This window comes from Lynx canadensis, chromosome D1, assembly GCF_007474595.2.
Source record: "Lynx canadensis isolate LIC74 chromosome D1, mLynCan4.pri.v2, whole genome shotgun sequence".
NCBI lineage: Eukaryota > Metazoa > Chordata > Mammalia > Carnivora > Felidae > Lynx > Lynx canadensis.
In genome coordinates, this window is record NC_044312.2 from 21,933,025 (window position 1) to 22,041,220 (window position 108,196).

At 39.0% G+C, this 108,196-nt stretch overlaps 1 protein-coding gene, 1 long non-coding RNA gene and 1 other non-coding gene across 3 annotated transcripts; 1 reads left to right on the forward strand and 2 right to left on the reverse strand.

Moving 5' to 3' along the window:
* Positions 1-5,033: 5,033 nt before the first annotated feature.
* On the forward strand, positions 5,034-91,177 carry CCDC15 (coiled-coil domain containing 15). Its single transcript, XM_030332767.1, has 16 exons — positions 5,034-5,266; positions 5,607-5,793; positions 10,896-11,045; positions 11,460-11,651; positions 18,318-18,431; positions 23,099-23,221; positions 23,480-24,133; positions 24,717-24,839; positions 25,084-25,206; positions 26,997-27,071; positions 27,999-28,121; positions 33,947-34,039; positions 35,459-35,562; positions 87,513-87,689; positions 87,894-88,042; positions 89,279-91,177. Exons 2-16 carry the CDS (start codon positions 5,614-5,616, stop codon positions 89,398-89,400), a joined length of 2,502 nt encoding a protein of 833 aa, XP_030188627.1. The 5' UTR covers positions 5,034-5,266; positions 5,607-5,613; the 3' UTR covers positions 89,401-91,177.
* Positions 16,850-34,027, reverse strand: LOC115525531. The gene is made up of 4 exons (XR_003972387.1): positions 33,945-34,027; positions 32,873-32,877; positions 23,201-23,204; positions 16,850-16,865 (listed from the first exon to the last, which is right to left on the reverse strand). It is a non-coding gene; the product is annotated as an uncharacterized LOC115525531 (long non-coding RNA).
* On the reverse strand, positions 76,812-76,896 carry TRNAQ-UUG. The gene has a single exon. It is a non-coding gene; the product is annotated as a tRNA-Gln (tRNA).
* Positions 91,178-108,196: the final 17,019 nt, after the last annotated feature.

Consider the following 108,196-nt stretch of genomic DNA (forward strand, 5'->3'; position numbering starts at 1 on the left):
TATTGAGACAACTGAGTGATCTGCTACCGGTGCCATTTACAATGAATTGTTGCTACAAAAACCTGGTCTGTGTAGGCAAGCAGAAGGACCCTCACAGATTATATACCAGTTAGGAAGGTTATTTGGAGAGGTGGCTAAGGAGGAGGAAGATCGAAGAAGGACAGTCCTATGGTCTACTTTCAGGAAATAGCCCGAACATTGGTTAGTCCTGGGGAAATCCAACTCAAGTTTGGGCAAGAGAGTGAAAGTGGGCATGATTCAGCTGCCTGGGGTTGAGTTCCCAACATCTAGATCCCATCCAGATCCCATCCAGACCCCATGAGAGTGGAATAGGCAGGTTTCCCATCTCTTTGAGGTAGGCTCTTTGGACTAACTGGTGATCAAGTTTTCTGATTTGTTACCGGTGTGGGTCAGTCAGGCACAAATAGCACAGTGGCAAACAAACAACAAATTGCCTCTTACTGCTCATCAAACAATTGGTTCTGTGTGGAGTGGACTGTTGCCAAGGACCCAGTGACTCAGGGCTTTGTGCAGAGATGGCTAGGGATCCCCCAGCCATATACATCAGAGATAATTCAGCTCTGGTGAGTTCTGGGATATAGGACCTCAAGACTCTGGTGCCAGAAACACTCATTCTTTTAAGTTTCTGAAGAAAACAGATGTTCTTGAGCAAACAGATCCCTTTGCTGAGAAATGAAACTCCAGCCATTGAGAAGATAAACCATGTGAAAAGGTCAGAAAATGGGAGCAGAGCCCAAGATGTGAGCTCCGTGGACATCACAAGAGTACAGATTCATATGAAACCACTGGCACAACTGCTGGCGGGATGCATAGACCTTGAGGTAGAGAGAGAGTTAGAGAGAGCAAGGAGCTACCTAATCACACTCTCCCCAGTGTTGAAGGCTCTGTGTGTGTGTGTGTGTGTGTGTGTGTGTGTGTGTGTGTAGGAATACACATCAATCTCGCTCTGGCCCTCTCAGGGAAATGGCTGTTTTCTTTAAAAAAATTTTTTTTTAAGTTTATTTGTTTATTTTGGGAGAGACAGCACAAGTGTGGGAAGGGCAGAGAGGGAGAGAGAATCCCAAGTATGGCCAAATACATGAAACCGTGAAATCGTGACCTGAGCTGAAACCAAGAGTCAGATGCTTAACTGACAGAGCCACCCAGGCGCCCCTAAGATTTTATTTTTAAGTGATCTCTACACCCAACGTGAGACTTGAACCTACAACCCCAAGATCAAGAGTTGCATGCCCTATTGACTGAGCCACCCAGGTGCCCCAAGGGGTGGCTTTTTTCTGTTCCTTGCCCATCTGGGTGGAGGTGGAACAGGTTACCTTCTTGCTACTTGGTTATTTATAAACCATTCTCCCTCCTTTTCCTTAGCTTCGCCCCTCACTTTGAATCTAATGCTGTTAGGCCATACCACTCACTGCTTTCCAAGTTATTCTTGTCTACTAACCTCCGGGTCTTTCCTCAAAATTCCCTGAAGACTGTTGTTCCTGTTTCTCACCAACACTATTCTTGTCATATATTTTGGTGATTTTGATAACCTTGGGGACATTTCAACCAGTGCTTGACTAGAAGCAACTAGAAGTTCTATGATCTTGTTTTTTAATCTTCCTCTTGGTTCCACCATAGACTTTGACAGGACCAATCTGCAGTGTCTCCATACTCTCAGTTTCAAGCATCCCCCCTCTTATCTTTTCGGTGCATTCTTTCCAGCATCCTGCTTTAACAAACCTTAGATCTCCACTGGAGCCTTTAATCTCTTGATCCTACTAACTTTACAGTGCCCCTTACATCCCAATTGTCCTCCTGTTCCACATTACCCATTTTAAGTTCCATGGTCAGTCATTTAATTACTTCCTTGCACTAATCTTCAACTCTCTTCAACTCCCTAATCTTCATTTCTTGCCTGATAGTAATACTTTGGTAAAACCTCAACCCTGGTTAAAATTAATTTTTCTACTACTGTTGCCTGTAACCATTCAATTGAAGAAAAACAATCAACAATGCTGACTGGTCTCACTTTAAATTCATAATCATGAATCTCATATGGGTCCTCACAGCCATCTAGCAATTGTAGAGGTCTCTGATTTTACTTTTCTGGACAATTATTTTGTACTTTATTTTCCTTCTTCAGACCTCCAACATTTCTTCCTCTATACTTTTAATTGATGAACTTGCTTCCTATCTGTGTTAGTTATCACTTTCTAATCCAAATTTAGCATATTAAAACAACAAACATTATCTCACAAAGTTTCTGGGTGCATAGTCTGGCTCGGGCTCTTTTATGAGATTGCTGTCAAGTTGTTGGCCAAGACAATAGTCTCTGAATATTTGATTGGGGCTGAAGGATCCACTTTCACGATCATTCACAGGGCTGTTGGCAGAAGTACTTTGCCATGTGGGCCTTTTTATAGAGCTGCTTGTGACATAAATGGCCTCAGAGCAAGTGATCTGAGAGAGAGTGGGAACAAGTGAGAGAAAGAGAGAGACATAATACAGCATCTTTACAACCTAATCTCTGATGTGATATATCATTACTTCTGCCATATTCCATTGGTCACCAGACCAACCCTGGTACAGTGTAAAAGTGGACTACAGAGGGTGTGAACACCAGGAGGTGGAGAACATCAGAGGCTATCTTGTAGGCTGACTACAATACTATTTTACAGAGAAAATGGAACAGTTAGAAGAGAACTTCCCCAACTCCCACCACTATCTTACCCAATTACCAGTATATAGTCTGCTTTCCCTGCTATTGTTATAATGAACTTTTCCTCCTGCTATCTAAGGCCATTCCCTCTTGCCCACTTAAGGACTCAAATGCAAACATTTTCCCATCTCTCTCCTGCATTGTCAGCTTTCTCCTATCTACTGGATAATTCCCAACAACAAAAAAATGTGTGCTGTGATTTTAAAGAATCATCTTGCGATTCTATCTTTCCTTTCAGCTACCCATTTTTCTATGTCCCTTTACAACAAAACCCATTGAAAAGGTTGTCTAAAATTGCTGTCTCCAATTCCTCCTTCCCTTCTCTTTTAAGTCTACTCCATCAGGCTTATACTCTCCAACTACTCCAAAAACACTGCTCTTTTAAAAGTCATCAATGACCACATTGTTAAACCCAATAGTCAATTCTTAGTTATCCAATTTGAGCTATCAGCAGGATTTAACACGATGGTCTGTTCTCTTCAATGAAACATTTCCTCCACTTGGATTTCAACTATCACACATTCTTGGTTTTCTTCCTTAGCTTACTAGCTGATCCTTCCCTCTTTCTGCATTCCTCTCCCCTTCTTAGCCTCTTTATTGTTAGGATACTCCACGGCTCAGTCCTTAGATCTCTTATCTGTCTATAATTCACTCCCTTGATGATTTCATTTCATCTCCTGGCTTTAAATTTATAAGATAACAACTCCCAAGTTTATATTTCTAGTCCAGAACTCTCCTATGAACTGCAGATACTTCTATCATACTTCTATCATATCTTAGATGTCAATTAAACACAACTTAAACTGAACTCCTGATCTTTCTCCCAAACCTACTCCTTCCACCATTTTCCCCAGCTGAGTAAAATGGCAACTCCATCCTGTCAATTGCTCAGGATGAAATCACTAGAATTTTTCTTGACTCTTCTCTCTCTCTCTCACACACACACACACACACACACACACACATACTCCATATCCCAACTTTCAACAGGTCCTGAAAGTTCTGCCTCCCAAGTATATTCAGAATCCAACTACTTCTCACCATCTTTACCACTACTTCCCTGATCCAAGACATCATAATCTCCTATTGGGATTACTGGAATAGCCTCTTAATTGGCCTACTGCTTATACTTCTGCCACACTCAGTCTATTCTCAATATGGTATCCACAGTGATTTAAAGAAAAAACAATTGAGTCACATTATGGCATTCCTTTGCTCAAACCCTCCAGTGGTTCCCCATCTCAATGCCTTTCCGTGGCTTACAATGCTTTATATAACTGCCCACCCCCTAACTTTTGACTTCCTATATCAACACTCTCCCCATCTCACTCTGTACCAGTCACGCTAGCCTCCTTGCTGTTTCACAGCCAGACAGATACCCACTTTGGAGTGATTGTACTTGCTGTTCCCTCTACCTGGAACACTTAACTCTCCTTTGAAGATCACAGTAGCTTGTTCCATTATCTCATGGAGGTTTGCATTGGAGCCTTTTCTCAAAAGCACCTCAGTGAAATCTTCTTAGGCATACTATCTAAAATTTCACTTCCCCTCCAGTACACTGTTTATCTTCTTTCTCTGCTCTTACTCTCCAGTATTCATCAGCCTCAGGCACATTTACTTACTCATGTGTTTATTCGGTTACTTCTCATCATATTACAAATTCCATGAACAAGTGATATTTGTTTTCTTCACTGCTATATATTTCCAGTGCCCAGAACAATACTGATATATAAAAAGCTTTCAATATGTTAAATGAACGAATGAATAGGTACTTCACGTAATGAAGTGCCCCAGAATTATAGTAGAGCTTGGAGCAGAGAGGGTGACCACTCACGAGGCTGCGCTGTTCAAAGATAAGAATATGTATTAAATAGCCTTATAAACGTAATGATGTGTACACAGGATGGGTATGATTTACTGTTAGTTTAGGTTGTTCCTTGAGGAAAGCTCTGTCAGACCCAGTTTTTTCCATTTTTTTCCCCTGCTTCCCTCTATTGGGACCCCTGGCCCTCTGAGTCAGCGCTCTTCAGTTCAACGTAACCTTTTCCCGCAGGTTTTGTGCTGGTCTCCATCTCTGCACCAGGGGCCTTACACACCTTAGCTCTCGCATCACTCAGCAGCTCCGCGAAACCACTCGTCCCCGCCCCGCTCCTCGCGCCTTCACAAACTCCGCCCCCTGAGTGAGACACGGAGCGGAAGTGACGTTACCGCGGGGCTCTAAGTCCCGCCCCTTACGCTTTCCCATCCCCGGGGAGGGAACGCAAGACCGGAAGGGGCCGATACATGGCCACCGAAGGGCGGGGCCGGACTGGGCGGGGCCCGGCGGCCCTCCCGAAAGTGGCGGTTTGCTGGAGGCGGTTACCTAGGAATCCCGAGTAGTTTGAATGTGTGGCGACCTGTGCACCGGTGCTTGGTCGGTGCTATCTCAGCAGGAGTGGGACCCCCGAGGCCTAAGAAACAGGCTTTTATCTGGCTCGGGACTCCCCGGCATTCATCGCTTCCCTCCATAACCGGATAGCAGTTATTTGGACTCAGCCTCAGACCCAGGTTCCCACCCCGACCCTACCAGCCCCCTTCCTCTCTGGCTGCTACAGTCGTTCCTCCCTTTCCTCGCGGTGCCGCCAGTGGGCACAGTCTTCGTTCCCTCAGTAGATCCCTTTTCTCTCCCCTCTCATCCCCATTCTTTGCACAAGGCAGTCTTTAAAACTTAACGCTTTTCATTTCTTCCCATTTCCTTCTCCAGAATTCTTGTTCTTCGACTGTCAGGCTACTTACTGCCTCCTCCCAGGTTTCTCTCCTTTCCAGGAGCCTGTGGCTGATGGATTAGGAGATTGAGCTTTTAACGCAGTCGCTTGAAGATTTTAAGCTTCTCCTTTCTCCTATCCAGGGGTCACATGCCAGGAAGGATGGCCCCCCTCAAGAAGCCTCGAAATGCCGCAAGGTTGCCCCTGGCTTTAAACCCCCTGAAGAGCAAGGACGTGTTGGCAGTGCTGGCCGAAAGGAACCAGGCTATAGTGCCAGTTGGGGCCTGGGTGGAACCTGCCTTGCCAGATAGTTCGGAAGTCCCAGCATATGTGAGTGTCAGTTTGATGCAGATGTGGTGGGGTTCCTCCCCTGTTTTTGTTCGTTTGTTTGTTTCTTTCTGTTTGTTTTTTTGTTTTTGTTTTTTTCTTCTTCTTCATATTAGCCTTCTCTAATCCCTGGTGCTTAGATAAAGATGAACTGTCTGGGGGATGTCCTTTTATAAATAGTTATGTTCTTGCCTTAGGATTGTAGAACAAACATGTATTTGCCAAAACTGTATTTCACAAACTCTTGATTGCTTGCTGTGCACAAGACATAGGCACTGTCTGTATCTTCTGGACACCCTGCAGCTAGTAGGGATGACAGTTGCCACACTTAATTTAACATGAATTGATTGTTTAGAGTTATGGTAAGTGTGTGATAGAGATTCTGTAATATTCAGATACAGTAAGAGAATAAGGAAAGAAGAGATTAACTCTGACTGAGATCCTGAGGAAGTTTTAACTATAAACTCCAGGAAGACGCGGAGCTTTATATTTTGTTCATTCCTGTCCTGTCATATAGTAAGTCTTAAGGACATATTTGTGGAATGAATGAGTGTGGAAAGATAGCCTGTGTTAGTCCTTAAGAAATGAAAATGCTGTAAGTATAGATCGTAGGGAAGCGCATTTCAGGTGAAGGGAAACTTCTGCAAAGTTTACATGTGCGCCTATTTCCATAATAACTCTCATATGTACTAATTAGCGCAGGAGGACAATTTTGTAAGAAGGTTTTTGATAGTCTTTCACCAAACTGTGCCCCTTAGCTATTTGTTGGAATTTTATTGTGGCACTTACCACATTATATTTATAGTAAGTTGCATGCATGTCTACTTTTCCTGATGGAGTGTGAGCTTCCAGAGCACAAGGGAAAAAAAAATCTCATTTTTTACCATCCCCAACTTTGTCTTAGTGCCTGATAAATATAGGCACTTGGTAAGTATTTATGGAATGCACAAATTGTGTGAGGGTATTCTGCACATGTAGACAAAATGCTGAACATGAGATGAAAAATATGAGTGGTCCTTGATCTCAGAGAAGAAATGAGACATGTTTAAAGTAAATCTTAAATAACAAAGCAATTTCATATATTCATTTTATTTTTTTATATGTATGTTCATATGTATTCATTTATTCCTCTTCTGCCTATTTCCAGAAAGGATTTGAAGTGTCTAAGTAGTATATGATTAAGTGCTATGATACTTAAGGAAGAAAGGTAGGACTTTGGGTTGATGTGATACAGGCAAGTTTAATAAAGAAATTAGGTAATCAAAGAAGCAAGAAGATTCTCCAATTAAGGAGAATGGGGAGAGTAGGAAGTGAGGGAGGTATATTCAGGATTTAAGGGTAGATTAGATTGATTGGAGAGGATGTGTAGTGGGATTGTGGGAAATAGGAGCTGTTGGGAACCACAGCTGTAGGGAAATCTTGGATAAGGGATTGACTTCATTTATTGTGTAATATTTACAGACAAATATGGTAAAACAATGTTTTGACTAGGTTAATTGCTTCAAAAATTTTTTGAGGTGAGATATAGATTGGCTTCTGGGGGACGAATTAGGATATAATTGTAACAATTTAGCCATGAAGTATGGCATCAGGACTTGTTTCATGATAAGGAATAGAAAGGGAAAGCTTTAAAAAATAGGGTGGTTGAAGTAGGAATGAAAAGGGATAAGTGTAAGAAACACCCCAGAAGAGTTAATAAGGTTTGGTACAAAGGTATTCTGGTATTTAAGTTATTGACACCTCGTTTTCATTGCTCAAATTATGGCATCTTTGTTTCTTTTTAATCTTTATTTATTTTTGAGAGAGTGAGAGAGACAGAGTGAGAGCAGGGGAGGAACAGAGAGAGAGGGAGACACAGAATCCGAGGCAGGCTCCAGGCTCTGACCTGTCAGCACAGAGCCTGACGCGGGGCTGGAACCCACGAACCGTGAGATCATAACCTGAGCTGAAGTCGGACACTTGACCGCCTGAGCCACCCAGGCGCCCCTGGCATCTTTGTAATGTAGCATCAAAATGCCTAAAAACCACCAGAATTTTCTTTTTCTGTGTTAAAAAGAATTTAGTCTCATGTTCCCAAACTTTAACTCAAAATATTAGTCTTGGAAAATATATGTCTCCTTTCCCTCACTTAAAAAATATTGATCAGTACCAGTCAATGGCAATTTGATCAAGCATTTCCTAGAACTCTTTACCAATTTAGTATATATAGTCTGGGGAATCCACCCTTATTGACAGATGCAGCTTCTGTCAGCTCAGAATAAATGCTGAATAGTTACTTTTAAAGTGTGGTAGACCTAATACATGCTTATTTTAAAGGGAAACTCTTAATCATTTTTGTTCTCAAAGTTTCAAGGAGCCATTGAGATTCCTAAGAATACCATAGCTTCAGACCTCCCCTTCCACTAATTAAATTAGCATCAAAGGACACTGCTATTCTATCAGCATATATGGCTGTCACATTATTTTATAATTTATCTGATTATCTGTTGTTGTATAACAAACTGCCCTAGATGTTAGTGGCATAAAGCAAATTATACTGTGTGTCAGGATTTAGAACAGGGCACAGTGAGGATGGCTCGTCTACAACACAATGTCTGAAGCCTCTCGGTTGAGACAGCTGAAATAGCTGGAGATGTCTGGGACAACTCTACTGGATTCTGGCTATTGGTTGGATTTCTTGTTTCCTCTTCATCTGGCCATCTACTGGGCTGTGATGTCCAAGATGGCTTTCTCACTCACATGTCTGGCACTTGGGCTAGGATGACTAGAATGGCTGCGGGCTTGCTTGGATGCTTTCTCTTTCCACATGGTTTCTCTACCTGGCTAGTTTGGGCTTCCTTTCAGCATGGTGGTCTCAGGGTAGAACTCTTATATGGTGGCTCATTTCCCCTAGGGTGAGCACTCCAAGAGCTGTAGGTGGAAGTTGCTTTAAGACCTTGCTTGAGAAGTCATGGAGCCAATGCTTCTGCCTCATTCTGTTGGATATATACAGAGCCAGACTATAATCAGTATGGGAGATTATTACACAAGAGCATTGATACTGGGAGGCTTGATTCACTGTGGGGAGAAGGGGAGATCATCTTTGGAGACTACTGTGCATACTAAACATAAATTTCCTCATACGTGAATTATACAAAAATGTTTTTTGTTTGTTGTGAGAAACACTTCTTTCTATATTGTCCCCTTGGATAGTCCTTAGGGTACAAAAAGTCTATGTCTATGAGAAATTAGTTGTACAATTGAAACAATATTTATTTTTGCTTTAGCCAGTATTTCTCAAATTTATTTGACTCTGGGAATCTCTTAATGTCCCAGAATCTGAGACAATGTTCTTGGGTTCTGATTGCCTTATAAAATGGTGTTTGCTGAGCAAAATATGTTTCTAAAATATGGTATACTCTTACCTTTGGTTTACAGTTGAGATTCACAATTTGAAATCAGTCATACACTAATAAGATGTTCAATAATCTCAGCATGGGGGTAAAAGAGGGGGCAGACAGACAATGGACGTAAAAGAGGCAGGATGGCTTTAATTTTCTGGAGCCTGAGTTAATTTTGGTCAGTTGTTCAGTCTTTACTACATATATCTCTCCTTTGGAATTATTTTACCCAATTGTTCTTTGATATTTGTTTTGTACACTCTATTCCTATGGTATATACTTGTGTAGAATATGGGATAGACTTCTTGGAAAATGTAATTTTTATTGGAATTTAAATTCTTTTCATTTTGAGAGTTAATGACTGCCTTATGAAATATTTGAGGCACTTTTCTGAATTAGAATTTGGAATCACTGTGTTAGAAGAAGGGCTGGATAGGAGTATGATTTTATTTATTTGAAGATCCCTTATGAAAGAGAGACATAGTCAAGAGACAAGCAGTAACAGTATAGGGCATAAGTATTGGAGTCAGAGAGACTTATAGCTCTGCTGCTTGCCAGCTGTAGGATTTTGGGCTAAAGATGAATCTTTCTGAGCCCCAATTTCCTCATCTTTAATATAAAGAATAAGAATACCTTCTATTGGAGGTAGTTTTAGGGATTTAGTGATATAATGTGGTTAAAGTGCTTGTCTTGTAATAGATCTTTAATAACAATAACTGCTTGGGGCACCTGGGTGGCTGATTGGTTGAGCGTTTGGCTCTTGGTTTCAGTTCAAGTCATGATCCCAGGGTTGTGGGTTCAAGCCCCGAGTTGGGTTCTGTGCTGAGCATTGAGCCTGCTTAAGATTCTCTCTCTCCCTCTGCTCCTTTTTCCTGCTTGTGCTCTCTCTCTCTCTAAAAAAAAAGTAACTGCTTTTAATTATGCCTGTGGTTGTTATTCAAAGCATTCAGAGGAAGTGAATACTGATTAGGGACTCAAATGGGATAAAATGTTCTAGATTGTTTAGAATGTGTTTTAGAATTGAGCATTACACAAATATTGAGTGCCTTTATATTCAAGGCTCTGTGTCATATACTGTAGGAGAAACAAAAGAGGATAAATACATTTCCTGCCCTCACAGTGTACCTAATCTAATGGGGGAGTTGAGAAGTATTACACTCAAAGTTAATAAGAATGAGAGGTACTATAGCATAGGAAGCTCAGAGGAAGAACCAATTATGGAAGGTGGTTGGTTATTAGATGGTCTTAAAGAATGAGTACCACCTTTACTTTACTAGATGGAGATGACAGGAAGGTTAAAAATGGAGCGTAAATCTGAGTGTGAAGGCATTTTATAATAGGACATATTTGGTGAGCGGTGAGCAATTTGGTGTATCTGGACTGTTTTATTCATTTTAAAAAATGTGTAACATAAGATAGGTTTGAATTGGTTCATTAAGAATTAATGAAGGCAACTTTAGTTGTCAATTCAATGAAAAATTAAGATTTGATTTGAGTACAAAAATTCCAATTTTTAGTTTTTGATTTGGTTTGAGTTCTTGGTACTCAGTAGCTATGTCTAGATTATCAGCTTCTGAACTCCTGTGATTTCCTTACTGTACTGGGAATTTTTGATTATAGAACTGAATTATTTTCTTGGGATTGTACCTTGACAGCTTTGTGCTTAAAACAGTCCTAACAGGCAAAACTGCTGACATTTAAGTTTATTTTCTTTCATCTTTCAAGACTTCAGCATATATGATTGAAGAAGAACTAAAGGAACAACTAAGAAAAAAACAAGAAGCTCTGAAGCATTTTCAGAGACAAGTCAAACGCCGAGTAAATCAACAAATCAGGTTGCGAAAAAAGCATCAGCTTCAGAGATCTTATGAAGCAGTAAGTTCAAAAGAGAAATCATATTTTATTCTTACGTTGTTCTGACTCATTTTTTTGTTTTCACCAAATAATCAAAAACAATGTCAGAATTTTGGATTTGGGTTTGAATTTTGGCTTTGCTGCTTGCTAGCTGTGTCACCTTGGGCCTATTACTTCTCTGGACTGTAGTTTCTTTATCTATAAAATGAGGCTATGATATCTTTCTCACAGTGTTGTTAGGAGAATTTGATAGGTAAATTATTAGCACATTAGGGATGCCTGGTAAATATTAGTTTCATTGCTTGCTAAAGCTTTCCTCTTTCTATCCTTGACCCTGATTTAAAGTCTTTTGGGCCACTTGTAGGCATTATTTGATTGTACTGGCCCGGAGTAGAATCTCACTAGAAGAATCTCACTCTTTCTTCCTTTGTGTAGGCAGAAAAAGAAGGCTCTATAGCCATGCAGTCCTCAGATCCAGCACATTTAACTCCTAAAAGAACCAGTGTTTTTCCAAAGAACTTGAATGCTGCAATTGGAAGTGCTAGGTTACCTCCTTCCCAGGTGCTGGGGGATGGACTAGAAGATAGAGAGAATCAGAATGAATTACTCCAACAACAAGCCCAGGCTGTAAGTACATACTCATTTTATGCCTATGATTTTCTTTAGATACATGCCATATCTAGAATATGAAGTAGAGATTAGGAGGTATCCTACTCAACTTCACTTTTAATTACCTTCTTTTTTTTTTACTTTTGTAAAGTGGGGAATAGTGGAATGATGTTTATTTTTTATACATATTCTAAATTTATTTATTTTTGGTAAGACAATTTAGAATCATCTAAAGGAAGCTGCCGAACTCTTAGAGTTAAAAACTTATGAGAAAGAGCTTTAAGTTAAAGAACATAGATTTTTTCCCAATTGTACTGGAATTGTGTTATGGGTAAGTTATTGTTTATGGTATATGGACAGAACTGATTCCTAACGTCTGTTGCAAAAAAGTACAGTACATATATGGGGCACTTCATTCATTATTTTTGTCTCTTTTTCCTCATTTCTGTCCTTTAGTCTGATAATCACAATAAATAGATCTATAGGTCAAGTAATAACATAGTAAACTCTTGACATAGAATTAAAAAAAAAGTAACATATCCTAAGTAATTGATTTTACGTATCTGTTATTTAAAAATTAATCACCATGAGTAGGTTCATCCGCTGAAATCACTTGAGACCGTGCACTCAACTCTCCTTAGTGTACCTGAGCTTTTTGTCCACTCGATACCATATTCTTCAACTCTGCTATAGGAATTATACTTCATCTTATTTAAAATGTATTTCTAGGGATAGTGAGAGGAGAGCAAAAGTGTAGAAAATGATGATTATGCAAAAATAAAAGTTTCATAGCTGCTGACGTGCTTGGTCATAAGTATGAAGGGATTGTATAGTTGTTAGTATAATTAGGGAAAGCTTTATAAGCATATATTATGTTGAAATACTTAAAAAATTTTTTTTCTTTGCCCAACCTATGACTTTTTCTTGCCATTGCTTGGTTTGTAGTAATCATTTTAAAAATCATTTTTGTTTCCTTTTTTAAGGTTATGAACGATCTGTTGAGCAAATATTTATTGAATCAGGCACTTCATAAAGTATAAGGGATAGAACATTGATGAAAACAGACAAGGTTGTTGCCTTCGTGGTGCTTGTGGCTATAATCCCACCGTAGTGAGGATTTTACTTCATCTGTATAGTATATAAGTAGAACACATCAGTTCACAGATATTTGAATATACTGTGTTTCTTAAACATTGAACGAATGAAATGTGAAATGGGACCCCTTATGGGGGTTTACATTTCCAAGTCGAGATGTAAAGCTGGTACACTCCAATCTATTAGATAATAATATAGAGATATTTGCTATATTTGGTGATAAAGTTGCACTATGGAATTTCAAAAATTTTTCAATTCCAAGGAAATATTTCCTGGAAGAGGTGGAATTGAGTTGTATATTTTGAATTGGTAAGGTGAATTGAATTGGTGAATTGAAGAGAATTTTGAGATAGGAGGAACAGTTAAGAGTGTAGAATGTATAATGAGCTTGGTATATTTAGGAATAAGTGATGGAACCTTTCTGATTGATAGTTTATAGAGGAGGATGACAGAAAATTGAGGTTACATAGGACGAAATCAGGTTATGAAAAGCCTGAAATGTTACAAAACTAAAAAAAAATTTATACCGTTTTTTTCTTAAAAGATGAACTACTAAAGAATGTTCAGTGACCTAAACTACTTTAAGCCTATAAACTTTTGCCCAAACAGCATCTTGACATTAGATGCTTTTTAATCTTACTGTTTCTGTTGCAGGTTTTTTTTTTTAATTTTTCAAAAGTTATTTTTGAGAGAGTGAGAGAGAGAGAGAATGAGAATGTGCAAATGCATGGGAGAGGCAGAGAGAAAGAGAGAATTCCAAGCAGGCTCAGCAGAGAGCCCAACGCAGAGCTTGAACTCAAGACACGAGGTCATGATCTGAGAGGAACCAAGAATTTGACACTGAGCCACCCAGTCGCTCCTCTGTTGCAGTTTTTATCCACTAGATGTCACTAAGAACTAGACAGTGAGGCATTGTTCAAGCACTAACTCCCTTGATTTATCTAGAAGTGGTTGAGTAAATGGTGAATATAATTCACTTTCTGAATATTGGTGGACTTTTCAGTTTTCGTGTGCCACGGAGTGATAGAACCATAGAATCCTGGAGCTGGAGGGTTTTAAAAGTTCATCTGACATATTGAAATACTTAAGGATGAAATGATTTGATATCTGGGGTATACTTCAAAGTAATATAAGGGTGAAGTGAAGTAAGGCATTATAGATAAAATAAGATGGGCCAGGAATTGATAATGTTAAAACTGTTTGGGTGTGTATGTGGGATTCATTATAGCTTCTGTCTACTATATGTTTGACATTTCCAATATGTTTGAATTTATTTACATTTTTTTAAATCTTTTTTAAAAAGTTTATCTTTTTTGTTGTTGTTGTTGAGAGAGAGGCAGAGAGAGAAAGAGGGATACAGAGAATACCAAGCAGGCTCTGTGCTATCAGCACATAGTTTGTGGGGCTCAAACTCATGAACTGTGAGATCATGACCTGAGCTGAAATCAAGGGTTGGATGCTCAACCAACTGAGCCACCCAAGCGCCCCTGAATTTATTTACATTTTTAATTATATGTTAGAAAAGAAAAGACATTATCTAGTCTAACCTTTCTTTCTCTAAAGAATTCTTTTTATATTGTCTCTAGTTTCTGCTAGAACACTGCCACTGTTGAGCAACTGACCACTTTTTAGGCTATTCATTTTTAGAAGTCTTGAAATTATTAGAAGTATTTTATCAATATACTAAGTCAAAATGTTCCTATAATTTTTACCCATTGGGCCTAGTTTTGCACTCTCAAGTAATAGAAAATAAAATACCATGGTCATCTCTAAGACACTTTAGGTATTTGATTATATTTGATTATAGCTATCATTTCTGTCTCTTTTTTTCTTTTTTGGGGGGGAGAGAGAGAGCGCGCGCGCACATGTGTGTGCACATGGGGGAAGGGCAGAAGGAGAGGGAAGAGAGAATCTTAAGCAGGCTCAATGACCAGCGTGGAGCCCAACACAGGGCTTGATCTCATGACTGTGAGATTGTGACCTGAGCCAAAATCAAGAGTCAGATGCTTAACCAACTGAGCCTCCCAGGCGCCCCCCATTTTTCTCTTTTGATTCTTACATTCCTAATGCTTTCAGTCATTATAATCTTGGTTGATTTCTTCTGAATGCTATTTAGTTTTTCAAATATGCTCTTTTCAAATATGGCCTTCAAAACTGGATGTGGCCCTGTACCCCAACATGTGATTTTGCTAGGACCTCTCTTATTCTGTACCCCCACCCCAGCCTTCACTTATAATACTTGGTATTACCTACTTGTTCTGAAATAGATAAGATTGGGTACCTAAAGTTAGCCACTATAATCATAAAACTGGAAGAAATTTCAAGTGTTCCCATAAAATAGAACTAGCCTAGCCCCCTGCTTTTGTTCAGACTGATATTTATCTCTAGGGATTGAGTTTCTATTGTGTCCCTTGATAACTTCATTTTGGTTGGGAATCAATGAACAGCTGATCATTGTTTCATTCTCACCATGTAATAATTTTTTTTAAATACACTATTAAGTTTACCACTATTTTCTAGCATGGGATATCTCAGCTTTTTATTTCTCACTGAATCTTTTATTATCTTGTTTTTTATTTTCATTCTCTCTTTGTAATGCAGGCTTTCCAGCTTTTTCAACCCTGGAAATACCAATTAATTTTGGTAATTAAGAAAGATTTAAGCAATGTGAAATAACCTGATAAGTTTTCTTAATCTATCATTGGAAAACTATTGTTTGAGTTAGGCTCTTTGGCTGCAAGACTTCATTTTATTTCAAGAACATGCATGGGATGATAATGGCAGAATCAGAAACTCCCTTAAGGAGTCAGAGGAGTTTTTCTGGCTCTGAGGTAGCTCCATTGATCACAACAGCATAGGTTCTTTGATCTTCACAACTAGTATTTAATCAATAACTTGATTGATTCAGTTGTTCTCATAGGGTGACCCACCTTCCTTATTGTCTGAGGACATGAGACCTTCAGTGCTAAACCTGGACAGTTCCAGGCAAAGTGGGAGTGTTCCCTGTCTCTACACATATGCTTCTCTCTTATTTGCTTAATTTTTCTACTAACTGGTATTCTCATCATCACAGCTCTGAAACTTAGGCATACTTATGGCTCCTTTAGCCTCTTTTCTCCAGCTTCGGACCTTTTAGGTTCAGTTCCTGTGTCTGATTTCTCAAACTTCCTAGTTCATCGTGTAAGATAAGGAATCTTCATTATCCCAGCCTGCCTTTTTACGCAAGATCTAGGTTATTGGTGAGCCTATAGCTTGGGAGGCCCACTTAATAATTTGATTTGTAAAATTCCCCTATTTTCTATATTTTTGTTTAATGCTTATGAACATTGACTTTGGTCCTTGTATTCGTTTCTTTTGTCTGCTGTTAACAAATTACCTCAAACTTAGCGACTTGAAATGACAAATTAATTCTCTTGAAGTTCTCGAGGCCAGAAGTCCAAAATCAGTTTCAGTGAGCCAAAATGAAGGTATCAGCAGGGTCTCTTCCACAGATTCTAGGAGAAAATTTGTTCCTCGACTCTTCTAGTTTTTGGTGTCTGCTGGCTTTCCTTTCCTTGTGGTTACATCGTACCAATCACTGCTTCTGTCTTTACATCACCTTCTTCTTTTCTGTATGCCACATCTTCCTCTGCCATCTCTCTCATAAGGACAGTTGGGATGGCATTTAGGGCCCATATGGATAGTCCAGGATTATCTCCTCATCTTAAGATCCTTAATTTAATAATATCTGCAAAGCCCCTTTTTTCTTATAAAGTAACGTTTATAGGTTTCAGGGATCAGGACCTGGTGTCTTTGAGTGTCCATTAGTCAGCCTATTACAGTCCTCAGAGCTGGTCCTTGAAAGGGCTTTCGGGTTGAGGTTTGATGAAGGGTTATGGTAATGACAGAGAAATGGAAAGACTATAACATATATTCCAACTGCTGGACCCGTTGAAATATCCTGCTTAAGGGACTAAAATCAATCTGTGACTCTGATAGAGGTTTGGACTTGTTGGGAGATGTAGATTATGTATCCTTATTTTAAATCTGTTACAACAGCTATTTTGAATCCTTGGTCACATTGTGTAGGGCAATAACATCTACTATACTTGGCAATGAGTAAAAGCAGGCACATTTGTGGCTCTGTATTTTCTATAACTTTAACTGTACATATATCTCTTTTTATAGAATGATTACCTCTATCTTGATCCCTTTAGCCATTCTGCTAACCAAATTTAGAAGTCCTCCTGTTAGGGGTGCCTGGGTGGCTCAGCCGGTTAAGCAACTGACTTAGGCTCAGGTCACGATCTCACGGTTCGTGAGTTTGAGCCCCACATCGGGCTCTGTGCTGACGGCTCAGAGCTTGGAGCCTGCTTCTGATTCTGTGTTTCCCTCTCTCTCTGCCCCTCCCTGCCTTGCTCTCTGTCTCTCTCTCTCTCTCTCTCAAAAATAAACATTAAAAAATTTTTTCTTAAAAAAATAAGTCCCCTCTTAGTAAAATAAAGAGTAATGTTTCAACCTGATTTCTCTGGTGAGAAGTGTAGACCTTTAGAAGCAAGGACAAAACAGGTGATATGCTGTAGGGAAACTGCACCGGTAGTGAGAGTGTTTTTATCCCTAGCTCACCATTAGTAAAAACCAAAGTGTTTGTTATTTATATCTGTAAATCATAGTCATGATTTACTTTCCAGGGAGAATTGATATCATTAACTTTTACTGGATTGGTTGGAACTGGTCCTGACTTTGCCTTAATTTTACTTTGTAGTATAGGGGTATGCTTTTCTTCTACATGATGTAGTGCTTAGCCTAAAACATGGTACTTTGTTCATTTCTGTATTTTCTTTAAGGGAACATTCTGTGCAGATTTGTGAAAAATAAAATAGGCTATGCTCTTCTGAAAAAGAGATCAAAACAGGTGCTTACTGAAATGACCTGGTAGATGTAAGGAATGAACACAAAGTCAATGTGTTTAATATTAATACTCATTATCAGCTGTTACTTAGAGTACTTGAAACAAATGGGTTCTGTTGAGATGTTGGAGTTTGTGTTCTGAGTTAACTTAGAAAGGCTTCCTGGGAGAAGGGGGGTTTGAGAAAAGACTTTGAATAGCTATAGGTTTCAAATGTTAGGGGTGAAGAAGGGATTCTTGTAAACAGGAAAAAAGATTTTAGAGGGACTAGGAATGGAGTCCTCTAGCAAGGAGTGATAAAAGTGGTTAGGCATGCAAAGACTAGTCGAAGAAATAACTCCTTATTGAGAAGATGGATAGGAGGTAAAGAATATATTTGCTCATAATTTCTAAAATTATTAATTAAAACTTTTAGGTTCTGATATTTTGTGTACATTCTTAATACAAAGCATATATTGTTGAAAAATGATTTGAATAACAGCCCTTAAATCAAGTTATGAAATAACAGTATTTTAGAATAATGAAAGTCATGTTGTAAAAGTACTGTCAGCAAACCACAGTCTCCTTTGCAGGTAATCCTCTTGTCTTAGGTCTGGCATTTTTTAATAATAGGGGCCTGTTTTCCTGTTGGAACACTTAGTGAATTTGGTATTAAAACTTTAGCCTGTTTTTGTTTGCTCTTTTTTCCCTTTCCCTGGCAGCTTAGTCAAACCATGAAACAGGCTCGTCACCGACTGGCATCATTTAAGACTGTGAACAAAAAAAATGTTTCAGTGTTTCCAGATGGTAGAAGAAAAACCTTTCCCCACCAAGAGGTAAATTAATTTCTAATAAATTGTTGTAAAAAGTACACATAAATATTTATTTACATCTCAACATTATTTAGAACTGTAAAAATAATTGGAAATAACCTGAAATATCCAATGGTAGGGAATGGTTAAAAAATTATGGTGTATCCATATATAGCTATTGTAAAAAAAATATGCTTTCAAAGAATATCTAAAGACAGAAGTGTCTGTGATACAAAATTAAGTGAAAAAAGTAGGATACAAAATTATATACAATATATTCTGAATTAAAAAAAAATTATGCAGCCAATGTTTATAGAATGTCTGTCATTACCAAGGATTGTTCTAGAAGCAGGAAAAAAAAGATAGACAAAGATCCCTCCAGGAGCATCTGTGCTAGCAGGGAAGCAAATAATAAGCAAATAAATGTAGAATATTTTTCAAACAATAAAAAAATAAAGATAAAGCGATGGGAAGAGAATACTATGTGCGGAGACAAAAGCCTGGAAAGAAATGGACCAAGAGGTTAATACTGATTATTTATGGTTAGTGTTAGTACAGGTGATTTTTATTTTCTTCTCTTGGTTTCCCTATTTAAAAAATTTTCCATAAAGTATATATTTTACTTTCTCGTTAGGAAAAAATCAGTACTGTTATTATTTAAAAAAATTTTTTTAATGTTTATTCTTGAGAGAGAGGGAGAGACAGACAGAGCATGAGCAGGGGAGGGGCAGAGCAAGAGAGGGACACAGAATCCAAAGCAGGCTCCAGGCTCTGAGCTGTCGGCACAGAGCCTGATGTGGGGCTTGAACTCATGAACTGTGGGATCATGACCTGAGCTGAAGTCAGACGCTTAACCGACTGAGCCACCCAGGAGCCCCAATACTGTTATTATTTAAAAAGAAATTCTTTTGATTCAAAATACAAGGTTAGAGTGAATAATTGGAACATAGATGCAGAGCTAGACTTAAAAGGATATTTAAGGCTATACTTGTAAAATGATATTGTTCTGTGGCTGTTTATTTCAGTGTTCACAGATTTGGATCCTAAAAATAAACTCATGTATTTTCCTGTGTGTACTTAATTTTGGCATGAATATCAAGTTTTGATAGAAAGCATCTAGTAAAATGGACCATCTCATCTTTTTTACTCTATTTTTTTTGTGGCCCTCATCACCTCTGTCTCTTAGTTCTTTCTTAGTTTTGCTTCCTAGATTATGTATATACATGTGTGTGTGTGTGTGTGTGTATGTTTTTGGAAAGAAATGGATATATATATATATATATATATATATAAATATATATAAAAATGTTTTTGTATTTTTTGTTAAGTATCTCAACACAACCATCAAAAACATTTGTCTTTTATGTATTTGTAATTTGTAGAATACTAATCTATGTTTCCCTCTTCAGTGATAGTAAGATATTTATAGTTAAATATATAAATATATGGTGTGTATCACAAAAGACATTCCATCCCAGGTACGTTTAGTATGGTTACCCTTTTGTAGCATTGCCTTGTTAGGACTCTCAAGATAGAATTTCTTTTGTACCAAACTTCTCAGTGGCTTGGTTTTTGGACAGTTTTCATACTATGGATTTGGCGACTGTAGTTTGTGCCAGTACTGACTTCAGAGTAGTATTAGAATGAAGTGATTGGACACGTTCTAGCAAACCAGAAAAAAAGGGTTATCAGATCCTAGAGACTGATATTTTATGTTGTGTGGAATATGTTCAAGCCTTTCAATTGATGCTTTTCCAGAAAAAGTACTGAAATAAATACTTATCCAGTAGAGGGAGAAGGATTAAGTCTGAGGTAACATCCTTCTATAAACCAGTTTTATATGTCAAAGATGCCATTTAAATGTAATTCGTGATGATGATGATGATGATGATGATGTATTCAGACTTCCTGCTTATTGCTTCCAAAGAATACATGTGTATTTTTCAGCTAGAACATTGGAAACATATCTCCATAGAAATGAGAATGATCTAAGAAATTCGTGAAAATTTTCACATTTCTTATATCATGTATGTGGTTGTTCCCTCAATTCTGAATAGTTTTCTACCCCCTCAGTTTTGTGAGGTGGAAATCTGCCAGTCAGAAAGGACACAATCTGTAACCTGGTTGAACTCTTGTTTCATTTCCTTGTTAGACTTATTTTTACTGACCTTAGAATCTGTCTGGTTGTTTTTGTTATTCCAGATTTGGAGGTACAGTTAGAAGATATACTTGCTTGCCCACTGTTGGGTCACTAAGACAAAATCATAAGCGTCCTAAAATTGTTACTGGCTGGTATAGGAACAAGTGGTCATTTATAAAGTTAATATATTCTCCTACCAGCATATTTCCTTCCATATGTTTGATGTGTGAGTGATTTATTTGTAAATCTGAAGTAGAACTAACTACTTGTTTTTCTTTATTCTATGTTAAACCACCATAATCTGTTAAAATTACTCCAGATCTTTCACGAAAACTCAACCCAGTATCATAAGCATATTACTTTCTCTAGACCATTTATTGCTGTATCATTTTTTTTCTTTCTTTCTTTCTTTCTTTCTTTCTTTCTTTCTTTCTTTCTTTCTTTCTTTCTTTCTTGTTTTTTTAAGAAAGCATTTTGTAGGGAACCGTCATCCCTCAAGATAAATATAGGAACAAAAGAACAATTGCTCTTTAAGTTCCATCAAGGTCTTTGGACTTTTAACTACTTTGCATTACCAGAAATTTATAGAAAATCAGGGAGGGAAATGTAGAGTAGAGGGGGGAAAAATGGCTTGTTAGAGCCATCCACAGCTAATTAAGGTTGGGTTTAAGGGATAAAATTCTAATGTCCAGTAGTGTCTTTTTTCTAACAGTTTTATTGAGATATAATTTATATACTATACTATTTACCAGTAGTGTTTTTTCCTAACAGTTGTATTGAGATATAATTTATATACTATACTATTTACCCACTTAAAGTATACATTTCAGTTATTTTTAGTGTATTCACAGGTTTGTGCAAATGTCAACATAATCTAATCTTTATAACACTTCCTTAACCCCTAAAAGAAACCCTATTCTCATTAGCCATCACTTTCTGTTCCCTCCCTTTCCCTACCCCCAGTCCTAAGCAACTAATCTACTTTCTGTCTGTATAGATTTGCTTATTCTAGACATTTCATATAAGTGGAATCATATAATATATATAATATATGGTCTTTTGTGACCTGGCTTCTTTTGCTTTGCCTAATGTTTTCAAAGTTTATTGTAGAATGTGTCAGTACTTCATCCCTTTTTTATTGCTGAATAATATTCCTTTTATGGCTATATCACATTTGGTATATCCATTCATCAGTTGATGGACCTCTTGGCTTTTATGAATAACTGTGCTACAGACACTTGTGTACATGTCTTTGTGTGGGCATTCTTTTTTTTAGTAGTGGAATTTGGAGGTTATAGGGTCACTCTATGTTTAACCTTTTGAGAAACTGCCAAGCTGTTTTTCATCAGCAATATATGTGGGTTCCAATTTCTCCACATCCTCTCCAATATTTACTATTGTCCATCTTTTTGATTATTGCCATCTTAGTGGTATGAAGTGATATCTCACTGTACTTTTGATTTGTGTTTTCCTGATGACTTATGATCTTGAGTATCTTTTCATGTGCTTATTGCCCCATTTATATGTCTTGTGGAGAAAGTGTCTGTTCTAATGTGGTGGTGTCCATTTTTTGATTGAGTTATTTGTTTTTTCATTATTGAGTTATAAGAGTTCTTTATATATTCTGAATACATGTCCCTTACGAGATACATGATTTACAAATATTTTCTCCCATTCTATAGATTGTCATTTCACTTTCTTAATGCTATCATTTGTACAAAATTTTTTCTTTTGGTGTAGTTCAATTTATCTATTTTTTCTTTTGTTGCATGCTTTTGATTTAATACCTAATAAACCATTGCTTAATCTTTTTTTTTTTTTAAGTTTGTCTATTTATTTATTTTGAGACACACACACACACACACATACACATAGAGTGCATGAGCATGGGAGGGGCAGAGAGAGGGGGAGAGAGAAAATCCCAAGAAGGCTCCCCACTACAGGACTCGAACCCACAAACTGTGAGATCATGACCTGAGCTGAAGTCAAGAGCCAGACACTTAACTGGCTGAGCCACCCAGGCACCCCAACCATTGCTTAATTTCAAGTCATCAATATTTTCTACCATGTGCTCTCCTAAGAATTTTATAATTTTAGTTCTTACATGATCTATTTTGAGTGAATTTTTATATGTGGTGTGAGGAAGTGTTTTAAGTTAATTCTTTTTGCATATGAATAACCACTTGTCCCAGTACCATTTGTTGAAAAACTATCCTTTCTCCATTGAATTTTCTTGGCACTCTTGTTCAAAATCAGTTGACTGTAAATGTGAGGGTTTATTGATGTCTTAATATTGTCTTCAGAGATCCATGAACATGGGATGTTTTTCCACTTATTTAGATATTTTTAAATTCTGTTCAACAGTGTTTTATAGTTCTCAGTATATAGTTTATACTTCTTTTGTAATATCTTGTTTTTATAATATTTGATTATATTGACCTACTTCCTAAATTATATTAAAAGTGTGCTGAAGCCTAGGATTTTATTGTAATTACACTGTTTCTACCTGTAATAGATATTTCTTTTTTCATTTTGATTGTGTGTTTTGTAGGAACCTGACTCTGAGGAATCTTCGTCTATTTTGATAGATAAAAAAGGGAGAGAAAATTTGTTTTGGGGAGACCAACAGGATCTCCTTTCTGAAGACAGGGACAAACCTTTCAGCAGAGTTCAGGTAAAGCTGAGTAAAAGGAGATAGTATGATAGAAATTAAACTAATTGTGATTTGGATTAGGGATGCCAGTATTGTTGTACTGGTTTGGGATTATAGATTTTGGTTTTGTTAAGTTGAGCAAAGATCCTGATTTCCATTTTATTATAGTAATTTGTTTGACCACTATATCTTTTTGAGATTATTTTAGGAGTCTTATGGAAAACCTAGAGTGTTGCTACTACCTGGCATTCTATATTTGATGTTTATGTTCACTTTTAGAAAGCACAATTCAAAAATCCATTATTTGCTGTGATGAAAGAGGAAGAGCAAAAGCAGTTAGATCTTCAAGGCCTTCAGGATATTCTGCCAGAAGCCCAGGATTATCTTCCAGAAGCCCAAGGTGATCTGCTGAAAATCCAGGGTGATTTGACAGGAGTCCAGAGTGTTGAGCTAGAAGCTAAGAGTATTGAGCCAAGGCTCAGCACCCAGGTTGTTGAGGTGGAAGGCCAAGCCACTGAGCCTGAAGCCCAGGCTGTTGAGCCTGAAGCCCAGGCCACTGAGCCTGATGCCCAGGCTGTTAAGACAGAAACTCAGGATATTATGCCAGAAGCCCAGAGTATTGAACTAGAAGATGGGAGTATTGTGTCTGAAGTCCAAGATTTGCTACCCAAAGAACAGTGTGTTCTTCCCACAGACCAGAATGTTCTACTCAGATGTCAGGACCAGGACTTTCTACCTAAAAACCAGGTTTTTCTACCCAAAGACCAGAATATTCTACCCAAATGTCAGGACCAGCATGTTCTCTCCGAAGACCAGAATATTCAGTCCAAATTTCAGGACCAGGATTTTCTACTCAGAGACCAACACCAGCATTTTCTATTCAGAGACCTGTGTGTTCTCCCCAGAGTACAGGATTTTCCACCCAGAGATCAGGTAAAATAGAGTGGAAAGGAGATATAACAAGAAAAAATAGCCAGTTAAATTTTGGAGTGGGATTTGGAAGGACTCAATTGCAGCTGATTTGGAGAGTCATAGTTGGAAAAAGTAGTCTTCTCATTAATTTCTCAAAAGTCTAGGGTTCTCATTAAGTGTTAAAGTATTATCAGCAACATATTACTCCTGTCTGGACAATTTACTTTTTTTTTTTTTTTTAAATCTTCATATTAGGGAAAATCTGGCAGCCATTATCTGCTTTGACACCTGAAAGATGGAAAAAGGCATGGCCCACAAGTGTGCCAACAGTATCTTTTACTATTTAGGTTCCAGCGCCGGCCCTCTACCAGAGATCAGTTAGACCGAAAATAAGAAGAAAGGGATCAACAGGAAGTAAATTATATAGGGTCATAACTGGATGTGTATGGAATAGAGTATATAATGTTTTCTTTTATTCCATACCATGTTAAGCTATATTCTGACCTCAGTTCATTCCAGAATTCTCACCACAGCCTAAAGTATGATTGGTTAACTTGTCTTTCTTAAGTGAACAATTGATATTTTGTGTTTGTTCTTTTTTTAGAAGGCAAATTTGAAGCAGCCAGCATCAATTTTGACAGACAGGAGAGGGAGAGAGGTGTTTCCTCTGGATGCCCGTCAGGATCTTCTACACAGCACTCAAGATCAGACCTCCATCAGGGACAAGGTAGAATAGAAAAAGGAGAGAGACCAGCAGGAACTGAATCGTTCTGGGTTTAGTTTGGAACTTGCAATGGTTGTTTTCAGCTAGACTTCAAAAATGACAAAAATCATGGCTTTCTGTTTTATTCCATATTTCACATTATCTTGAGTTTAAAAAATTACTGTAAGGCTTTCAATAAAGTCTGTAGTATTGCTAGCATATTACTTCCACTGGGCAATTTATAATTAATGTTTTTGTTTTCTTTTAGAAAGTACGCTTCAAGGAGTCATATTCTGATATGTCAAGTGAGAAAGGGAGAGAAGGCTTTTCCCTGGCAAGTTATCAGTACCTGCCTCCTAAACTCCAGGACTATGCCTTCATCAGAGATCAGGTAGAACAGAATAAAAAGGAAATAAACAGGAGATAAAGTAACTGGGTTTTATACATTCTCAGTAATTGGTAATGTGAAGTATAGAATCAGGTGCAAAAGACCCTGGTCTAGTGAATGTATCCAATCAAATCAGTTCTGTCATTTGGAAGGTTGATAAATCACATTCATATTCTTAGTGTAGAATCAGACCATTTCAGTTTACTAAGATGATGCTACAACTTCTGCTGAAGCCCACAGTATTACCATAAACATACTGTCCCTACATGGATAGTGCAGGAAAAAGTGGCAGATCCTAAATTACTAAACATGAGGGGTTTGTCAGACTCTTCTGTTCATGGTTTAGGATTACAAATTCAGGTCTACAGCGTTGAGCTAAACGTGTTACATCCTTATTCAAGTCCAAATGTATCAGAATATCCTCACCTGGTACCATTTCCCTGGAGTTCTCACCAAAGCCTACAATATTAGATTAGCACATTGCCCTGGTCAGATGATTTGTTTTCTGTTTTTATTCCTTTAGAACATGTTTCTCAAGGAACTGCCATCTTTTATGAGAGCAGAGAGAGTGAGTGATGAATTGCCTCTGGAGTACTATCAGTATGTTAAACCTAAAGCCAGGACAGCCTTTCCTAGAGAACATGTAGAGCAAAAACAGTGGGAGGACTATCTCCTTCCTGAAATAGTAACAGAGACAAAATTACTTAATATTGGGGTTGGAGCTTATCAAGCTAGTTCGCACGTAGGCTACATAGAAATAAAACTGCTGGGGGCGCCTGGGTGGCTCAGTCGGTTAAGCGGCCGACTTCGGCTCAGGTCACGATCTCGCGGTCCGTGAGTTCGAGCCCCGCGTCGGGCTCTGTGCTGACAGCTCAGAGCCTGGAGCCTGTTTCAGATTCTGTGTCTCCCTCTCTCTGACCCTCCCCTGTTCATGCTCTGTCTCTCCCTGTCTCAAAAAATAAATAAAAAAAAAAAAAAAAAAAAAGAAATAAAACTGCTGGAGGGAAGATAAGAGCATAACATCTTCAGTTATTTTGAAATGTGCCAGACCTAAAGTCTGTCCAGGTGAGAAAGCATACCTCTGTCATTGGGGTTAACCAAGAGACAGGGTTTATGTAATATTGATTGGTTAACAGTAAATTGTTCTTTGTAAACTCATATCCTGGAGGCTTATTTGGCTTTCTGCATTTAGTCTCGTAAATACTGAAGGGCTTCTACTCTTGACCAACTGAGGCAGTACACCAAAACCAGGCATCCAGTTTGCAAACCAGTTATGATGAAGGACAAAACGAGCTGTTTGCCACCTCAGAACTTCCTGAACCTCTAGTGTTTGTGCATGCAGTTACTGGGGACATTGAGTAGGAGTACTTGTGGAAATGACACAAGCTTGTGTTCTGGCTGTACCTTGGGAAAATGTAAGCAACATTATAAAAATACTGCTTTGTTGCCTTATCTGCTTCCATTTGTTGAATAAGGGGATACCCCGTGCAAAAAAAAAAGGTACCAGAATAATCTGGGATTTGCTTTCAAATAGTCCAGGAAAAAAGTGGCAAAAGAGATAGATGGAAAAAAAACGTTACTAATTATTGAAGTTGGGGGATGGGTATCTTGGGATGCATTATACTATTTTCTTTCCTACTTTGATTTATGTTTGGGAATTTTGTACTAATAGATGGAAGCACACGTACACACCAATTCTGTTATATTATCCTCCGCTAGTATTATTTTGGATTTGTCAGTGATGTCTAAAATCATTTCTGCTTACACAGTTTTATATTTTGTTTTTCCTTTAGAACAAGTGTCTCAAGCAACCTGCATCTTTTGAGAAACGGGAGATTGAAAGAAGAATTGTTTCTGGAGTGCCATCGGTATGTTTCACCCAGTGTTTAAGACCTAGCCTCTCTCAGGGAATAAGCAGAGCAGAGTAGAGTGAGGAATAAGTAGCAGAGAATAAATTGCTTAGGTTTTGGCTCAAATTTAATAGGGCAATATAGTAACTGTTTAGGGATTCAGTGTTAAGGTCAGTATTAACGGGCAAAGCTGTGATGTCCTCTTGTTCTGTGATGTATCACACCATTCTGACCTGTTGAAACTACTTCAGGCCTCTTCACTGAAGCTTTTACTATTGCCCCGTCATGATGCTCCTGCTTAGGCAATTGATATTCAGTGTTTACGTTGTCTTTTAGCACAGGAGCTATGGGCAGGCCTTACATAATTTGACAGATGAGAGATGGAGAAAGGAGTTGTTTCCAGAGTGCTGTGAATATGTTTTACATGATATCCGGGATCCAAGTTCTGCCAGAGAACAGGTAGAGGAGAGTATAATAAAAAGTAAACAGCAGAAAGTAAATTAGAGTTTGATCTGGGCTTGCCAGAGCTTTGCTTCTAACAGCAGTGCTGCAGCTGCTGCTGGTGGTATTCTCTCTTACTCATACTGTCAATAATATTGTCAATAATATTATGAAAAGCAGCTTATGTTCATTAAGCACTTTCCATAATTAAAATAGTTCTAGAACTTTGTGTCCATTGTCTCATTTCTCATTTTGACAATAACCTGGGGAGATAGATACTATTATCCTTGTTTTATGGATGAAGAAGCTTATGGATGATTGCTTCGTGAATATAGTTAAGATCCATAATAGTGGCAGGAAGTGTAATGCATACTCATATGCATAATGTATCAGATTATTCTGACCTGCATGGAGTATGTCAGGGCTATCACTGCAGCCTACAGTACTTTTACTAGCATTATTTCACTGCTCGCATGCTTTGGTGAGTGCTTTTGTATGTTTTAGACCTTATGCTTCAGGCAGCAGCCGTCTGTTGGGACAGCAGAAAGATGGCAAGAGGATTTGTTTCTGGATGGCCATCAGCAACTTCCACCCAAGCACCAGAGAGAGGCTTCCAGCAGAAGACAGGTGGAGTATGAGTAATGGAATTTAGATAGGATTGGGCTGCAAGTGCTCAGGGTGAGCAAAAAGCAGATTCTTGTTTTATTTCATAGTGTGTAGAACCTATCCTGACATAAGATTACTGCTCTCACTGAAACCTTGGGTATTGTCAGGGGCACTTGTTGCCTATTGGAAAAGCTATATTTTATATATACATTCTTTTAGAAGAGGTGTTGTTTCTGGTGTGAGAGGGGAAGAAATGAGTGGTTTCTGAGGGAGAAGGGGCAGGAGAATCTTCTACCCATTGATCAGGCCTAGATCTCTGTCAGTAAGTTGGGAGAGCATAAGATGGGATCACCAAGAAATAAACTGTTCAGAGTTCAGGCTAGAGCTTGTTAGGGTTTATATATATAAGCGAAGCTTTGATGTACTGAGTTAAGATCTATAGTTTTTCAAGAAAATGTTAACAATATTCTGGCCTACTAAGATTTTTCCATGGTTTAGTGAAGTCTAGTTTATTCCCACTAGAATTTACCACTGTCTGGATAATTTCTATCTTGTGGTTGTATGTTATTTTAACAACAGAGCCTTCAGGCACCTAGTGTTGTTAGGATATATAAAACAGATAAAAAGACATTTCCTTTTGGCCTTTTTAAGAGAACAAGAAGAAAAGGAGCAGAAAGGCAGAAAGTAGGATTTGGGCTGAGGTTTTCAGGACTAAACTTTTAGCAGCTCTTTTGTAATTTTTAGTTTGGATCCATGAAGTTGGCCTAGAGGGATGCTGTCATGTTTATTCTACATTGTCATGTATTCTGAAGTATGCCAGGTTCTTTCCTACCTCAGGTCTGTTGCATATGTTTCTTTCCTTTATCTGGATAGCCATCTCTTTTTTTCTTCACAAAGCTGGTCCCTTCTCTTCCTTGAGGCTTCAGCTTAAAAGTTATCTCCTTAGAGGGGCGCCTGGGTGGCTCAGTCAATTAAGCGTCCAACTTCGGCTCAGGTCATGATCTCACGGTTTGTGGGTTCGAGCCCCATTTTGGGCTGTGTGCTGACGGCTCAGAGCCTGGAGCCTGCTTTGGATTCTGTGTCTCCCTCTCTCTCTTCCCCTCCCCTGCTCATACTTTGTCTCTCTCTATCTCTCAAAAATAAATGAAAATGTTAAAAAAAATAAAAGCTCCTTAAAAAAAACTAACCCAACCACCTTGTCAAAAATAAGTCTCCCTTCTGTTTTTTCTATCCTTGCATTCTCTTTCCTTCTCAGTACACAAAACAATTTGTAATTATTTATTCATTTAACATGTTTTTCACTGGTGTGTAAGCTTTATGAGGAGAGGTACCACACCTGTTTTTTTTTTTTACCAATACATGGACAGCCTTTAGAATATGGTGCCTGGTACCTGATGATCTCTTGCTAAATATGTTTTGAATGAATTAGTTAATCAAACATTTATTTATCACTTTGTTAGGTGTTAGCCATTGGTTAAGCACTAAATATCAAAGACACAATTGTGAATCAGAACTCAAATTTCAGACAGTCTAAAGAAGAGAGACTGACACCTAAGCAGATGATTACGAAGTAACATGACTGAAGGTAGAAGGTGCAGAGGGCATTAACTGAACACAAAAGAGGGGTACCTAACCCTGATCATTTGATCGAGGGTGCTGCCAAGTGGTCAGAACCTCTTCTTCATGTCCTTCTGCCATACAAGCCCTGAAAATCCTCACCCCTGGATCCGTCCTTTACCTTTTTAGGCTCCCAAAATAATCCTGCCTTATTGGAAAAAAACATTTCAATAGTGTAGATTTAGATCACATTCATACTTAGGGCTTAGAGTCACAGCTGGGTCCCTTGTGCCGCTTAGCATTTTGTCAGCTGCCTCTTCCTATGGGCCACACTTACAACTGTAAACCTTAAATACTTCTTAAGTTCTTACTGCGTCCCCATACTCTCAGACTTGTCATGAAGAAAATAGAAGCCATCACGCAATTACTCCCTCAGTCATTTGCTTTCTTGCCATTCTTACCTATTCCTGCTATCTCAGAAGAAGAGTTAACTGTCTTTGGACCATATTCTGGATTCTTCTGCCATCTTTTCTTCTGGATCCAATTTTGAATATTATACTGTGAGACTCTGGCTACTGTTGAAATCCTCTGAAGAATGTTATTTGTTTCTTTGTTCTAGTAGGCAATCAACCTGGTTAAATTTATACTATAAGTTCTTTCTCACTTCCTGTGAATAGGGTCTTGAATGTTTGATTCTCAGAGCCTTCATTATACTCCTTTAGGTCCATCCCATGCATGCCCAGTTTAGGGGTGATTTGGGGGTATATGCCAATTCATACACAGATTTAAGGAATCCACTTTTCTAGCTCATTCTTTTTCAGGATAAGAGGAAGAGTGAGCCCCCTATACTCTCCCCCGATACCATGGGCCACATTTCCTGGAATTTTTAATGAGAAACAGAGACAAAATTAGAGAGACAGAGAGACAGGTCCATAGTGAGCTTACTCTTTGCCCAGTGCTGGAAGTCCAGTTTTTCTTACTGTTTTGAAAGCAGAAAATGTTTCCATTTTTATTGTAGCAAAAGTAAACACAAATAAACAAAAAGAAAAAATAACCAAGAATTCCAGAGATGACTACCATCAGCCATTGTTGTGTATAATTTTCAGATTTTATCTATAACAAATAGATAAATAGCTTTAAACATAAGAGCTTGAATGAAATAATATAATCGATTCTTGTTATTCATGATAGTTATATAAAGTTGCCACACACACTGAATTGGTGAATGCTGAACCAATGTTGCTAGGGAAGATAACAGAGTTAGGTTTTTGTGAGCTTCTGATCATAACATTTTGGTCACTGATCAATACCTAACTTTATTTTATGTGAATTTCTGTTCAAAGATACCTTATTTAATATATGGTGTTGACTCATTAACATTGGACTCAGGGCCAATAACACTATAGCCCATTCCTGAATGACGCTTATCTAATACATGTATTTTCTCCATAAGGCACATCACAGCCTTCTTATGCTCAGGAATACTGGATAGTACTTTAGCATTGTGCTTGGGAACCATTTTAAACAGCAAAATCACCAACAAAATGCACAAAAATGCAAAAACCTGGGCACTAAATAGACCTTGAAAAGAATACTTGTTTACAGTATGAAGGCTGAAACAAAAAGAACAAAAAGCATCACCTTGTTTGACCTTAGCTGGCAACATGCACACCTGGTGACTCAAATTTTTCACAGCTCTGTACATGTCTGCAGATGACCATAAAAGCATTGCAAGTGTTAATTTTGGGATTACAAACAAATTTTAGTGAATAGGCAAATTCACAGATAAGGTGTGTGGGATTTTGAGAAATGACTGTAATTCACATACCATGTAATTAATCTAAACTATACAATTCAGTGTTTTTAGTATATTCAAAGGGTTGTGCAAACTTTGCCACAATGAATTTTAGAACATTTTCATCATACCCAAAAAGTCCTTACCCATTAGCGGCCAGTTCCTTTTTCCTCTCACTCTCACCCCCAGCCCTAGGCAACCAGTAACCCCTTTCTCTGTCTAGAGATTGCCTGTTCTGGACATTTCATATAAATGGGATCATGGAATCCATGATCACCCGTGGTCTTTGGTGACTGGCTTTTTTCACTTAAGTGTAACATTTGCAGAGTTCACTGACTTGTAGCATGTAGTAGTACTGTATTCCTATTCATTGGGTAATATTACATTTTATGCATAGAGCACATTTTATTTATCCGCTCATCAGCTGATGAATATTTGAATTGTCTCTGCTTCTTAGCTGTTATGATTAATGTTGCTGTGAACATTTGCATACAAGTTTTTTTGTGGATGTGTTTTCATTTCTCTTGAGTATACCTGTAAGTGGAATTGCTGGGACTCTATGCTTAACCTTTTGAAGAACCACCAAACTCTTTTCCAAAGTGGCTGCACTATTTTTCATTCCCTCCAACAGTGCATGAGGGGTCCAATTTCTTCACATTCTCACTAATACTTATTATCTGTCTTTTTAATTATAGCTCTCTTAATGGGTGTGAAGTGGTATCTCATTGTCGTTTTGATTTACATTTTTCTGATGGTTAATGGTGAGCATCTTTTCACATGTGTATTCACTATTTGGATATTTTTTTTTTTTACAGAACTCCTTATTAGATTATCTGTCCAATTTGTAATTGAGTTACTTATCTTTTTATCATTGAGTTTTGTGAGTTCTTAATGTATCCTACATATAAGCCCCTTATTATATGATTTACAAATGTTTTCTCCCATTTTGTAGGCTTTTTGTTTTCTTGATGGTTTCCTTTGTAGCACAAAAGTTTTAAGTTTTGAAGAAGTTTAAGTTAGTTGTTGTTTTTTTTTCTTTGTGGCTTGTGCTTTTAATGTCATATCTAAGAAACCATAACCTAATCCAGGATCATGAAGATTTATTCCAATGTGTTCCTCTAAGAATTTTATATCTCTTACATTTAGGTCTGTGATCTGCTCTGAGTTAATTTTCACATGTGGTATAAGGTATTCTTTTGCATGTGGATATCCAGTTCTCCCAACATCATTTGTCGAAATGACTCTTCTTACCCATTGATTTCTCTTTGTGATCTTGATAAAAAATCTGTTGTTTGTAAACATAATGGTTTCTTTCTGAACTGTCAGCTCTGTTCCATTCATCTATAAGTCTGTTCTTTTCTTTTTTTTTTTTTTTTCCCATAAATCTGTTCTTATGGCAGTACCACACTATCTTGATTACCGTAGCTTTGTGTTAAGTTTTGAAATTGGGAAGAGTAATTGCTCCAACTTTGTTCTTCTGTTTCAAAGCCATCTTAGCAACCTGGGTCCCTTGCATTTTCATATGAATTTTAGGATCATCCTGCCAACATCTGCAAAGAAGTCATCTGAAATTTTGATGGAGATTGCGTTAAATCTGTTGATTAATTTGGAGAGTACTGCCATCTTAACAATATTAAGTCTTCCAATCCATGAGCAGGAGATGTCTTTCCATTCATTTAGATCTTTTTAAATTTCTTCCAACAATGTTTTTAGGTTTCAGAGTATAAAACTTACAGTTCCTCTGTTAAATTTATTTTAAGTAAGTTTTTGATGGTATTTTAAGTGGATTTTTCCATTAATTTCATTTTCAGATTGTTCATTGCAAGTACATAGAAATACAATACTGATCTTATATCCTGAAACTTTGCTAAAAGATAAATAACTTCTAAGCTAAGAAAAAGTAATATTAAAATGACTTTAATTTCTGAAAGTTAGAGATCATAATTTGACTCATACAGTGTCAAAGCAGGTATACCAGGTTATATCATAAGGCTTTTATAGTAATATGGGGGAACTTTAGCTTCAGTTTCGTCCCTTCCATGTCAATTGATGTTATAACATTTTCAGGCCCTTCTTCTCTGGGCTTACACCCACCAAAGAGTTGTATAAATAGAAATTGATTACAGATTTAAGATAATAAGGGATCTGGCTTTATATCCTGGATTCAATCCCAAGCACATGCATAATACAGTGATTTCGAGCGATCACGTTAGAAGAACTTCCATTCTGAACATTTTGATTTGTTACTAATTCGTCCATGTTTTTGACCTGAATCATTTTCTTTGGTTTATTGTTTTTTTGTTTGGTTTATTTCCTTCTGACTCTGCTTCTTTCATTCTTTTTTTATTTATTTTATTTTATTGAGTTTTTGTTTGTTTTTATCCAATTGAGCTCAGGGTTACAGGAGAAAAGAATCAATAGATGAAAATAGCAAAAGCACATGCAGGGCTAGCTTTGGGCAGTTTTTTCACTTGTGTGACTGGACTTCTAACAGGTGTATGGTGAATGTCAGTCAAGATTGAACACCGAATTCCAAATTCCACTGGCACTTCAGTCTGGAGTAGATCAAGAAGAAGACAAGAAAGAGGTATGTAATGATAATTGCTTTTGGACACCAGCTTTTCTACTATAGTAGTGTGAAATTGGGAACAATTTATTGTGTACTTACACATTTAGAGCTAATACTACAAGTTCCATGGATAAAGGCAAAGAAGTTACTTGACTCTTTATAATGTGTTGAACTTTTCTTCTAAGCCCCTAGGATTTAAGATAACCTTGATGTAAAATCAGAGATCTGATCCTAGTGAATTTTTCCCATTAGTATATATTTGTTACAATGACCTAAAGGAAGAGTTTTAACTTATGACTTCCTTTTTTCCCTTCTCAGTCTAATGTTAGTTTAAACCAGCAGTTTTTAACACTGTCCATGTGCTAGAATCAGATGTGGAGCTTTTTTTAAAATACAAATGCCTGGACCCAAACCAGATACACTGATCAGTATCTGAAAAGGTAGGTTTGGGGCATCTGTGTTTTCAAAGAACACCACTGATAATTGTGATGTATCCTCAATATTAAGAACTGGCTATTAGACTTTCATAATTTTTACCGAAAGGACATCAGCTGCTCAAAGGGCAAAACCACGTCTGTGTGTGCACTAGTGCCCTTTGAGTAGCTTCTGTCCTTAAAAGAGAATGTATAAACCCAGAAGTATGAACAGGTCACACACAGGGCAGTAGCACTGCTTTTATTTTACTTGTTCCCTTTAAAAGTATGATGCTCAGATATTCCCAGTCCTTCTTCCCTCTTTCCACTGTATTAGGCTTGGTTTAGAGTATACTTTTGTGATGTGGTTTTAATTTTGAAAAGTTAAAGTGACTATTTTTCTTTCATAAAATACCTCTCATATTCTTTCTTTGGCCTTCTATGGTACTTATAACTTGGGAACACAGAGTAAATATAGTACTATATCTTATCATGTCCTATACAATCATTTCCTCAAGTGCTGTTGACAAAGGACTATACTAAGGACAAAAATCAATACTTCTTTCTCTGATTTGTCTGTAATATCTAATAGCCATGTGCTTGAGAATATAAAGCTGTTGCTGTATGTGATATTATCCTAGGTCACCATAAATAGAAATTAAGGACTGGGCGCATGCGTGGCTGATCGGTTAAGTGTCTGACTCTTGATATTGGCTCAGGTCATGATCTTGTGGTTGTGGGATCGAGATCTGTGTTGGGCTCTGTGCTGAGCACAGCCTGCTTGGCATTCTCTCTCTCCCTGTCTCTCCACCCCTCCTTCATGCATGTGCACATGTACATGTGCTCTCCCTCTCTCCTTCTCAAAATAAACAAATAAACTTAAAAAAAAAAAAGAAATTAAAGACTTAATTCCATGTGACTTTTGTAATATGTAGTTTTCTTGTCTATGGCACAAGGATATTTTCCTTCCTTGGGAAGTCCTCTGAGAGCAGAATCTTAAGAAATTTTAACTTCTTTCCTTTAGCGTCAAAAGCAATACCTGCGATACAGACGACTTTTCATGGATATTGAAAGAGAACAAGTAAAAGAACAACAAAGGCAAAAAGAACATCAAAAGAAAGCTGAAAAGTAAGTTCTTTGATCCTTATTATGAGCCTTCAATTGCCAGTTAAGATGATTTTGAAAACTAGGTTTTAGAAATCATTAGGCATAGTAGAAACAAGTGTTTTTGATCTGGAAAGAAGTATGAAAAGTTGGTTAAGAGCTATGTTTTGTTTTTTTTTTTTTGGTGGAAATTTTTTTTTTTTTTTGGAACAATCTTAAGTTTACAGCAAAATTAAGCAGAAAGTACAGAGAGTTTTATTTACCTCCTTTGCCTGTACATGTGGACTGCCTTCTCCACTCTCAACATCCTATAGCATGGTAGTACAGTTGTTACAACTGATAAACTTCCACTGACACATCATAATCCATATTTTACATTAGGATGCACTCTTAGTGTTGTATACATTCTTGTATATTTTGACGAATGTGTAATGATTTGTATCCAAATAATATAATATCATACAGAATAGTCTTACTGCCCTAAAATGCTTTTGCTCCACCTTTTCATCTTTCTCTTCCCCAGCCCATGGTAACCAATGATATTTTTATACTGTCTCCATTGTTTTGCCCAGAATGTTATATAGTTGGGATACAATATGTAGCCTTCTCAAATTAGCTACCTTTCACTTAGTAACATGCATTTAAGCTTCCTCTAATACCTTTCATAGCTTGACAGCTCATTTCTTTGTAGCACTGAGTAATATTCTATTGTCTGGATGTACCAGAGTTTATCCATTCAGCTTCTGAAGGATTTCTTGGTTTCTTCAAAGATACGGCAGTTATAAATAAAGCTGCTCTACATGTTCATGTGCAGGATTCATTTAGGTGTAAGTTTTCACCTCCTTTGGGTAAATACCAAGAAGTATCCTTGCTGGATCATATGGTAAGAGTATGTTTAGTTTTGAAAGAAACTGCCAAACTTTATTCCAAAGTGGCTGTACCATTTTGCATTTCTGTCAACAATGAATGAAAGTTTCTGTTGTTCCACATCCTCTCCAGCATTTGGTTTGTTAGTGTTTTGGTTGTCAGCCATTCTAATAGTTGTGTAGCAGTACCTTGTTGTTTTAATGTGCAGTTTGCTGATGACATATGATGTGGAGCACCTTTTCATATGCTTATTAGCCATCTGTACATTTTCTTTGGTGAGGTATCTGTTTAGGTTTTTGGCTCACTTTGTAATTGGACTATTTGTTTTCTTATTCTGGAGTTTTAAGGGTTCTTTGTTTTGGATAATAATCCTTTATCAAATGTGTCTTTTACAAATATTTTCTCCTCATCTGTGGCTTTAAGTCTCATTCTTTTGATACTGTCTTTTGGAGAGCAGAAGATTTTAATTTTAATGAAGTCCAGCTTATAATTGTTTTTTTTAATCTATCATGCCTTAGGTATTGTATCTAAAAAATTGAGGTACCTGGGTGGCTCAGTCGGATAAGCATTTGACTCTTGATTTCAGCTCAGGTCATGATCTCATGGTTCATCAGATAGAGCCCTGTGTTGGGCTATGTACTGACAGTGCTCTCTCGTGTGCACTTTCTCTCTCTCTCTCTCTCAGAAAACAAAAAAACATATATATATATATATAAAATTATTTGCCATACTCAAAGTCACCTAGATTTTTCTTTTGTGTTATCTCCTAAGAATTTTGTCATTTTGTGTTTTACATTTAGCTTGATAATCCATTTTGAGTTAATTTTTATAAGGGATGTAAGATCTGTGTCTGGATTCATTTTTCTGCACATGGACATTCAGTTGTTCCTATACCATTTGTTGAAAAGACTATCTCTGCTTCCCTGTATTGCTTTTGCTCCTTTGTCAGAGATCAGTTAACTTTATACCGGTCTATTTCTGGGCTCTCTTTTCTGTTCCACTGACCTATTTGTCAATTCTTTTGCCAATACCACACTGTCTTAAAAGAGAAATGATGCCTATGAGAGACTCACTTTAGCTTTAAGGACACATATAGGCTGAAAGTGAAGGGATGGAAAAAGATATTCCATGCAGTCAGTGGTCACCAAAATAGAGTGGGGGTGTCTATCCTTATAGAAGACAAAATAGATTTTAAGCTGAAAGGGGTCACAATAGACAAAGAAGGTTCTTATATAAATTTATCAATATGGTATAACAATTAAAAATATTTATGCACCCAACATCAGAGTACCTAAACAGAAAGCAAATAATAACAGAATTGAAAGGAGAAATAAACACCAATACAATAATAGTGGGAGACTTTAGTACCCTCCTTTAAACAATGGATAGATCATTCAGGCAAAAAATTAATAAGGAAACTGGTTTTTTTTTTTTTTTTTTTTTTTTAAATTTTTTTTTTCAACGTTTATTTATTTTTGGGACAGAGAGAGAGACAGAGCATGAACGGGGGAGGGCCAGAGAGAGAGGGAGACACAGAATGGGAAACAGGCTCCAGGCTCTGAGCCATCAGCCCAGAGCCTGACGCGGGGCTCGAACTCACGGACCGCGAGATCGTGACCTGGCTGAAGTCGGACGCTTAACCGACTGCGCCACCCAGGCGCCCCAGGAAACTGGTTTTGAACAACACTATAGTCCAAATGGACTTAACAGACATATGCAGAACATTCTATCTAACAGCAACAGAATATACATTCTTCTCAAGAACACACAGGCCATTCTTCAGGATAGATCATATGCCACATAGGCCATAACACAAGTCTTAACAAATTCAAGAAGATTGAAATTATATCAGGTATCTTTTCCAAACACATTGGTATGAAGGTAGAAATCAGTAATGAGGAAACTTGGAAGATTCACAAATATATGAAAATTAACACAATCCTGAATAACCGATGGATCAAAGAAGAAATCAAAAGGGAAATAAAATGTTTAGACAAACAAAAATGGAAATACAACATACTAAATCTTACGGTATGCAGCAAAAGCAATTCTAAAAGGAAAGTTTATAGCTAAAAATGCCTTCAAAGAGAAATGATCTCAAAACAACAACCTAATCTTACACCTCAAGAAACTAGATAAAGATGAGCAAAGTAAGCCCAAAGATAGTAGAAGGAAGGAAATAATAAAGATTAGAGCAGAATAGGAAAAAAATACAAAAGATCAATGTTACTAAGAGTTGGTTTTTTGAAAAGACAAACAAAATTGAAAATACTTAGTTAGAGGCACCTGGGTGGCTCAGTCAGTTTTGTGTCTGACTTCAGCTCAGGTCATGATCTCACAGTTCGTGAGTTCAAGTCCTGCATCAGACTCTGTGCTGATATCTCAGAGCCTGGAGCCTGTTTCAGATTCTGTCTCTCTCTGTCTCTGTTTCTGTCTCTCTCTGCCCTTCCCCCGCTCACACTCTGTCTCTCTCTCTCTCTCTCCCTCCCTTTCTCTCTCAAAAATGAATAAACATTAAAAAAAAAAAGAAAGAAAATGCTTAGCTAGATTAACCAAGAAAAAAATGAGGACTCAAATCAATAAAATTACAAACAAAAGAGGAGACGTTACAGCTGATACCACAAAAACACAAAGGATCATAAGAGACTACTGTGAACACTTATACGCCAACAAATTGGACAATGTAGAAAAAAATGGATAAATTTCTAGAAACATGCAACCTATCAAGGCTGAAACATAAATAAATAGAAAATCTGAACAGACCAACTGCAAATAAGAAGATTGAATCAGCAATCAAGAACTTCCCCAAAACAAAATTTCGGGACCAGATGGCTTCATTGGTGAATCCTACTAAACATTTAAGGAAGAATTAATGCTAGGTCTTCTTAAAACTCTTCCAAAAAAACTGAAGAGAAGGGAACACATTTTGACTCATCATGAGGCCAGCATTACCCTGAGAGCAAAACCAGACAAGGTTGCTACACGAAAAGAAAAGTACAGGTCATCCTGATGAATATTAATGTGAAAAGTTTCAACAAAATATTAACAAACTGAATTCAACAGTACATTAAAAGGGTCATATACCAGGAACAAGTGGGATCTACTCCAACGATGTAAGAATGGTTCAGAAACCACAGATCAATCAATATGATACACTGCATTAACAGAATGAAAGATAAAAATCATGTGATCATCTCAATAGATGCAAGAAAAGCATTTGACAAAATTCAACATCTATTCATGATAAAAGAAACTCTCAATAAATTGGTATAGAGGGAATGTACCCTATATGATAAGCCTACAGCTAAACGTCATACTCAATAAAAAAGCTGAAATCCTTTCCTTTAAGATCAGGAACAAGACAGGGATGCCCACTCTCCCCACTTATATTCAATTTAGTACCAGAAGTCCTAGCCAGAGCAGTTAGATAAGAAAAAGAAATAAAAGTCATACAAATTGGAAAGGAATAAACCCTATTTGCAGATGACATATTATGTATGGAAAACCCTAAAGACAACACCCAAAACTTGTTAGAACTAATAAATGAACTCAGTAATACCGTATTTTGCAAGATACAAAATCAGTTTACAAAAATCAGTTGAGTTTCTATATATTAACAATGAACTATCAGAGAAATTAAGAAAAAAGTCCTATTTGCAAAAACATCAAAAAGAATAAAATACTTGGGAAAAAATCTAAGGAAGTGAAAGATCTATACACGAAAACTAAAACATTGATGAAAGAAATTGAAGAAGATGCAAATAAATGGAAAGATATTCCAAGCTCCTAATTTAGAAGAATTAATATTGTTTAAAATGTTCATACTATCTAAAGCAGTATACAAAGTTAAAGCAGTTCTTATCAAAGTTCTAAAGACAGAAATGGGAAAGACAGTCCTAAATTCTAAACTCTGTATGGAACCACGAAAGACCCTGAATAGTGAAAGAAATCTTGAGAAAGGAAAACAAAGCTGGAGGCATTACACTTCCTGATCTCAAGCTATATTACAAAACTATAGTAAGCAAAACAGATGGTAGTGACATAAAACAAATACAGAGATACAGGGACAGAATAAAGAGCCCAGAAATAATTTACAGCAGAGCAGTCAAGAATATACAATGGGGAATGGGTAGTCTTTTCAGTTAATGGTGTTGGGAAAACTGGATATCCACATGCAAAAGAATGAAAAGTGGCTCCAGTTTTCACCTTCACAAATCAACTTACACCTTCACAAATTAACTCAAAATGGATTAAAGGCTTGAACATAAAACCTGAAACTATAAAACTCATAGAAGTAGGGGTAGGCGCTCTGACATTGGTCTTGGCAATGATTTCTTTTTAAAAATACTTATTTTATTTTTGGGAGAGTGCAAGCAGGGGAGGGGAAGAGAGAGGGTGACAGAGGATCCGAAGCAGGCTGTGCACTGACAGGCTGACAGCAGCAACCCAGTGTGGGACTTGAACTCAACAAACCATGAGATCTTGACCTGAGCTGAAGTTGGACACTCAACTGACTGAGCCACTCAGTTGCCCCTTGGCAATGATTTTTTAATATGACGTTGTAAGTATAAGCAACAAAGCAAAAAGAATCAAGTTGGACTGTATCAAACTAAACGACTTCAGCACAGCAAAGGAGACAATCAACAAAATGAAAAGGCAACCTGTGGAATAGGAGAAAATATTTGAAAAGTATATATCTGGTCAGATGTACATATCTAAAATATATAGGGAAGTTCTACAGTTAAATAGGAAAAAACTCAAACAACCCAATTAAAAAATGGTCAAAGGACCTGAATAGACATTTTTTCCAAGAAGACATACAAATGACCAATAAATATATGAAAAGGTGCTCAACATACTAATCATCAGGGAAATGCAAATCAAAACCATAATGAGATATCACCTCATACCTGTTTGAATGGCTATTATATCAAAAACACAAGAGATAAGTGCTGGCGAGGATGTGGGGAAAAGGGAACCCTTGTACACTGTTGGTGGGAATGTAAATTGGGGCAGTCACAATGGAAAACAAAATGGAAGTTCCTCAAAATATTAAAAAATAGAACTACCATATAGTCTGGCAATCCCACTTCTGGGTCTATATCTGAAGGAAGAGGTGTCTGTACCCCCATATCCATTTCAGCATTATTCGCAATAGCTAGAACATGGAAGCAACCTAAGTGTCTGTCAGCAGATGAATGAATAAAGAAAATGGCACATGTATAATGGAATATTATTCAGCAATGAAAAGGGAAATACTGCCATTTGTGACAACATAAATGAACCTTGAAGGCATCATGCTAAATGAAATAAATCAGAGAAAGAAATACTTTATGATATCACTTATATGTGAAATCTAAAACAATGAACTCATAGAAACAGAGATAGATAGGTGTTTGCCAGGACCTGGGGGATGGGGGAAATGGGATGTTGGTGAAAGGCTGTAAACTTTCAGTTATAGGATAAAGGAGTTCCGATGACCTAATAATGTACAGTGTGGTGACTATCATTACAGCACTGTACTGCATACTGGAAATTTGCTAAGAGAGTAGATATTAAATTTTTTCATCATGCTCACACAAACACACAGTAACTGTGAAGTGATGAAAGTGTTAACTAATATTGTGGTAATCAGTTCACACTATATATTTATATGAAATCATTAATACATATTGTACACCTTAAATTTACACAATGTTTTGTCAATTATCTCTCAATAAAGCTGAGGGGGAAAATGTGATTTCCAAAGCAGGGACTTCACTTCTTATCCAGCTGGTCTGAGAGTGATTCTGCATTTATTCAGCAAACATTAATCTGGCACTTTCATATCATGGGACTGTCCTAGGCATAGGCAATACAAAGATAAATAAAAAGTGGTTCCTTTGCTTGAGAAATTCATAATCTAAGGTGAATGGGGGAATAATTGTATACAAATAAGTAGTATAATTATTACAATAAAAGGAGTAGGCACAGAGTCCCTGAGAACACAGAAGAGGGATTACTGATTCCATCTGGAAAGTTAGTGAAATTATTACATTTCACTTGGGCCTAGGTGGATAAATGTGTGTTTATTGGGGAAGCAGATAAGGATGGTAAAGTAGAAAAATCAACATAAACTGAGAGTGGAAGCAAATAATAGTATTCATACAGAGCTTTATAATTTAGAAGGGCTTTCATATGTAATTTTTTTGGAATTTTTCAACAAACAAACATTTATTGAGAGTCTGGCACATGCCAGGTACTGACTATATGCCAAGAATATTAAATGTGTATGTGGCAGGGTAGTGGTTCATAGCACAGGTTTTGAATCAAATAGTCTTAGGTTTGAATATGCAACTTATTAGTTGTGTAACCTTCAGCATATTTCTTAACCTCCAAGACTCAGTGTTTTTAATTATAAAATGAGGATTATAATACCTGTCTCCTAGGTTGTTGATAGACTTAAATGGAGAAATATATGTAAAATACTTAACATTGTATTTGGCATTTAATAAAATCATAGTAAATAGTATATATTACTATTATGGTGGTGGTAGTGATGATGATGATGATGATGATGATGATGATGATGATGATGAAGAAGGTAAATAGGATGAACACCAAGTAAAGCCAGACAAATAAAGAAAAGGAGATGAAAATAATAATTATAATGCTACATGAGAAGGCAGGGACAGGCTAGGGAGGTTTGTATAGATGAGTTAATACCCAAGCTGGGTCTTGAATCATGAATTGGAATTTGATAGATCATCATGAAACTTCATGTAAAAGTATAAGGGATGTGTGGGAGACAGTGTGGAAACTTGGGGTGGCTAAATTGGTGGCAGTGAAGTGGCAGAGGGGCTTTCAGAAGGCTGCTCAAAAATTTTAAGGCATAAGTCTTAGGGTCAGATTTGTAATTTTAGGATTACTCTGGCAGCAGAATACAGAATGGTCTGGAGAAGACAGAAAACTAAGGCAAAGAGTCTAGTTAATAAGGTATTTTAGTAGTTCAGGTAGGAGATGATGGGGACATTGGGAACAGGGAGTCATATTTAATAAAATTTAAGAAATAGAATCCATATGACTTGATGACTAATTGAGTTTGGTGTTGAGAGGAATCAAGGGTAGTTTCTAACTTTATTCTTGGATAACTGAATGGAAGGGTAGTACCATTAACATAGGTAGGGAATTCCCAAAGAAGAACTAGATTTGAAAAAAAAAGCTAGCAAGTTCAATTTGGGACATTGAGAAGCCTCTGGACTATTAAGGAAGGCTGACCTATACACATTTGGGGAAAAAAAGGAACTAGAGTTCTGGCAGCAATGAGAAGATTTCTTTAGGAATTTTTAGTATGTGTTTTAACATGAATTGAGACCAAAAACAGAGTTATTTCTGGGAGACAGAGATTCAAGGGGAATTTTTGTTGGTTTTCAGGTGCTGAACTAACAAAATTGCAGACTTTGAGGAGTCTTCAAACACTCTATCAGTTTTCTCCTTAAGACAATGTCTAAATTTGTGCAATAAAGAAGGCTGAAGGTCTAAGTTGAAAACTTCTGGAAAACAAATTTTCTATAATCTCACAGATTATAGACCCACCAGCACGAGGTAGGGGAGTTAGGACCCAGTGAATATACCAGACTTTCAGTCAAAAAGAGACTGAAGACTTCTACAGAAATATGGAGAGTTATACACTAACAAGATGGTCTAACCAACTGTAGGATAAACCTTAATTAAACTGTAAATCTGCCTTGATTCTGCAGAGTGCCTGATTGGATTAAGGTGTTGTACCCTGCCTTCTTTGCCTAGCAAAGAGTGAACTTTTTTTTGATCATAGATAATATCATTTGGTGTTTCTAAATTTGTTTAAAATTTGCTTTTAATGTCTATTTATTTTTGACACACACACACACACACACACAAATTGTGAGATGAAGTCAGACGCTTAACCTAAGACTGAACCACCCAGGCGTCCTTCTAAATTTGTTTCAAAACAACATTCAGCGTTCAATCAGAAATTTTTAGGCATATCAAGAGATAGGACCAGATGACCAAAAGCCAAGAGGAAAAAGAGACAACAGAAGCAGACTCACAGATGAAATAGATATTGGTGTTAGCAGACAAGGACTTTAAAACAGTTGATTACTATACTCAAGTAAATAAAGGAAAAGATGAAAAAAATAGATGAAGATATGGAGAATTTCACCAGAGATTGGAATCTATAAAATAGAATAAAATAGAAAGTCTGTAATTGACAAATAGAATCTTAAAATGGTAACTCAGTAGATGCACAATGAGATACCACTTCATACTTACTGGAATAGCTTGAAGAAGAAGGAGGGGGAAGGGGATATCAGATATTGGTAAGGATGTAGACAATATTTTTCTTAAGTTTAAACCAAGAAATGTATTTATTAATAGTTGCTAATACATATAAAATCCAATTATTTTTTCTGGTTGTATTTTTTAAATTAATTAATTAATTAATTAATTTTTAAATTTATATCCAAGGTAGTTAGCATATAGTGCAACAATGATTTCAGGAGTAGATTCCTTAATGCCCCTTACCCATTTAGCCCATCCCCCCTCCCACAACTCCTCCAGCAAGCTTCTATTCTCTATATTTAAGAGTCTCTTGTGTTTTGTCCCCCTCCCTGTTTTTATATTATTTTTGCTTCCCTTCCCTTATGTTCATCTGTTTTGTATCTTAAATTTCTCATATGAGTGAATTCGTATATTTGTCTTTCTCTGACTAATTTTGCTTATCATAATACCCTCTAGTTCCATCCACGTAGTTGCAAATGGCAAGATCTCATTCTTTTTGATTGCCAAGTAATACTCCATTGTATATATATACCACATCTTCTTTATCCATTCATCTGTCAATAGACATTTGGGCTCTTTCCATACTTTGGCTTTTGTCGATAGTGCTGCTGTAAACATTGGGGTGCATGTGCCCCTTCAAAGGAGCACACATGTACCCCTTGGATAAATAACCTAGTAGTGCAATTGCTGGGTTGTAGGGTAGTTCTATTTTTAATTTTTTGAGGAACCTCCATACTGTTTTCCAGAGTGTCTGCACCAGTTTGCATTCCCACCAGCAGAGAAAGAGATCCTACCAGAGAAAGAGATCCTCTTTCTCCACATCCTTGCCAACATATGTTGCCTGAGTTGTTAATGTTAGCCATTCTGACAGGTGTGAGGTGGTATCTCATTGTGGTTTTGATTTGTATTAACCCGATGATGAATGATGTTGAGCATTTTTTCATGTGTCTGTTATCCATCTGGATGTCTTCTTTGGAGAAGTGTCTGTTCATGTCTTTTGCCCATTTCTTCTCTGGAATGTTTTTTTGGGTGTTGAGTTTCATAAATTCTTTATAGATTTTGAATACTAACCCTTTATCTAATATGTCATTTGCAAATGTCTTCTCCCATTCTGTCGGTTGCCTTTTAGTTTTGCTGATTGTTTCCTTTGCTGTGCAAAAGCTTTTTATCTTGATGAAGTCCTGGTAGTTCAGGACTTTTTTTTTTTGTTTTTGCTTTTGTTTATTTTTTTTCGTTTCCCCTGCCTCTGGAGACATGTTAAATAAGAAGTTGCTGAGCCCAAGGTCAAAGAGGTTTTTGCCTGCTTTCTCCTGTAAGATTTTGATGGCTTCCTGTCTTACGTTTAGGTCCTTCATCCATTTTGAGTTTATTTTTGTGTATGGTGTAAGAAAATGGTCCAGGTTCATTTTTCTGCATGTTGGTGTTCAGTTTTCTCAGTACCATTTGCTGAACAGACTGTCTTTATTTCATTGGATATTCTTTCCTGCTTTGTCAAAGATTAGTTGGCAATATGTTTGTGGGTCCATTCCTGGGTTCTCTATTCTGTTCCATTGATCTGAGTGTCTGTTTTTGTGCCAGTACCATACTGTCTTAATGATTACAGCTTGGTAATACATCTTGAAGTCTGGGATTGTGATGCCTCCAGCTTCGGTTTTCTTTTTCAAGATTGCTTTGGGTATTCAGGGTCTTTTCTGGTTCCATACAAGTTTTAGGATTGTTTGTTCTAGTTCTGTGAAGAATGCTGGTGTTATTTTGATAGGGATTGCATTGAATATGTAGATTGCTTTGGGTAGTAGTGGCATTTTAACAATGTTCTTCTTTTTTTTTTTTTTTTTATAATTTTTTTTTTTCAACGTTTATTTATTTTTGGGACAGAGAGAGACAGAGCATGAAATGGCGAGGGGCAGAGAGAGAGGGAGACACAGAATCGGAAACAGGCTCCAGGTTCTGAGCCATCAGCACAGAGCCCGACGCGGGGCTCGAACTCACGGACCGCGAGATCGTGACCTGGCTGAAGTCGGACGCTTAACCGACTGCGCCACCCAGGCGCCCCTTAACAATGTTCTTCTAATCCAGGAATGTGGAATATTTTTCCTTTTTTGTTGTGTGTCTTCAATTTCTTTCATAAGCTTTCTATAGTTTTCAATGTATAATTTTATTCCTTTGTGTTGTCTGGTTGCTGAGGCTAAAACTTACAATACTGTGTTGAATAACAGTGGCAAGAGTGGATATCCCTGTTGTGATACTGACTTTAGGGGGAAAGCTCTCAGTTTTTCCCCACTGAGAATGATAGTAGTGGTGGGTCTTTCATATATGGCTTTTATGATTTTGAGGTTTGATCCTTCTATCCCTACTTTCTTGAGGGTTTTTATCAAGAAAGGATGTTATATTTTGTCAAATGCTTTCTCTGCATCTATTGAGAGGATCATGTGGTTCTTGTCCTTTCTTTGATTGATGTGATATATCACATTGATTGTTTTGTGGATATTGAGCCAGCTCTGCATACCAGCTGTAATTCCATTTGGTCGTGGTGAGTAATTCTTTTAATGTATTGTGGAATCCAGTTGGCTAGTATCTTGTTGAGGATTTTTGCATCCATGTTCATCAGGGAAATTGGTCTGTAGTTCTCCTTTTTAATGGAGTCTTTGCTTTTGGAATCAAGGTAATGCTGGCTTTAAAGAATAAGGTTTGAAGTTTTCCTTCCATTTCTATTTTTTGGGACAGCTTCGAAAGAATTGATGTTAACTCTTCTTTAAATGTTTGGTAGAATTCCACTGGAAAGCCATCCGGCCTTGGACTCTTGTTTTTTGGGAGATTTTTGATTAGTAATTCAATATGTTTGCTGGTTATGGGTCTGTTCAAATTTTCTATTTCTTCCTGTTTCAGTTTTGGTAGTTTATATGTTTCTAGGAATTTGTCCATTTCTTCCAGATTGCCCATTTTATTGGTGTACAATTGCTCATAATATTCTCTTATTATTGTCTGTATTTCTTCAGTGTTGGTTGTGATCTCTCCTTTATCATTCGTGATTTTATTTATTTGGGTCCTTTTTCTTTTTGATCAAACTGGCTAGTAGTTTGTCAATTTTGTTAATTCTTTCAAAGAACCAGCTTCTGGTTTCATTAATCTGTTCTGTTTTTTTGGTTTTGATAGCATAGATTTCTGCTCTAATTATTATTTCCTGTCTTATGCTTGTTTGGGGTTTTATTTGCTGTTCTTTTTCCAGCTCTTTAAGGTATAAGGGTAGGTTGTGTATCTGAGACCTTTCTTCCTTCTTTAGGAAGGCCTGGATTGCTGGATGCTTCCTTCTTATGACTGCCTTTGCTGCATCCCAGAGGTTTTGGGCTGTGGTGTTATCATTTTCATTGGCTTCCATGTACTTTTTAATTTCCTCTTTAACTTCTTGGTTTGCCCATTTATTCTTTAGTAGGATGTTCTTTAGTCTCCAAGTATTTGTTATCTTTCCACATTTTTTCTTGTGGTTGATTTCAAGTTTTATAGTGTTGTGGTCTGAAAATATGCACGGTATGATCTCAGTCTTTCTGTACTTTTTGAGGGCTGTTGAGACCCAGTATGTGGTCTATTCTGGAGAACATTCCATGTGCACTGGAGAAGAATGTATATTCCGCTGATTTAGGATGAAATGTTCTGAATATATCTGTTAAATCCATCTGGTCCAGTGTGTCATTAAAAGCCATTCTTTCCTTGTTGATTTTTTGATTAGATGATCTGTCCATTGCTGTGAGTGGGGTGTTGAAATTCCCTACTATTATGATATTACTATCAATGAGTTTCTTTATGTTTGTGATTAATTGACTTATATATTTGGGTGCTCTCACATTTGGTGCATAAATGTTTACAATTGTTAGGTCTTCTTGGTGGATAGACCCCTTAATTATGATATAATGCCCTTCTCCATCTCTTGATATAGTCCTCATTTTAAAGTCTAGATTGCCTGATGTAAGTATGGCTACTCTGGCTTTCTTTTGTTGACCATTAGCATGATAGATGGTTCTCCATCCCCTTACTTTCAGTCTGAAGGTGTCTTTCGGTCTAAAATGGACCTCTTGTAAACAGCATATAGATGGATCTTGTTTTCTTATCCATTCTGTTACCCTGTGACTTTTGATTGGAACGTTTAGTCCACTGACATTTAGAGTGAGTACTGAAAGATATGAATTTATTGCCATTATATTGCCTGTAGAGTTGGAGTTTCTGTTCTCTGGTCCTTTCTAGTCTTTGTTGCTTTTGGTCTTTTTTTGTTTGTTTTCGTGTTTGTTTTTGTTTTTTCATCTTTTCTCCCCTCAGAGAGTGCCCCTTGAAAGTTCTCATAGGACTGGTTTAGTGGTCACAAACTCCTTTAGTTTTTGTTTGCTGGGGAAACTTTTAATCTCTCCTTCTATTTTGAATGACAGCCTTCTGGATAAGGAATTCTTGGCTGCATATTTTTCTGATTCAGCACGTTGAATATATACTGCCAGTCCTTTCTGGCCTGCCGAGTTTCTGTGGATAGGTCTGCTGCAAATCTGATCTGTCTTCCCTTATAGGTTAAAGACTTTTTTTTTCCCTGCTGCTTTCCTGATTCTTTCCTTGCTGAGTATTTTGTGAATTTGATTATGATATGCCTTGTTGATGGTTGGTTTTTGTTGAATCTAATGGGAGTGTTCTGTGCTTCCTGGATTTTAATGTCTGTGTCTTTCCCTAGGTTAGGAAAGTTTTCCGCCATGATTTGCTCACATAAACCGACCCCATTTTCTCTCTCTTCATCTTCTGGGGCCCCTATGATTCTGATGTCATTCCTTTTTAATGAGTCACTGAATTCTCTAATTCTTATATCGTGCTCTTTTGCCTTAGTCTTCCCGTGCTTCATTATTCACTGTAAGTTTGTCCTCTATATTGCTGATTGACTGCTCTGCTTCATCTATCCTTGCTGCCGGAGCAACCGTTGAGATTGCAGCTCAGTTACAGCATTTTTTATTTCATCCTGACTTTTATCTTCACAGAAAGCAATTCCAATCTGTTTTCAACCCCAGGTAGTATTCTTATTATCATGATTCTAAGTTCTGGTTCAGACATCTTGCTTATATCTGTGTTGATTAAGTCCCTGGCTGTCATTTCTTCCTGTCCTTTCTTTTGGGATGAATTCCTTCATTTCGTCATTTTGAAGTAAGAAAAGGAATAATGTAAAAAAAATAAAAATTAAAAAATTAAAAAACAATACACACAAAAATCAAATAAAGGATGCTAGATATTAGGTGTGTTTTGGTCTGGTTGTTGAAAGAAGCTTGATAGATTAGAGAAAAAAGGGAAAGATAAGAAAAGAAAAAAAGGGAAAAAAAGGAAAATGTGAAAATTTGAAAAAATGAACACAATAAAGTAGAATAAAATGAAATGATGAAAATAAAATAGAATTTAAGATAGATACAAAAAAGTAAAAAGTATTGTAGAAAAAAATGAAAAATATTTTTAATAAAAATGGAAAATAAAAATAAATTTTTCCCTTTCTGTATTCATGAATAAGAAGAGAAAAAGAAGAAAAAATTGAATAGATGTACCAGCAAACAGAATGAAAACAAATTGAAATTACAACCGTTTTCCTGTAGAAGTCACACTATGAAGCATTTTATAGTCCGTAAACTAAGTAGGCAGAGAGACTTGTGTTCGTCAAGAGCGCAGTTGGCCCAGTTGGGCGGGGCTTAGTGTAATAGCTCCATTCTCTACTAGATGGTGTTGCTTAGCTTACTGGAGTGTATTGTTGTAGGTATGTATGTGCATGCACAGGAGGGGTGAAAATGGCATCACCCAGCTACCTAGTATCTAGTTTCAGGACTCTGTGCACTCCCCAACCGGCAATCAAGCATCCCTTCTTTGTCTCCGGCTTAAGTCCGTTCTCTGCTTCTACACTGTCTGTGACCAAGCCATCAGGCTGCCAGGAGGCACCTCCATCCAGAATTTTATCTCAGATGGGGCCGTGTTTCCCAACTGCGACTGTTACCCACTCCAACTCTCTGGGGGAGGGTCTCACTGAGCAATGGCCGGGTGCTTGACTGGCCCCAGGAATGTTCGGGAGACCATGCTGCTGCCGATGCTCAGAGACTGTGGCTGGGTGCCAGCCAGCCCCAGTAAAAGTTCCTGCGATTGTGTAGCAGCAGCATTTCAGGGATTTTGGCAAATCACAACACACATCTGGTACCAGGTTTCACCCTTAATGTCCTTGTTCCAGCACCAGTGAATGTGGTGGCCCTTCTCCAAGATCTGCTGGGACCTTTGCCTGTGGGAAGGCCACGTCGCCTCTACCAATATTCTCCCAGCAGGGGAACTGCCTTTCCCCATGTGGCCCGAGGACCCCTTGGACCTCGCTCTCTGCTCCTGGGGATTTGCCTTTCCCACCAGAGCACTGCCAGGTATCGAGCTGCAGAGTTTCAGACTCTGCACTCCCCCTGTTTTTAGAGTCTAAATGGAATTTAAACTCCTATCTCCTTTTTCCCTTTTTTGTTCAGTCCTTTGCAGCTGTTTCCAGTCTTCCGCTTTCTATCCAGCTGCTTTCGGGGGGTGATGCTTTTCCCATACTTTCCCCCAGTCTCCATCCTCTCTCTGCAAGCAGAAACAGCTCCCTGCTTTCCATGGCTTCTCTGTCCCCAGTTTACCTCTCCACACTGCGTACCTGCTGAATTTTGTGGTTCAGGTTGTGCAGATTATTGTGTTAATCCTCAAATCAGTTTTCTAGGTGTGCAAGATGGTTTAGTGTTGATCTGGCTGCATTTCAAGGATGAGAGATGCAAAAAAAACTTCCATGCTGTTCTGCCATCTTGGCCCCTTCCAGCAATGTAGACAATATCAACAGTGTCAGATATTGGCAAGGATGTAGACAAGTTACAACTGATGTATTGGTAGTGAAAGTGGAAAAGAGCATAACCACTTTGGAAAACTGTTTAGTATATTATATAGTTAAACATACACCTACCTTACGAACTGTCCTCTTTGCTGCTAAATATTTCCTCAAGGAAAATAAAAGTATTCATAAAAACACTGAACAATGATAGAATATACCCTTTTTAAGTGTCCATGGCACATTTACCGAGATTGATTGTATCCTGGCTTATTTTCCAGACATGTTCTCTGACTATAGTGATGTTAAGCTAGAAATCAATGAGCAGTACATTTTAAAGGAATTCTGAGTCAAAAATAAAATTACAATAGAAATTATCAGGAAGTGCTGTGAAGAGAATAATGAAAATGTAACAGATCAAAACTTGTCAGGTGTAGCTAAAACAGTGCTTAGAAGGAATGTTAGAGCCTTAATTGCAGTTATCAGAAAAAGTAAAGAGGATAAAAATCAATGTTTTAACTTTCCATCTTTAAGAAGCTAGGAAAAAATAGCAAATCAAAGAAGAGGAAGGAAGTCATAAAGAGCAGAAATCATCCAGAAATGGAAAACAAATATACAATGGAGAAAACCAACAAAGCCAAAAGTTCTTTGAAAATTTAGTTTTTCCAGGCACATACCACTTTTACTAATCAGTAAAAAAGAAAAGAGAGACAACACTACCAATATTAGAATGAAAAATGAGCCATTACTACAGAGCCTAGAGACATTAAATGATATAAAAGGACATTATGAACAACTTCATGCTAAAAAATTTGGATCATTTTGATGAAAGAGAAACTCCTTTAAAAATAAAAAATATCAGTGCAAGAAGAAATAGAAATCTGAGTCACTCCATACCACTTAAAGACAGTAAATCAGTTATTAAAAATCTTACCAAAAAGAGAGGTGCCTCGGTGGCTGAGTCAGTTAAATATTGACTCTTAATTTTGGCTCAGGTCATGATCTCATGGTTTATGGGTTTGAACCCTGGGTCGGGCTCCACGCTGGCAGTGAGAAGCCTGCGTCAGATTCTCTCTCTCCTTCTCTCTCTGCCCTTCCCCTGCTTGTTCGTTCTCTCTCTCTCTCTCTCTCTCTCTCTCTCTCTCTCTCTGTGTGTGTGTTTCAAAAATAAATAAATAAGCTTAAAAAAAAAATCTTACCAAAGAGAAAAATACACGTTCAGGTCCAGACTCAGATGTCTTCACTGGGGGATTCTTGCCAAATATTTAAAGGAAGAACAACACCAAGTTTTACATAAACTATTCTAGAGAATGGAAAATAGGGAATTCTCCCCAAATAATTGTAGAGGCCAGCATAACGTTAATACTAGCCTGACAAGGACATTACAAGAAAGCAACATTACAGACTAATTTCTCTCCTCAATATAAATGTAAAATCCCAAGTGAAATAGTAGCCCAGTGGCCTTTGAGGGGCACTCTTGCATGCCCCTGTCTTTGGAACTAATTCTTTTCTTTTTTTAAAGCCATTCTCCTCTTCGTTTTAGCAGTGGATTATGGAAAACTTGCAATTTTGTCTTGACATGAAAATATTTCATTTTCATGGCGATCTTGCCTGATTGTCCTTGGAACTTCTGCCCAAATCTCTGCCTCCTGCCCCAGGGCAGCTTCTTAAACACCCCTGAACTTTTCCCAAGCCATGGACCCAATGGAAACAAAGCTTTTTGCACAACCAATGATGATGAAAAAAATGACTAAAATAAAACATTCCAAGATGTTTGAGAATTGTGTTTGGATGCTAAAAATAAATAATTTTCTCCTGTTCCATGTTTCTTAATTTTTCAAATTTTTTATCATTAGTATTTTTGACTTTGAGAGCCTAAACAATATCTGCAGGGGCCCCTTGCTGCTGAATATCCTGTGTATTTCGTAATAGAGAGTACAAGGACTTCTGAAACTTTTATGTGGCAATTCATGGGTGAGAATGGTTTTCCTCTGAGGTGTTTAATAGGTTCTTTAGTATGTTTGTATTCTCACATGCTTTTTCTCCCCTCAAGATATATTAGAATATTGTTGTCTTAAAAACCGCTTGACAGAAACTGCTGCAATAAAAAATTTTCTGTACATGTTTAGGATTGGGGTGGAAGAGGCTTGAAAAAATCCTCATGATGTTGTCTAGGGTAACCTTTAAGCCAGGATTCTATTTAAATATTTCAAGGATTGTTTTCTATTTTTAATGTTCATCAGGGCCATAATTATATAATCTTCCTGGATAATAGTTTCAGAATCTAAGGACATTGGTTCTCAGGAAGTTCATTCTTATGTGTAGGCTCGATTTGTCTTACTATCACCTAGTCATTTAACCATAATTATGATCTGATCTACATCAAAAATCCTTTTATTTCTGTAATGCCAGTATGTAAGCATTTTATCAACTCTTCAAGCAAAAGAACAGAAATTTAGTTCAGTTCAGATAACTGAAGCCAAGACATCCCTGCTGTGGATGTTTTATGTCTAACCTAAATCTTCTTATGACATGCCTACCACATGGCATAGTCAGTGGGGAATTCTTCTTTAGCTATATGCTGACCTTCTTTGAAAGCTTTTCTGCTTAAGGCTTTTGTTGTATTGCCATTTTCTCACTGGATAATCTTTTCCTTCTTTGATTTATACTCTTGACCCCAGAAAAAATATGAAGGTCTCTGTCTTACAGATGGTATCAGAAAATTAAATCTGTTGTCAATCATTTGCAAACAATTAAAAATTACTATTTTTTGCTTCTTCCTTGTTGAAGAAATGAAATCACGCATGCCTTTTTTGCATGGAAGTTATGATTTAACTGAAAGACAAAACAGCTTTAAAAAAAGGCAAAACCACTTTAGCAGCATTCTAAAATAAACATATATCTTCTTTCTAGACAGAAATTGATAATAACTGCTTCACCTCATTCAGTTGTTTTAAGAATCAAATAATATGTTTTCATTCATTTAGGAGCAATTTATTGAGTATCTATTAATTGGTAGACATGATGGCTAGACTTAGGGGTTGCAACAAATGAAACACATCATCCCACTCTTCACAAAGATCTTACTAGATAGATTTCACTCATGAATGGGGAAGCAGTCAAATGAATTACATAGTTATAATACCATATATTAAGTATTACAAGACAGTATAGCATGTAGTTAAGAGCATGTGGAGATATGTGTTCAGGTCCCGTCTCTGCTACCTACCAGCTGTGTGGGAAAGGGATAATAGCAGTATATACTTCCTGAAGTTGCCATGAGGATTAAATGAGGTAACATATGAATGTGCTCAATCTGGCACAGTAGCTGCTCGATAAATGTTAGTTGCCAAGTATTTAAGGAAAAATAATACCAAGTTTTACATTATTCCAGAGAATGGAAAACCGGGAATATTTCCCAAATAATTATAGAGGCCAGTATAATCTCACTGCCAACCTGACAAAGGCATTACAATAAAGCGATGTTACAGACTAATTTCTCTTACCAACATAAGTATAAAAATCTCAAGTAAAATAAAATAGTTCTTTTAATATCATTAGAATAAAAAATCGCAAGAATATATGGGGGTACAGCAACTGTGTTTTGAACTCAGAATTGGGGGTATGTTTGTAGCAGAAAGCTTCCTGGGCTGATTCTTGAAGGATTAGAAGCAGTAGTATGAGACAGAAGTGTAGTTGGAGGTGCCTGGGTGACTCAATCAGTCAAGCCTTCAACTCTTGATCTCGGTTGTGAGTAAATGCCCTGCATTGGGCTCCACACTGGACATGAAATTTACTTTAAAAAAAAATTGTAATTGGTTTGGAGAAAAGAGTAGATGGGAATCTTAGGTAAAAGGAATAACGTTGTAAAAGCAGTGACTTGAGAAAATATGACACTTCTGAGTTGCATATGATTGGAGCTAAAAGAATGGCAAGAGGTAAGTCTTAAAAAACAAAGACAAGATCATAAACAGCTTTGTATGTCATGAGAAGGGATTTGGATTTTATCCTGAAAGCAGGAGCCATTTAGAATGGATAAGGTGATTAAGAACTAGACGTTAGGAGATTATTGAAATAATACACTTAGAAGATGAGAGAGGAAATTGGTTTTTTTAAAAAGGATTATTATATGAAGTCCTTACTGTGTGTCAAATGCTTTACATTCATTATGGTCTCATTTAATTGATACAATTCTGCAGGATAGTGGTAGCTGCCATTCACTGAGTGTTTATAATGTGTCCCGGCACTGTGTTGAGTGTTCTAGAGGCATTAGCTCATTTACTTGTTTCCATAACCTTATGAGATAAATTTGATTTTTATTTTAATCTTGTAGAAGAGAAAATGAGGTTAAGTAATTTGCCTAAGATTAAGATCACACTTAGCAATGGCAGAACTGGAATTCAGTCCCAAATTTATTGGATTTCAGGCACCCAACCTCTTTGAAGTCTGTAACACCACCTTTCAAACAAGCCAGAACCAAGGAGGCAATGAGAAGGAGACAATTTTAAGAGCATAAGAGAGAGTCCATAAAATTTTGTCAGAGGAGAATTCAGGGTTAAGTCCCAAGTTTATGAATTAGGTCACCAGGTAAAATCTAAAACAGATTTGCCTGGAAGGAGGTAGATGTGGAGAGAATAAGTTTAGTTTGGGGCATACTGGGTTTGAGGTGCTTAAAGGAAATCCAACTAGAGAATCCAGTAGGAAATGTTATGTTATTTTTAATAATGATTTCAGAAATCACTAAGGAAGAGTACTTATCAGAATCAGGAAGTGAGCAGACAGAAAGGTTGAATAGAAAAACAGGATCAGCAAGCAAAGATTTAGACCTGCTAGATTAGACCTTAATCCTGTTGTGCCAAAGAGGAAGATTTCTTTCATGTCCTTGAGAAGTTATTTTTCTAACAGGGCACCACTTTAACCCCTGAAATAGACCTGTGTTTTAATCCACAGGCAGAATTCCTTTTATTTGAGAATATCGGTGTTGGCACATTGCTGGCTCTGGAAGAAAAAATACCATAGAGCCAAAAAGATAGGCCTCGTTTTTAGTTTCAGGTCTGTATTTTATTTTATTTTTTTTTTTTATTTTTTTAATTTTTTTTTTTTTTTCTCAACGTTTATTTATTTTTGGGACAGAGAGAGACAGAGCATGAACGGGGGAGGGGCAGAGAGAGAGGGAGACACAGAATCGGAAACAGGCTCCAGGCTCCGAGCCATCAGCCCAGAGCCTGACGCGGGGCTCGAACTCACGGACCGCGAGATCATGACCTGGCTGAAGTCGGACGCTTAACCGACTGCGCCACCCAGGCGCCCCTCAGGTCTGTATTTTAGTTTAACTTTGTAAAGGGTTAGTAGTGTGGCCTTATTAATATGGAGGATGACCAACAAGAATTTTTGAACTGTTGGAATGATAAAACTATTTTAAATGCTGTTTGCCTGTGATACTGCTTTATCTTCAGGATTCTTTTCAAAGTGTCGGTGTTGACCTATATACTTGTTTAGTTGTGCCAACACTCAGCATAGCAAGTTTACGGACCAATTTGCAGTGTTTTGTATTCTTACTCTCTTTTACTCCAAGTCTGACACTAGTTTCAGAATAACTTTTGGTGTTACAGCTAGGTACATTACATTGCCTGCTTCAGTGCTCTGGAAACAACCAATACATTGACATGTTGATTTCTGACCTAGTTGAGTTTCTATTGTGTATCAACTGAAAGTTCTGTTTACACAAGAGGCCTTACAGGTATCAGAGAATAAGAACTCACTTACAGAATAGCTGTTTATGTCAACTTTGTAAGTTAGCTTTGTCATTTTCGACTTTATGATCCTTTCTGAAATTACCATATGGCAATAGTTCTTAATCTGAGAATCTGACCAAAGCTGTGGATTTTTTCCCCAGGAAAATACCTTTGAAATATTCAAATGGAGATGTCAAATTGGCAGGTAGTTAAATAGGTTTGAATCTCAGAGGAACTGTGTATGATGAGCTGTAGCTTTATGAGGTACAGGTGTTAGTGGGTGGGAACTGAAGCAGATGGCATGCATAAAGTCACCTGGGGAGAAGTTAACAGCGTGAGAAGTGAAGGAAGAATGCCTAGGTATGTTGTATTTCTACTTGGGTACTATGACTTTTTGGAGGGCCACAGACTATTTTAATATGTAACATTTTTTTTGCTCTCTCAAATCAGTTTTTGCTACCTTGGGTACAATATTGCTCCCATTGAGGATATATGTGCTAGATGGATTAAATGACCTGTAAACCACCACTACCATTGACTTTGGAGAAAGTTGTTTTGATGCAGTGATTGATGGGCCTATAAGCTACATTGGTTTAGGTGAGGAGGTCAGGAAATAGAACCAGAAAGTCTAGACAACTCTTACAAGATGTTTGATGTGAGGAATAGTTGGGGTGGGAGTGAGGGCTGATTCCATTATTTCTAGTAACTGTCTTATTACCAAGATCTAAAGAGACAACATTTGAAAAACAATGCTGACATGTTTCCTTAGATCTTAGTTTTCTGGCTTAGAGGATAATTGGTTTTGAGAATTATACCAGTAGCTAATCTTTTCCGTTGTCATTCACTTGGCGCCGTTTAAACTTTACCATTGAAAACCTCAATTTGGTTCATTATCTGAACATTAACTTTTACCACTTGCCTTTTTCACAACATAAGGAGTTATTGAACTAAGAAAATATAAATGCCTTCAAAATACAACTTCTCTTTACTGGCTGTCTTTGGTGTAATATCTCTATAAATGTAGATCCCTAGCCAAGAGCCCCTTCATGATCTTAGGCTCATCTTTTAACTTTTGCACTCTTAATCCTTTCCTGTCATTCTCTTGCTTATTTCACACATTGTGTTTTAAGAAAGCAAGTTGACATATATTTTAAAGTCAGTTGTGAGCAAGTATGTGCCTGTCTTGGCCTTTCCACACACATTACCTTTTCTCATATTGCTACTACACCACCTTACGTGCCTTTATCTTCATCTTCACTGATACGAAAACATCTCTGTCTGCCCAAGTTGCAATAATGAGATTTCTCACCTCATTGCATTTGAGTTTGAATCATACTATAAAAGATATGCTTATGTTTTATACTCTTTGAGGAGTATTCAATTTAGACTTAGAGTTTTAGCTTAGCAAAGAATGGCAAGTGTGGGAGAACAGTTGTAAGAAAATCCTTGTTTAAAGTAGTCTTGTCACTCTACTAGAGGTGGCCTTGATTAGCTGTCAGAATCTGGATGGACTTGAGTTCCATATACAATACAACTACTGAGTCTCTTGTACTTTTCCAGTGCCTGATCTTTCAGTCTTTGTAGGACAACTTCCTGGGTTTTAGTATATGCCTGTGTTAATCTAACTAAAAGGAAGGCCATAATTCCCCTGGAGTAAATAGCCTGCCACAAATGGATAGAAGCCCAGAATTTTCAGCAGTCCATGCTTTATTGAAGAGGTATGGGTGTGAATTGGCCTCATACTACTGTTCAGAAAACAACAGCTCTTTTGTTTCAAATTAATTTTTAGCGGTTGACATTATCAGCGTATAAGGTTTAGTCTTGAATCTGTTATATTTTTTTAACAAAAGCTCATTACTTAGATTTTCATTTTTTTTTCCATGAGCTACTTATTTCCTCTCTACTTGTAGGTGGATTAAAAAAATAAATATAATTAATGTTCAATTAACTGCACATATTTAAAGTACAAACTTTGATGTTTTGACATATATATACATGAAACCATTACCATAGTCAAGATAGTGACCATATTATCATCCCCAAAAGTTTACTTATGCCCCTGGTAGTCCCACTTTTCTTTTGCTCCCTGTCTCTACCTCCCTAGGCAACCAACCACTGGTTTGCTTTCTGTCAATATTTGGTTTGGAGATAGCTTGGATACAAAGTAGCCAACAAGAAAGAGGAATGTTGCTCAGAAGGGGTACTATGCATGGCATATAAAGGCACTCCTCCCAGGGACAGGGGGACTAGGAGTGAGGAAGTGCCCTTCAGTCCCTGGATCATTATCTTGTGATATCACTCTTTGGTCACAAGACAGTCATAGGATACCTTTTTCCATGGTCAGCATTCTTTAGGGTACCTGAAAAATAGAAATATTTGCTCAAGCTGACTCTAAATTGTTACTTCTGTGTAAACTGTTTCTTTTGTTTTTGCTCAAACAACCTTTATTCTCTAACAGTTGTTACTGCTTGTTTGTTCTCTTGCCCAGAAGGAGGTATCTGTCTTTAAGCATATGAAAACTTAACTGGCCTTAGACCAGTGACTTTATAGGAATTAGATTCCTCTTATTTTTCCTATACTGCCTCATTACAACATGTACTCTTGTGCCCAGCTCCTCTTACTCAGCATAATTATTTTTAGATTCATCCTTGCTGTAGTATCAAGACTGATTCCTTTTTGTTGTACAATAGTATTCCATTTTATAGATATACCACACCATCCATTCATAGCTTGATGGACATTTGGGTTGTTTCCAGTTTAGGGCTACTAGAAAAAAGACTGCAATGAACATTCATGTACAAGTCTTTGGAAATATGTTACCTTTTCTCTTGGGAGTGTAGCTGGGAGTAGAATGGTTGGATCATATGGTAAGTTTATATTTAAATTTTTAAAGAAACTGTCATACTGGTTTCCAAAGTGGTTGTGCCATTTAATTTTACCACCAGCAGTGTAAGAGAGTTCAAGTTTTTACATCTTCACCAATACTTGGTATTTGGTATAGTCAGTCTTTTATTTTAACCATTTGAATAGGTGTGTTATGGTATTGCATTGTGGTTTTAGTTTGCATTTCCTATACGTCTGAAGGTGTTGAGCATCTTTTCAAGTATTTATTTGCCATCTGTATATCATTTTTGGTAACATTTCTGTTCAAACCCAAAGTTTTTGAGTTGTCTTACTGAGTTTTAAGACTTCTTTAGTATAATCTAGATACAAGTCTTTTTTATCAGATATATGCTTTGCAAAGATTTTCTCCCATACCGTGGTTTGTCTTTTTATCTTAACATTGTCTTTTAAAGAGCAGAATAAATTTTGACGAATACCTGTTTTTCAGTTTGTTCCTTAATAGATTATGTTTTTGGTGTTATATTTAAGAAATCGTTGCCTAACCCAAGGTCATAATTTTTTTTTTTTTTGCTTTCTTCTGGAAAGATGATCACTTTAAGGTTTTATATTTAGATTTGTAATTTAGTTTGAGTTCACTTTCATATATGGCGTGAAGTTATTTTTTGCATGTGGATATCAATTTGTCAAAAAGGCTATCCTTTCTCCACTGCATTGCCTTGTGCCTATGTCAACAATCAGTTGTACAACAAATGGAAGGGAAAATTAATAAGTTGGACTTCATTAAATTAAAACCATCAAGAAAGTAGAAAACAGCTACAGAATGGGAGAAAATATTTGCAAATCATATATCTAATAAGGGACTTGTATTCAGAATATTTAAAGAACTCTTACAACTCAGTAATAAAAGGACAATCCCAATTAAATTAAAAAGGATTTAAATACACATTTCTCCCAGGCAAACATACAAATGGCTAATAAGCACTTAAAAGGATGCTCAACCTCAAGAGTTATTGGGAAACGCAAGTCAAAACCTCACACCCACGAGCATGGCTGTTATAAAAACAGCAAATACCAACAAGTGTTGATAAGAATATGAAGGAATTAGAATTCCCATACATTGTTGGTGGGGAATGTCAACTGGTACAGTTGTTTTTGGAAAACAGTTTAGCAGTTCCTCGAAAGGTTCAACAGATTTACCATATGACTCAGCAGCTCCACTCCTGGATATATAACCAAGAGAACTGGAAATGCACATCCACACAGAAACCTGCACACGTGTTCGTGGCGGCATTATTCATAATAGCCAGGAAGTAGAAGCAGCCCGCGTGTCCAAAAACTGATGAATAGAGAAATAAAATGTGGTATGTCTATACAGTGGAATATCAGCAATAAAAAGGAATGAAGTACTGATTCAGGCTACAACATGTAGGGCTTTGAAAACATTATGCCAGGTGAAAGAAGCCAGTCACAAAGGCTGCATATTGTATGATCCCAGTTATATGAAATGTCTAGAACAGGCAAATCTATAGTCTCTATAGATTTGGGAAGGAGGGGATGGAGAGTGACTGCTAACGAATACAGAGTTTCTTTCCAGTATAAGATTTCTTTTGGGAGCGATGAACAGGTTCTCATATTACTGTGATGGTGAGCTGTATGGCATTCAAATTTTATCTTAGTAAAGGTGTTTAAAAAATGAGCTTTCCATATATGTGTTGGTTTATTTCTGGACTTGCTCTTCTTTTCTGCTGATCTATTTGTCTAAGTACAAATACCATGCAGTTTTGATTAGTGTAGTTTTATAACAATGCTTGAAATCACATAGTGATAGCCCTCTGGTTTTTTTCCCCAGAGCTGTCTTGGCTCGTCTAGGCCCTTTGCATTTCCATATGAATTTTAATCTTTGTTTATTTTCGAGACATACAGAGACAGAGTGTGAGCAGGGGTGGAACAGAGAGAGAGGGAGACACAGAATCCGAAGCAGGCTCCAGGCTCTGAGCTGTCAGCACAGAGCCTGATGCGGGACTCAAATCCACGAACCGTGAAATCATGACCTGAGCCAAAGTCGGATGCTCAACCAACTGAGCCATCCAGGCACCCCTGCATTTCCATATGAATTTTAAAATAAGTTTGCCAATTCATACGAAAGCCTTCTTGGATTTTTTGATTGTGTTGAATCTATAGATAATTTGGGGAGAATTGACATGTTATGATACTGAGTCTTCCAACCTGTGACAAAGGTATATTGTACCAATTATTTAGCTCTTCTTTAGTTTTTCTCAATTATGGTTTTTAGTGTATAGGTCTTTCACGTCTTTTATCATATCTGTCCCTAAGTATTTCATATTTTTGTAGTGGTGTTTGGTAATGGCTTTGTAAATGGTGTTTATTTTATTTGTTTCTGATTTTTTGGTGTTGTTGCTAGTATGTGGAAATGCACAATTGATTTTTGGGTATGGATCTTATATCCTGCAACCTTATTAATAAGCTTACTTATTAATTCATTGGATTTATTTACATGGTGATCATGTGTTATCTTCAAAGACACTTGCATTTCTTTCTTTAAATCTGGCTGGATGGCTTTTCTTTCTCTTTCTTGCCTGATTATACTGGCTAGAACTTCTACTTCAGTACAATGTTGAATAGAAGTGCTCAGAGTGGACAATCCTGGATCTCAGGAAAACATTTAGTCTTTCATCATTAAGTGTCATGTCAGCTGTAGTTTTTTCATGGATGCCATTTAGTTTGTTGGGAATTTTTATCAGGCATGGATGTTAGATTTCGTCAAAAATCTTTTTCTCTCTAGTGAGATGACCATAATAGTTTTTCTTTTGTAGTTTATTAATATGCGGAATAACATTGTTTGATAGTTGAATGTTAAACCAACCCTGTGTTTCTGGGGTACACCTCACTTGGTAATAATGTATAATCCTTTTTTTTTTTTTAATGTTTATTTATTTTTGAGAGAGAGACAGAGTGTGAGTGGGGGAGGAGCAGAGAGAGAGGGAGACACAGAATCTGAAGCAGGCTCCATCCAGGCTCCTAGCTGTCAGCACAGAGCCTGACGCAGGGTTCGAACCCACAAACCGTAACATCATGACCTGAGCCAAAGTCAGGTGCTCAACTGACTGAGCCACCCAGGTACCCCAATGTATAGTCCTTTTAATATATTGCTTGATTAGATTTGCTGAGAATTTTGTTCAGAATTTACGTCTGTGTTCTAAGAGATACTGGCTTATACTTTCCTTGTAATATCTTTGATTAGTTTTCATTTCAGAGGCTGATAGAATGGGTTGGGAAGTATTCTCTCCAGTTTTGTTTTGTTTTGTTTTGGAAGAGTTTATGCAGAATAGGTATTATTTCTATCTTGAATGTTTGGTAGAATTTGCCAATGAATCCATCTGACTCTAGACTTTTCATTGTGGAAAGGTTATTTTTTTTTAATTTTTTTTTTAACGTTTATTTATTTTTGAGACAGGGAGAGAGCATGAACAGGGGAGGGTCAGAGAGAGGGAGACACAGAATCTGAAGCAGGCTCCAGGCTCTGAGCTGTCAGCACAGAGCCCGACGCGGGGCTAGAACTCACGGACCGCGAGATCATGGCCTGAGCCGAAGTCGGCCACTTAACCGACTGAGCCACCCAGGCGCCCCTGTGGAAAGGTTATTAACAACATTTTCACTGTTGATAATAGATACAGGGCTATTTAGGCTATCTCTGTTTTCTTAAGTAAGCTTTAGTAGTTTGTGTCTTTTAACAAATTTGTCATTTCATCTAAGTTGTTAAATATTTTGGCATAACATTGTCTTTAGTGTTCTTCTATCATTATTTTACTATCTGCAGAATCTGTAGTGATGTTGCTTCTGTTGCTCCTCTTATTTTTTATCTTAATAATTTGTTCCTTCTTTTTGTATGTGTGATCTAGGTGGCTGAAGATATATCAATTTTATAGAACTTTTCAAAGACCTAGCTTTTTCATTTTTTTTCACTCTTCTGTTCCCTAATTTATTGATTTCTGTTTTGATCTTTATTATTTAGTCTCTTCTGCTTACTTTAGGCTTAATTTCCCTTTTTTTGGGGGGGGGTTTCTTAATGTAGAAGAGTAGGTCGTTGATTTGATACCTTTCTTCTTTTCTCATATAAATAATTCACTACTCTAACAGCACCTGATGGATTCATTTCCATTCAGTTCCAAATACTTGCTCATGTTTCCTTTGTTTCTCTTTGATCGTGGGTTATTTAGAAGTGTATTATTTAATTTCCAAATATTTGGGGCTCCTGGGTGGCTCAGTCAGTTAAGCATCCATTGGATTTCAGCTGAGATCATGATGTCATGGTTTGTGAGTTCGAGCCCTGCGTTGGGCTCTGTGCTGACAGCTGGGAGCCTGGATGGAGCCTGCTTCAGATTCTGTGTCTCCCTCTCTCTCTGCCCCTCCCCCTGCTCACATCCTGTCTCTCTCTCTCTCAAAAATAAACATTAAAAAAAATTTCCAAATATGTGATTTTCAAGTTTCTCTCTCTTTTTTTTAATGTTTATTTTGAGAGAGAGAGAGAGAGAGAGAGAGAGAGAGAGTGTGTGTGTGTGTGTGTGTGTGTGTGTGTGTGAGTGTGTGAGAGAGCTGGGGGAGGGGGCAGAAAGAGAGTGAATCTTAAGCAGGCTCCTCACTCAGCACAGAGTCCCACATGGGGCTTGATCTCACCACTTTGAGATCACCACCCAAGCTGAAATCTGGAGTTGGACACCTAACCTACTGAGCCACCCAGGCACCCCCGTCCTTGCCATTTTTATGCTTACTTACTTCATCAATAATTGAGACAGTAGTATTGAAATCTCTGTGGATTTGTCACATCTCCTTATAGTTCCATCAGTCTTTGCTTCATATATTTTGAAGTTCTGTTATAAGATGTATAAATGTTTGAGGTTGTTATGTCTCTTTAATGAATTGACTCCATAATTATGAAGTGATCTTCATTATCCCTGAGAATTTTGTCTTCTCTGAAATCTACATTGTGTGATATTAATATAATCACTCAGCCTTCTTTTAATTAGTGCTAGCGCAATGTATTTTTTTCCATCCTCTTATTTTTTAACCAATTTGTTCCTTTATATTTAAAGTGCATTTCTTGTCAGCAGCATATAATTAATTCTTGACTTTTTGTCAGATTTGACAATTTCTGCCTTTTAATCGGGGTGTTTCAGATCATTTACCTTTAATGTGATTATTGACAGGGTTTGATATCAGAGTATCATATTGCCGTTTGTTTTCTATTTGTGCCATTTGCTTTTTGTTCCCCCCCTTTTTTTTCCTTTTTCTGCCTTCTTTTGAATTACTTTTATGTTTTTATGATTCTGTTTGATCTCCTTTGCATGTTAGCTATAACGTTTTTTTGTTATATTATTGGTTATTCTAGGGTTTGTGGTATACATGTCTAGCTTTTCTACAGTCTACTTTCCAATGATATTATACTACTATACATATAGTATAAAAATCATAGTATAAGAATCTTGCAAGAATATACTTCCATTTCTCCTATCCCAACCTTTGTCCTATTGTTATCATGCATTTTACTTTTTTTTTTTTTTTTACATTTATTTATTTTTGAGAGATACAGAGACAGAGTGCGAGCAGGGGAGGGCTGGAGAGAGAAGGAGACACAGAATCAGAAGCAAGCTCCAGGCTCCGAGCTGTCAACACAGAGCCCAATACGGGGCTCGAACTCATGAACCGTGAGATCATGACCTGAGCCAAAGTCAGACACCTAACTGACTGAGCCATCCAGGCGCCCCCATGCATTTTACTTTTATGTACAAACTACATTATTATTTTTTAAAGTCTATTATTTAAAGACACAAGAAGAATAACCTAAAGTATTATTTTGCAAAAAAAAAGATAAAGTATGATTTTGCAACCTTTAACATTTCTTGTAGTTGCTGGTATGCTGGCAATGAATTCTTTTAGCTTTTGTAGGTCTAAGAACAACTTTGTTTCATTTTTCCCTTTTATTTGTTCATTTATTTATATGACATGCTTTTTAAATTTTTTTTTAACATTTTATTTATTTTTGAGAGAGAGAGACAGAGCACAAGCAGGGGAGGGGCAGAGAGAGGGAGACACAGAATCCGAAGCAGGTTCCAGGCTCTGAGCTGTCAGCACAAAGCCCAACGTGGGGCTCAAACCCATGAACTGTGAGATCATGACCTGAGCTGAAGTCAGATGCTCAACCGACTGAGCCACCCAGGTGCCCTATTTAACATGCTTTTTAAAAAGTGCACAGTTTAGTAGTGTCAGTAAATAAATGTTATATTCACATTGCCATGAAGCAGATCTCCAGAACTTTTTCATCTTGCAAATAGAAAACTCTGTACTGTTAAACAACTCCCCCTTTCCCCATAGCTTCTGGTATTTGACCATTCTACTTTCTGTTTCTATGAATCTGACTACTTTACATCCTCGTATTAGTGTAATCATATGTTATTTGTCTTTCTGTGACTGGCTTATTTGACTTAGCATAATGTCCTTAAGATTCCCATGTTACCATATTTCTTTCCTTTTGAAAGTTCAATCATATTAACATTCTATTGTATATAATAGCACATTTTATTTAGCTATTTATCTGTAGATGGACATGTGTTGCTTCTTAATGCCACAGTGAATATGGGTTTGCAGATATGGGTGTGCAAATACCTTGCTTTCACTTCTTTTAGATATATACTCAGAAGTGGGATTCCTAGATCATATGGTAGTTCTATTTTTAATTTTTTGAAGAATGTCCATCCTATGTTCCACAGTGGTTGCTCCATTTTGCATTCCTGTCGACAGTGCACAAAGGTTCCAATTGCTCACATCCACGCCAACACTTACGTTGTTTTTTTGATAGTACCCATCCTGATGGGTGTGAGGTGGTATTTCACTGAGGTTTTGGTTTGCATTTCCTAATGATTAGCGATGTTGAGCAACTTTTACTATGCCTGATGACATTTACAGATCATCTTTGGAGAAAAATCTGTTCAAGCCTTTTATCCATTTTTAATTGGATTATTTGCTTCTTTTTGGATTATTTTTTTTCTGTGCTTTATTTGAAAAAATTTCTATCATTTATGCTTTCAGATTTGGTTCTATAACATCTAATCTGCTGGTAATCCCATCCAGTGTATTTTTAAAATTATCTTTATAGAGCAGTTTTAAGTTCACAGCAAAATTGAGAGGAAGGTACAGCAATTTCTCATATACTCCTTGTCCCCCAACATTCAGAGCCACCTCAGCTATCAGCATACTCTACCAGCGTGGCACATTTGTTACAAATGATGAACTTAAGTCCCAAAGTCCACGGTTTACATTAGGGTTCACTGTTGGTGTTGCACATTTATGGGTCGGGACAAATGTATAACGGCATGTATTTATCTTTATAACACCATACAGAGTAGTTTTACTGCCCTGGAAGTCCTGGATGCTCTGTCCATTCATCCCTCTAGCCCTGCCCTCCCCTTCTAACTTCTGGCAACCACTGATCTTTTCACGGTCTCCACTGTTTTGCTGTTTTCAGAATGTCATACACAGGTTTCCCTTGCTATCCCAAAGTAGAGCATTCCTACGAGATCTTTCATAAGCTGAAATGGTGTAAAGCTAAGAAGCAATTACCATTAATTGATACAGAAAAATTTTTGAGTGTTCCTAGACCCAAAAAAATAATCTCTCCTAAGCTTTTCTGACTCTAGAACACATTATGCTAATGGATATACAAAATAAATCAAGATGAATCACAGATGCTAACCTTCACAGCGGTGGTGGCTTGATGCTGAGATTGCTGAGTGTAGTTCCCAAGGAAGGAGCTTCGTGGTGCCACTCTCACTGCTGAGGGTACCGGCTCCCTCTGTGATGGTTCACTGCAAAACAAAAACTGAATGCTGTTTTCATTTTTCGTAAAAGCAAAAATCTTCAGATTTCTTTCAGTTAGTGAAAATAGGTGTTAATGTAAGGCTTTTGTAAAAGCAAAGTGGAATAACACAAACTTTTGAAAATCTGGGGATACCTGTAGTTGGGATCATACAGTATGTAGCCTTTTCATATTGCTTCTTTCAATTAGTAATATGCATTTAAGTTTCTCTATGTCTTTTCATGGCTTGGTAGCTCATTTCTTTTTACCACTGAACAATATTCCATTGTCTGGGTATATCACAGTTTATCTGTTCATCTACTGAAGGACATCTTGGTTTCTTCCAAGATTTGGCAGTTATGAAAAAAGCTGCAATAAACATCCATGTGCAGGTTTTGTTTGGATATAACTTTTGAAGTCCTTTGGGTAAATACCAAGCAGTGTGACTGCCAGATTATATGGTAAGAGTAAGCTGGCTGTGCAATTTTGTATTCCTGCTAGCAGTGAGGGTTCTCTTTGCTCCACCTCCTTGTCAGCATTTGGTGTGACAGTGTTCTAGATTTTGGCTATTCTTTTTTTTTTTTAATTTTTTTTAATGTTTATTCATTTTTGAGGAAAGAGAGTGTGATGGGGGAGGGGCGGAGAGAGAGGGAGACAGAATCTGAAGCAGGTTCCAGGCTCTGAGCTGTCAGCATAGAGCCCAGCGTGGGGCTTGAACCCATAAACTGTGAGATCATGACCTGAGTCGAGGTCAGATGTTTAACCAACTGAGCCACCCAGGCGCCCCTAGATTTTGGCTATTTTAATAGCTGTGCAGTGGTATCTCATTGTTTTATTTTGCATTTCCCTCATAGCATACGATGCTGCATTTTTTAATATATTTGTTTGCCATCTGTACAGTTTACCCTTGAACAATGTAGGGGTTAGGTATACTGATGCCCTGCACAGTTGAAAATTTGCATATGACTTTGGACTCCCCCAAACTTAACTACAAATAGCCTAATGTTGACTGGAAGCCTTACTGGTGACATAAATGGTTGATTAGCACATATTTTGTGCGTTTTGTGTATCATATACTGTATTCTTATAATACAGTAAGTTAGAGGAGAGAAAATATTATTAAGGAAATCATAAGGAAGAGAAAATACATTTATAGTACTGGACTGTATTGAAAAGAATCCATGTATAAATGGATCTGTGCAGTTCAAACCTGTGTTGTTCAGGGGTTGGCTATGTATGTATATGGAGAGAAAGTGATAAAGCAGATGTGACGAGATGAGAACTGGTGAATCTAGGTGAATAGTACACATGCTCATTGTATTATTCCTTCAGGTTTTCGGTGGGTTTGAAGTTGTCCAGAGGAAAAAGTTGGGGGCAAAGGTATACTTTGGACTCTCACCGTCAGCTCCACCATGAAGATGGCTCTCCACCACACTTGCCAGAAGAGGTCCCTAAAATCCTAGGGCTTTGCAAGAGGGAAGCAGCTGGATTACTAGGAACTGCTTTTCTAGCAGCTTCCCAGTGTGGCTGGATTCAGAGCCAGCTGATTGGGGGATGTCAGGACACAAAGGGTGGATAGATTCAGTTTGTCTGATACTGAGATAAAAATAGGCCCTATATCTTAGATAGCCCTGCTAAGGTGCCTCCATGGATATGAGTAATGGTCAGACCCAGGGGATCAACCAGGGCTTCGAAAGCTAGACAACTGGAAAACCTGGAGCACCATGCCAAAGGTTCTTTTCCTGAATCGCCTTTTCCTACTGAGATGAGAGAATACAAAATGAAGCAGTGCTCAGAAGTCTGCTACCGTCCCAGTGGGAGCAGCCACCACTCAGGCCTGAGCGGAAGTCTGTGGGTGCTGGGCACTGTCAGCACCTGGCTGGCTGGTCGGCACAGGGTTTGCTCTGGTGGGCCATGTGGGTCCAAGTCACTGACCTCGGACCGAGAGCACCTGGGGTAAGTCCTGATCCCACACTTGTAAGCTGTGAGGCTGATTCCCATTATTCTTGTTCACAAAAAACCAGTTTTCTTCTCTCCTGCCTGCCTTCTTGATGGGCTACAAAAACTGAAAACAAACCACGAAAGGGCCTTTCAACTCCTAAAGGCCAGTGAGATATCTGTTATTATTACTTTGTAGGCACAAAACAATTAGTTTTGCAACTCAGCTAGATGGTTTTTAGGCCTTGAGTATATTTTTATTACGAGGTTGTGTGAGTGAAGTCCTTTAAACCTCAGAGGAAGCAGGATTGAGATACCTTGAGATGCTCATTTTCTCCTGAGCAAACAGAGAATGGCAGAGGATGATGCCCTTGTGATATGCCTTAACCGATGAAATAGATCCCCACAGGCAAGTGGTGACACAGAATCTGAAGCAGGCTCCAGGCTCTGAGCTGTCAGCACAGAGCCCGACGCGGGGCTAGAACATAGTGCAGCTCTCAAAGTTAAATCTCAAATCTCTTGTCAAATACTGTATGCCCTGAGTGTCAGCGTCCTGGCTGAGCCAGCGCTGGCAGCTCTCTCTCAGAGGGCTGCAAAAGAGGGAAGCAGGACCTCCACTCAGTCCAGGATGTCAGCCCATCGGCCTTGGCATCTCAGGGGCAGCAGAGCAGAACTGGCAGAGTGGGACGGGAGCAATGCCTTTGGTTAGTCTTCAGGAGGAGGGGGTTGAGTTGGCAGGTATATGCTACAGAGAAAGACTTCACTCAGTGCCAGGGAGAACTTTCATGTGGCCTGTCCAAGCTGCAGTGGTTGCACAGAGCTCCCCATACTCTGACTCAGCTCCATCACCCCTCCTTGAAGAGCAGCTGGGGAAGATGCGCCATTGACCAGAGAGTTGGATCAGATGATATGCTAGGTCTCTTCCAACCTTAACAATATGAGCCACTTTTATCTAGCAGTGAATCTGAATTAATCCATGCTCTGCTTCCTAGCCATGTGATCTTGGACATGTTTATCAGGTTTCTGAGCCTTCATTTTCTTAGCTATAAAATGAGATTATCAACATCTACTCTGCTTATCTCACAAGGTTGTTTTAAGGCTCAGCAGAAATAAGCAGTGATTCCTGGTGAAATCATAAATGTTCTCACGTGACTCTCAGTACTCTGTACACAGTGCCAGGCTGACCAAGTGAGTGCCTGGACTGGCTGTCCCATGGTTCAGAGCAAGGATCACATGTGCTCAAGGGGTCAGCACTAAATCAGATTTCACTAGCCATCCTCCCTCTGTGGTTACCCCTTTGGCCATTTTTGTCTTCTTTATCCCTGTATCGGCTCTTCCCTTCTTTCTTTCCCTTATATTCATTCATCTAGTACTTTCCAAGAGGTTATTATGTCCCAGACATCTGCTGGGCCGGGGGGAGCATGTAAATTATTGCCAGTCCTGCAGATGTGGTGCAGGGAGAATACAGAGAAGGAATGAGGTCAGCAGTGCTCTTAGAGAGGTTTGTGCTGTGGGCTCACGGGGTGGCAGTCTTTGGCGGGGCAAGGCTGGAGGAAGGGAGGCTAGACAGGGGAAGTGTCACGAGGAATATGACATTTGGGCCTGTATTTGAAGAACAGATGTTGATTTTCCAAATGGAGAAGGCGAAGGGAGGGCATGAACAAAGTGCACGTGGATGTGAGTGTTAAAGCCCCATGGGCTTTGCTTCTCTGCCCCCATCCTTAACCAGCTCCTCTCCTCTGGTCAGCTCCCGCACGTAGCTTCTTTCTAAGCAAAAGGATTTGAAAACTAAAGATGGTTTTTGGAAATACTGCTTGCTCATTGAGGGCTGTAAAATATTACTATGAAACAAAGACAGTAATTCTCAACCCTGGCTATGTACCAGAATCACCTGTGGTTTGTTTTTGGTGTTGTTTTAATTCAGATTTCGTGGCTCCACCTTTCATGTATTCTGATTTAGTAAGTTTGGGGCAGGACTGCTGAAATTGATATGATCTGCTTTTACACATTTGGAGGTAGAAATATTGTCACATGATCTTTGTTTTTCCAGTTCTCACTAAAAACTGCACGTGTTTTATTGCAGGAAGCTCAGTATCACCTAGTAAAGATTCTCATCTAGCTTCAGTTCTCTGATAAGCCTAAAGGCTTAGAAGTTCTAAAAAAGTGATGGAACTGCCGTGGGTGGGGTTAGCCCAGCTTCTGTTCCCAGAGGGGATAGAATGGACGATGAGCTGTTCACCACTTATCTTCCCTGTGCCTCAATTTTCTCATCTGTGAAATGGAAACTAAAACAGTTCCCACCTCATAAGATAGTGGTGAGGACTAAAAGAGCACAGAGAACGTCATAGCACATAGTAAGTGCTCAGTAAATAATGGCTGTCGTCATGGGGGCGTCAAAGCCTACCTGGTGATTACTGGTGTGGGCTCTGGAGCCAGACTGTCCTGGCTCCCAGCCTGGTGGCTACTCTCTGTATAACCTCCACAGCTCAGTTTCCTTCTCTTTACAATAGGGCTGGTCATGACTCCCTCACAGAACTGTTATTAAATGTGATTAAATGAATGAATAAGTGCAAGGCACTGAGGTCATTGCTGGGTAAATAGCACCAGAGAAATATTAGCATTTATCATTACTTCTGCTGTGACCTCTCACTGCCTTACAGCGTCACTGTTGGGCCCTCGTCCTACCTTGTCGTCAGCTAGTGCTTGCCCGCTGCTCCTAGCAGCCTTTCAGGCCCAGCTGTGGCCCTTTGAGAAGGGACCACCACCTCCCCCTTTGCTACCCGTAGCCCACTGTACCCTGACTTGGACTCCTAATACAGCAGTTCATGTACGCAGGCTCCTGCCAGGATGCCGGCCGGCCCTGCAGTGCTGAGTCAGGACTAGTCCCAGCTCCTGTAGCTGGTGGAGCCAAAACCTCCATTCTCCCACCTTCTTCCCCACAGAGATCCACCCTGGGGTCCACAGCATTTCTGTGGCCATCTTGGAACCTAAAGGGTCTGGGCACGGCCCTGTCCCCAGCGAAGGTAGTCTTTTAAAGGACGTTAGGGTAATTCCTGGGGTCCCCACATCCTACTTTGTTCAAAAGGCAGCTTGCCCTTTGGTGCCACGTGATTGACCCTCATTAAGGATATTGCCGGAGATAACCAGGTGCTGACACACACTCTTCTGGTGGAACCATTGTTGGGGATTTTAAGGCGCTGTTTTGCTTCTTAGAGAAGGTGAAACCCACACATCTAATCTCTGCTTGGAATCTGTGTTATGTATAATTAAAAAATTTTTTTAAGTTTATTTGTTTTGAGAGAGAGAGTACATGCACGTGCGTGCATGAGTAGGGCAGGGGCAGGCAGAGAGGGAGAGAGAGAATCCCAAGCAGGTTCCATACAGTGCAGAGCCCGACATGAGGCTCAAACTCACAAACTGTGAGATCATGACCTAAGCCCAAGCTGATGCTTAACCAAGTGAGCCACCCAGGTGCCCCTGTATTATGTATAATTTTTTTAAACCCAATGTCTGATTCTAATATCCAGCCAAGGTAGAGAATCACTGAGACAAGAAGACTGAGATGTAATGGTTGGTAAAAGTCACCTCTACAAGTTGGGAGGCAGGTTTATTTCCTGGAGGCTGCCATCCCTCGGAATATTTTGATCTAGAGTATTGGAGCTAAGTCTGTCCTTCAAGATCAGCTGACTCAGTGATTCCCTCTCCAGTGTGCAGCAGAATCACTGAGGTGGTCTGCTTATCATACAGATTCTTTTTTTTTTTTTTTTTTTTTTAATTTTTTTCTCGACGTTTATTTTTATTTTTGGGACAGAGAGAGACAGAGCATGAACGGGGGAGGGGCAGAGAGAGAGGGAGACACAGAATCGGAAACAGGCTCCAGGCTCTGAGCCATCAGCCCAGAGCCCGACGCGGGGCTCGAACTCCCGGACCGCGAGATCGTGACCTGGCTGAAGTCGGACGCTTAACCGACTGCGCCACCCAGGCGCCCCTATCATACAGATTCTTAAGTCTTGCTGATTCAGTAGGTCTGGGAGTCCCAAATCCTAGTGAGATGCCCTAGTGGGAAGGGACCCGTGGGGAGGGTGTGGACAGAGTGGGCAGAAGGTTGCCCTTATAGTTAGCCTAAGCAGGGAGTTGTACGAGACTGGGGAGGTATCCTGGGTAGGTAGTTCTCATCAGAAGGTGGAAACATAGTGCAGCTCTCAAAGTTAAATCTCAAATCTCTTGTCAAATACTGTATGCCCTGTGTGGCTAGCAGGACATATTTGCAGATGGAAGAAAATGTATGTCCAAAGTAGGAATCCCTATATCAGAACTCTCCATGGGAGCGAGGTGAACCCCTGGGGATGCAGGCTGGGGAGACAGCTGCTGCTGGTGGGCATCAGGGAACGGCTTGGGCCCTGATCACCTCATGGCTCCTTTCTGTCACTGGTGACCACATGAGCCCAGGGGCAAATGTTCTTCCCATCAACACATTCTCACGTGCTGCTGCCACCACTGGCTTCATTTTCCAAATGTCCAAGGATATGAGGCCGAGCAAGCCTGAATGAGGTCAGCAGGAGCTCTCTGGAATTTTTGAGAAGTTGAGCAAATGCCTGATCACACCTTGAATTCTTTGTGTGAAACCTTTAGCTCTGACCTTTCATGTCACCTTTGCCCCCGGCTCACTGCACATGGTTTTGTTTTTCAAGCAGTGCTCATTGTGAGAGGTAAAAGAATAGGTAAAAGGAAGTCAGTAATTGCAGAATTAAACCAGGCTCAAATGCTACGGCCTCCAAAGCCCACACCTCAGGAGTCACTCCCACTTCTCTGCATTCTGGCAGTGACCCTAATGTGTCTCCTGACCCCCAAAGGACTCACTTAGTGACAAAGAACTCAAGTCATGGGACAAGAGCCTCTGGGGTATCACCATTTCCAGTATAATGTCAGAAGACGGCCAACAAAAGTCCTTTGCTCACATGGTCATGTTTTCAAACCTCTGACTGCTTCTCAACTTTCCCTGGCCTCCTATTGGGCTAATATTTGGGAGCTGAAACAATAGCTTTACTGAAGCAATGGTGGGCAGTTCCTGGAAAGTCATGTGAATGTCTGAATTGAACCAATTTGTCAAAGACCATTTTCTGTTCATTCCTCACCTTCCTCACATCCCATGGTGAGGTAGAGTCCCCAGAGCACGATAATCCTTTCCTGAGATACAATGTAGAGGCTCCTAAGAAAATGAACAAAAGAGAGGCTAATTTTGGCTCTTCTGGGACTAAAGAAAAGAAAGACAGGCAGGTCAGGTCCAGCTCAAGGAGGCCAGGGTAGGCCTTGTTTTGTAGTGCCAGGGTATCTGCTCAGATCACCAGGGGATTTGGAGAACAATGCAAGGGAGTGGAGGGTGGAGGGTGGGGGGGGAATGGAAACAGAGCCTTGGCCCTCCCTGGCTGTAGTGACCAAAGCCTTATCTAGGCTCTGGAGAGTTCACTAAAATGACTGTCTGTGGCTTCAGACTTGAATTTTGTTTTAATGGTAAACTCCTTACCACTCCTTCCCATCTAAATTATGAATGAATTAAGATTCAGGGATTTCCTACAGACCCAGCAGTGGCTCAGGCTCTGCAGGGCTCTGTGAAGCCTTGAAAGTTGTAGGCTAATGTTGGTATGCAGCAGCACTTTTTTCTGGGGTGAGGTCCTTGGCTTTCCTCGGATTCCCAAAGGCATCTGCCGTCCAAAACCGTGCACCTCCAGGAGGAGAGTCTATCTCCCTCCTCTAGTCCCCGCCAGGCACAGCTTCTGCCCTTTATGGCAGTGCTGGTCGGGTTTCAGTGTGCAGTAGCTTTAGCTGGGTATGATGTTAAAATACAGATTCTGATTCAGTAGGTCTGGGTGAGGCTCACAAGTCTGCATTTCTAACAAACTCAAGGTGATAAGCAGCTCAAGCTGCTGTTCCCAGGATTACACTCTCAAGTGGCAAAGCTTGATGGCAAGCAATGATTCTCTCACCCCAAGCCTGGATCACGGCCATAGGCTCTTACATGGTCTCTAGTTCACTGTGCCCGTGGCCACTGGAGTGATCTCAGTGCACAATTCTGATCTTGTTCTTCCCCCACCTTTGCCCTTCTGTGGCCTCCCTCCCCAGCCTCTTTGTTCAGTAAAGTCACCTCAGAATCCATAAGCAAAACATTACATGATTTGTCTTCATCCTGTCTTTTCCCCCGGTGTGCCGCTCTATGAGCAATTAGTTCCGTTCATGCAGGACTACGGAAGATCAAGGACTGAGGGCAGAGGGCTGTGAATCAGATCAGTGTCTGAGCCCTGTTCCTGCCACTTACTAGCTTTGTGACCATCTGAAATCCAGTTTTTTCATACGCAGAATGGGAATAAAAATACCTACCTCATGGGAGTATCATGAGGAGCAAATGAGACATTGTATGTAAAGCATTCAGCACGGTACCCACTCATAGCCACTGCTCAGTAAGCAGTAGCTGTTGTGACTTAATCATAATATGCCCTAGAATTTCCGTTTGTCACATGATTTCCTGGTTGGATTGTTCTCCCAGTTCCCCTTTTCGGCCTGCATCAGATGCCACCCCCTCCTCAAATCCTTCCTGATCCCCCTTCCTCAGTCACCATGCAGTCTTTGACCTCACTTGTAACATTGTGGGTGATTTCTTTCTATACTCTGCCTACAATGCCCAGCATAGTTTGGGGGCACGTATTAATAGCTGTCACTAAAAAGTTTTATGAAACTGGGTTGTGTTCTTATTTATTTCTTTTTTTTTTTTAATTTTTTTAATGTTTGTTTATTTTTGAGAGAGAGACAGACAGAGCATGAGCCGGGGAGGGGCAGAGAGAGAGAAGGAGACACAGATCCAAAGCAGGCTTCAGGCTCCAAGCTGTCGGCACAGAGCCCGACGCGGGGCTCGAACCCACGAGCCATGAGATCATGACCTGAGCCAAAGTCAGACGCTCAACCGACTGAGCCACCCAGGCACCCCTATGTTCTTATTTCTTTTTGTCGTGTATGTATTGTACATACTTGTAATCCCTACTTCTTAACCACGATGGATATATATGTATTCTCCTTGGAGAGATTTGTTTGGTTATTTCTTTTTCACTTCCAACTAATTTAATCCTCCGTAATATCTATAAATTCTGCCCTGACAAGTTGCAGATCTCAAGAGGGTATGAGATTAGCATGGGCATTACCTTATATTGAAGTCACTTCACTCCACAAATGTTTTTATGGGCATCTTCCATGGACCAGACACAATAAATGACAGTAGTGAAGATCATCACATTTGCTCGGCAGCAATACAGTGTGTAGCTTTCCTTATGGAGGCTCTGGCTCCAGGACAGCTTCTGCCATCCAGGAGAGGACAGGGTCTGTGCTGAGGCCTCCCTCTGTAAGCCCCGTTGTGTGCCCTCAGGGAACCCATAAATACCAGGGCTGTTCTGCTGTAGACCCAGACAAGGATCCCTTGAAGCTATTTCCCAACTCTGAAGTGGTTTGGGCAGAATATTCTACTTCTCTGAAAAATCAGTCCTTTTGAGTATTTGTACTTTTATCCCAGCCTCAATTCCCTAATAATGAAGGCCCTCACCCAAGTAGACTCTAGGGCGTACAAAGATTTTTCACATACATCAGTGAGACTGGTGTTTGTCACAGCCCTCAGAGGTAGAGTGGGGTTCCAGATCCCTGTTTTTAAGTTGAGGTGTCAAAAGCTCAGAGGAAGTAAGGAATAGACCGAGGTCTTGTGGCAAGCAAATCCAACACTCGAAACCTGAATGCAGACCTGCCGACTACAGGTCTAGCAATTCTTTCTGTTGTGACTGAATCTTGGGTCTCTTAGCCAGGAAAAGATGAAGCAGGATAGCAAAACCACCCCTCTGCTACGTACTTTCAGTGCATTTCCTGAAGCTGGGAGGGCACCAGTGAGGGGACAGCTGGGGGAGATGTGGAGCTGGAGGGAGGGTGGCCCTTCTACCATGTCAGCAGGAGAGGAAGCTTGAACGTAGAAGATCCCTGGCCTTCCTCCTTGACTCTGACCTCACGGACTGCAGTGGGCCTCGCAGAACTTTCTGGTCTGTTGGGAAAGGAAATGGCCTCCACCACGTGGGCCTAGGCAGGGAGGCAGCCAACAGGCATCCCCCTCAGAAGACAGGTGAGCTGAAGTGGGTGGATTTTCTTGTCATATGTGACTTTCTGTGGCTGCTTCCCATCAATTTTCCCTTTTAGCAAAGCTAAAATTTAAATTAGGCGTCTTGTGTCCAGCTTGATAGTAGCACCTGTGATTCATGAGATTGCCAAGGGGAAAGGTGACTCTCAGAAAGTCAGTGTGTGATCCAACTGCCCTCCCACTCTGGAAGTGTCTCTCCATTGCTACCTTCAGGATGCGGGATAATTTTCATTGAGACAATCCACGAGTTTCCATAGGTGGGGGAGATAGAGATTCCAGAAGTCACTTCTAGGTACTTTTCAGGGATTGGGGTTCACAAGCTTTAAGGTCCACTTCCAGCCCTGCTTCTAACTAATAAGAGTGTTTGGGCCAGTGCCTGGACCTGAGCCTCTCTGCTGAGAGCTGTAAATCATGATGGGTTAAGTGATTTCAGCTTTGATGCACATCTGCATCACCCAGGGAGCTTTTTAAACTATACCTAAGCGGGGGCCCTGCCCTCAGATCTTTATTCAGTTGGTCTGGGTGAGGCAGGGGACTGATATTTTTTACGAGGTCCCCCAGGTGATCAATAAAGGTGAAGAAACGGGAGGGCGCCTGGGTGGCTCACTCGGTTAAGCGTCCGACTTCAGCTCAGGTCACGATCTCACAGTCCGTGAGTTCAAGCCCCGCGTCGGGCTCTGGGCTGATGGCTCAGAGCCTGGAGCCTGCTTCCGATTCTGTGTCTCTCTCTCTCTCTGCCCCTCCCCCATTCATGCTCTGTCTCTCTCTGTCTCAAAAATAAATAAACGTTAAAAAAAAAATTAAAAAAAAAAAAAGGTGAAGAAATGGGATGGGTTAATCTCTGAGCTCTTCTGGAGACCTGTTGGGGAGAACTCATGTCCATCTGGTCCACATTCCACAGTTCACCATGTGGCCGTTCCAGCCTTTAAACTCAAGGCCATGAAAGACCAGAAAGCACTGTACAGAGGGCCACTGGCCAAGTCCCTTATTTTAAAGTGGCAGGGGAGAATGCTCCTAGGGAGCAGTGTGTTCCAGGCACACAGGAAGGCAGGGCAAGCAGTTTGTCCAGGCATTTGGCCCCCAAGTCTGTGGTCCTGTCTTAATGCCACACAGCTCTGAAGGAAGCCCAGGAAATTACTGGAGAGCAAGGTAACACTTTTGCCCGGTTTCCCCAGTAAGCCTTTCACCTAGTGGTGCTTTGGAGTCTGGTGAATAATTACTCATTCCTTCTGCACTGAACTACATATCCAAACTCCAGAGAAGCAGATTATTCTTATCCACAGATGAAGAAACTACAGGTGGAAAGATTGAGACTTGCCCTGGTCACACAGCACGATAATAACAAAGGCTGTGTAATGGAAACAGAAGCCCTTGTTTTTCCTGGAGGAAAATCCCTTCCTTTTCACCTTGACTTAGCTGTTCAGAAGCAGCAGGTCTCCGAGTTAGCAAGCTCTGCTGGGAAGTGGGGCAGTCCTGTTGAGGTGCTTCTGCCCCAGAAGAAGAGAGAGCGCCTTCTAGGTGAAGCTTCTCTAGCGGGGCCACTGTGCTTCTGGCACCTCAGTATCTCTCACATGTTTACCCTTTCCCTTTCCCATCCTGTCCACTGGTTTTCCCTGCCCTTCTATTCAGGACGAGCTGTCTAGGCTGTTCTAAGCCACATCATTCCACCTGGAAAGGCAAAAGAGCAGGAAAGCTCCCACCAGGGCATGTAGGAGGTGGTGAGGAGGAAGAATGTTAGGCCTTCCGTTCTCCTGTGGGTCAGCAAAATAGCTGAAGAGGTAGGTGCTCCAGCATGAAACCATAGTGGAAACTCCTGCTGGCTCCTGCAAAGTTTTACGTGTCACCACACATCCATATTTGTGGCTCCTTACAAAGAATGAAAAGACTATTTTCATGCAAATCTACTATGTTAATGTAGATTTCTTTCTAGCTTTGCTCAATGGAGAATCATTTCTGAGGTCCTGCTGTTGTTTCACTCCCCCTTCCCACTCAGCTCTAAATTCATTAGCAGCCACAGAAAATGTGCTTCCAGAAAATGTGCATCCCATAGACATGTGTCAAGCAGAGAGTTTGTCCAGCCCAGCAAAGCGGCTTTGTGTGGCTTTGGTTTGAAGGTCCCAGCTGATGCTTCCCTTTTGGGAAATTACAAACTCTCCACCTATGGAAGGTTAATGGATTGGGCTAATGAAAAATCTGTTAGAGCAAGCACAGCATCTATAGACCCCATGGCTAGAATAGCCAAGACAGTGGACCAGCTCAGTTAGGCTTGGGCCTCTGCCAGCTGCCTGACCTTCAGCATTCTGTCAGTACTGCTCTTGTCTGGCTTTAACTGACCTCTGTCATGCCAGGTGTGGCCACCAGCCTCCAAGCTGGCCCCTAGTGACCCAGTTCTCTTGGTATTCACCCCTTACACAATGAAGAGGGCTGGTCCTGTGACCCATAGGATATTGTAGACTGCTGGTGTGTGGCTCCCCAGGTGAGATCATTAACAAAATTGCAGCTTCCACGTTGGGCCCTTTGAATTGCTCACTCTGGGAAGTGAGACCTCCTGTTGTGAGGACATCCAGGCAACACTGTGGAGATCATGTCAGGAGGAACCAACTTCCAACATGAACTTGCCAGGCACATGAATGAGTCATGTCCGGAAATGGATCTTCCAGTGTCAGTTAAGCCTTTAGATGTTTCTAGCTCCTCAGCATTTGAGTCTCAGCTGAGGCCCCAGATATCATAGAACAGAGATAAGCTGTCCCCACTGTGACTTGTCTACATTCATGACTCACAAAAATAATGGGATAAGTCTTTATTGTTGTTTTCTGCCATTAAGTTGTAGGGGTGATTTGTAACGCAGTAATAGATGACTCCAGCCTAATTGTGTATGGATATGAGCCATTATAAAATTGTATCTGCAGAATGAATCCCACTTTATAAAGCAATCGTTCAAGGGTGGATTCTTCTATACCTACACTCTAAATTGTATTCATGTAGTCAAGTATTCATAATAGAGGTGGGTTCTCCACCTACAAATACCAAGAAAGGCTCAAATACACCTTGCTGATGGAGGGGAAATGCAAAGTCCCCTAAAAGAGCCCTCACTTGAAGAAGCAGGCAACATGCTTAACTCCTCTCACCAAACCTGTCTTTAGCCCCTGGGAATCTGACTTTAGTTTCTACCACTTGTTTGGAATCATCTTGTCTCCAGTCATCAGGAGCCTCCTCATCTATAACTCCAGGAGTCTAAGTTCTGATTCTCCTGTAACTTCTTGATAGATCTCCTCTTTGATTTCCTTGATACCTTTGTTCCTCAGTGGTCCACCTACTGCTTCCTCTATTTTACTGGCAAATCTTCCCCTGAAGCCCCTTTTCATTCTGGCCTTCTCTCAAGAATTCTTCCAGACTGAAGAGAAATGGACTGCTTCGTGAAGGAGTGAGCTTCTGTAGGCTTTAGTAGATACAGGGTGACCATCTAGCAGGGATGTTCTGAGAGGGATTCTAGAAGTGGTCTCTGAACCACTAATCAGCAATATAAATTCTGTAATTTTTGAAAGGCTTAGGTACCAAGATACCTTTAAGAATATTGAAGGGACGCCCGGGTGGCTCTCAGTTGGTTAAGCATCCAACATTGGCTCAGGTCGTGATCTCGTGGCTTGTGAGCCTGGAGCCTGCTTCAGATTTCGTGTCTGCCTCTCTCTCTGCCCCTCCCCTGCTCATGTTCTGCCTTTCTCCCAAAACTAAATAAACGTTAAAAATAAAAAGAATATTGGAACCAGGACAGTTATAATCCCAGAATTCAAACTCATTATAGAGAGTTGGAGCTGGTTAGGTTCTTTGAAATAATCTACATGGTCTCATTCACTAAAATTTCAACTCTCTCTGTAGAGATGACTCCCACTGTTTTCTCATGACTAGAACTATTTTCCAAAAACTAGTCCCAAGTTCCCTCCAGGAACCTGTACATCTACCCCTGGGTGTAGCCCATGCCTTTCAAACTCAGGCTGGGTAAGTCAGATGCACTGTCTTCTTCTCCAAATCTATTTGTCCTCTTCACTTATCTCAAGCACACTATCCTCTGGTTGAGTCATCTTCTCTCTCTTTCCCCTGTCCTCCAAATCTATATTTTATCAGTTGCTAAGACTTATTCATTCTTTCTCCTTAATGTCCTTCTCATTCTTTCCCTCTGTATTAGTTAGGGTTCTCCAGAGAAACAGAACCAAAAATGTGTGTGTGTGTGTGTGTGTGTGTGTGTGTGTGTGTGTGTGTGTGTGTGTGTTATACATATGATTTATTGTAAGGATTTGGCTCACATTATTACTGAGACTGACAAGTCCCAAGATCTGCAAGCTGGAGATGCAAGAGAATCAATGGTTTAGTTGTAGTCAGAACCAGGATTGCTGATGATATAGTTGCCATTCAAAGGCTGGCAGGCTTGGGGTGCCTGGCTGACTCAGTTGGTAGAGCATGCAGCTCTTGATCTCAGGGTCGTGAGTTCGAGCCCCACGATGGGTGTAGAGATTACTTTAAATAAATAAACTTAAAACACAAACACACAAAGGCTGGTAGGCTCAATACCCAGGAAAAGCCAGTATTTCAGTTTTAGTGTAAAGGCAGGATGTGACTAATGTCTTAGCTCAAAGCATCCAGGGTCAGGAGGAGTTCCCTCTTACTATTGGGAGGGTCAGCCTTTTTTGTTCTATTTAGTCCTTCAACTGATTGGACAAGGCCCACCTACATTAGAGAAGGCAGTCTGTTTTATGTAGTCTACTGATTTAAATGTTAATCTCATCCAAAAACATCTTCACAGAGGTCCCCTGAATAATGTGCACCCCATGGTCTGTGAAATCAAGTTGATGCATAAAATTAACCATCAGACCCTGCTACCCATCCCCATAGCCTCTGCCCTGATTTGGGCCTATATTCATTTGCTACCCCTACCAGCACTCTTAGTTTCTCAAACTATAACTAGACTCAAGTCCCAGCAGTCCCCAAGTAAGATACAAAGTATGACCTATGAGGAGATACATTACACTCCAAAAAGAATTTATATGTATAGAAATCTAGAGAATACATGTAGAATAGGTCATAAAAGGATAGGATCATAGTGGATGGAATATCAAGTTGGATCAGGCAGAATTTATTGGTCTGTGCCCACTCAGCAGAGACTCCAAATTCAGTCTTTTAGATTGAGGGGTTAGAAGAGTCTTTAATATGTTGGTTAGTTGACTAAACCATGGACCCAAAGGTGGCCTATACGAAATGAAGTTAAATGCCAGAACCTCTGGCATATTGTAGAGGAAAGTACCCGAAAGCTTAGAGAGGTTGGTACGTTAGAATGAACTTGCCATGTAAGACCTGTTCACCAGCTCTGGGAGGGTCAAGAGGACACACCTTTCACCACCACTGTGAAAAACTTGTGAGGGGAGCCTCAGCATTCTTGAAGAGTTCTGTAGTCACCCTTCTCTGTAGGTCAAACGTTACAGTAGGAACTGCAACCACCAAATTGGGATTCCTGATGCAATGAGGATAATGGGACTCTGGAATGGCAGGTACTTAATCAACAAGAAAAGAGGGATGTGGTTACTGTAATTGGATAACTGAGCCAAAGCAATAATCACAATAGTCTGACTCATAGAGACCTATGGCATTTGGATAATAGATCATGGTTCCTTTGTGGAAGACTGAGAGAAAGATTAACAGTATAAAATTCTGGCATTGTAGCAGGGTCCTTCCTCAAGGAAACCTGGACTCCACTTCAAGAGGTTCTTGGTCTATAAATTGGCTCAAGTCTGAGAATCGATTGAAGGGCCATTATGACTCTGTTTTGGTCATCTAAGATATATTACTGTTCACTCAACCTAAACTCTTATGCTTATAGAGTCAGGAATCCATGCTGATCCATGGTCTGTGCTCAGTTATTTGGCTGGATGGTCTCAGGGGACTTGAAAGGAACATTATTGGAAAGTTGGTGACAAGGAGATCTGGGGAAGAGGTAAATGTATAGTTCTCTCCAGGCAAAAGATATGAAAATATTTATCTTCCATGTTAATGCTCACCGAAGGGTAACCTCACCATTTAGTCAGTCAGTCAGTCAGTCAGTCAGTCGTCAGTCAATAATTCACTCACTCACTCATCACCAAGGCATGATCCCATAATCATACGACCTTTGAACAAAATGGGAGTTAGGGGCAGCAACATGCTACACTGTCAAAAACCCACATGTAACTTTTGACTCTCCCAAAACTTAACTACTAGTAGCTTATTGTTGCCTGAAAGCCTTCACAATAACATAAACGGTTGATTAACACATATTTTATATGGTATATATATCTAAAGTAGAGAAAAGAAAATGTTATTAAGGAAATCATAAGAAAGAAAAAATACATTTACAGTACTGTACTGTAAAAAAAATCCATATCAAAGTGGACCCATGCAGTTGAAACTAGTGTTCAAGGCCAACTGGGCATATTCTTTGTGTCTGTTCAGGTCTTTGGCACATTTTTAAATCAGGTTTGTTTTCTTACTGTTGAGTTTTAAGAATTCTTTGTATATTTTGGTTCATGATCTTTTATCAGATATCTTTTGCAAATATTTTCTCCCAACCTGTGGCTTGACTTCTCATTCTTTTGACAGTGCCTTTTGCAGAGCAGAAGTTTCTGACTTTAATGGAGCCTAGCTTATCAGTTATTTCTTTAATGGATCGTGTCTTTGGTATTGTATCTGAAAAATCATTACCATATCCAAGATCATATAGATTTTCTCCTAAGTTATCTTCTAGGAGCTTTGTAGTCCTGTGTTTTATATTTAATTCTATGAGTTAATTTTGTGACGAGTGTAAGTTCTACGTCTAGACTGAGTTTTTGCATATGGATATTCAGTTGTTCCCACACCATTTGTTGAAGAGACTGTCTTTGTGCCATTGCATTGCTTTGCTTCTTTGTCAGAGATCAAGTGACTCTATTTAGATGGGTCTATTTCTGGGCTCTGTGTTGTGTCGATTGTTCTAATTGTCTGTTCTTCTACCAATACCACACTGTCTTGATTACTGTACCTTTATAATAAGTCTTGAAGTTGAATGGTGTCTGTCTTCCAACTTTGTTTTTCTCCTTCGATATTATGTTGGCTATTCTGGGAATTTTGCCTTTTCCATATACAGTTTAGAATCAGTTTGTCGATATCTATAAAATAACTTGCTGGGATTTTTATTGGGATTTCATTGAATCTATAGATCAGGTTGGGAAGAACATAGACTGTCATGTCATCTGGAAACAAAGATAGTTTTATTTTCCTTCCCAATCTCTATATCTTTTATTTCCCTTTCTTGTCTTATTGCATTAGCTAAGACTTTTAGTACCATGTTGAAAAGGAGTGGTGAGAGGAGAGTCTTGCCTTGTTCCTGATCCTCATGGGTAAGTGTTTAGTTTCTCACCATTGAGTATGATGTTAGCTGTAGGTTTTTTTGGTAGAGTCTTTATCAAGATTAGGAAGTTCCTTTTATTTCTAGTTTACCAAGAGTATCATCATAAATGGTGTTGGATTTTGTCAAATGCTTTTTCTGCATTTATTTATAGGGTCATGTGATTTTTCTTATTTAGTCTTTTGATGTGATACATGACATTAATTGATTTTTTTTCATGTTGAACCAACCTTGCATTCCTGGGATAAATCTCACTTGGTCTTGGCATCTAATTCTTTTTATACATTGTTAGTTTTGATGTGCTAACAGTTTTGAAGATTTTTGTCTCTGTGATCATGAAAAATATTGGTCTTTAGTTGTCTTTTCCTGTAATATCTTTGTCTGGTTTTGGTATTAGGGTAATGCTGGCATCATAGGATGAGTTAAGAAATATTTTTTTCTGCTTCTGTTCTCTGAAAGAGGTTGTAGAGAATTGGTATAATTTCTTCTGTGATTGGTGAACCCATGTGGGCTTGGTTTTTGGTTTTGAAATGTTATTAATTATTGATTCCATTAGATCTAGGCTTGTTCTCCAGTGCATTTTTCATCTCAGAAATTGTAGTTTTCATCTTGAGAAGTTTGATTTGTCCTTTTTATATCCTAACTTTTGAACATATAAAATATAGTCATAATAACTAACGTTTTTCTGTGCTAATTCTAATAACTCAGTGCTAAGTTGGTTTTAATCGGTTATTCTCTTAATTATGAGTATATTTAGGAAAACATAAGCTTCTTTTAAAACATAAACATGCTTCTTTGCATGCCAGGTAATCTTTAATTAGATGTCAAACATTGTAAATTTTGCCTTGTTGGTTGCTGAATATCTTTGTATTCATATACATTTTTCTGAGCTTTGTTCTGGGATGTAAATTACTTTAGAGCTTTGCTTTTATAATTTATTAGATTGTGTCTGGATCAGTGCTCAGTTTGGGACTAATCATTATTCCCCACTGTGGAGGTAAGATCTTCCTGAAAACTCTACCCAGTGCCCTGTGCATTATGAGTTTTTCATGTCTGAGTGGCAGGAACAGGCACTGTTCCCAGCTCTGTGTGAGCACAAGGCACTCTCCCTTGTTAGTCATTCTGTTGATTCTGTCCCTAACCTCAGGTTCTCTCTTCCAACATGTGCACAGTACTCTGCTGTGTATTAGAAGGAGACCTCTGTAGATCTCTGGGTTTTCTCCTCTCTGGTATTCTGTCTTACGAACTCTAGTTGCCTTTGTGTCCCTGGACTGTGAGCTGTATCTTCTCAACTCAGTCCACCAGGCTCTACCTCAACACTCCCACCCCTGTGCCACTGCCTGGAGACTTTGAAGGCTTGGGCAGTTAAAGGGCTCACTTCATTTGTTTGCCATTTGTCAAGAGTCACTGTTTCTCAGTGCCTGATGTTGAGAGCCATAAAAGCCATTGTTTTTGGATTTTGTCTGGTTGATTGTTTGGTTTATTTATCTATCTATTTATTTGGCTGTTTAAGGAAAGAATGCTTTTGTAATTGGATTCTTACAGAAAAACTTTTTTTTTTAAGTTTATTTATTTTGAGAGAGAAGAGTGAGGGAGGGGCCTAGAGGGAGGGGGAGAGAGAGAGAGAGAGAGAGAGAGAGAGAGAGAGAGAGAGAGAATCCCAAGCAGGCTCCTCACTGTCAGTGCAGAGCCGAGTGTGGGTCTTGAATTCACAAACCTGTGAGATCATGACCTGAGCTGAAATCAAGAAGCAGTGTCTTAACCGACTAAGCCACCCAGGCACCCCCAGAAACACTTTTTTATTTGTAACCAATGGTCATTGCCACTTGAGAGGTTACATATTTATGTGAGCTATAAGATAAACTCAAATCAGCCAGCAGGAATTTTTGAGGCTATTCTAGGGGTGCTAAACTGATTTCCTGACTCCCTTGTTTCCGGGAATTCTTTGAGTTATTTGGTTCTAGTAGCTAGTTCTAAATAATGATTTTATGAAATTCCTAACCATGTTATTTTATTCTCAGAATTAAAAAAAAGAAAGAGCAGCAACGTTACGCTGAGGAGCAGAGGATACTAAGAATGAACTTCCATGAAGAGCCATGTTCAGGAGAGAAGATGAGTGAGAAAATAGCCCAGCTACAGCTTGAGGAAGTAAAAGGAGCCAGAGAAAAACAACAACAGAGAGAGAAGGAATGCCAAAGGTATTTTGAAAAGTTCTGCATAAAGTCCTGGCTCTAGCGGAATAGCACTGTATTTCCTCCCGTGCTATTTCCCAGTACAAGAGGAAGAGTTGAGGCATGGAGATGTGAAATAATTTTACTAGTGAAAGCTGGTGAAATAAGGACTCATGCTCATTCTCTTCCTAGTGGTTCACTTTGCCTGATCTTACTGTTATCTTTATATAGATATACGGAAGCTCTAAGAGCCCAGATCCAGGAGAAAATGCAGCTGTATAATATTACTTTACCTCCACTATGCTGTTGTGGTCCTGATTTTTGGGATGCGCATCCTGACACCTGTGCCAACAATTGTATTTTCTATAAAAACCCTAGAGGTAAGCTTCTTAAAGGAATGGTTGGGGCCTGGTGGCAATGAAACAAACAAACAAACAAACAAACAATAAATGTAGTGGTTGTAGTAATTTAACATTCATTGGTTGTTTACTAGATATCAGTGACTGTTACAACTCCTTTACAAAGCAACTCTTGAGACAATAAAAATAATTATAGTGAGTTAAAATCCTTTTTGAGATCTGTTACCTTCTTGTCTCCATTTATGCTGGGGAAATATTTCCGTTCCACTGTAGGGAGACTTGGATTCCAGGTCCTCCTGTGAATGAAGAAATGAGAGCTTGTGTTTTAGGGCCATCGAAGTTAGGCCTCTGTCCAGTTACATTCCCTACTGCCCAAATACTTTAATGTTATTTAACATAGACTTATTACCATCTGTATCCACATTAGACTGCCACTTCTGCCAGGTGACACTGAGGAAAATGAGGACCAGTATCAGCTCTATATTCAGGAATCCCAGCTAGAGAAAAACAGTCCATATTATGGTCACCAATGTTTCTGTTTCCTGGCTGTCCTTAAATATATTTATTTATTACATAGGGCAGAGATTGTGTAGGCTTCATGTGCATACCAAAAATACTGCCAGTATTTGTATTCCCCCTGCCCAGTCTGTGTGATACAAGTTCCTAATCAATTCTGTGAGTTAAATTTTAAAAACACAAATCTTATCATGCCATTCCTCTATTTCTAAAACCTCTAGGGTTCACCATTACAGTACGAAATGCATGCCATATTTAGCATATTTTCTCTCTGGCCCCAGGTGACACTCCAGCCTTATCAGACTTGCTACTTCCAGTACACATCACTTTCTTTTATACCTTTTGTGCCATCTATTTTTCTGCCCGGAAGGCCGCCTTTCCTTTACTCTTATTAATCCTCCTAGACCATCTTAAATGTTACTACTTCTGGAAATCTTTTCCCTCTTCCCGGATGTGTTTTCATTCATTCTGAAATTCATTATGTGACAATATTTTGTATATGCCTCTGGTTTGAAAGTATTACCCTGAAACTTAATTATCTCTGTGTCCATCCTCTTCATTATCTTTTCTGTCCTCACAGAGTGCTTGGCATGTACTAAGTACTCGATAAATATGTATTCAATGAATAGGCAAAGTTAATACCTATGAGACTTAGTAGAGAAGCAGTACTAATGGGAAGGAAGTGGGGAGAGTAGTGGAGAATCTGACTGACTTCATCACCGTGCAAATCTTTATTTGCAGCATATACCCGGGCACTACATTCGGTCATCAACTCCTGTGATATCCCTGTGGGGAACTCAGCTCTTCGAGTCGCCATGCATAATTTGGTTTCTGCACACAGACGGACTTTGAAAAATGTGTAATGAGAATCTGAATCCAACTGTTAGTATTTCAGTCTTCATTTAAAACCAACCCTGAGAAATTATTTAGGAAAAACTGATAAAGTGTATAAGATATGTAATCTAGAAAGAAAGACTGTCCCACGTAACGACCGTCTCTATAATTAGATCATTACCATTGTTTCAGTCTGTGCTTGGGGCTGAAATTGAAAGCTGGCTTCCAAGCTTGTGTTTTTGCCGTGAACTGTGCAGAGTCTCTTGTTTTTAAAAAATGATCAGTTAGACCAGTAAGGTTTTTTTACTTAGCTCTGCTCTGATCAGAAGAGATCATGAGAAATCATTGAGATTATCTCATTTATTGCCTATTTGAAACTGTTTCTTTGAGTCTTGACAAAACTGGAAATGTCTAGATAAAACAGAAAAGATGATGAAATGGGTTTCTGAGCATCAGTGGCCATCTACATTCCTGTTAGCTGTTCTAGTTGTATATAGCGATTAGAGATGAGAAGAATCTGAATTTGATGCACATTTTGTTTTCCTCAAGATTTTTCTCTCCTGGCTTTTAAACTTATTGCCTCTTTCCCCATTCAGTGCCATTGGCCATAGTACTTTATAATTTTATAATTTTGTACTGTAAAAACAAGGTAAATAAACCCTCTGTCTTTTGAGCTTCTTCTGTGTGAAATAATTGTGAGTGACATTTCAAAAAGTAAATCTGAAGTCAAAGTGAGTAAAGGTCCTGCCTTATTTCCCTATCTTTTAAAAATCTGAAGAATGGCATATCTACAGAGCAGATGAAGTAAAAATTTCTATAGTTAGTGTGAATTTGTTATTTCATCACTGATTTCCTGACACAAAATATGAAAAGGTTTAGTATTGAATTAAAGGTACTGAGAATTTCTTTTTCCAACTTTCTCTAATGATCAGTGTTGAAGAAGCACATAGGTTACATCTCAAAAAACGCCTAAACATCCAGCCAGGTCATCAAAAATAAGGGTCAAAATTACCTGTATGACAAGATTGACTGGTTATTTAACCAGATTAATAATCCAGTTCAGTCAAAATCTTTAAGTATTTGTATCCATGATTCAGCCTTTAAGAGTTGTATTTCTAACAGTTTTATTGAGATATAATTCATATACTATGTGATTAACTCATTTGAAATGTGCAGTTCAGTGGTTTTTAGTGTATTCTAGGATTGTGCAAGTGTCACCACTGTCAAATTTTAGAATAGTTTCGTCATTCTAAAGAGATGCCCCCATAATCCAACAATCCCACTACTGAGTATGTATCTGAAATAATTGGAAGCAGGATCTCGAACAGATATTTGCATACCCATGTTCATGGCAGTATTACTCACAGTGGCCAAGAAGTGGAAGCAACCCAAGAAGTGTCTGTCGACAGATGAATGGATAAGCAAAATGTGGTCTATACATACAATGAATATTATTCAGCCTTAAAAAGGAAAGAAGTACTACCACATGATATATGGATGAGCCCTACGAACATGCTGAGTGAAGTAAACCAGTCACAAAAAGCAAAATGCAGTATGATTCCACTTATATGAGGAACTTAGTCAAATTCATAAAGACAGAAACTAGAATAGTATTGCTGGGGTCTGGGGGGAGGAGGAAATGCAAAGTTGTTGAATGTGTAGGGTTTCGGTTTTACAATATGAAAAAGTATTGGAGATCTATTTTACAACAGTGTGAATCTACTTAACATGACTGAACACAGCGTGTACACACTTAAAAACAATTACAATGGTAAACTTTAGATTATGTGCAGTTTTTTGTTTGTTTGTTTTTGTTTTTTTACCACAGTTAAAAATTTTAGGAAGGAAAATTCCATCCCATTAGCAGTCACTTCCCATTCCCTCCTCCCTCAGCCCTCAGCAATCACCAGCCTGCTTTCTGTCTCTATAGATAGATTTATGTGTTCCGGACTTTTCATAAGAATGGAATCATACAATATATAATTTCTGTGTCTGGAGTCTTTGTTTAGTATAATTTCTTTTTTTTTTTTGATGTTTATTTGTGAGAGACAGCAGGAGTGAGGGAGGGGCAGAGAGCAAGAGAGGGAGACACAGGACCTGAAGAAGGCTCCAGGCTCTGAGCTGTCAGCACTGTCAGCACAGGGCTTGACGCGGGGCTCGAACTCACGAACTGTGAGATCATGACCTGAGCCAAAGTCAGACGCTCAACAGACAGAGCCACCCAGGCGCCCCATGTTTAGTATAATGTTTTTAAGATTTTTTCCATGTTTTAGCATGTATCAGTATAATACTTCATTGCATTTTGTTGCCCAGTAATATTCCACTCTATGGATACCACATTTTATTTTACGCATTCATCACTTGAACATTTCGGCTCTTTCTCCTAATTGGCTATTATGAATAACGCTGCTATGAACATTTGCTTACAGATTTTTCTGTGGACATATGTTTTCATTTCTCTTGGGTGTATACCTAGGAATGAATACGCTGGGTCACATGGTAGCTCTATGTTGAATGTTTTGAGGAATTGAAAACCGTTTTCCAAAGTGGCTATACCATTTTATATTTCTACCTATGGTGATAAGGGTTCAGATTTCTTCACATTTACCAACATGTGTCATTATCTGTCTCTGATTATAGCCATCCCACTGGGTATGAAGTGGTATCTCACAGTGGTTTTAATTTGCATTTTCCTGGTGGCTAATAATGTTGAGCATCTCACGTGCTTATCAGCCATTTGTATATCTTCTTTGGAAAACTGTCTTTTTAGATCCTTTGCCCATTTGTACTTGGGTTATTTATCTTTTGATTATTGAGTTATGAGTGTTAGTATATTCTCTATATAGGTCTCTTCTCAGACATATGATTAGTGAAGGTTTTCTCCCATTCTGGAGATTTTTTTTTCACTTTCTTGATGATTTTCTTTGCCACACAGAAGTTTTTAATTTTGATGAACTCAAATTCATCTAAACTTTTTCTTTTGTTTTTCTTTTGTTTCTTTAACCGATACCTAATCCAAGGTCACAAAGATTTATTCCTGTGTGTTCTAATAAGAGTTTTATCGTTTTAGTTCTTACATTTAGGTCTGTGATCTATTGTTTTTCTTTTTATAAGTTTATTTATTTTGACAGAGGGAGTGAGCGGGGGAGAGGCAGAGAGAGAGGGCGAGAGAGAATTTCAAGCAGCCTCCACACTGTCAGCATGGAGCCCGATGGCAGGGCTTGGACTCAGAAACCGTGAGATCGTGACTTGAGCTGAAACCAAGGGTTAGATGTTCAACCAACTGAGCCACCTAGGCGCCCCAGTCTGTGATCTATTTTGAGTTAATTTTTGTGTAGGTGTTAGACCTGGGTCCAACTTCACTTTTTTGAACGAGGATATCCAGTTGTCCTAGCTCCATTTGTTCAAAAAAATTATCATTTGTGCCATTGAATTGATATGACATTCTTGTCAAAAATTAGTGGACCATTAAGGTAGGGGTTTATTTCTGAACTGAGTTCTATTGCGTTAATCTATATGTTTATCATTATACCAGTACAATCTGTCTTGATTAATGTAGCTTTCTAGTATGTTATGAAGTTGGGAAGTGGAAGTCTTCCAACTTTGTTCTTCTTTTTCAAGATTGGTTTGCTATTCTGAGTCGCTTGCATTTTTCATATGAATTTTAAGATTACCTCCTGCAAAAAAAGCTAGCTGAGATTTTTTTAAATAGGGATTGCATTGAATCTATAGATCACTTTTGGAGCAATTACCTTGTGATTCATGAACACAAGATATCTTTACATTCATTTAAGTCTTTTTTAACTTCTTTCAACAATGTTCTGTAGTTTTTAGAGCATAAAATTTGTACTTACTTTGTTAAATTTATTCCAAAGTATCTTATTCTTTTTGATGCTATTTTCAATAGAATTATTTTCTTAATTTTATTTGCAGATTGTTCATTGCAAGTGTATAGTAATGTAATTGATTTTTTGTATATTATTCTTGTGTTCTGCAACCTTCCTGAACTCTTTTTTACTTTTAGTAGTTTTGGGGGGGTTTCCTGGGATTTTTTAATATATAAGATCTTCTCATTTGCAAATAGAGATAATTTTGCTTTTTTTCCTCTCTGATCTGGATGCCTTTTATTTCTTTTTCTTGCCTAATTGCCCTGGGTAGAACATCCAGTACCATGTTGAATAGGAATGATGAGTGGACATCCTTGTCTTGTTTCTAATCTTAGGGGGAAAACATTTGGTCTTTCATCATTATGTGTGATGTTTGCTGTGAGTTTTAATAAAAGCTTTTAATAAAGGGTCCCTGAATTCCCTTTATTAGTTTGCGGAAGTTACCTTTTGTTACTAGTTTGTTGAGTGTTTTTATCCTGAAAAAGTATTTAATTTTGTGAAATGTTTTTCTGCATCTATTAGGATTATTGTGTGTTTTTTGTCTTTTTTTTTCTACTTAATAAAATGTATTACAATAATTGGTTTTCAGATGTCAGACCAACCTTTTACTTCTAGGATAAGTTGTATTAGTTCTTACCTATTTGGTCTTGTACTACAAATTTTTTGCTTGTTCATTCTATTTTCTTTTTTTTTTTTTTTTTAGTTTGGTTATCTGAGATAGGTGAATTGACATGTCCGACACCAAGTTCAGAGTGAAATGATAATGGGATTAAATCTTGCATAGGATTAAGCAACTTTCCATTCTTTTTCCTCTAGGTTCAGTCTGTGAACATAAATCTCCCCTGAGCAGGAATATGTTTTTGCGTTGTAATTTGGCCATATATAAACAGTGTTAATGATTTATTTCTGTGGGGTTAGAGAATGCTGGGATAGCTAGCAGCTACCAAGGAGGAAGCCTGAGTCTCATAACCCTTACTGATGGTAGTGTGGCAAATCCTGTTTAAATTGGATGAATGCACTTTGAAAAGAAGCTTGGAATCTAAGAGTTTGCTAATTTATAAGTTTGTGAACTCATGGTTGGATGGACAAATTCTGCAAGGTTTCTAAATGAGAAGGACCTATAAAAATGAAGAGACCTGGATGTAAGAAGTGAGCCTAAGTGAGATAGATTTTGATTTCTGGGAGGGGAGGGGGGGTATTAAGTTTGGACCCACTAATTCAAATAGGGTAGGTGGCAGACATTTCAAATAAACAACTGAGTAAGAATGAACTTTCTTAGATAATTATTTCTTTATTCTCCTCAAATTTCTTCTAGGTTTTCCCTCATACTTACCAGGTGGTGACAATGCTTCCTGTATCTCTGGAAAAACAAGCTGTCAAAGGGAGGTTCCCCAAGTTCCCACCATCCTACCTACCTACCTGCCTACCTACCTGTGTATCTTAGTTCTTAATATGGATAAACTTTTATTCTATCTTAGGCCTGCTCTGACTTGTGGCTAGATCCAGTTCCCTTCCACCTACTTAAGGAAACAATGCCTCAGCATTTCTCTGCCTTGTCTTCTGCATCATAATTTCCTCCTCACTCCTAGTCTTCCTATCAGTATATAAAGCTGCTGTGATTTCTTCCATCTTTAAAACCAACCAGAGAGAAGAAAACCTATCTTTCTTCCCCTGCCTTCCCCTTTACTTACCACCAGCCTTCTCTGCTTCTCTTTCTGACAAAACTCCTTGAGTTGTCTCTACCTCCTCCTCCTGTTCTCACATTCTCTCTTGAATGCATTCTAGCAAGACATTTGCCTTCATCTCTCCAATGAAGATGCTTTTTTCAGAGTCACCAATGACTTCCATATTGTTAAATCCAATGGTCATTCATTCTCATACTTCCTCTTGACCTTTCAACAGAATTAAACATTTTTTTTTGAAGTTTCTTATCACCTGGCTTCTACAACACCAAAGCTTTTGATTTTTCTTTCAACTCAACTGGTTATTTCTTCTTCATTTCTTTTTGCTGTGTTTTCCTCATCTTTGAATATTAGGGTGTCACAGGGCTCAGTCCCTGGACTTCTTTTTTACCTACACTTACTCTTCTGGTGATCTCTTTTAGTCTGATGGTTTTTTAAAAAGTTTTTTTTAATGTTTATTTTTGAGAGAGAGAGACCGAGCACGAGCAGGGGAAGGGCAGAGAGAGGGGACACAGAATCGGAAGCAGGCTCCAGGCTCTGAGCTGTCAGCACAGAGCCCAACAAGGGGCTCAAACCCACAAGCTGTGAGATCATGACCTGAGCCGAAGTTGGACGCTCAACCGACCGAGCCATCCAGGCACCCCTAGTCTGATGTTTTTTGTTTTTTGTTTTTAATTTACATTTATTTATTTTTGATAGAGAGAGACAGAGCACAAGTGGGGGAGGGGCAGAGATAGAAGGAGACACAGAATCGGAAGCAGGCTCCAAGCTCCGAGCTGTCAGCACAGAGCCTGATGCAGGGCTCGAACTCACAAACCGCAAGATCATGACCCGAGCCGAAGTCGGACGCTTAACCAAACGAGCCACCCAGGCGCCCCTGATGGTTTTAAATGTTATCTACATACTCCCAAATTTATATTCTGGTCCAGACCTCTCACTGAAATCAAACTGTTAACAACTCCAACTGCTTACTTGACATTTCCACATTGTTGGCCTCCCTCAAATTTGCTCTTTCTACAATCTTTCCCATGTCAATTCCCATGTCCCATCTATTTATTGAGGCCGAGAAACTTGAAGAAATCATTGCCTTCTGTCTTCATCTCATTTTCATCCTTCATCACTTCGTCAGCAAATTGTGTCAACTCTACCTTCAAAATGTATCTCCCGTTCATGTTCCTTATCCTGCCAGATGCCTGGTCCAAACCACCAGCATCTCTCTCATGGATTACTGTAAGAGTTTCCTAAGTAATCTCTCTGCCTGTACTTTGTATACTTTCTCAGTACAGCAACCAAACTTAACACATCCAAAAACCAACCTTCTGGTTTCCACCTTTTACACACACATATGCATACCCCCTAACGACAACAAAAAAATCTGTTCCTTCAGTCTTCTCCATCTCAGCAAATGACGGCTCCATCTTTTTAGCCAAGAAAAGAAGAAGAAGAAGAAGAAGAAGAAGAAGAAGAAGAAGAAGAAGAAGAAGAAGAATAGAGTCAACCTTTACTTGTGTCTTTCTTATGCAACTTCTTGTTGGCTCTACCTTGAAAATGTATGCAGTATACAACTACTTCTCAGTATCTGCCCCAATGCATCCCTGATCTGAGTCATCATCATTCCTGAATTATTGTGACCGTCTCCTAGTTGGTTATCTTGTTTCTATATTTGCCCCTTCCAGACTGTTCTTAGTACCACAACCAGAGCAGTCCTTTCAGAAAAAGTAAGATTGTGTCACTCCTCTGCTCACAGTTCCCTTTGGCTATTCAGGAAATTTCAGCCAGAGTCCTTATTATGTCATACAAGGCCGTAAAAAATCTGGTCCTAATCCCTTTTGAGTCTTTATCTCCAACTGCTCTTTGTTTTTGCACATTCTGCTCATCTTTGTATTCCTTAGGACAGTCTAGGGGCACTTTTGCTTTAGGGCTTTTTAATTTGCTGTTTGCTCTGCATGGAGACACTTCTCCCTCAGGTAATATTTGGCTAACTTCCTTACCTCCTTTAAGTCTTTATTCAAATGTATCTTCTTAAAGGGCCTTCTGGACCCTTGGCCATCTTATTTTTTATTTTTTTTTAAATGTTTATTTGTTCTTGAGAGAGAGAGAGAGAGAGAGAGAGAGAGAGACTCTCAAGCAGGCTCTGCACTGTCCGTGTGGAGCTGGACTCAGGGCTCGAACTCACGAACTGTGAGATCATGACCTGAGCTATGATCAAGAGTTGGATGCTTAACCAACTGAGCCACTTAGGCACCCTTGACCATCTTATTTTAAAATCAACCCTCCTGACCACCTCCACACCCAGGTATTCCTTATCCCCTTTCTCTGCTTTACCTTTCTTCACAATACTTCTTTCTGCATGACATACTATATATTTTACTTAATGTTTATTTTCTCTCTCTCCCTGCTGGATTGTATACTCCACAAAGACAGGGATTTTTGCTTATTCAATGGTTCATCCCCGGTTCTTAAGACTATAATGGGCTCTCAGTAAATGTTTGTAAAATGAATGAACATTTTTGTCCTTTAAAAATTCCAAGTATTTCTACGTGATTATTAGTTTTACCTAATGTTTTTGATCTTTACCCAAAAGGTCTTTGGACATCATTTTATTTTGTATTTTATTTTCTCATTGCTACTGTAATTTGGGACAAATAATTTAATTTCTCTGGACTATAGTATTCTCTTTTATAAAATAAGAGAGTTATACTAAGTGACCTTTAATCTCCCCTGTAGTGCTAACATTGTATGGACTTATTAATTATGTTTTATACTTTTGGCCTCACTCTCAAGGTTTCCATTTCATTTGCTCTTCATGCTGAGCTTGCACTAGTGTAGGTCTTACTCGTGGACAGTGAGGCGAGGGTAGGACAGGTTCGTTCTCCTCCACTCCGACTCCACCACCGACCTTGTCAGAGTAGATGCAGATTCGATAGGTCCCAGTGGACTAGGAGGGCAGAGCAGGTGGAAGAAGAGCAAGAAAGTACGGGTATACGTGCAGCAAGAGAAGCACAATCCCGCTGTGCTGCTCCCAAGACAGGAACTTTATTGGTTCACAGCATCCATGCTAAGCGATGGAACACGTATATGATGGAGGCCACCTCAGGAATATGGTAGTAGCGGAGGATATTCATGTACTAGTTTTCCGGCAGTAAAAAACTGGTGCATGATACATTTTCCTAGGCGGTCTAACCAAAACAGCTTGCTCCAGTTGCTTTGGTTTTAGTAAACTCTGTTCTCCCTCTTGCACTGTTGTAGTATATTGCTTTAGTACATAACTAAAGGCCCCGCCCTTACCTAGTTAGCCCTTTTTTGATAGCAGGAATGAGATTGTCAGCAACTTTATTGACTACCCACTGGGCGCAGAGGCTAGAAACTGCTGCTTTCATATCTTCTAACCACTTAAAGTGTGATAAAGGGGGTATCTGGTATTACTTTACCATGTTTACTTAGGTTATGATTTTGGAGGCAAAATATTTCTTTTCATTTCCCACTAGGTGTAGTGAACATAATTTGTTTTGTGTCCCATCTTGGTGGGGCATTTCTCCATGCTTCTCTGAAAAAAAGATTTGGGAGATTGGAAATATTATTGAGGAAGATAAAGGAAATGCTCTCCTGGCATGCTAGGCCCATTCTGACAGGCAAACAATTTTGAATATGTTGACTTAGATTTTTATTTATTTATTTATTTATGTATTTATGTATTTATTTATTATGGGTTTTTTTAATTATGTTTATTTTTGAGAGAGAGACAGAATGCAAGTGGGGGGAGGGGCAGAGAGAGTGAGAGACACAGAATCCAAAGCAGGCTCCAGGCTCTGAGCACAGAGCCAGACGCAGGCTTGAACTCACAGACCATGAGATCATGACCTGAGCCAAAGTTGGACACTTAACCAACTGAGCCACCCAGGCGCCCCAAAGTTTTAAAGCTGTTTTAAGGTGGAGATGAATAGTCCATGTCTGGTCTTGCTCTCACTGACCACTATTAGAGGGGTATGCCAAGGAGAAGTCAGATGGATTCCTTTTGAGTAAGGCAGTTTGGTATTGTACCATATAAGTTGTCATCCCTTTTGGGCCCCACGATGAGATAGATCACCCTTGGTAGAAATTTTCACTCAATCCTTGGCTTAGGTTCTTTGCAACTGCCTATCCCCCCACCAGATATCTACAGCAGTCATTAGTGGATGAAACTGTTAGACATTTCCATCATCTGAACCCACTAATTCATCCTCACATCTCTAAGAGTAAGAGAAGCAGACATTGTGCCTCTTGGTATGATGCAATACAAAACATACAGTGCCTTCTGTGAAGTATTTGTGCCCCGCAAAAGTTGAAACTGAATATGATCAAGCCTGTAAGCTTTTCTCATCTGGGTTCTGGGAGGAAATTGAGTCCTACTGTCCTATGGAATCTACTGTATATAATAAAGTAACTTCTCTCCTATTCATTTAGAATGGCACCACGCACCATCCTGGGAAGAATTGAGAAAATAGCCGCTCAAATTGTTCTCTGTTTAGATGGTTTAGATGAAGACAATATGTAAAGAGAAGGGTGGTGAGGATTCTATTTACAGGAAATAGAGGGAAACAAATTATACTATGAGAAAGCAGAAATCCAAAGGATGAGTCATTCTAAAGTAAACTGACAATTTCTTCAACAAGTTAATGGCTTGAATTTAAAAAACGGGGAGATGGTTCTAGATTAAGACAGACTTCTAGAGATAACAACCACCAAATATAATGTATGGACTTTGTTTGGATCCTGATGTGAAAAAAAGCAATCTGTCTTTGAAGCAGGCAAGAGAATTTGAAGAGTCTTAAGTTTGGTAGATATGATGAAGTATTATATGAAAATATCTATACAGATATGGATACTGAAGTATATCGGGAAGAAATGAAATTATGCTGGAGATTTACTTTAATTCAACAAAATGAGACAACAGAGATAAAGTAAGTGTGGCAAAAGTTTGATGATAACAAATCTAGACCATGGGTATGTCAGGGTCTCATGTTATTCAGTCTGTTTTTGTGTATGTTTGAATTTTCTTAAAAACAATTCAGTTTAAAAACGTTGGTCCTGAAATAACCTCGTTAGCATTATAAGTGTCCTCCTCGCTCTCTCTGCTCCCCCTCCCCATAAATAATAGAAGGTTTAGGTATGAAAGTAGTATCCCTTAGTTGTGGGACTTCTGACCTAGTTGTTATTATCTGTTATTATTGGAACCTAGAGGCTGCAGCATTTTGTGGCCTTTCTATAAGAAGGGGTGATTAAATAGAAATAGGTTCATTCCAGCAGGTGGAAGTTCTCTAATACAGCTCACACCCTGAATCATCAGATAGGCACCCAGTCACCTGGTTTTAATAATCTGATGAATTCCCAGGCATATAAAAATTCAGAAGATCAGGGATGAAAGACCATGGAGAACATCAGGGTAGAAATGACAAAAAGAATGAATTGGCGATTGTAAAAGAACATAGGGACATCCAATTTGACCTTTTAATGCCTAAGAGAAAAAGTTTTCTAAACGTTATGACATTTATGTTTGATTTGCATTTAGTTATTTTATTTATTGTTCCTTCTTACACTGAGCTTTTTTACCACTAAAGCCAGATTTTTTTTTTAAGGCAGAGAATCAAGGAAAGAGGGTTTGCCTCATTGCCAGATGGATGGGTGTGTTATGTAAATTGAAGATTAGCATATCTTCTTTATTGCTTAACCAGAAATGAGATGATGCCTACGTACATTTTAATTCTTCCTGCTCAAAACTTGAGGTAACCCTCATCCAACAGGATCTTATCACCTTATCAAGATTGGGTTATGGTTCAGCTAGAGGAAGGAGGTGCCTTAACCTGCTTTCCTAGGTGGGCACTGTGTTTTTTGTAAGGAGTTCAAAGCAATTGCCATAGAGCTGACCAACCCATCTTTTTCTGTCACTCATCAGTACTTTATATCTACACATCAAACTTGACTGTCATACAGCTCTGTCCTTGAGGGTTCAGAGTCAGGGAGTCTTCAGGTATCTCATTTGCAAATATCTTTTCCCATTCTATAAGTTGCCTGTTAGTTCTGTTGGTTGTTTTCTTCACTGTGCAAAAGCTTTTTATTTTGAGGAGGTCCCAATAGTTCATTTTTGCTTTTGTTTCCCTTGTCTCCAGAGAGATAACAAGTGAGAAGTTGCTGCGATCAAGGTCAAAGAGGTTGCTGCCTGTTTTCTCCTGTAGGATTTTGGTGATCTCCTGTCAACATTTGGGTAGAATCTCCAAACATGCTGTCATATTTGACTTTTAAAATACCTGTTAATTACCTGAACTGTTTATTTTTATTTTTTTTAATTTAATTTTTTATTTTTTAAATTTTACATCCAAATTAGTTAGCATATAGTGCAACAATGATTTCAGGAGTAGATTCCTTAGTGCCCCTTATCCATTTAGCCCATCCCCCCTCCCACAATCCCTCCAGCAACCCTCTGTTTGTTCTCCATATTTATGAGTCTCTTCTGTTTTGTCCCCCTCCCTGTTTTTATATTATTTTTGTTTCCCTTCCCTTATGTTCATCTGTTTTGTCTCTTAAAGTCCTCATGTGATTGAAGTCTTATGATACTTCTCTTTCTCTGACTGACTAATTTCACTTAGCATCATACCCTCCAGTTCCATCCATGTAGTTGCAAATGGCAAGATTTCATTCTTTTTGATTGCCGAGTAATACTCCATTGTATATATAAACCATATCTTCTTTATCAATTCATCCATCGATGGACATTTGGGCTCTTTCCATACTTTGGCTATTGTTGATAGTGCTGCTATAAACACGGGGGTGCATGTGTCCCTTCGAAACAGCACACCTGTATCCCGTGGATAAATGCCTAGTAGTGCAATTGCTGGGTCGTAGGTTACCTGAACTGTTTAGTTCATCTGTTTTCAACCTGACTGGATTTTTTTAATTTGAGGTGTGTGTGTGTCTTCATTTGGTGCAATAAATAGACAGGGACTTGATAAGACTTGAAGGACTTTATAAGGCAACACACAAAGACTTGAAAGAAACTGATGAATTTTCTGTTTTTTGTGTTTTATTTGTTTTTTTATTCTCGAGAGGCCTGGGAATGTTCCCCTCTCTCTGACTGAAACTCTGTCATTATAAACTTGGAAGAACCTGTCCAAGTTCATTGGTAGGAAGGGGTAAACCAGGCTTAGAAACAGCGATCAGTAAATAGAAATTATTAGAGCCCATTTTGACATACGGTGAATATCTAGATGACATTGATTCTAAGAAGGGAAGACTTGGGACAGAGAATAAGAGCCTCTCAGAAGGTAGGTCTAGGATTAGGACTCTTTGTCCCAGGAATTTCAGTCTGGGACTTGATTCCTGCATCTTGCAGCCAGTCCTTCATGTATTTTACAAGGCATGCCACTATTATACTAGGAGCCAAGGATCTGAGGGCCGTACTCAAGGGTTTTCTGGAGAAATTCTAGGGTGAAAAGATTGCTGGGCCAAAGGAGATATAAGAGAGTTTTTCCAGACCTTGGTTGCCATAGACATCTAGGGGTGGCAGGAATATCTTCAGATTTTATTGGGTGGCACTGGTTTGTTTATTCAGACCTTTTAAAAACTTGCTAGTAAAACTCTTCCCTTGAAGACCTTCCAATCCTTGCCTGTGAAAAGTATGGTTCTTTGAAGTCACATGCTTCTGATTTCGAAACCAAATTTCCAATTTTTATTTGTCCAACCTGTTCTCCCTGTTTCATTCCTCTTGCCTCACAGCATTAAAATGTGTTCCCACTTGTAGACCCAAGAGAACAGCAGTGTAAGGTGGGGAGGCAGTTCCACACTTATCCCAGGTGCTAAGAGGGAGTTTGATTTTACATATGGAGAAGTCCTCAGGGAGAGATGCTGTCTCATCTTTCCACCACCATCACTGTGTAAATCAGGCATGCCAGTTCTCCATAAGCTTAAATTTCCTTGTCTGAGAAGATTATCTCCTAGCCATCCAGTGGTGCAGAGGAAGGTGTCAGATAAGAACTAGGAACTGGGGTTGTACCTGGACGGCTCAGTCGGTTTAAGCGTCCAACTTTGGCTGAGGTCATGATCTCACGGTCGGTGAGTTCGAGCCCAGTGTCGGACTCTGTGTGGACAGCTTGGAGCCTGGAGCCTGCTTCCGATTCTGTGTCTCCCTCTCTCTCTGCCACTCCCCCATTCACACTCTCTCTCTCTCAAAAATAAGTAAACATTAAAAATATTAAAAAAAAAAAAAAGAACTAAGAACTTGGAATCTAAGGAACAGTACTGAAATCTTGCTTGATGTTAACTTGAGTCATATGGACAGCTCATCCTGCTACTTATAGCATATTCTCAAAAGAGGAAATTTATATTTAAAAGGTAAATTTCTTATTTTTTTTTTCCATCTCTTGTTTCTAGAATTAGCAAGCTGAGAACTACTGGAAGGAACTTAAAAGTTGATGAACAGCTGCCTCCCCCTCCGACCCCCCAACACTTGTCTGGTTACAAAACTTTTAAAAAATAATTATAGATACACAGGAAGTTGTAAAAGTAGTTCAGATAGGTTCTATGTAGGCTTCACCTGGTTTCCCCCAATGGTTATATTTTATGTAACTATAGTATAATATCAAAACCAGAAAGTTGACATTGGTACAATATGTATGTATAGTTTTATGTGTGCCATTTCCACCTGTGTAGATTTGTGTCAGTACCACCACAGTCAAGATACAAAATTATTCCATCACCACAAAGATCTCCTCTTACTACCCCTGTAGTCACACTCGCACACCCCTCCCGTTTACCACCGTCTCTAACCCCCGGCTACCACTAATCCATTTCCATCTCCATAATTTTGTCATTTCGAGAACATTAGATAAGTGGAATCATACAGCAAGTGGTCATTTGAGATTAATTTTTTTTCTCTCGGCTTAATGACACCGAGATCCATCCAAGTTGCTGTGTGTACCAATAGCTTGTTCCCTTTATTGTTGAATGGTGTCCCGTGGTATGGGGACCACAGTTTGTTTAACCCCTCATTCATTGAGGGACATTTTGGTTGTTTCTAGTATTTTGCCATTACAGATAAGGCTGCTGTGGACATTTGTGTACAGGTTTGTGTGGACAGAAGATTTCACTTATCTGAGATAAATGCCCAGAGTATCCACTAATGGACTGTATGGTAAGTGAATGTTTAGTTTTTTAAGAAAGGGATAGCATGCAGTTGGGTTCTGGTTTTAATCCTTTTTGTCAGGTGGGTGGTTGAAATCCAGCTTTCTTCTTGGCCTCCATTGATACCCTTTGGTGGGGGTTGGGGAAGGACACCTCATTACTGCTTGGTTAGTGGGAGTTTTGGCTCTCTACTGACATCACCGTGCCTGGGATCGGGAGGGTGCCTCCTTACTGATCCCCACATGTCCTCCACTAACACCATGGTGTTAGGGGCTAGGTGCTCATTACCACTGGAAGCTGGTGAAAGTTCTGGCCTCCCATTTTTAGTTTCCTTACACCACCCTGACTGTGGGGCTGGGGGGATACCTCGTTACAGCCAGGCCCAAATGGATGTTGAGGCTCCCTGCTTTGCCTTTGCTGGTAGGAGTGGGAAGGGGCTGCCGTGTTTTCTGTGGTGTTTGGTGGGAGTAGGGTGGCTATTGCTAGACTACCCCCATCTGGATCCTTTAACTAGATATAGCTGGCTTTTCTTTTTTTCTTCTTTTTTTTCTTTTTCTTTGTGCTGTTGGCTCTTCCAGATGGCTGGCTTCTCCAACATCCAGTTCAGATAGATGAAGCAAAAAGCAAACACAGACAGGGGCGCCTGGGTGGCGCAGTCGGTTAAGCGTCCGACTTCAGCCAGGTCACGATCTCGCGGTCCGTGAGTTCGAGCCCCGCGTCGGGCTCTGGGCGGATGGCTCGGAGCCTGGAGCCTGTTTCCGATTCTGTGTCTCCCTCTCTCTCTGCCTCTCCCCCGTTCATGCTCTGTCTCTCTCTGTCCCAAAAATAAATAAACGTTGAAAAAAAAAATTAAAAAAAAAAAAGCAAACACAGACAAATCACTGCTGTGTCTCTCCTCAGATCTTTTCCTAGCTCATCCAGAGTCATGTATATGTTGCTATATATATATATATATATATATATATATATATATATATATATAATGCCCAGGGTTTTCAGCATTTAGTGAGAGTAGGGAGAATTGAGTCTATTCCATCTTGATCCAGAACGAGAAATCTCACAAAGAGCTTTCAAGTGGCCATTTCTCCTCTAAGGACATAAATCCGATCATGTCTCAACCCTCCTTAAAAACCTCCTCATCATATCCTGTCCAAAGGCTAAAATCCCAAGCTCTTAACATGGACTTTTAAGGCTCTTCAGTATCTTACAACCAGGTATAACAGTCCTAACTTCTGCAGCTCCACACTTTGGACATGCCACCCTCCAGCTACATGGATTTCACATGCACCACTTAAATATATCTATCTTGCTTTTTTGTGCTTCCTTGTTGAGCACACACTAGTGCCTGTGCACTCTGCTGCTCCTGTCTCCTCTTCTCTACTTGGCAGTCACCTAGCTGTACTTCAGTTCTGCTTCTTGTATTACCTGCTGTGAAGTCTTTCAAGACTTTCCCAGTTATCTGACCCTTTCTCAGTGCCACCATAGCAGAATGAACATAATCTTACCAGCTATTTCTTATTTGAACGGATTTATTCTACTGGAGCTCTTTGAGGTGGAATTGTGTCTCTATCCATCTCTGTCCCATTCAACTGTAAATCCTTTGAGGGTAGGGGCAGTACCTGTCCTATTTATCAATGTATCTCTAGCAGAGTGCTGTGCCTGGCACATAGTTGACACTTAACAAGTGTTTATTAAATGAATAGATGAGTGACTTGTTACTTCCAGATACCAGAGCAGCCAAAAATTGTCCTCAGCTTGCATGACTAGGCTGCCTGAGGCCACCTCACTTTTGTCATTACCATATCTTTTTTTTTTATTTCTGCACACATACCCCCCCCCCCCAAAAATGACTTTGGGAGACTAATGATTTAATTGCTTCCTCAATCTGCTCCTCCCTTTCCTGCTTTTAGGTCATGCTCATATATATTTGCTGCCATCACTGGTTGACCATTTGAGAGCAGGGCCGCTTCCTTGTTCAGCTGATAGTAGTCTCCTTTAAAGACCATTCTTCTGGCCAGTATGAACCATCCATCAGTCCTGCTTTGAAGAGACTGAAGCCCTTACTTTTGACCATTTATATCAAGGCTAGAACTTTCTTGGCCAAACCCTTCCAGAACATTGTCTTTTCAATGAAACAAAATCTTTTGGGGTACATGGTCACTTTGCTTGTCTCTATCTTTTGACTGTGTTGGCTGGAAGAATTTATTTATTTATTTATTTTATTTATTTATTTAATTTATTTTGAGAGACAGAGCAGAGGAGGGGCAGAGAGAGAGACGGAGAGAGAGAATCCCAGGCAGTCTCCATGCTGTCAGCATGGAGCCCAATATGGGGCTCGAACTCATGAGATCATGACCTGAGCCAAAACCAAGAGTCGGACACTTAACTGACTGAGCCCCCCAGGCCCCCCAGTGTTTATTTATTTTTGAGAGAGAGAGAGAGAGAGACAAAGCATGAGTCGGGGAGGGGCAGAGAGAGAGGAAGACACAGAATCTGAAGCAGGGTCCAGGCTCTGAGCTGTCGGCACAGAGCCTGACACGGGGCTCAAACTCATCAACCAGGAGATCATGACCTGAGCTGAAGTCGAACGCTTAACCGACTGAGCCACCCAGGCGCCCCAGCTAGAAGATATTTAATTGCAGTTCTTTTTGGTGAAATGTCAGCATCTGAAATATTTGAAATAATAATAGCTTCTTTCATTTTTTTATGACACTTTACTCAACCCATACATCCATCCTTGTCAACCTCAAATTATTCAACATGTGTTATCATGATGCTTACAATAACTTCACTGAGTAAAGTCATATATACACAGATACCCATATACATACACATGCACACACAAACACATATACACACACAGGATATTAAGGATTTACAAGTCAAATCTATTTGCTATACTCATTGGTGGTTTTTAAGGACTCCAATCTTGACCCCGATGTTTTGTTCTCATTTGTAGTGACCATTGGTGTCTGTCCATTGTAGGCAATATCTCATGCACATATAATAATCAGTGCTCCACTTACCAAACCTACTTAATCTGGCCAGGCACTTTTTATATGCAGAATTTTTAAAGTTTATTTATTTTGAGAGAGAGAAACAGAGCACACAAGCAGGGGAGGGGCTGAGAAAGAGAGAGAGAGAGTATCTCAAGCAGGTTCCACACTGTCAGCGCAGAGCCCAATGTAGGGCTCAAACTCACAAACTGTGAGATCATGACCTTAATGGAAATCAAAAGTCAGATGCTCAACTGACTGAGCCACCCAGGCTCCCTTATATGCACAATTTTTAATTCTTACAGCCACCCTGCAGGGTAGATATTATGACCCACATTTCACAGCTGAAAGAACTGAGGTTCAGAGAAGTAGTAATATCTTAGGATCGACTCTGTCTCAAAGCCTGTGTTGTTTGCACTACAATACTCAGCATCTTAATAAAAAGGTCTAATATGAACTTGAATCTTTATTTTTTTTAATGTTTATTTCTGAGAGAGAGAGAGACAGAGACAGCGTGGGGGTGGTGGGCAGAGAGAGAGGGAGACAGAGAATCCCAAGCAGCCTCTGCAGCTAGCTGTCAGTGCAGAGCCCGATGTGGGGCTTGAACTCACCAACTGAGATCATGACCGAGCCAAAACCAAGAGTCTGACGCTTACCTGAGTCACCCAGGCACTCTGAAATTGATTCTTTAAAAGGTTGGATAATCTCTATGTCTCCTAATATCCCAACTCCTACCCCATTAATCAAGGGTCTGGGTCTTGATTCTATCAAGAAATTTCACAATAATTGTCATAAAAAATGATGCCACTTTCTGTTTAGTAAGACAAAAGTGGGGAGGAGGGCAGTGAGAATAACACTTGTATGTGTGTGGTTGGATTTTGGAGTTCTGTTGCCTAATGGCTTATTCTCATGGCACTTCTCATAGGCTTCCTCCAGCCTTTGGGTCTCTGGGTCCCTTAGAAAAAAACAGGGAGGATGCTGTTGCCATATCTAAAAGGGCCAGTACAGCTTACTGGCTACCCAGAAAGTCCTGTGGGTGATCAGTGACACTTGCTAGCAGTAAGAACTGGCATTTGATGGACAAAAAGGCCCATCTCCTGTCCTATA

Coding starts and splice junctions, on each gene's coding strand:
- CCDC15 (XM_030332767.1), top strand. CDS start 5,614: ATGCCAGGAAGGATGGCCCCCCTCAAGAAGCCTCGAAATGCCGCAAGG. Junction 24,134..24,716: donor ATTTTCCACCCAGAGATCAG/GTAAAATAGAGT, acceptor TTCTTTTTTTAG/AAGGCAAATTTGAAGCAGCC. Junction 88,043..89,278: donor TTTCTATAAAAACCCTAGAG/GTAAGCTTCTTA, acceptor CTTTATTTGCAG/CATATACCCGGGCACTACAT.